The sequence below is a fragment of the Exophiala oligosperma genome, assembly GCF_000835515.1.
Source record: "Exophiala oligosperma strain CBS 72588 unplaced genomic scaffold supercont1.8, whole genome shotgun sequence".
Taxonomy (NCBI): domain Eukaryota; kingdom Fungi; phylum Ascomycota; class Eurotiomycetes; order Chaetothyriales; family Herpotrichiellaceae; genus Exophiala; species Exophiala oligosperma.
Genome location: NW_015622825.1, coordinates 1,008,908 through 1,143,644, shown reverse-complemented (window position 1 = coordinate 1,143,644; position 134,737 = coordinate 1,008,908). Strand labels below are relative to the sequence as shown.

Genomic DNA, 134,737 nt, shown 5'->3' with positions numbered 1-134,737 from the left:
GGCCCCGGGCACTCTGAACTTCTCCATTAGTAGCCTACCTGAGATGAAGACCACGACACGAAATTGTACTTCTAGCGCGGTGAAAGGGGCCCGAAGGTGCATTAGGTACAGTACAGCAAGTGCCACATGTACCACACTAGAATCACTCTGCTTTTCTACGATCCTAGAATAGTGGGGGGAGCACCTTGGCAATATCACTTCCGCTGACCAACGTAGAGTAAAGCGAGGATAAGAGAGTGTTCGTCCGGCCAATCAAAACCAACAATGAGACACACGGTATTCGCTGGCTAAAGTAAACTGCTGGTCTAAAGTAGGTCGCTGGCTAACGTAGGCTGTTGGCTAAAGTAGATTGTTGGCTAATATGGTTGTATCATTCTTCAGGGACACCGATTGGTCGTTCCCATCTTTCCTTGACCATGTGTTGTTGATTGCGGACAGCGGCCGATGCAAATTCAAGGGTTTAGAGAGGAAGAGAGAGATATTTAGATCAAGGAATCGTTATTCAGGTTGAGGACTATGAGGATGTCGTCGTAAGGAAATTTGGGTCAAGCCTTCTTTTCAAAGGGTTTACCTAGGTAACGAAGGGCGAACTGAAGTACTCGGCATATCCAACTCGAAAGAGATAGATATTCTGGAGTCGGAAGGGGAATTCTTTGCACGGAGCACTACGCACTCAGACGAGTACAGAAATTAGAAACACCTAGACTTTTGCTCATAGTACGAGTTGTACCCCGTTCAATCGATCTCAATATTCTTTAATACCTAGGTTTCTCTCAAGGTATGAATAATCTCTACCCCCCCAGGGCGTAACACCGAGCGTTTCTGTTCTCATGGAGGGGCGCCGTATCGAGATCTGGAGCGGCGCCCAGTCAGTGAGCCAGCGCAGTCGCCTCGAAAACAAAAAGGGAAGGCCGAGACCAGGAGGAAGAAAGTATTCCACAAAGCTTTTTGAGGCCAGGAAGGAAAAGCATTGTCACAGGCTTGAGTGCCATGCTCTCGATCTCTCCTTGCCGCGTAATTCCTCCCTCCCTTCCCTCTAGACCTCTGGGGATCGGACATGAGTCGTGACTTGCTTGGGGGCCGTCATGTCGAGTCCACTCTGATTCTTTTCATCATTGAGGAAAAGCTCGTCCTGGCTCATCCCTTGTACCAGGAGTAGAGACAGGTAGGTAAACAAGCACACGCAAGTCGGTGTGGAGAAACGGGGCGTTTCCTTCATTTCTCTTCATCGTCGACCTTGTGCTGCTTTCTTGCTTCTTCTTCTCTTGCTTGGTGCTCCAGTTGTCCACACTGTGTCCCAAACGGCTTTGTTTTGGCAGTGATTGTTGGGTATTTTCGCATGACGCCAAAGCACGAGTGACCCTCCTCCTTGGACATTTCTCAGCGTGCTGTTGCCGTTCTATTTTAGAACAGACAAAACCTTCTCCTCTCTTTTGAAAAAATTTCCCAGCCTAGGCTGCGTTCTGATCGTAGACCGAAAATCGTGTCTCGTGCTAAAAGCTTTTCTCGGCGCGCGTGTGTGTGTGGGTGTGCGTGGGTGTGTGTGCATGTCCCTCTTAAAACAAAACCTCGCCGCTGTTTTCCATATCTCCACCCCAGAGATTCCCGCCCTTTCTGCTTCTGATCTTGTCCTTGTGTTTCCTATTGGCCTCGGCCGCCCTGTGTAGTTCAACCACCTCCTCGGCCTTGCCCTTTTCCCACCCGGCGGGGGGTTCTTCGTCCTTGTCCAGGTCGACCTCGCCGAGCAACAAGACATTTTCGCCGCGGACAACGTAGGTGCCCCGAGAGACGTCGCAGTAGAGGTTGCGGGGTTTGGGGTTTTCGGAGGTGGTGACGAAGAACCGTTCGTTCGTGTTTGTGAGGACGAGGTTGGCAAATTGATCCCACGAGCGGAGGATGCCGGAGAGCTTGCGCCCATCGCGGAGGACGAGAAGGAGTTTTTCTGTAACAAGTTCCAAACAGAACAAAAGTCAGTGGACAGATCCCAAAAAAAGAGGTTCGCGTTTCGCGTTTGGTCCATAGAAAACGATCAAAAAAGGGCTGCGACAGATGATATATAGGTAAAACGTACTGTCGGTGAGATCTAGCAACTGCGCTGCAGTGGTGAACATTTGCGGGGGGAGCTGAGGAGGGCCCTGTTGTTGCTGTAGTTGTTGTGGTCCGGATTGCTGTGATGGTCCTCCTCGCTTTGACCGGCCATAAACAGGAGCCGTGGCCGCGGCAGCAGCATCCTTCAAACTGAGCTTATGCATGATCTGCGGAGGTGGTATGTGTAGAAGGGAGAAAGTTGGTGGAGAAAACCTGCAGTCTTCTAGACCGTGTTGGGTTGCGCGGGTCGCGAGATGGGGGGAAAAAATTATCGGTGTACTGCCGTTATTGCGTACTTCTAGTAGAGGCAAAGAGTAGTCGTCGTCGGAACGAATGTCAAGGAGTTCCAAATGAGAAACAGTAGATAGGAAAAGTGGCCAAACTTGAGACCTGCCTGCGGTGGTGAATGACAAGTTATGATTGAGGGTGCAGGCTTCCAGTCACGTGATAAACATTGGTTTACAGCCTTATCACGTGCATCAGCCTTGCCAAGGGGCAAGTTGGGCATTATTCGAAGATCTGCTACTCTGTGCGGAGCACTATTGGTTACGAGTCGCGAAGTTGGCCAAAAGAGAAGAGAAGGATCTGACGAAAAAAACAAAAAACCCCACCGAAGAAGGTCGCTTTTTTTGGGTTCAGACGCACTAGATATATCATCGGAACCATGAGGTAGGTAGGTAGGTTGTGGTTGTACCAAATCTTATCGAGACTTTCCTCTCGAAGCGCAGCACTCGAGGGGAGGAAGAGGAGGAGGAGAAGATGAAGACAACCTTATCTTTCTTCACTTACTTACTACCTACCTAGGGAAATAGTATGGTAGCCGCCGCTATCGAGGGTTCCGTGTTGCGCCCACCACATCCTTGGACGCCAGAGTACTCAGCGGCGAATCTTGACCTCTCCAGAATCCATTTCCGTCTCGAGACCTGATCCACCCGCCACTTAGCCTGAACGATGACTTGAGCCATTCTGAGCTGTGGCGGTGAAATCCTGAGCACGGCGTGGCGAGCCCTGAGGCGCACGTGAGGAGCTTGAGCGCAGCCTGGAGCATATGTGACTTGATCGAAAGAGCAAGCCATCAAGATCCTTCCCACCTCTCTCGAGCGATTACCCCCTTCTCAGCATCACTGGCCAGTTCAGCCAAAAAGGCATCATGTCGAATCTGTTTCATCCTCCGCGGGCGGTTATTCTTCCTGCCGCCAAGGTCTTCAGGAGGAGGACGAGATTTCTTAGGCACTTTGATCTCTGATGTCGGGAGTTGGTCCATGATCCCTTTGGTGCGGCGTTTCTCCCGCCGATGCTCCTCGCCCCTGGCCCTGTTGGCAAATGCCCGCGGTCAGGCTCAACGGCCGAGACACCCGGTATGCAAGAGTTTCAGAATTATACTTGTCCTTTGACATGGCACATGTATAATCGTACAAAAGCGAGATCTCCTGCACTGTGTTGGTAGAATCTGAGTCCTCCAAGCATCGCGAAAAATGCTCCTCTTGCGATTCCAGTACATTCGGGTCTGTTTTGAATCTACTCTTCCGGTGTTTAGCGCAATCGAGCCCCATCTTTTGTATGATGACTCTGCAACTCGGAGGAGAGAGTCGGTGAGGATCACAAAGTGGTTGTCTCGAGCCCGATTTAGCCTGCGGAAATTCTGCCACAAGCTTTGTAGGAAAACGCAGAGGAACAAGAAGTTTCCGTAGTAAGTCCGCCGGTGAAGGCGAATGTTCGACAGAGCGAGACATATCTTTCAGAAGTGAATCAGGAAAATCGGATTCATGCGACCGTGTAGCAGTTTTCAATGCTTTGAATATGTCCTCCAGCGCAGCCTTAACCTTGACATCTATTCGTGCTTCTGAGAGATGAACAATGTCAATGCATTTGTCTTCAACGAGCTGCGAAGGCGCCGAGTTATTGAGAGTGCCTGGCACCTCGTCAACGAATTGGTTGACACTATCAGGGGAGGTACGAGATCTCTTCTTTAAGTCGAAAAGACCGCGGACAAGCCTGTCAATGGCGTGGAATATTTTGTATTGGTGAAAATGCGGCTCTGCCGAAATAGATGGTGTTGGACGACAGTATGGAGCGTACTCTTCCGGGGCCTGTTGCTTTCGAACATCTCTCGTCCGAGTACGTGGTTGCCGCGTTTTCTTTCTCCGAGCATTTCGTTTCAGTTCTTGGTTTGTTCTCTCATCTCGTTCTTTCAGCGACATTCAGCTAACCAGAAGATCTAGGTCATTCTCCGAATCTTGTTTCTTCCGCAAGCTCTGGGCATCCCAGTGACGTCGCTCCCCACGACCCTCAGTATCATCGAAGATGTTTCCCGGTTCACGTTCGTGAGTCTTGGTTTGGCAAATCCGCGCCATTGGGAAATGGAAAGGAGCCGAAAGGCGAGCTAAGCGGCGAGGGTGCGTACACGAGATACTTCGAGCTTCAATCAGAGAAATGGGGCAAGATTGCGAAAGGGCATCTTCACGCAGTCTGGCACACGGTAGATGTGTTCATCAAACGGACATTAGGTGCTACCCGCACTTATGAGGAGATGCTCAACAATTTACGACAGCAACTCATTCGGTCAAAACTCGACAAACTGAAGGAACAGTCCTACTGCACACTGGCGGATCTCCTCGGATGCCATGGACGAGACAAGACGGATTTCTTTGACAGCTTGGTCGACGTTCGGCAAACAGAGGTGCGGGAGAGAGCCAGGGGCGTCGCTGCGCGGCTAATAGATTTGACGAATAACTACATCGGCGAAGTCTCTTTGGACGACGACGACAGCCATGAAGGCAATGACCGCAAGGACCGCATGATACAGATCTTTCTTCAAATTGGATATGATATTCTGCTACCAACGATAATGGGCGCCCGCACAGCACTTCCTCTCGTCAAGTCTGACTTTGTCTTCGAGGTGGCCAAGACTCCTGAGCTCCTTCATCACGGTGAAGACGATGATGCTAACGGGAACAATACCGGACGCCGCCAACCAGGAGAAAGGAATGAGGCAACGGTTCGCGTCATTGAACGCATGGAGACTTATTATGAGGTAAGAATACTGTATTGTCCATTGCATAAACGACATTATCAGGCTTGAGATGACTGACCCAGTGACGCCCACTGATAGGTGAGCATGGTATCCTTCATGTGCTACCTTAATTCCCTGGTTGTTGAGACCGGAATTCTGCAAAAGCTTCCAAAGACCCTCCTAGGGAGACGGACGCGGACGTCATTAAGAAAATAGCTGGAGAAAGCGACGGTCACGCTGAGGATCGCAAGGGGAAAGAACTGGAAGCGAAGAACCTCGGTGAAGTACTGGAGACTTTGAAGCGATACCGAGACACCGGACTAGACGGCCATGCTCAAAGATGGGAAGGGCGACGGTGCTGAACGGCAAAGCCTGGACCACCACACCATTGTTGCATGTACATTTCTAGGCCATGGAATGCCCTAGGAACATCATTTTCATGGCTATGACCCTGGGCGTCTCTGCCATTTCTATAGCTGAATCTCACCAGACTTTTCATCCTTTCTGGATGTTCACGGATCGCACCCACTGATTGTGTAAGAAGTCCCAGTTTCGGACCTCGGGTGCCCAGGACGGTACCCCTCGTAAGGGGCCTGTCAGATCTCTCGTACGCAGCTCGGAATGATTGAATACACCCTAAACACACGCTCTCGTTGGCATTTTTAGGTGCGCACCGTCCAAGTGTTATGCGAGTAAAATTATGATCCTGTCTCTCTCTCTCTCTCTCTCTCTCTCTCTCTCTGTGTGTGTGTGGGTGTGTGTGTATGTGTGTACGTGCTGCAATTTATGAGAACTGGCCACGCCTGAGAGTTAAGCCGAAGTAGCTCTGGTTGCAGCAAGTAGACTTGGTGGGACGCATCTTCTTCCATGTTCACTTCTTCCATTTCTCGAATGATTTGATCGGCATGATCCCCGCCTCCACTGAGATGCAGAATGGTCGCGATGTCATGGTAAATGGCTAGGAGCCGAGGAGGGGGGTGGATTGAGGGTCATGTCGGGGGTGATATAAAGTTGGGATTCAATTAATTCATGGACGGTTCGGACGAGGGTGACATCTGCAAAGGTTCGCAATCGGAGACCATGTGCTTAAATATCAGCTCGGCTTGATCGTGTTGATCAGGAGTTGGAACGGTTGACGATGACGACGACGACGACGAGTCTAAGTAATCTCGCGTGACGGACCGATGATGTCCAAAGGAGGCCCGTCGCCATGATGGTTGTCGGAAACTGGAAAGGTCGGCAGAGACGAGATTTAAAAGACACGACAGGTAAATCGAGGGCGCAGGCTACAGGCTGAAGGATGCATTGCTGGTTGCCGAAGTGTACAATTGCCAAAGTTGTTTGAAAACACCCAGGCACATGCCAACATGTCTCTGACACCTTACCACGCAAGGACGATATGGTACCACGCACACACACCTCTGAATCACTCACAAGGCTATACTTATCACCGAAAGAATTCCCAAATTGTAATTCCTTGGTATCAATGTGAGTCAAATGGTAATCGACAAAATACCAGGACGTCCAGAGACATCCTTAAGGATAGTGAGAATAGACGAGCACCGAGTCGCCAATAAGAGCAGTAGCAACGACGGGATTATAAGTTACTCAGACGTGTGTATTTTGTAATCAATCGGTTATATCAGTGATAAGTATAAGGCGGCGGTGTGTGTAATGCAGATCAACAGTACTGATTAGCGCACCCATCCGAGAAAGATGGATTGGTCAGAGTTCCATTCCGCGCCTCAATGTGTTCAAGAAGATAAGAGGGAGCATTTCGAATGGCCCTGGTTGTTCGTATTGATACACTTTGTTCGTGCCATGCCATCTAATCCCGTTTCCTGTGTTGGCTCCTTGGTCGAGGAAACCATGGCCGACCAATCCATTTTGCTAGTGCCGCCATCCATTCCGGTCCTTGACCTGCCTCTTGCTTGTCAACCTCCTTTCTCTTTCTCCCTTGTTTGTGAGCCTCCCCTTGCTTTTCCCCCTTCTTGTCAGCCTCCTCCGGCTTGTCCCCTTGCTGGTCAGCTTCCTCTTGCCCGCCAGACTCCTCTTGATCACCCGAATTATGATCACTGATACATATAACTCTTCCACGAGAAGCATTTTGACTTTCGAGTTCCTCCAGCCCCTCAAAGAAGGGTCGGACCCCGGCGTCGGCTTCATTGGAGTCGTGACCATTCGATCGAGGGGGTTTCCCACGAGACGTCTCTTGATCTTGTAGTTCTTTGATCAAACGTATGGCTTTGGTATCGACTTCTGAGTCACGACCACTCAACCGAAGGGTCCTGGTTTGCCCACGGAAAAACTCTTGATTTGCCAGTTCCTTAAAGCACGGTAGTAGCTCGGCATCGACCTCGTCCGACTCACGATCACTGAAGTGGATATTTCTCCTATTCCAGTTGCTCGTACTCTTCAGCAGTGACCGTACGACACGATAGTCCCCGTCACTGATTTTATCCAAATCAACATCACTGAGAAGAGGGTTTTTGTCATGAGAGTTTTTCGGGATTTCCGGCCCAGAATTACCGGAACAAATATTGACTTCATGAGGAGGTCCCTGTCTCTGTAGATCCAGGGAGGAGGGGTCAAGGTTCTCGGATTGGTCAGGGTGCTCGGAATCAATGGGGTTGCCTGAGTCGTTAGGTTTGTCGGAATCGTTATGGTCAGTGGTAGACATCTTCTGAGAGTATGAAGAGGGTCAGGTCCGGTGGATCTTGCAGTCGCGGCGGCAGAGCCGCGGAGTCGTTGGCGGAGTTGAGGATGAAGCTTGCGGAGCCAGCTGTGAAAATGGACAAATCTGATAGACCCAAAGAATACTGCGATGAAGCTCACGCTTTGGACCCGCGGCAGTGAATGTATACCAAACGCAAGAGTGAGAGAGACGGCGTATCAGACAGAAAGAAAAAATCGACGACATGCAAGATGGGACAAGAAAGAGCAGTGTGCAAGGAATTTGACTAGACAAGGAAAGCGAGAACCGTACCTTTAGTAGTAGCTAAGTCGCAAGGAAAGAAAGATTCATATCTTGGAGAGTTTCAAGGAAAGGGAGACCCGTACCCTCAGACAGGTGAGGTAGACACTTTGCTGCTCACAAGAAAAGATTTGTACTTTTGAACTACGTTGCAAGGTCTGATTAATGAAGCTGACGTTTCTGAGCTGGAATATGAAGACAAAGGAGCATTCTAGGATTTGCTAAGATCGGACCTTTTGCGATGAAAAGGGAAGACCAAGATAGACTAATTTGATAAGAACCTCAAGAAGGCTTCGGTGTTTCTTCAGGGAAGGTTGTATCCAAATGGCACTTTTCGTATGTCAAGGCATCCAAAGCCGAAACCGATATACTTGAAGGAGCTCCTAAATTTATAGGAAGGCTAGAACAACATCGAGTCGTGGTTTCATCTTTCCTTCAACAGTAAAAGACGCCTTGTCAGACAGAGTGCAATCTATAGGTACTTTGATTCCCAAGGGGGGGTCCAATATGATGTATTGTCGAGTCTGACCTCGATGACTATGAGGCTATTTTCTCGGGAATGTGAATGCTAGGCGTCGTGCGTGGCCCCAAGCAAGCGCCTGTGAAATAGGCCTAGGGAGCAAAAAAAATGAGCGTCTAGAGGGGCCTATAAAAGGAGTGGTCTGAGCCTAGTAAAAGGTCTCAACTTGTAAAGACAGGTTGGCGGAGGACTCCGCGGAGGAGGCCCCTGGGCCGTCTAAACAACTAGTAATCTCCTCGTTCATGACCAAGTCGCCAACGCTGAGTAACGCCATAACATTAGTCTATGATCTTTGTAATAGGCCTAGAATACACATGGAGTCATTTCGTCGCAGAGCAAGAAAATGTGGTCCAGCACGCAGCTCCCCTGGAAAAAAAGAAAATGAAGCCCAATCGTAGCCCCCTAGTTTGCCCTCTTACGCGATCTCAACGCTGTACCCACGCTCATTCAGTCCCCGTTGGATATCTGCCATCAGAGACACGTATGTAACGTCTTTTGATGCTTTCTGTAGTGAGCCTGAGCCACCGTGTACGATCCCAACAATCCTGCCCTCGAGATCGAAAACGGCTGAACCAGAGTCTCCACATTGAGAAAAGGCCTTGTCGTTGGTTCTGAGAAAGGGAAGAACACACAATTCCATGGACAGTGTTTCTTGAGTGCCTTTGTTGGTGTCATGGTGCGACACGATTGAGCTCACCCCATTGACTTGTCCCCATGTTAATCCACTGTGTGCGCCCTTCATACCCACAAGGATGCGCTGAAAGTCCTTTTCTGGTAGGAACTCGATTGGTTTAAAGAGGAAATGGAGCTCATTGGCTGGAACTGCTCGACTAAGACACAGCGTGCTTTCTTTAAGCAGATCGAATCGTGATTCTGGATGATGCTCAAGATGATGAATCATCATGTCGTTGACTTGCGCTGTCTCATCGGGCTTGAAATTAATCCAATTCATTACCTTCCCATCTGATTGTTTTTTCAGGTGGACCTTTATCAAAGCCCAGTCCACAATTGATCCAAGGCCTGATGGGTCGCTAGATTTCGCAACCCGAAGTGGGGGGGCGGTCACGACGTGGCCGAACACGCGATTCTCCTTCGGCGCCCAAGCGGACAGAAGCTGTTGACGGTCTTCTCGAAGGTTTGTCTCGTGGTGGAGCCGCTCTAGTCTCAGTTTCAACCTCTCCTCCTCCTCGGGCAAACAGACCATCAACTTCTCCCGAATATCGAGTCTCTTCACTTTATGTATCCTCTCACTACTGTTAATCTCCTTTAGCTCTTGACAAACGGTGGCGTCTGAAGGAAGCAGGATGTTCTTGAGCGGCTGGCCGGCACGCTTCCAATCAAAGTTTTCCTCGAGGTCGGTACCTGGAAGGGCGGCGTGCCTGCAGGTAATAGCATATACGCCCTCTGCATCCGGGTTGCCTTTGCCAGCTCGGAGGTAAGGGCCGAGAGACCCGTGGGCGGTGGAACCCGCGAGATTGATAGACTGACCGGGCGAGGCGATCAGCTGGGCCGGGAATCCACCCGACGCGAAGGTGGCGGTTTCGGGTGCCAGATATGTGGGCGAACATGTGGGCGACGGTGCTGACTGCCGATATTCCGACTCTCTGATCTCGCATTGAACATCGAAAAGCTGGTACCGTCGCAAGATTTCAACCTGCGGAGCTTGGTCAGTCTAATTTCCACGGGGCTGGAGTTGGACAGATGAGGGTGAAGCTTACGCAGGCATCGACGATTTCGTTTCCTACACGTGAGGACAAACTGTTATTTGGCACGCCGATCCAGAGCACCACCGGAGGCAGTTCCTTGTCTTGCAGATAACCAATTCGGACCACATCGATAGTTGTGAATGAAACATTCTTCAAAACCTCGATGATTTGTCTGAAAAGCCCCGAGCACCATGCCTCGGCGATGGGATGGCTGCGCTCGACGGCTTGGAGGGTCTTTGCCGAAGGCCAAGAGGATGAAAAAGGATGACTCTGCCATGGCTGTGTATTGGACCGAGCGACTAAGAGAGGACGCGAAGGAATTCCATAATAGTAGCCATGTTTCTCATCCTCGTTCGGTTCGTCTCGTGGTGAGAGGGTGAGTGTGGGTAGGTTTGGAACGGGCGGATTGAGTGCAGATCGCACTAGAACGGTTGAGCTCATGTTCAGTGCTGAAATAGAAGGGGAGGATAGACCATGTGGCTCATTGTTGTCAACAATGTCTTTGTCAGGAACAAAAGGTGTCGGTGTTTGTGTGCGCGGATGAACAAACTCATGGCGAGAGGGCTCTGGGGAATCACGATTGGATGTAGCCTGATTTTGGCGCAAGTGGTCACTTAAATCTTGCTGGGATTGACTAGTATCCATGTCTTTTGGATCTGAGGCGTCCATTTCATATGCCCTGTGGTGGTGTTCTTATCGTTGCGACATGGTAAGATATGGTCATGGACTCGTCAATTCCGGCGATTTTCTATGGCTGGGAATCACTACGGTGGTGCACATGTTTGCTACGGAACAGCAGATGGACAAGAGTTGTCGCTCTTGTTGGGGTGTTAAGCCTGATAACTGTGATCCACCAACCTGTGCCCACCCACATCTACATATGCCTCCTGTCAGACATCCGCCTACACTATTACCCACCACCTCCGCATTACAAATGGCTCCTCCAGACGGTGCGAGGCTCTCTGAATCTCACTGAGTTTGTTGACAGCCCTGGAGGGATGTGCGCAAAACTTGCCATGCTGTTTAGGGTCAGTCCTTACACGAAGGGTCGGTAACTGTCAGAATCCCGATCACGTGACTAGTACTGCCTGGTGGTTGTTGTTGAATATCCCTATTCGGGAACTGCCGCGGCCTGCGTGTTGTTATATTGTGAAATGACAGCCAACCTAACAGGTTAGGCTTAGCGGTAATATTGGAGGATAAGGTGGAGGTTCTCCCTGTAATTAGAACTTAACATGCTTGATACCACTCATACGTGACAACACGCCCGCCCTCAACGTTTCGAGATGTTGTCTGGGAATGGACTGAGAGCAATCCAACAAAGCCACCATTTTTCGGTAACCAAGGCCACAGGTATCGCGCCATGGAAACTCTACCGTCGCTGCGAAAAATCTCACGCAGGTCTCATGGCCTCTGCAGAACAGGAAATAGCGGCGCTACGTTTCTATCCTGCTATTGTTCCCTCAGGCTTCGTTGTGCATGGCTGCAAGTACCCTCAGGGACCAAGCCCAGGATCCAGGCACTTAGACATCTGAGGAAAGGTCCTCTCGACTCACTTGTGTAGGGATTGCCATTCCTCGTGATGATGGCAAGCTCTCGACATCATTTTGTGGCGATGGATTCGACCGTTGAGAAAGGAAGCCTCCTACTTGCTTGCTTTGCAATTTTCGGGGTGAGTCTCCCAAGTTTATTGCAAAGACGCTGTGGTTGCATCGTGGAATTACTCCGTCGCCGGTAGGCACCGGCTCTATCTTGATGTTGGAATCCTGACACGATTTCTACTTTAGGTCCTCGCTTTACTCGCTCAAACAGCTTACAGGTTGTTCTTTCACCTCCTGACTAGGTTGCCCAGGGCGAAGCTATGGGCAATCACCATCCTACCGTGGTGTTGGCACACCTGGCGTGGGACCGCAGTCAACAAGATGAAGGCACTGCATGACGAGTACGGCACGGCCGTTCGGTGTGGACCCAAAAGCCTCCTTCACTTCTCCGACCGCGTGGAAAGAAATATTCGGACCCAGAAAAAGCGGACGGCGGTCATTCGACAAGGACTTGAGATTCCACAGGGTCCCGACCACCAAAGCCTGCAGTATCGTCAGAGCTGATGGCGAGGATCACTCTCGCCACCGCCGAACACTGCCCCACGTCTTTTCCGAGCGAGCGCTCTGGGGCCAAGAAGACATTCTCACACACTACATTGACCTCTTTATCCAAAACCTCCGGGACAAGGCAGCCGCCGACGGAAAGGTCGACATGGTCAACATGGTCAAATGGTACAACTTCACCACTTTCGACATCATTGGCGACTAGGCTCCACGCAGTCCTCCCTCGTCGTCAGGTGGCGCATCAAGCCTCGGTCGCTGGTAGTCGATCATTTTCCCTCGCACGAGCCTCCGATGACGGTGGAAAGCAAAAAAAGAGAAATGGGCTTCACCATACGGAGAACACGATGGAAGCTGGACAGCCATCTGCTCGTCGAGCTACAAGATGGAAGACCATGACTGCGATGTACACTTCGTTTTTTGCAAAGACTATCGTGTCGAACGTCGAGAAGATGGAAGAGATCGACCATGTGTGCTTTGCGATTTTTCCTCAGTCTCCTGTATCCAGGAATAATTTTCGTCACCCCTGTTCAAATCCGTGCTGGGCATCGACATTGGCGCCATGGGGTTCGAGGCACAACAAATAAGAATTGTGGATATAGGTAATCTATCTCGAAGAAACGCTTGTAACGAGAAAGTAAGATTTCATCCATCAATTACCGCCGAGCCACCGAACGACTCATTCCCAAGATTTGAACCGCATACGGGTTACAGAGCAGACGAACAACGATTGTAAGTGTCCTTTCAGCCTGGACCACATCGCCTTCACGTACCCGAGGCTCACCGCACTTTCGCACCACGTTTTCAGCAATTGTCAGGCACTGAAATGACAGAGCATACTGGGCCGCCTAAGAATCGCGCCTACAAAGTCAATGTTTCAGTCACGCCGCGGTGTTGGGGATTGTCCGTCGACAAGATGCCCATGGCGGGGGCGGACTCAGGATATGGAAAACAGCGATGTTTCTATCAAGGAGGACAGCTGGGAGATCGAGAGGACGCTTCGTGCGGTCATTGATTCGGTACGAGGGCAACTTTTGCTCGGCGTTCATGTCTCATCCAGGAAGACAAATGCGTCAGAGGAATGCTGTTGCTCCAGGTACGAACAGAAACCTCTTACCCACTGTCCTACCTGATCCGCATGATTGTTCGAGTCTTGACAACTTTTACGAAATGATTCCCACTCTTCTTTGTTTGTGTATGAATCCACTGCATGATACTGAAGCTGCCAGTGGAACTGTCACGAACAAAACGAACAAAACGAACAAAATCTGATCTTGTAGTTTCGGACCGAGTTCCCATTCTCTTTCAAAATTTCCACAAACGGTATTTCCCTCTAGGCCATCAAAAGCGGTGTCGTTCACGGAGGCTGCTTGCCCGTTGATGGTGCGAGAATATATCGGCTTTTGGGGCCTTCGTCTTGTCCAATTATCCAAACAACAAATTCTCAAAGTTGAACCTCGCGCAGTCAATGGATCCGATACCACAAGAAGAGGTGCCTTCCGAAGATATGCCTAAGAGACGGGCGGCGTTCAAGATCGCTCGTGGTCAGCTGATCGGGAAAGGTACCTATGGTCGTGTATACCTGGGTATGAACGCAACCACTGGTGATCTCTTGGCCGTCAAGCAGGCTCGAAGTCACAACCAGAAAGCTGCGGGCCACGACAAAGGACGTATCAAAGAAATGGCCCCGATGCCGTCGACCAGCCTGTCGACCACGACCTGCGGGGGGGGGAAGATGCGGTTGCGGCGACCATCTCGTCACGTACGACCGCTGTCGAGCGTCCTACTGGGACGACCCCATAATGTCTTCCCATCCGCTCGAAGGCTTCCAGTAGGTCACATCGTAGGTTCCTGCTCGAGTGCTCAGGTCATACAACAGGAGCCAATCTCTCTGGGTTCAATGAAACATGACCACCACCATACGTAGGGACACAGATGGCGTCAATCATGAGATGAATTGTTTTTTGTTTTTGTTTTTGGTACTGTTTATTCGATAGTCCATGACGATGGCATCTTTTTCCCGTGGGTTTCTTTTCTCAAGTTGAGGAAAATGGCACTTTTATGCCGAGTATAAAATTTGGGCAGCTGAAGAGCCATCCAAGCCTTGTCCGACGTTGGTCCAGGTCCTTACGGAGTACACAAGTGTGGGTTCAGCGGCACAAGCAAGATATCCTAGAAACGAACAGGATTTTTGGTCCATCCTGCGTGACCGTCCCAACCGCGAGGTAAACATGGTGCATTCTTGTTGGAAACCTTTTGACGGATCACGCAGGCTAATTCATGGTACTACTACTACTACAATACTACTATTACTACAATACTACTACTACTACTGTTACAAATTAGTCGCAAAGGGAACTAACTACAGTAATAACGGTTTAATGGCGACTGTCACTAGTCAGTTTCGGTTGAACTTCGGGTGCTAATGAGTTAACTGATATGTCTTCGCATGACTTGGCGCAAACCACTATCCCACCCTCCCTTGGCTGTGAAAATGATTCTCCCTTCAAGGCCCAATTCAGTCAAAACATCACCAAGTCCTACGTTGTGCAGTCGCAAAGTCACCCTTGTCTGTGCCTGACAAAAGACAAGTGTGATTTGAAGATTCCCAGCGCCGCGACGTCTTCGTGTGAAACAATGCCAACGAACAAGATGGCTACTTCAGAAGCAGGCGCTGGCTCCAGGGCCAAGTCGACAGCTCATACCACGTCGCGCGACACTCTCACGGAGAGAAAGTCACATGATTCCTTGAATGCTAAACATGGTTCCGACCTGGACGTTCCTCACCTTGCGGACGAGACTGACGAAATCGACAAAGTGCTAAACTGTTTGCGAGATATGACCACTTCTCAGTCGCGCAGTTTCCCAGATGAGAAACCACGCGAGTACCAGCTGTCCAAGGAGTCCTGGTTCAAATTCTCTACGGATCCTTTTGTCGAATCTTGCCGAGAAGAGTAAGTCCCGAGCAGAGGCCTGATCTCTATTCCCCTTAAAGAGGGTGATTTCTGGACGGAATGCTTTTTCTCGGTGTTCTGACCATAATTCTAGGCACAAATTCAGAATTTCGTACGACGCCTACAGATCCGTCCTCACTGTCTTCCCAATGCCAGGTGCAATACACCGTGGTCTTCAGGCCTGGGCCCAAAAAGTCGCAATCTTCAGCTCAACCACGTGGCCTCCCGAAATACGCGACCGACATTATGTGCAAATTGGGGCCGACGTGACCTGCATGGAAGAAGGAGATTACAAATGTTCGGAAAAAGACCCAGACATTGATATTGCGTGGACGGATGACGAAGGAGACCTCGATTCGCACACCGTTGTGGAGATTGGCGTTTCTCAAACCCTCCAAAGTCTTCATCACGTCCGAGATTTGTACTTGATGGGGAACCGACATATCCACAGAGTCATTCTACTCAAAGTAGAAGAGACTCCAAGATTCAAGGGCGCCAGACTGATGGACATCGACTTCAAGAGATGGGAGGAATCTCTGCGAAGAGATTACAGAATGAGTTCGGTTCAAGGACCACTCTACTGTCAGGATGTCTTGTGCGTGGGGGCCATCAAGGTTTTCTGCGAGGTTTGGGAACGGAATCCGCGGACCGGACAGGTGTTGCAGGTGTTCGGGGATCAAATCATCCCATTCTCAGAGGATCGTCAGCTCCCAATCCCTTTCTTCAGACTACCCCCTGAAATTGGTACCGCCATCGAGCCCATTACAATCAAGCCTGCAGACGTCGAGGACCTCTCACGTAGGCTTTTGAGACCGATGATCCGGCAGCAGGCGACGAAGCGAATAATGGTGGCTGCAGACTCCAAAAGAATTGCAGATCAGGAGGAACTCGAACTCGCCACTCAGAAAGATGAGGCGCAGAGATTGAGAGACGAGGAAAACTAGGCACGGGACGATCGCCGCAGAGACCGTTCAAGACTACGACGCGAACTGGTCTAATGTACGTAGTTGGCCACAATCACGGCTCTTGGAACAACCCACTGGTGGCGGTGGTGAGGTGTCAAGAGGAAAAGAAGAAACACGAGACATACAGAAATCAAAGTGGCTTCAAATGTCAAATCTTTGCCCTCCGAAAGCAAAGCGCCCATTTCTCTGTCACAGCCACGACTTCCTCCGCACACGCCCGCGGAAACACGTGTCTCACGGTTTCCTTGTGTTGTCGCAAGGCATTCATTTTGTTACTTTCCTTCCTTCTTGTATTTTCAAAATACACCTCGAAGCCAAACGAGTCATTCCCACAACTGAATCAAGAAACATGTGATGTCTGATTCTTTCCCGTTGAGAAGAGTTTCTCCTTCGTCACCTTTTCCTTCCATTGCCTTTTGTTCTGCTGCCAAACGAGAACCCTACAGCGAATCTACGTTGCGCTACAGCAAATGTTCCCCCTTTCTGCACTGCAGTCCCATTCAAGCCTCCCTCTGATAGCCAACGAGGTTTTCCACAGCTTCAATGACCAAGGTTATATATCACGGGCACAGCCTAAAAAGGCCACAATTACCCTCTTGCCCCTCTGTATTAAATTCTTTTCAACTGACAGGTGACAGCCACATGTGAATCCCACAGCCTTTTTCCCCCCATCCCGGGCGGAAGCCTCTGCTTTACGCCCCCTATCCGAGACAATGAGAAGCTAAGCGACCCTTGCCGAAACGGCCATTGGGAAAGTGTTCTCCAAGGAATAGGAAGAGCTGGTATTGTAGTGGTATCTACATAACCTGACGCTGATACTGACACTGTCTCAAAGTGACAACCAAAAGCCCGTGTCACTCAACAATTCAACACACGAGGGGCAAACACAACTCTGGAACATGACTATTACTCTGCAGAAAGATCCATACTTAAGCCTCTCTCTTTCCCTCTCAAGATCCCAACTTTTTCCCACGCCTTTCGAGTGTACGAATACATCGTCACCAGATTCCCATCCCAAGGCTTGATCCGGTAAACATATATATCGATGAAATCTCGGCATGTCTCCCTCTTCCAGGGCAACATACTTTTCGGTTGACCCTTTCCGGTTCTATACGGACTGCCTTCGACTCATTTCTCAGAATATCTGGGTAAATGAAGCGCATAGACACCATTTGCAGGAGAAGCTGAAGGTTTGTGTGCCGGAGGAGAGAGGGAGAGATTGGAAGAGAAACTAGAGCGGGTCCGTCGAGAGACAAAACTTCGAGGAAAAAATCGAAAGCTCCTGTCCACTTGGGAGTCGAATTCTCTACAACAGTGGCATCCCCTTTATGGTACTCATATTCGATAAGACTCTTATCATATTGCCAATGATGACAAGAGAATGATACCACGAGTGAGTCCGCCAACTTTCTTATCGCCTTGGACCTTGCTGACCCAAACTCTGTCAGAATACAGCAGAGCCAGAATCAGTTTGACAACCTCCAACCATTTCTACAACGCGGCAAAGCAAAGGCAAAGCCAGTTGAACCGGAATCAGAACTTTCTGAAAATGACTCGGACGATTCTGCCATTGCGGAGGTCAAGAAAGGAGTCCGTGAAGCTAGACAAGCACGAAAGAATTGGGCACTACAGGAATTCATGGCGCAAGACTCATGAACATCGACTTTAAGAGATACGAAGAGCCTCTGGAAGATTTTGTACCAGACGATTACAGAACGGATTCGCCCCGAGGACCACTCTATCCAGGAGCCTTGTCTTCGCGATCTTGTGCTGGAAACAGTTATGGACAGAGAATGTATCGATGAACTAGTGGAAAACGATGACGGAATGGCAACCTCTGTTGAGGATTTTTTGGTGGCAGGCAGCCAGTCACAGTCTTCAATCCTACGGCCGCTACTGATGACGCAAGATACCTGAACCTACAGGATACTCATGAACTTTGGAAAATTGTCGACACCCTTCTTGAATCGTGTATAGAGTTTGTGATCTGAAGAAAACGTGGATTCGATGTCCCAGGCTGCAAGGCGTCATCCACTTACTCGCTTGAAGCAATGACAAAAGAGATCGCCAAGGGCGAAGGTGCGAACGCCTCTTGGAAGACTCTGTCAACTATTGACACCCGTTCAGCACTGACCTTCGACGCCGCCACGGTTGAAGAGTGGCTTTCGACAGCTGTGTTTGGATCATCACAACCATCTCGCTCATATCGTTGCTCGAATCGGGCTTTGTCGTGATCAATTCAAGCCAAAGACCAAGGCCCTCTTCGAGGCCCTACACGATCCAATCTGGAGTGCTGCATGGGCAGTCGCGCTTTACGGGTTCAACGTCTAGTCTTCCACTTGTGGTCGACGATGAAGTACAAAACACATTGAACATCAATAGGATGAACAATGGAGGAAGTGGGCCTGGTATCTTCGATAACCCGAACACATGTCTACGGACGGAACTCTCACCGGCACGAAGTCCCGCCCCGAAGGTGTCAACGCAGAGTCCACCTCGTTCGTTTTCATATTATATATATCTCAGCCGCCTTTCAACGGTACGGACCGGATGTCTTTCTGTGACATGATGGCTGCTGCAAGGACGGGCACGGGCTAAAAACAGTGGCAATCGATATCAATTCTCGAAGGCACCCTTTCAAAAGGCGGGAACAAGATCTCAAAGTATACCAAGCCAATGTTGCACGACAGAAGAAGGCATGGTCTTCAAAGAACGCAGAAGGGACGAATGATCATAGACACAAAGTGGATTGTTTTCCAGGGTCGAATGCCACAGGGACCAACAATACCAACAAACCCCAAGACCGCTGACGAGCCATCGGCATTGGGAGTTGGAGAAAACTTTGAAACAAGACCGAAAGAACGTATCACAATACGCCGTTATTCGTCCTGGATCCTCGGAAATTTGCGACAATGATCAACTCTGAGAAGATGCAGAACACGAGCACGGTCAGTTGAGTGCTGCGTGCAGTCATCAAAATCGTCCAACCCCAGTGGACGATATCCACGGAAATATCTCTCGATGAAAAGGCCACGTACCAACCGGGCGTTGACGTCCCCATGTATCATATCCCAAGCGTTGAGTTGCGTCAAAGCAAATACGAAGCAGGTGACCGGCCTTCGAGATATGGCTGTCCATAGGCATATCGCTCTTGCCACCTTCGACCTCCGCTTGAACACCCCAATGGTCCGAAAGGGTCAGCATTCCGTGGTTGTCGTGACGTGGATACTTCTTCTTCTTCTCCTCCTTCTTCAAACGGTCATACTGAATTTGAAGAATCAGTTCGCCCGTTGAATGTGTTTCGAGATGAGAAGGTACACATCTCTTCTGTCTGGGTTGCGGAGATGTCTCGTGGCCATCTCACCAATACCTCCTCGGAACATATCGACAAATATATATATTTATCTCTCGCGAAGCTATGTCAAGCTGGATGTTGGGAATGCCTTTGCCATGGTGTAAACTGCCCCCGGTGGGATGAGAAACAAGGGAGATGCAAGACTCGACCCCATCTCCCGAGGAGATTGATTGGATCTCGCCTCTTCCCCTCCCGCAAGCGATGCGGACTGTCTCCCTTCTTATTTTTCCCACCAGGAAGAATGAAAAAGACACAACGACATCTTTCTTGGATACTTGGTTTCGAGGACAAGGCGAAGGTTGCCAACAGGCCGGAAAATCGGCAGTGCGTATCGTCGCCAACATGTCTGGCACCCGAAACAGCTACCTTCGCGTCACAGACCGTGGGCTCGGATTCCCAGCTCAGAAAGAGGACTATTCTTCAAGGGAGGAAATCTTTGTTTGGGGTATCGTGCATGGTGGCAGAGGAGCTAGTCTACCTGGGAAAACAGCCAAACGGGAAGGTAATGAATTGGATTAATTTCAAGCCCAATGAGACAGCTCAGGTTAACGACATGACGATCCATCATCTTGAGCATCATCCAAACTCACGACTCGATCTGCTTGACGGAAGCACGCTGTGGCTTGGCCGTGGCGAGTACCAGTCAATGAGCTCCACTACCCCTTCGGACCAATTGAGTTCCTGCCGGAAACGGAATCTCATCGCAAGATCACGGAGAATTTTCAGATCTCAGAATGACCGAGCGAGATGAAATGATCGATTTTCAACTCGACGCTGCAACCAAGACAATTTCAGCTCAAGTTGCCCAGATGGAGAACAGAATCATTGGGAAGATCATGAGATCTCACTTCACTCGAGTAAGCCGAACCGAGCTACTCTCTCTCTCTCTCTCTCTCTCTATATATATATATATATTCACACATGCCACACTCGAGCAAGCCCAGCCGCGGAGGAGTGTTCACACCGAACGGAATGGAAGCGACAAATTGCGAGGTTTGGGAACGAGATCCAAAGACCGGACAGGTGGTGCAGGTGTTCGGAGATCAGATCAATGGAACACAACTGGAAGAGATTCAATCCAACATATCAGACACAGCATATGGCGCCTCTTCATGGTCGTCATTCCGAAATTGCCCGTTGAAAACTCGCATGCGGCTGTCGATTGAGTGATCGACGAGAAAGACCACGAAAACAACGTACCCGTGGGGTCTTCCGGGAATGTTTCTCGAGTTTGGCCGATTGTCTCGTAACATCCTCATCCTAAGCAAACACGGTGTCGAAGAGCCCGGAGATTTTCGGTCTGGCTGGGTGCGAGGACGACGTGAAGGTGGCGACATCCGCACACACCTGTCGCTACAAGGTATCTCTTGTACGACTTTGATATACCATACTTCGAAACAGGGTTTGCACACGGTTTGAACATGAATCATGCCAAGCTGACCGTTGCAAGGCCTTTGACGTGGACGTACATCGAGAAAACCACAAACGCGCCATTTCAGCGACCGGTTCGGTGGGATCACCTTCGGCGGTGCCGTTTGGGACTCTTCGTGACAGCGAAAGGACATTCAAGAGCCTCCTTCACCATAGTGTGAGCAAACGGGTTACTATTATGAGATTCCTTCGCGCCCTCTCTTAGTCGCTCGGTCCAGTACACAGCCATGGCAGAGTCATCCTTTTAGAAAACTTTGAGAGAAAGACCGCTCAAGTTCAGCGACTTCTCTTCAGTACAAGCTGATAGAACGGCTCGAAGAATTCGACAACCTCTTCAGTCCCAAGGTGTTGTTTGGCACAAGAGTGGTTGAAACAATACCACACACTCTCTTCTCCTCCTCTCGGTCCTCGTCCCTTACCTTTCAGACCACCAGCCAAATTTGCTCGACGTACAATCAATGCAAACGATACTCGATTAAATCAAGATTTGCCATTATTACATACTCTGTATCGTCAATCACCACAAAACCAACATGGGTTGTGGACTTGGAATCTGCCCCGATTATTGATAATGTTGTTCTAACAGGGACAATGGCCATTGTTAACCATGAGGGAAACTTGATACTCTCAACATCTGTCGATTAGGGGTTGACAAGACAACAATTACTCACAGCTGCAGCGGCACGATACGACAGCCATGTGTGCGGCCATGGTCTGGACGAATCTTGAAAAGATCACAAATGCGGCATTTCCGCGACCACTTCTTGCCTCACATGCCCTTTCTCCCCCCCCCTTGCTGTGCACGTGGATGGTCTGGACGAAGACCGAAAAGATCACAAGTCACCGTCTCCACGGCCGTGGCTCTCCTCATATTGTTTTTCTCCTCCTGGATGAGCTCGTGGCCACGGTCCGGACTTGTTTCCTCTGCATCCTCTTTTCCCCTTCACGGTGAGCGCATGGCCGTGGTCTAGAATTGTTTTTTCTTCATCTTCCTTCCCCCCTCCTGGATGTGTGCATGGGCCACATGACTTTGACCGTGGCTATGGCCGTGGTGGTGCTCTTGCCTCATCTTTTCCTTTTCTCTGACCCCTCGACTGTCCATCTGCAGCTCTCGTTCCTTCTCCTCCCGACTCTTGACCCTTACTCGAGCCATGTGCCTCCTCTGACCCTCGACGGGTGCGCTGCTGTTCATCACCTGCGGGATGAGGTACCCGTTGATGGTGTTGCCGGCCATCTCGACGGCGTGCTGCGGGCATTTGCCGTCGTCCTCATCGCACGTCACGCCGGGAGGACAGCAAATACCCACACTGTTGGGACATACGTTGCAGAGAGCATTTTCCGCGGAACCGAGGTTGGAGATGCTCACCAGATCGGTACCGTTCGAAGCCAGAATTGGAGAAACGAGCGTATTGTTGTTACCAAAGATGTTGACGATGATATTCCCTTGTTGACTGTTGGAGTCGGCTACGCAGTACGAGACAAAGACACTGACCGTCTGGGTAGGGCGGGCAGAAGCGGCCGATGTGGTGGTAACGGGAGCAAGAATTGTGGTTGTGTATCCCTCGGTGGCAGTGAACACGCCGGAGCCAGTCTACCGTGACGAGAGTGATGATTAGCCCCGCTGGACATGGGGGAGAGGCGACGAATGGTACCAGAAATACTTACCAATGTCCCACAGCCCCTGAAGCTTCCGCTTCCACTGATAATCCCCGATGAGACGACCGAAACCATTCCCATTCCTTGAGCAGGCCAAATGGTGCCAGTACCTGTGAGGGTACCACTACCCGAGCCATATCCACCTATTGCAAGCGAAAGATTTGGTCAGTATGATACCTAGTCACACTTGCAAAGAGGTGAAAACCAAGGTAGAAAGAGAAGCAAGATGGTGTGGTACCAATATGGGAGATAAATGAGAACGAGGACATGTGTGAGACCAGAATCACAAGAGAGACATGTGGAGGTGTTGTAAAGGGTTAACCCTCGCGTCGGGTCGATTCCCAGCCCAGGTAATCGCTTTGCCTGGTCAGTCGATCAATCTTGCGGGTTCCACCGCCCAGAGAATGAGAATGAAGTCGGCAAGATGTGATACCAAGATTGCGAGAGAGGCGAGAAGAGGGCGTGTGGGAAGGAGAAAGATGCGAGAGAAAGTGGTGGAGCAAAACCCTGAGAAAGACACGAGAAAAGGTGGTAGAGGGAGAAATGAAGAATCCTTACACCCAGTGATGATGGCACTGCCTATGAAGGTGCCTGTGGTGGCGATGATGTAGCCACATCCGACAACACTGGACGCAGATCCTATATGCCAAGCGAGTCAGCAATGGAATCTCAACGGAGCGAAACATTTCGAAAGCCTCACCAGACGCGGTACCCGACGTCACGATTGATATCCCCTCGGTATATATAGTTCCAGTGCCAGCTGTTGTCGAGAGTTAACATGGAGATCGAGATATTTACTGTTCATGAGGTAAGAACCGAACTTACCGACAATGCCGCTCCCAGAAGCCGTGCCGCAGCCGTCTATGGTGTTTGAAACAACCGTTGTGATGTGCGAGGCCGAGTTTGACGATGTCGTGATTGCCGTGGAACTCGCTGTGATCACTGTCAACGTAGACTGGGACGCCGTCATTCCACTCGCACTCGTGGAGCCGGTTGGGCTGGTCAATGTGATTGTGGTGCTCGAAATGACAATAATCGAGTACGTCGATGACAACAAGCTTGAACTCGACACGTATGGCATTGTCGATGGACTGGGTGACGAACTCGACGAATCTGGGCTCCTTGTCGTCCGAGACATTGACGACACTGCTGATGTGGTGATGACAACGGTGGTGCCGCTGATGACGGTCACTGTGGTCGTTCGAGATGCGCTGTTCAGTATCGGGCCACCCGAGTTGGATGATGAAGGAGAAGACGAAGATGAACGAGACAAAGAAGATGAAGCAGGTGAGGACATTGCGGTACTCGATGCAAGAGTCGCACTAGATCTCGACATTGTCACTGCGGTCGATGTCATGTTGGCATATCGGCTGGACGTCGACGTTGCCCTGAAGACACCAGACGTGGCGGTGAAGGAGGTCGAACTGGTGCCATTTGCCAAACACGACGCCGGTATGGAGAAACAACACGGCAGACCGGTTGTCGAGGACGAAATGGGCTCAAGTGCACCGGTATAGTTGTTGTTCAAGCATACTGGCGTTGTGGCTTGCGGGTCCGGCGATCGAAAGACTCCCTGAATGCTAACCGTCAGTCAAAGGCATTCGAAGAACGGCAACTCAATGTCAGTGAAACAGGCGAAACCGTGTCTTCGTCGGACGGACAACCCAATCAGGTAGGTCAAATAAGCAAAACCTTCCATTCGTCGAGCAGAGATTTCAGCAGGTCGGTCGAACAGAAGAAGCCGTCGGTCAGACAAGCAAAAAGGTCAAGGGCTCACCAAATAGGTATGGGTGGTGCAAGAAAGGACAGAACTGGTGGTCCCTGACGGAGCAGAACTCGAGACGGCTCCTCCGCACGGCGTACACGTCGACACCGGCGGGTCATTTGCAAAGACGCCACGTTTGAAGAGACCTCGACCTTGGCGGGTTTTTGAAAAGTAGTGATGGTAGTGGAGACTGTAGACGGTCTCTCTTGTGCCATTTGGAGCGACGGTAATGGAGGGAGCGACGGCGGTGATCATGGACGGGAGGATCTCGAAGCGCAGGTCATGGTCAATGGGGAGCTGGTTCGGCCGTAGGGTCGGGATCAAGAGCGGTTCGTTGAAGGGGAGGGTGGCGTCGCCGAAATCGACGTATCCATGGCTGACACTGAACAGCAGAGTTGTGACAATGAGGACGGCGACGAGGGCTCTCTCAAGGGAAGACGAGCAAGACATCCTGGTCGAAACTGCATTGACAAACACTGTGGCAAGAGGTGTAAAAAAGGCGCAGCTGCACAAACGTGAAGACACGAGACGCTGGGCAGGTGGTTGAGAAGGGGTGGCGCGTTATGATGTGCACGGACGGCAGGATTGGAATGCAACATTTTTGATTTTCTCAGGAAGTTGGAGTACAACACCCGCATGCTCAGCTCAGGGTGAGTGAGACTGACTTGGCCTTGATCAGAGGGATTGCAGTGTGAGAACGAGGACGGGATACTGTCTGTTGTCTGCAAAAATTGTACTCCGTGAGAGTGTTGAAGAGGATCAGGGGTTTTTTTGGGAATTTGGTGCCGACGCATTGTATGGCAAAGGACATAGTTCGTACCAATCAATACTCGGTTGCGTTTTTGAACAGAATACTCCTCGAGTGAACAGTAGAATCGTCACTTGACAATGGTTTCGATCACACAAGGTGCCTGGAGTTGTTTGGTTCGCTTCGATGTGTTCATTCTCCAAGGGGGTTACATCCGGTAGCCCAAGGTACGTACACAACACTTGCAGGTTTATTTTGTGCTTGGGCCAGAATGACAAGGGAAAATTTACTGAGTGGTACAATGTCCAATCTACGAGATCAATTTATTGCACTGCAGGTCCTACAGCACACACACTGTTCTGCAATCCCTCACACGCTTTCATCACAAAACCCCCCTCCTGGCTGAGTGAGGTCAAAACATTAGTCTATGATCTTGGAGTCAAGTCCATGGGCCTTTACCCAGAAAGTCTAGGCTAGAGCAGCAGAGTCACTCTGCATCTAATCTCTCTCTCTCAAAAAAGCGTCTACGGGTAAATCAAAACCAGGAGACTCGTCCAAGATCTCGACCTTGGAATCTTTATGTTTCGTAGATTGATGGCCAATCCGCTTGCGCGCGAATTCGTAGGCGATGGAACCCATGCGGTTGAGTCTTGGAACAAACTCACCTCAAATACACCATCAAAGAGGATAGTGGTGGAAAGGTATGGTACAAGCCGGCTTGGAGGCAAGTCGTGAGAAACTTGTTTTGGTGGTTGATCCGTTGGGTTCAGGGTGAGCTCATCAGAAAAGCCACCGACAAGACTCGCAACATCCACAAACGGTGGAATCAACTTTGTAGACTTTGTGGCGGATCCGAGAGATTGAGCCGTGGAGGGGAAGTACCAAGATTCCCATCTAGGTGGTACTCCTGACCCAGTACCTGCAGGCATCTTCCCAAGTCTCCAAAATCCAACATCGTAAAGCCCCCGAGTCTGCATCTCCCGTGCAGCCCCGGCCGCGACGTTTTAGATCCTGCAGGTGATCAACTTGATTTGATGATCCTCGGCTTTCAGAAAGCAAACTCTCGAAAGCGAGTCTGAAGGTGAGAGACAAATATCCGCGGAGTACGCCGGCGCCGGAGGCCCTGGGCCCGTCGAAAACGAGGGACATTTGGTGTTTAGTGTTCCTGTAGCGCCGGTGACGCCCATCCTTGAGACCGCGTACATGGAAGAGTCGGCAATCTTGAAGAGCAGCTGCATGCGTTTCTCCGACGTGTCTCCAGGACCACGACGACCGGTACAACAGTGGTCAATGCAAGCCACAAGGCGGAGACGATGGGAGGGGCCGGTGACTCGGACGACGCTGACGACGAAGCACCAGTGTCGCCTTCTGCCGAGGGTCGTACGCGGTGTGTCTGCCACTAATCAGCGGAGCCACGACGTCGGGCGAAACGATCGATCGCCGGACAGAATTCCAGGCCGAGGGTGCAGACAGACCATGAAACCGAGAATTGGGCGTGGTACTGCCATGCGCAAGCACAGGAAAACACTGAAAAGCAACACTTTCTGGAGGTATTCTCCAAAGTGCCATCTCAAAGCACAAAAGATCACTCTCTGTAACCACTTTCCGAACCCTGTGTCAAAAAGAGAGCCCTTCCCACCCACGGTTCTGACAATAGTGAGCGTCGAAGAGACTCCTTCCCCGAGTGTGTGCCAATTTTCACGAAAAGTTCAAATCTCTTTTGCGCAGATCGGTACAAGTTCAAATCTCCCTCCCTGGGACACATCGACGAGATAGGCAAAGGATTCGAGGGTGGTAAAGAAGTCTTTCGCGGCGGAACCCAGGAACCCTCCGGGGCATCATGGAGGTTCAGGTCCGCGAGGACCGCCACGATCCTATAGTCCCTCGCCTCGGGCTCACACGTAATATCGGTGTCGGACGTCTACTCTGGGACACACCGGTACTGCGCATTGCCCGAAGTGCTAGCCTTGGCTCGGTCCTGTGCTGACAGCTCGTCTGCGTACTGTGCTATGTGGGAATCCAGCTGCCTCTCCCAGAAAATGCACATGGCATCGACTTGTCTGCAAGCCTCGCCATCATGATACATTGCTTAAAATTCGAGAATCGTGTGCTCCCAGGGGATTGGAGCGTTGACGGTCAAACGGAGCAATTCAAAGTGATGGGAAATGAAGAACTGAGCAAGGGATATTTAGGAGAAAGGAGAGAGGGAGAGTACATACGCTAAACTGAAATAGTCTCAGGATTCTGATCATGTGATTATTGCGCCGAGGGGACTTGTTCATTGGTTCAAGGAGATCCCAAGGGGAAGGTCAGATAACAGGTACATAGGTGTTGTTATCGCCCGCAGGCTGTCACGGTTAGTTAGTCTGACAGTTCTATCAATAGAAAAGACAATCAAATCAACTGAGCAAGAAGAAGTGCACTGTATTCGGTGTCTTTTCACTAGAGAACGCGAGCCATTACACTGCGACCTTCCTAGCCACCGATCTTGTACTCCCTTTGCTCCCCTGACCCGGGCCGTCAGCGATAACACCTTGGCGTGGAGATGCGCCCTTTGCGGCGCCACAACACCATTTTGACAGCCGTGACATGTCTTGGGTTTAGGAACTCCGCATGTTATTTAAATTCAGCGTCTGTAGTCTCACATCTCTCTTTTCTTCTTCCTCTCGTTCAGCCCTTCATTTCTCCAACACTCGAGACCCTCGGGTTGTCTAACGAAGTTGAGAGAGCGTCCCAGTAATGCTCTCGGACTCTGCCGCGTCAAGTTCGATGCCAAAGTACCTCTGTAGAGCGGCGATGCGGTCGGCTTCGCCGTAGAACCTCGCGATGATCCTGCTCCGACCGTGTTTCCGTTCTTTGACGGTATCGTCTCGAAGAGTGACGTCACCGACGATGACCCGGTCGGTATCCGCGGGACCAGTGGTGGCAGTGGTAGCATTTGGTTCCTCCAGAAATCTCATGCAGACCAGGATCCGCGTGAACCACGACTCGGGGCTCTTGCTGATGTAGTAGTTCATGACCGAGAAGTCGTTGGGGAGAAACTCGACCTCACCGAAGCAGTAAGCCGGGATCCACTGCATCGAAGACCTGAAGCGCACGTAGTAGACCCAGAGAAGCTGCCCGGAGGTGCTACTACCACCCAGGATGCTCTCGTGGCGGAGGAGCATCTCACTGTTGCCGTCGCCATGCCCGGTGTTGCGACACGTGAAGCCATCTCGCAGGGGGACAGGGCGGGTCGGGCCATTATTACCAAAGGCGCAGTCCACGGCGTACCTTTGGCCCTCTACGGTCACGATGTTGACCATGTGAGTCCTGTGGGTGCATGATACAAACAGTCAGTAGGTGACGTTACAGTACATCGAGTATGTACCATTGTGACTCGATGAAACGATCAATCGAAATATGAACCTTCAGAAGCCCAAAAGCTCTGATGAGGCACTGCCATGGGGCTCCAGGAAAAACGAATATTTCACGTCGTCGGAAGGGCTAGCTGTACGTACCAGCCACCATATTCAACGTGTGTGTCCTTGTTGTCGGGCTTGATCTGGTTGGAGACCCGCCCTCCGACCGAAATCACTTCGTAACCCAAACCTCGGAGGACCAGGGCGAAGAAGGTATTGACCTCGAGACAGTATCCGCCTCGGCGCTGTACGACAATCTTGTAGAAGAGCTGGCTCGGATCGAGAGAGATCTCGCGACGGTAGGAATAGTGCAGGCCAAGGTTCTCGAACGGCACGCTACATATCTGTCGACGAATCAATTTGACCAAGAAGTCGTATTGCTGTTTCTGCGGAACAAGAAGTGAAGCACCGGGGTGGTCGTGGTCAACGGGGAATTCCACCCGGTCAAGATATTGTCGAATCTGATCTTCGGTGTACGAGGGGTAGTACCCCGAGGGCTGGGACGCGGTTTCCGACGCCATGAGTGGGCTGGCTACCCGAGGTACTGGAGGTAGGATACACGGGTCGTAGGGAGTAAGCCACTAGTTAAATACAAGTTTTCTTTTCATGGCACGGAAAATGTACGTACAGAAATGCCGGGGGTTTTTCGCCCACTCGCGTAAGCGGGAAGATCGAGATGCGTCTGTTTTACGTCAGCAGAGCCCCAAACCCTTGTGTAAGTATTTGTCAGGATCCTGATCATGTGACTGGTGCTCCCTGCTTGCTACACTAGGCCTATTCAGGAACTGCCCCAGTCCGCTCACCACCGTCAACAGAAAAGGCCCCTCTCCTACTCAAGAAACAAATCCTCACCGCGTGGCGAGGGAGAAAGGTCCTAAGCTCGATCACCTTCGACATCAAAGGGGGCCTACCATGGGGCCTGCAAAGAGAGAGACTACCTCAAAGGATGAATGCGCTTGACGTACTGAAAATGGTTCTGCGATGGGAAGAGGCATTCTGCTGGAACCGCACCGCACCGCGACGCTCCAAGGCGATGACGATCATCCGAGACCCGAGACCAGGGATCCTACTATAGATGGCCCTTGCCTCAAGATTCTCCTCTCATCGGCGACCCTCTTTTCTCTTCCTCGATACCGATCTGGTGCAGTGACACATCGACAGCCACGGAGGCGCAGTCGCATCTGTGAACGGGCCTACGGCATAAGTCATTGGGCTTACTCCATCGGACATCCCTCGAAGTCCTGGTTCGAAAAGAGGGTAATGCGATAAACAACCATGTGGAACCCGGCGCATGACCGTAACAAAGTGAAAGAAGATGGCCAAAAAGAAAGAACAAAAGGCCACAACTGTTCGAAAGTCCCGATGAACGGAAGACCGACAGGGGATGAGATCCGCAATGCTCCACGCTGCGCGGGTCAGACAGGGGCTCCACGCGGAGTCGACCAGAAGAAGATTGGGACTCTCGTACGCAGTAAAGACGGCGGACAGGGCATCGCCAGGCAAAGGACACACGCGACAGGCAGGCTGTACAATCAAATTTTCACTTCGATTAAGGGAGACGAGCGTGTTTTTGGGGGTTCCGTGTATGTGAATGACAAGTAACACTTTGTGAAAACGTTTGGCACTTGTATTGGTGCAGTTGGCACAAAGAAAAGATAGAGAAAAGACACAAGAAAAAATAGGGGGTAAATGGGGAAAAATAAGGAAAAGAAAAGTGTTGCAGCCAAATTCGTCCTTTTTCCTTTGCGGGTCCTATCAGATCATGATGAACCAACACCACAACCGTTGCACACTTGGTACTCCGTGGGTGGTGCAGGTTATCTCTTCCTGAGCCGACTACCAAAACGGAAGACGATGAGCCGGGGGGGAGTTCTCCGTGTTGCCATCCGAAAATCATGTACCACAGCGGTCGTCAAGGGGAATCAATCGATTCGCCAAAAGGCCGTCCCAAGCCAAGGACACGTCGAACGACCCTGTCAAAGTCCCACCCGAGATGGTGCGACACTTTGATCCATGGACCGATTTGCAGAGCCGCCAGTGAGACTCCACAGCCTCGTCTGTCCGCGAACTCGGGCTCGGTGGTTGCACTCGTGCATGTTCGAGATCAAAAGATCCCAGCAGCCCGAGATGGTGCGGTTCAATCCGAGAGGGACGATTGACGGGCTCAGATCGATATGAGATCGTGCCTGTCCTGTCCCCGGAGGTCAGCTTTGGTGTCCATCTTACCAGCTTGAACTCGTGTAGTGCAGAGGCAACTTCCTCACTCTCAGGCGAAAGGCGAAGCGCAGGGGGATTCCGTCGACCTGGTGGTGAGACGGAAGAGTGAACAGCGCGCCCGCTGGGTCGGGGGGGCCGTTGAACATCTAGGCCAAGCCACTGCTCATTCTCTAGAGCTCGATGGGTGGAAAGACTAAAATGCCTTGGTCGCCAGCAACGCACACAACTGGCGTACGTTTAACCACCTTCCTGTCTCCATAGCCCAACAATGCCAATGAGCGAGTGCTTGTTTGTGAGAAGATCTCAGGGATATAATTTGCGGACGCGGACAAGGGAGAGATGGTGCCTTTTCCTTACTTATTCATCAGTATGCGGTAGATGTTGCAGATTCTCCGGATGATGTTTCGGTCTGATTGGTTCCTGATCGCAGCCTGGTTGTCTGTGTAGATAAGCGTACAACGGTTCTTGTCGCCTGAGCTGTCCATATCGGCAATTTCTAGTGCCATGAGAATGTCCCATAGTTCCCCTGCGTAGACACATTGTACTCGGTGTCGGGGCCGAGCATGACTTGTCTAGTGGCACCTGTGTAGAAGCTATAAGGCGGCGCTACCTATCAGCCCATTGATACTACTCCCGTCAGTGTATAGGGCGTGGTCTGCTACTGACAGGTGCCCGATATTGTGTTTCATTATGGCCTCGTCGCGGGTGGGTACGATCTCGATCTCTGGCGCTTCTTGGTGGGGCGGTCTGGTGAAAGGAAGTAGGCTTTCTGGGGCCGTGAGCGGCTTGTTGTGGATGGGGCCGAAGCGCCTTTCCTTCCAGGAGTTCTGGTGGCGTCGGGCACCTATCCCAGTTCTGGTGTACGAAGTCCCTTGCCTCTCCTCTCTGCCTGATTCTCCTGATGACGTCGTACTGTGGATATGCCGGGAGACGGACAAGGGTAAGGTCGAGGGTTTGTTTCGGTTTTAGGCGGATGGGTGTTAGGTGGGCTTCCACGTCGAGTGCGTCGGCTGGTGCGGGTTTCCATGTCCCTGTGATGATTCTGGCTGCCCTGAGTTGAACCTTCTTCGAGGTTAACGGCTGTCTCCGCCAGGGTCTGTAGGCGTCCGGGTTGTACCGCGCCGTTTTGCCAGACAGGGTCTGAGGGATGATGGTTGCCATGTACTCGTTGCGGAGTTCGTCGACGGTGATACCTCGTGTGGAGTACCTAAAAATGCTGGGGATCGCCATGCTCTTTCTGACTTTGCTCATGATCTTGTCAAGATGGTCCACGAAGTATAGACGAGGCTCTAGGACCATCTCTAGAAATTTTGCTCTTTCTGAGAGTTTGATTATGGCTCCACCGATGGGCACCGGCGCTTAGCCTTCCCTGGGTGCCATAGACCATTTTCCCTGTCTCCTCTGTGGGGCGCGGAAGTGCATAAGGACGATTTTCTTTAGGTTGAAGTGTATGTCGTGACGTTTGGCCTAGGGCTCCATCTTCTGCTCATGTAGTCTCGAGAGGCTGACTGTTGTCTTCGTAAGTTCTGTCGATTACGATAACTGCTGTGTCGTCGATCCAAGCGAGACAGGAGATATCATTGTCCGGGTAGTTGCATTCCTCTACAAGGTCGGCATTGTAGCAGCCTGCGGAGAGTGGCGAGCCCTGAGGAGTTCCCGAATCAACCAGGTTCATGTCTGCGGTATGTTCGATGGCTTTGGTGATGTGCTCCTATCCCTGGGGGAGTTGTTCAACCAACAATTTGGCGATCTGTCCGTTCTGTCTATGGTGGGCACCGACGGGAAGAATTTGTCCCAGAGGATATCAGCTTTGCCCTGAGATAACGTCGTGTAGTGACCCAGCCTTCCTTCGATAGCTAGAGGTGACGTGTATGGACGATTAGGGGTCTCGCGTTCTTTGGCCCATTTGCCGAGTCACCAAGTCTTTTTCAAGTTCCCACAGGCCTCGGATAAGACGTCATTGATTCTCCAACGGTTGCGGATCTTGATCTTGATCTTTCTCTTTTTCTTGTTTGTTGGATGATGATGGCAGCTCTATCTTCCTCGGATTGGATGGTCTCGTATTTGCGTTTGGTCCTCTTAGCCTCTATGATGCACTTGCTTAGCTCCGGTGCCCACCCTGGTACTGAGTACTTGGGTATGCTCTTGATCAGTACTGCTGCATCTACTGCTGGCCTAAATGCTCCTACCACTCGATTGGCAAAGTAGTCAATGTCCGTCTCAGTGTTGAGCGGCTGGTTGGGTGCAGGTAGGTAGTCTTTAGGGCTTCAGTCTAGGATCTCGTAGTTCGTGGCGTTTTATGTGCGGATCAGCTTGGTTTCCTGGTAGCCAATTCGATGTTGAAAATGATCTCTATGGGCACGTAGGCTGATTTGTGGATGAGGCTTCTTCTCGACTTTGGAATAGTAGTCCTTACGCGAGGCCCGGTGTGGCAAGTTCTAGGTTTAGAGTGCTCCTTGCTGTATTGTTGTGGCTGATGTGTGCGATGGTTTCTAATTTCCGAAGCAGTTGTAGGTCAGAACGGCAGGATGTGCTTGTGTTTTCGTCTGCCTTGTCGTCCGAGTCGATTAGTGATACTTTCATCAAGAGGGGTCAGTATTGAAATCGCTCATCACGAGGTGTTTATGGTAGTCTGTTCCTTGCGGGATTGAGTTTTGTACCTTCTCTAGTTCAGTAAGCACGTGAACCAATTCTAAGCCAGGCTCTTGGTAGACGTTGTGAACGTCGATCTCGAGCATTGTCGATGTCTCTTGTCCTTGTTGGAACGTCTATTGGATCAAAGCGAGGGTGATATAGTTCCCTGAGTGTCACTTGATCGACCAGTCTTTTATCGGCATACTCATGTTCACGTAGAAGTATACCCGTGGGCGTTGATTGTTCACTTCTATCTAGGTCGGATAGACTGTGTGCCAGATGATTTGCGCCGGGTTGTGGATGTGTTGGGATTGATATTCAAGAGGGCTGGCTATTGGACTGCGATCAAATCGTATCTTGCGACTTTCTGGTCGTTGAGCAAGGATGACACGACTCCATCTGACTCCTTGTTGGCATTAAAACCTAGGCCTTTGAGGTGCTTTCTTTCGTGGTGTCTTGGCTAGGATTACGACTGGGACGGCGCTGGAAGTGCTATGTGGCGGCTTAGGGGCGGCGTCGATGTCGCGTGGTCGTCACCATTGGAGTGGTCGTCCTGTCCATGGCTCCAGTACTTCTCACGTAATTCGTTGGGGGGGAGGGGGAGGGAGAAGACCTGATTGGGGAGGTGGGTGGGAGGAGATAAAAGTTCCTGTCGGTGTCTGCGGTCGACGAGGTTTCTATAGTTGGTTGCGTCGCCTCTTGGGTTGACTGGTATTGCTGTTGGTGGTTTGGTGGAGTTGAAGCCGACTCGGACTCCGCTGGGCTGCTGCTATCCTCCCTTCAATGTGATTCGCCATTGGACGTGGACTCTGATTCGGACTCGCCCGTAGAGGAGGTCTTTTCTGTCGAGGAGTCTGTACTAATTTCGTCCTGGCGCTCTCCTTGGGTGGGCGATTTTTCTGCTGGTATCTCCGAATCTGATCTCTCTGGCATGTGGCGCCTCTTGCTCGGCGGGTGCTTCTGAGCATCCGATTCTATGCTCCTCCAAGTGCGTTTAAGTGTGTGTTTGAATTCGTCTCTGATGGTTACGTGGGTGCTCCTTTCAGAACTGGAGGTGTTGGTTGGCTCATAGTCCCATCATAGGCGTCGTTCTCCTTGTCGTTGTTGGCGTCGCCTTGGGCGTGGATCCCAAGTGGTTGACTCGTGAGGTAAAGGAGCTAAGGAGACCGATGATTTCCTGTTGCCCTTCTTGCAACGATGACACGCTGGTGGCGTTACGCTGACTGCCCTTGGTGGGTCCAGTCGTGTTTGTTGTTGTTGATACATCAGTAATTTCGCGGCAGACGGTACAGAAATCGGTCTTGTTAAGCACGCCCGAGTTTCGATAGAAGCTTATAGCCAAATGTTTCAGGGTGTGCGCCATTAGCTCGGCGGGGGATGCATATCAGAAGGAATACTTCCGAAATCTTGAAACATGGGCAAAGCGAAGAGTGTCGTGCTGGTTCCCAATTCCGTGATTAGCGCAGTGTCGATAGATGCACAAAGCCGTTGACGACACCTAGAAGCAATATGTAGAATCCGGACGTCTTGAAATCTGGAATCAAACGGGAACATCTTCATTTCTCGGTTTTGAAAATGCCAGTCTTGGATCTTACCACATGGTGACGTCGAGACTCTTTCTCCTCGGCGTCTTCCGTCGTCATCGATCGGCGACATGGCTGTCCAACTTCTTGGAAAAGCGTGAACAAGAGATGAAATGATCATCTTCAAACATCCGGCGTTGTCTTGAATCGTCTCTGACCAAGCTGCTGCCTTGCCCAGCCTTACGTCATACTTTTCCTACCCTTCGATTCCGTGGAAGGGCCAAGTGCTCTGGCAGCAAAGCCTTGTCGCGAGAAATGATTGATGTCCCTTGAGAAGCAGTAAGACCGCCCACGAATGAGTCAGGACATCGGGAGCTCTCTCTTTTGCTTTTTGCTCGTCCTTGCAAGGCCTGCCTGCTCGCGTCTGCCCATCTGTCAATAATTCCCTCAAACATCACAACAGGAGTAGACGGGGAAGCACCAGGTGCACTCAGGGCGGATCTGTAGCTCGACGGCAGCAAACCTCGTACTCAGAGATACTTATTACACATAGAGAGCCTTTCAAGGGTGACGTTGCGACGCTCGCAGCTCAGTCTTGTCTTTTTCCACGCCCCAGACGAGACATTTGACTGAAACTTGTCAAGATGGAGTAGACGACGCTATAGCATGGAGAGTCTGACCACCGACATGACCAGTCGCTCCGGTTCTGAATGGTGTGGCGGTCAGTTGATGATGAGGTCACGAGAGTACAGGAAATGACGACGAATTGGGTTGAACGGTAGAATGAAGGATAGACATCGAATACGTACAAAAAGACGTGGATGTTGTCGTTCGAATGAAGACCGGAAAACAAGGTACTCAAAAACGGAACCTGAAGAGTACGGAACCCCGTCGGCACCGGGACATGAAAGCCATACTTTGACGAACCCAAAGTCCGTCTCAAATCCATCAATCATTTCGCACACCCGTTCAGCGTCACACAGAAGGAGTCAGGTCGTCCGACAGGGGGATCGCAGCGCCCAATCATGCCCGCTCGCAGTCCAGACGTAGTCCTGTGCCTTGTGCAAGTTGTGTCTCGGGATTCGCGGGTACCAAATGATGGAAGGCCCGGAAATGTAGGCCGCGGTGAAAGAAGTGCTCCGAGCCATATAAGACAGTTGACATCCATCGCCGTACGAAACATCTAGTGTGCGAATGATTCGTGCACGCCCAAGTCCGCAGTTGATATGGCGAAACGTGACGATGTGATTTGGAGATGCAGAGGCATTATGACCATGTGCGAGAGACATGAAGAACACAAATCGAGTGGACGGTCCGTTCCTACCACGAGGTTAGCATAGAAATTGGCATACAAACCATGCCAGAGGAGGGTGGGATGATTAAAAGCAACCCCCACTCTGGCAAATCGGTTGTACATCGCTTGCGGCGTTTGCAGAATTTCGGCGTTTTGTTTACAACTCCGGAATATGGTTGACGGATGTGTCACCTCGGATGAAACTGAGGTGGACCGTCGGTCATGTGCTCTGGGTAAAGCTAGACACAGACCGTCACGTCGTCAACCAGATAGGGCTACTCAGCCTCTGAGGTTGATGTTTTGTCGATGTTTGCGCCGAACAAGCCCCACCGACGGTCCCCAACACTAAGCTGATCGGCAACAATCATCGTACGGAATGTCGGCAGCGTACGATGCAAGGGTTTGTTCGAGTAGAGATTGAGGCTGTCACACGCAACGCGCGATGCTGGGCTTATACGTTTGTCCTTCGCTGCTGCTAGAGTGGCTGACGATGGCGACGATGAGCTAGGAGGTGTGATTTCGGAAAGAGAGTGTTTTTCTGTAGGGCGCTGAGACATGACTGTTTTGTGGTGGATTTCACTCTCGGCGAAGTCGAGAAGATCATCGGCATTTGATTGGACACTAGAGAGATTTCTCCGAATGTATTGTAGAGAGAGGGAGGGAGAGTCCTTTCTGGCAAACTGTGATGATGGTCTGATGCAATACGTGTGGTGGCAAATGGAGAGAGCGGCCCAGAGGCCCTCGCGTGCGGTGTACTCCGCCAACCTGTCTTTACAATCCATTACGAGGCTCATTGTAAGAATACTCCACGGGTGTATCTCACAGGTGCTTCTTTGAAGCAACTCATCGACGCCCAGCATTCGCCTCCCGAGCCTCCTAGCCATCGAGGCCGGCGCAGCGACGTCGTGGTGACAATATATCATAGTAGACCCCCTGACGATCAAATTACCCAGAGGTTGTATCCCGTCCAATACATGCATACAACCAGAGAAGTTTTGGCAAAAATGACAGTGCTGTTGCGTGCGCGCAGCGTGAGCGGCAAGTGTGCAATAACATCTGGTTCCTCAATCGATCCGACACCATGTGAATGGCGCGGAAGCCCGTGTACAGATGTCGGGCAACGAGAGCGACTGAGCGGCGAGTTGTCGACAAAAGGGTCACGGGCAAAGGACAATGTCGACAGAGGCCACAGAAGCGTTGCGAGTGTTGCGGTGTGAGGTCATTCATGGTGCTTTGGTCTCTACCGACGTGTGTATTGACTCTTCGCCTCGATGACAGCCTCAATCCTCTTCTCGACGCTTTTCACTGATTCATTGATTGTCGCCTGTGGAATATTGTCCCTTTCATGTCCGATGGCCGTTGCGAGGTCCTCTAGATCCTTCTACGATCTGTCACCGTCTCACAGATACGCCCAATGCTCAATCATTCTACTCTTGAGGATCGCCCAGATGTTCTTAATGGGGCCGAGATCTGTCGAGTACGAGGGTCACCCTAGACGTGAAATGGCATGTTTCTCGAACCATTGCATAGTGATTTTGGCCTTGTGGGTAGGCGCGTCGTCCTGTATAAAGATGCGACCCTGGTTCCCAACACCTGGGTATCCGTTCGTCGAGTATTTGGGTGCAAGACCTCCCTGAGAACCCTTTTTCCTCTGATTGAGGATGTCGCACCATGAAGACGAGATCCCAAGGTCCTCCGATCCATATGGAGGTCCAAACCATGATAGAAAGGCCTCTTGCTTTGAGATGAGGCACCATCATCTCCTCATGCCGCTTTCATTGCGGCGCTCGAAGGATCCAGATTGGGTGTCTCCCAAAGCCTCTTTTCAATGAGCATTCGTTGCTGAAAATCCCTCTCCCCTCATTCATCGTCACGCCAATCCTGGTGTTCCTTACACCACCGGAGTCGAGTGTGAGCATTGACCTCTGTGAAGTCCCTCGTCTCTATTATACACGCCACCGACTTCCAAAGTCAGGGTTCTGCTTGGAGAATGTAATCGAGTTGATCAATACCTCTTCTCTTTTGGGCATACATGTTACTGTGAGAAACCGATAATTGTAGAGAGAAAGACAAGGGATATTTTCTAGCTTGCTGCGGTCGGTTGATGAGTGCGCGTGGGGTGTGAGTGCCTTTTCTTGGTACAGAAAAGAGAGTAGCAGGTAGACAGACAATGAATCGAGACGAGTTTTTGCGAACATAATAGCGTTGTTGCGAGCGCAGTGTAGCGATTAGTGCGCAGTAACATCTAGTTACCCGACTGGCCCAAGACTTTGTGATCGCTGTAGAGGCCCGGATACAGAAGTCGAACAACGAGGGCGAGGCGACTGAGCGGCGAATGTCAAACGAGAGGTTGCGAGCGAAAGAGGCCGTCGATTGAGACCACAGAAGCGTCGTAGTGTCGCGAGAGTCGCAACGTGAGTCTTGAAAGGGTCTGTATGTGTCAAAAGCATCTTTCACCAATGGCGTTCGAAGGTTGTTGTTGTTGTGGTCGAGTTACAGATACACCCTGAGTGCAGCTGATATTTTCCCGCCTAGAGTGAAAACAAAACAACGCTGCAGAAATTTCTTTGAATATATTTACTCCATATAAACCATGTAAGTCCATTCAAAAGGTGCCACGACTATGCGTCTGAATTGATAGAATTCAGTACGAAGGAGGGCTAAACTAGGTGTTGAGGCCTCAGCGCAGGTCGAGGCTGTTCCCGAATATGACTAGTGCCACTGTACTGTACTGTAGGAGACAGAAAATGATTAGTGGCCATAACAATAGCCTGATGACTAAGCACATTTTTTGGAGTTGCAGCATACTGTAGGAGTTGAACTAATCACTAGCCACGGCATGAGCCACGAGCCGAGCCACCTGATAAGATAAGCCACACACTTGATTGTAGCGCGAAGGGTCGGAGATACTTGGTTCCGACTACTACATCGGCTTACATGCTTTTACGTATTGCATAATAACAACTTTCCCAGAGGTCTGAGGGGCGCCATTGATTCTGAACTCACGCAATCAAAGTCGCAGTCGGGAATCAATGACATCCCGACTTCCACTTCCCCATAAAGCGGCCTTGACCATTGTGTTTAAGGATCTCTCTTACGGGATACCTCTCAAATCAACCAAATCTGACTTCTCAGCTCACCTGCCTTTGTCCGTCTTATCTTCCAGAATGTCATTTCCTATTTCCGAACCACCTTGCAGACCCCCCAACTTCCATCTGTTGTGGCATTCCTGCCGAGCCACCTCACAAAAACTCATGGATCCCACAAAGCCACTGGTTCTGTCCGAGATAACATTACAGCTACGGTCAATTTCGGCGAATATATCGACGACATCGACACTGACGCGGACAAATCAACTGTCACCCTCGCGAGGCTGAGAGTGGTACTGCAAACTCCCAGAAGTGCCCCGAGTACCACCCAGCATGGTCTTACAAGTCCAACTTCTTCCTTAATCCCTACGAGACCTCGATCCACAATGAGGCAACGAAGACCCCAGGATGTCGGGCCGCGTTGGGAGAGGCTTGAAGAGAATAGATCGCGTATATTCTGAGTGGATCAAATAAACAGCCAACGGCGAGGAAAGAGACAGACGATGGCCAAAAGCCAGCCTCGAAGTCAAGTCAGCCGGATGCCTAGATCATATGCAGAAATACAAGGAGAGCAGCGGGCATGACGGCCTTTGAGTGGAGAAGCCGATGCCACTGCTGACGATGTTTATCATCAGGTGTCAGGGGTGGCTCTATCGCAGCAGTGGTTCAGGCGTCCGCTTGTGAAGCATTCGTGCCCCCAAGAAGCATATTTGGTACACTGCGGAGCTGAGGCGCGACAAGAACTTTGGCTGGGTCGGTCTGAGCCGCGTTCCCCGTACTGGTTGGCATGGTCGCCACAGGAGGTACCTATATGATCGAGAAGAGGACAGGACGATGCAGTAATATTTGGAGGAACCGAGATGCAGTCCGGTTTAGCAGGCATTACTCTCGAGTTGCCCAGGCCAGTCCGGAGGATATGCAGGGGTTGGATATCGACGAGGCAGCAATTCGGATGGATCAACCCACGGGAGGACGATTTCTTCCGGGGGTGGCGGCCTGCTAGTTTGATGTCAGTTTGCTTCCTAAGAAGAGAATATGTAATGATTCGCAGCTTACAAGCAATATTTTACTTCATGCCATGAAGCTTAGAGGACCAGTTCGACCTGGAGAGCCTCGGACTTGGAGACAGGTTGGTCCAAGACAACCTCGTTCAGCTTCGGCCGTTGTGTACAGAGCTGAGAGCACCGCTCAAAAAGGCGCGGGTAAAATCCTGCAGTTGCCCAATCGAGCACACACGGTGGTTGGCCGTCAAGCCAGAGGATGTTCCGGGGAAAGAGATCCAGATGGCAGAGGACCAGCTCCATTTGCTGGAACGAAACCTGCCCTGCCCGGTCGAAGAGCCGCATGTTGAACCACGCCTCTAGGTCTTCCACCGAGGCGAACGTCGCATCGTCCGAAGCTCTGAACAGGAGGCAGCTCGAAGGCCCCCCACCGAGCGGACCGGGCTTTTGTGACTTGTGGGAGGCGAGGTGCTGGAGGATCCGAGACATGTCTCGTACTTGATCCGTGGTGTTGACGGCATCCTTTTGTTCTCCCTCCATGTAGTCCATGATGATGTAGCCCAGGCTCTCGGAGTCTTGGAAGTATCGGTGCACCCTCGGGACCCGTACGATGGCGGGATCGAGAATCTCATAGGCTTTCATCTGACTGCGGGTTTCGTCCTCACTCAGGAGAAATCCAAACTTGACGACCAAGGACTCGTTCAGTCTGAGGACCTTGTTGCCACTGATGGGATTACTGAGGAGATGGTCCGGTCTGGCCCGTTTGCACCACTCTATGATCTCGGCATCGGGGCTGAGGGCATCCATGTGAATCAACAAGAAAGGGCCAATATTATTAAATCAATGGAACGTGGTTGCTTCCAAAAGTTGCCGCAAGGTGTAGCGAGGCTCATGGAAGTGAGCCTAGGCGGCGTAGATGGCCAAACGGATGACGCCAAGGGTCACGTGCGACCACGTGGAACATGCCATACTACCAAGTACTGTACGGAGTAGAATAGGCAAGATGAGGCTGAAGCCTTGGCAAGCTGCCTTTCAGGATTTCTCACGTGCTCAGGCCAACATGACAAACCGGCCGAGCAGCGATAAATCGCGTGACTTACTACGCGTTCCAGCCTGCCACTCCGAACTTGTCAAGTGACACACAGAGAGTGACAAAGAACGATGACTTAACATTCTCGGGAGATTTACACAGTCCAGTGCTAAGGGATTCGTTCTATCTATAGAGCCCAGGTATCACGCTGAGTCATGCATTTTTGGTTGTCAAGATCCTGATCATGTGACTAGTATTCCCTGATTGTCGCACTGGTCCTATTCGGGAAGTGCCTCGGCCTGCGCGCACGCAAAGACTGCGCGGCGGTCTCACACCCTAATTTAACCCTTCTTCGCACTGAATTCCATCATTTCCAGCGCAAAGTCGTGACATGAATTGCATTCTATGTGTACAACTTCTGCTGTATCTCGAGAGCTATATCCGTTGTGAGAGCCACGTTGACAATTGCTCCATCTTTCAAGATCGTCATCGACATGTCGGACCCTCTGACTGCGCCTCTCCACGCCGGGAGGAATATCTGATCCGGGGGGTCGCCCGGGACACCCTTTAGGGTCACTTCGGGATTGCTCACGATCAGGGTGGCCCCTCTGTGGACGACCTGCAGGACCCCGTTGACCGATCTCAACTTTGCCCCGAACAGAGTCGAAGCGAGCCAGTCGACGTTCGGTCCGCCGATGTCGAGACTCATGAGACAACCGACGAGTCCCCAATTCGGAAACGTCATGGTCACGGCGACCTTGCATCCGTCCTGGGTGGTGGTGACTCGTCTGATCGAAGCACATATCCGTTCGTCGAAGACTTGTGCGATCCCACCCAACGAGGCATTCTGGAACACCTCCTCCGTCACATCGTTCGAAACGTACTCGGTCATCTGCCTCGGTCGGGGGGGGATCGAAGGTTGACCGTCGTCGTTTCGACCTCGCCGCGCCTGATCGGGCACGATGTCTTTCAAGACTACTCACGGAGGGTATACCCGGTCAGCATTGAGACAAAAAGAATTCCGGGGTCGGTCCACAAGACTCACATTCCGACGCGAATGCTTGGAGCATCGGGCTGTTGATCGGCCACTGGTTCCGCTTCGTCTTGAAGGACTGCATGAGCCAGTGGCGGGCGACCCGGCTCATGCTGACCAGGTTGGCCTGGCCCACGCCGATGGCACACGACAAGACACCCTGCGGGCCACATTCGTCGAGGAGCACGTGGAGAAAGCCGCGGTACGTTTTCCGCTTCGACGTCTCCGGCTCCTCGTTGAACAACTCGACTGCCTCGGCGGCACGTTTGGCGCCCGCGTTTGTCAGGCTCCGCCGGTTTTCCAGGTCGCGCACACTGATCTGGACCTTGTTCCACGCCAGGCTGCCCGAGATTAGGTTGCGAGCAGGAGTCAGCCTCCTTTGTGCTGATCCTGGCATTTTTACCGAGTGTAGGGTATGGGAAAGGTCGAAGGAGAGCTTCCGTCGCGATAATTCTGATGTTTGTACCGAGTGCAGGGTATGGGAAAAATCGAGGGAGAGTCGGGTTCCGACGTGATGTCCCCGGTATTCATACGGAGCGTAGGGTATCGGAAATGTTGGGGGTTATGCCAAGCCAAAACACAGAGAGATGTTGAAGGAGGAGGGCTGGGCCTTTGGTCAAAGGCCTTGGGAATGGACACCCAATCGGAGATCGGCCAGGGACAGGTGGTGTCATTTGTTTGCAGCGTGGATAAAGGCGGCTACTCCGGGATCTGGCCCCCATCTAGCTTCTCTGAAGCCAAACTCGGCGCGAGGTACGTACGCCTTCTCGTGACAGCGCGCCCCCCAAATTTCAAGATGGAGGGGGCATCTCAAGCATCTCATGCATCCTAGTTCGGCCACGTGGGTGGGTGGCTGTCACTAACGCTCGTCGCGTCCTGTTGGCCCAACGCCCGCCAATGGTCGACCATTGTGTTCGTTTCAACGAACTAGTGTGTCGGAGAGCCGTGTATATATATATACGCTAAGGACGCGCATCGCACCACCAGTTGGAGCTGCTGGGGCTGAAAAAAAGAAGAGTGGGAACACGTTACTGCACAAGACCTGCAATTTGTGTCCGCTGACTGCTACGCTTTGGATATTGAGCCCCCTGTCGGGGGTCGATCAGGGTGGTTGTCGTTGGGCAAACGGACTATTGACGCCGTCGTCATTTTTGGTTGGAGAACCAAACATTTTCCCAAAACTCACCAACGAGACTTGACCTGAACGGGAGTAGGTCTGTTCGCAGGGGGATGATCCGGAAGGGCTATTTGACGTCCGCTAGTACGGAGTGAAATAAAAGGATGAGCTAACGCTAATTCCCGAAAAGATTCCACATGATCCGCCAGCGCGCTAACGAGTCGGTTCCAATTCGCGGAGTGGTCACGTAAGACGCTGAGTCAACACCAATTTCGGTGCAGCCTGATCCCTGCGTGGGGGCTTGGTTGTCGCGAGTTCAGTAACCGGTTTTTTTTCCAACTGTCACTTTGAACTGGTGCGACAGTAAGGGGTCAAGTCTACAGAGTAACCCTGTCACCCTCTGTCTGTGTCACGTAATGATTCACTTCGGACGGTTGCTGGCCGAAACCCGTCGAGGTCACGTGCTGCGCGAATCGATTACCACTCATCCAGCCTTGGCATGTTTGAGGATGGATGTACATTAAAAGTTTGTGGTTGCGGACTTTGCTCACGTGGTTTAACGTGTCGCGCGAATTCCATCGACGCTCGCCCAGCCTTGTCATGTTTGAAGACGTACATTTAAGGTTTACTGTAGCACCCTTGGCTGACGCCAGGGGTCACGTGAGATCACGTGGACGTTGCCATCACGAAGTGTCACAGGCAAGACGAAGCAGAAATCTTTTGGTAAAAGCTGCCTTTTCAGCATTTCCCACGGGCTCAGGTCAACATGGAAAGACCGACCGGACAACCGTGGATCACGTGACTGCAACGGTTGCCAGCCAGCCAGCCAATTGAAAATCATCAATTGACAGACAGAAGGAAAAATGTCGACTGACAGACAGAAAAGTGACAGGATCAGTTAGCGATTCCGGAAGATCTGCACGGCCCGATCCGCCGCTAATGCACTCGCTTAGCCCTGCGAAAGTGCACCATCTGTCTGACAACATGAATTTTCCAACTCTGTCAGACAAAGATGTTTTTTCTGGCGATGCTAGTCCCAAAACATCCCAGGACTGCTTCGAGGGGTCACGTGAGGTGGTCTCTGTTGTACTTGCGCAAGTACTCCGCCGTAGAGTTTTTCCCGGTTCCTTGAGGCTCAGCACTCCTTGTCATACGAGTACGGGTACGAGCACGATTACGAGTACGAGTCACTCCTCACCTCTCTCGTCTCGGCAATAAATTTCCCCTCACCAGTATGTTACCTCCAAAGGAAAAAGGACTGTAGACGTTTTCCCCCTTCAGTCGCCAAATCTACTTTTTTTTGCGGTCAATAAGTTTGGTGATTCCCCTTCACCGTACCCAGCGACTGAGACTGTTGTCACGACTTATGCGCTTGAAATGATGGAATTCCGTACGGAGAAGGGCTTTTGGTCGTGGCTGTTGATGCCTCGCAGGCGCAGTGTGTTAACAATAATTTGGAGGGGTGAGTTGTCGACTGTTGTTGCTGTAGTTACCAGCTAGCCAGTTAATTACCCCTCATCAGTAGGTCTCTATTCACTGTTATACTGTACAAATAATTTGAGGGGTTGATTGTTAAATGTTACTACTATGGTTACTACTCCGTAATTAGTTAGTTAACTAACCCTCACCAGCACAAGTTATTATTCTTCTGCGACCAAACGAATCCCCTTCCCTCCCCTCTCCCCTCTCATCCCTCTCACTCTGCTCGCCAGTTACCGCCCACCAGTCGATACTCGTACGAAGAGGTATATTAGGAACGGCCTATAGAATAGGCAGAGTGATAACACAATGAAAATAGGTCTTCCTATCTAGGTGCTCTAGTTACCTTGCGGGAAGCGTGCGATAATTGTGCGGTCCCCCTGAGTTCTCTTGGCGTTGCGTGCTTGGCAAGTATACTTGGCGTGGAGTTTTGAGATGTCGTCTGTTCTCTGTTCTGTCTAATTACTCATGACAAGGTACAGAGTACAAGAGTCATCCAAGTTCAACAGTTCAAACTCGTACCAGCTGGAATCGTACTCGTACCGGAATGACTCTTGGCGATACTTTGAGAATGACTAATCATCTAGCATTGTACCCCTCATCTGATTGGTCAATCGTGGTAATTATCCTAATGATCTAAATATCTAGGATAATTGTGCCCTGATGCCAAAATATTTTGGGGTAGCACTCGACTCAACCCAAGATATTTTGGACCTACAACCACCACATAGTTACCGCTTGGGATTATTATTTCGCAACACACCAAAAAGGCCTTGGCATTATTGTCGCCCGACACACCCAAAATACCATTCGGACAGGGCTTACCAACCACAACATTCAAAAAGATTTGAGAGTTTCAGAATAATGCAACGAAACAATTAAAAAATAGCTTTTTGTCAGGATCCTAATAATGTGACTAATCTTGCCTACTTGTCGCATTGGTTCTATTCGGGAAGCCTGCCTCGGTTTGCGCGCACCCAACACTACGCTGCGGACTCAGCACCATCTTAGCCCTCCTCCGTACTGAATACTATCATTTCAAACGCATAGTCGAGGCAGCGGCGAAGGATCGCGAAGATGCTGGACCGCTGCTGATCCGAGGGGGCCGTGGTGGAGGCATCACCGCACGTCAAAATCCTGGGGGTGCTCATGGACGGGCAGTTTCGATACCATGAACACGCAGCAAGGATAGCGAAGGGGGATCTTGGTGCGGCGCAGGCGTTGCGGAGGCTGCGAGGTCTGCAACCGAACATGGCGCGACAGCTGTACACCTCGATGGTGACGCCCGTGGTCGAGTACGCGTCGGTGGCGATTGGCACACCACTCGACTCAGCACCAGCTCAATCAGGCTGGTGCCAAGTCCCAGACACTTGCCTGCGCCTCGCAGCACTTACTCGCGCAGCCCGTCTCTGCGCGTGGTTGTAAGTCCTAACTATTTTGAATATTTGCGCAATGAGACAAGCAGACCAGATCTGGCTGGTGCTGCTATACTGTACAGCTGGTGAGGGATTACTTTTCGCACCAATTGACTGACTGCTGTTCTGCCGGCGAGCGGTAACTGGCTGGCTGTAACAACCAGGCGGCACTAGTCACATGATCCGGATCCTGACATAGGCGCAGGCAGCAAGCCGCAGCAGCAGGCGTAAGGGTTAAAGTAGAAAACTTCAACAAAGAACATTAACAAAGATTCGAGTTTTCGCGTATATAAATACGTCTTTTACTTGCTCCCTGTATTTTCCCCGTCACCTTGCTACTACACTTCAGTACCCCTTCGTTCCAAGATCCAGTCCAACGATGTCTACTCCCTATTCGTATCTGGTGGACCATGACAAGGGATCCCAGGGCGAGGGTGATGGCCGTGATACGACAAACGCCAGCGACCTCATGGAATCCACAGCCACGGGCGCCACCACGGCTACGCTCACGGACGGTAGCAGCACCTACGATGGCATAAACACTCCGAGCACCACCGACGACGGTATCGATACTCCCACCAGCAACGATCCAGCGAGAACTGGTATTCGGGGTACACAGGCGAGCAGCCTAGCCTTGCCCGAGCCCGCCGGGATGCCGTCGTCACCCGAGCTCACGGTCTTGCTGCATCAAATCCAGCAGGCCGCCGAAGACGTGTCGCAGCTCGTTGGGCGATTTGGATTCAAGATGGCAGACACGCTCCGCAGCCCATGCATCAAACGGGCGCTCTTCGCGGACCACAAATTGCTCCGGCTACCGTGCCTAACGTACGCCGATGACTTTACCTGTCGAGTGACAAGATTCCATGCCGCCGGGCAACCCATCTACCACGAGAATTCGGCCCCGCTGCTATGGTGGCTCTGGGATGCGTTACTCGACCACCTCCCACCGAGAGTGCCCGCGCGGGGTTGGAAGCTCGAGTTCACGCCCGCCCACGACACCGACATCCTCTTACCGTACACCATCAGCGTCAACCTCGAATCCAAATGTGACAAGGATATCATCGAGCTCACCGCGTGGTACGGCGGGCTCTTCCACGAGCGGCGAATCATCGACGCCCCCGTCGCCCGGTTCTGCTTCCCCGAGACGAAACGGTACGGCAAGCCGATCGAAGCCCCCCTGAATATCGACCGACGCACGTACCAGGGAGAAGGCTGCCTCGCTCACACGTTCGATTACCTCGTGCCCCGTCCGGGAAGCCCATGGCGACTCGCCATGAAGGCCTTCCCTCCAGACAAGGAGGAGGCTCTGGTCGTCGCTCTCGCCGGGACCTGCAAGGCTGAGGACGACCACGTGTACGTGGCGGAGGACCAAGATCGGCAGTGCCGGAACCTGCTGCAGCGCGTCCCCCCCGACGCCAAGGAGTACATACGCAACGAAAAGCTCGTGGGAAAGACTGGCGGACCGTACAGTAAGACTGTCTATTGACCCCGGGGCCCCATGGATTGAGATGTGGGACGAGTAATCTCTCTAGATCTGCTGGTACGAGTCGGCCGCGAAGAGCTACGTGACCATCACGGAGAACTATTCATAGTCGTACAACTCGTACCAGCCAGGCGCTTCAAATTATTCGGAGAAATGTGTTGTGACAACGAGAAATTACTGTACGAAGTAGCACCAAAATAAAACTACCGAAAATCCATGACTCATCGTCTTACGTGAACCTCCATAAATAGAAACGAATCCGTCAACGCCGGATCGCGTGAATCTCCCGGAAATCTTGCAATAGCTCGCATCTTGTACGGAGTCCGGAGTCCGGAATAGCTTATCTAGACATCCCCGCAAAGAATAGAGAGATACATTAGTCTCTCTCAAGTCAGATTGGAGCATATTGGGTACAAACGATATTGAGCCCTCGGCAGAGTTTCCGAAAATGGCACTCGGCACTCCTTCCCTTTCTGAGATAGCAAAGTTGTAGAGATCTCTTTCTGTGACACCTTCATCCTTACACAATCCAAGCCCTTTACACGCAACACGTTCTCAAGCCTCCTTTCTCGTTCCTCATTCCTTTCTCGTACCCGGACCGTCAACGATGCCGGAGGTTTCCTGTAATATTGTCTCGTCGATTTCGCTGGTTCAGAACAAAAGCGGTGAGGAGATGAGACTTGACCCTTTTCAAGCTAGCGCAGTTCTGAGATGAAATCAATCGTTTGCAAAAATCTTCCCATGATCAATTACACAATTCGGTCACACCCATCCGATGGCGTTTCCAAGGAGAACAAACTTATCTGCAATGACGATAAAACGCATTTTTCAGAAGTTGCGACAGACTGACTTCAACTCTTCCACCACGTCAGATCTGTTCTTTCCAACGACCGGCCGCTGGCTGTGGGGCGAAAATCGTCAGCGACAACGACACATACAGAAATTCGACCTCGGGGCTCTCGAACATGTCATCGCCAAGGTGGTAAGATCAAGAGCTGGAACCCCCCGTTCGATGGGAGAAAGTCGCGGAAGGTGCTTCCAATAAAGTCTTGCTCGCGGTTGTTGGAAAGCAGCGATTGATAGTCAAGATCCCTGACCCGGTTGTCCCGCCGCGGTACGTCACGGCGAGCGAAGTTGCCATGCTCGAGTTCCTACGGTCCGAGTTGGAAATACCGGTGCCCAAGGTGTTTTCATGGAGCGACAACAGTGACAATCCAGTCGGCTGCGAATACATCATCACGAGGGAGACGCTCCTTCGGATTCAGCGCCGTTAGTCTGACTTCCTTCGTGTCGGAGATGACTCAGTGGAATGCCCTATTAAGATCGAGGGCGATGAGTTGACGAACCACCAAAAGGACGGACGGCGCCACAATGAATTTCAAGACCTCCTCAAGACCAGAAACATATCGGTCGCCGAAGAAGGCTGGGTGCCTTCGGAAGAGTTTACCGAACGAGAAGACGACCTTGTGACTGCGATAAAGGAGACCATCGAGTCTTTGGACAGTGAACAGGAACGCCGAGAGTTCAACGACAGGCTCCATCGTGGAACCTGACGGACTGGGAAAACACCTAGCCAATCAAGATCGACCGCTCAGACAAAGCCTTTTTTTCTCGCAATCAAGGCATGTGAAACACAAAAGGACTTCCCCTCTTTTTGACAGATCGGAACGCCTTTGCTGTTACATAACACAAACTGTCAGATTTGATGTCGACAGACGGTTGGCCAATCATATCGCGCAGAGTGTCGACGATGACTCAGTCTGTTGCATCTGAGAGACAGCTGACACAAGCAAAAAACTGATACGAGAAGTGTCAGTCTCCAGTCTTCTTGTTTCAGTAAGGCGATCCATACGGGTTTGTGGGTGGCGTTTCTGACGCCGGAGCTTTTGACGTTTGACACTCTTACCCAGCGGAGATGTTCTCCCCTTCGATCAAGGAACGCTTTTCCTTCATGCCGCAACCAAAACCTCGACCGCAAAACAACTCATCACTCACCGCCCAAATCGATGCAATGTCGATAAATGATACGGCGTATCTTCTTCATCGGAGGACGGAGAATGTACCTTTTGTTGGCGGCGGACCTGACATAGTCACGAGTGAGGCTGACCTATCAGGCCCATGGACCTTTCAAGTCCTCACCACCCACCAAATCACCTGATCACTGCTGCAGTATTCTTTTTCAATCATCTCGTCTCCGGGCGTCCACTCATCATCTCCATGGCGTACAAAGCAGTTGACCGAAAACGCGTCATGTCCCGATTGCCTGGAGTTGTCGGAAGGCATTCATTTTTGTTGCACTCTTTTCTTCCTTGTCCCGAGATACGGAGTTACGACCCGACTTGGAACCCGGCCGGAGCGGCATAGGAAAGATCCCCGATCGACGACACCACGGAGTTTCAGTTCATGCTCTTGGTCATTACCGACAAGCATAGAGGCCCTCGGCTGTTGCGTTTTGGTTCTCTAGGAAATCAGTTCAGGGGATCAGTCATGGACGGTCACTACGTCCCGGTAAGAAGTAAGCTCAGTCTCGGTTTCCCCTTCAATGTCCCCCTTATTCTGACATACTTTCTCGGGTTTGTCATCTCACTCACGTGTGGACCGTCGAATGTCATATTGTAGAGAGAAATGCAGGGGGATTCTGCCGAGGGTGCCGTGATTGGCTGATGAGTGCGCGAGAGGTGCAAGTGCCTTTGCTTTGCCTGCAGAGTCAGGAGCGGCAAGTAGATGGACATGCATACGACCTGTCGAGTAGGCTTTGCGAGTATGATCGCGCTGCCGCCCTTGCAGTGTGAACGATGAGTGTGGGATGAACTTTTGGTTTCTCTATTGATTGGATACCTAGGGAAATCCGTGGAGGCCTGCACAGAGTGTCAGGCAGCAATGGCGACCAAGTAGCGTACGCTGGCGGGAGACTGCGAGTGAACGAGTGTGTCGACAGAGAGATTACAGAAGCGCCGAGAGCGTCGCAGCACAATCCCGGGAGAGAATCTTACCAAATTGTGGAGACTCTCTGGCCTAATGATAGGGTGAGTGCGTCGTAAATGGGGATCGAGTTTTATGAAGTGACGAGACATGAATGAAAACGCCAAAAGGGACACCCGTCGAGTATTGGGTCACTCGAACGTGATGGGAAGGAACTCGATCCGACCTGCTGTCGTTGGGCGTCGACGGCGCATGAAAAGTTACAAGGTAATGCATTATACGCGAACAGGTTCCTCATCCATTCTGGGAGACTATCAACTCACGGATCTATTCGGAGCGAAATCATTCCCACTCGTCGAGGGTCGGATCAAGACCCATTGAGCGACGCAGCTAACCAAAACTTTACCCTCTCATATGAGTACTAGCCGATGAGAGTATATACACCTGACTGATGAGTGCAGAGTACAACAGCCACCACTCAATTGCCAGGTTCCTGATCATGTGACTAGTGCTGCCTACTTGTTGCATTAGTCCTATTCGGGAACTACTTCAGTACTGCAATCACAGCTTTTGTTTCCCTTTCTTCTTCTTCTTCTTCTTCTTCTTCTTCTTCAGCCTTCGATATACAACAATGCCGACACGGGACGAGTTTACTGTCGGATACATTTGTGCGAATGGAAACACCTTGACCAGCTGCGTCATCTCGCTCGATGAAGAACACCCACCCCTCCCGCAGTATCGACATGACAACAACGCCTACCAACTTGGCAAGATCGGCTCACACAAGGTCGCCATGTGCTGCCTGCTGGGCCAAAGCAGATACCAGACGGAGAGCGCGGCGGTCGACATGATGCGGAGCTTCCCTCGCATCGGTGATCCTGGTCAACGGCGATGCCGGTGGCGTGCCGCGTGATGTAGGCCAGTTCCGAGGACGTTTGCATCCACGAGTGCCGTCTGTTTCGACCACGGCCAAACGGCAGGTCTCCCGCTGTACAAGCCGGTCCTTCACGAGGTGTCTGTGCTTGGTGTGTCGAATTATTGCGATGAAGATGCGCAGAGGGATCGAAATACGTGGACGCGCTATGCCTCTATGGGTGCAGCCGCTTGCGCAAGAAAGATCGTGATGAGCCTGGCGACCGAGAACTCGACAGGATGGGATGGCGAAGGGTGTCACAACTATGCGTTTGGATTGATAGCATCCAGTACGAAGGAGGTCTAAACTAGGTGTTGAGGCCGCAGTGTAGTGTTAGCACTAGTCACATGATCAGGCTCCTAATCATGTGACTTAGTCAGTGCTGCCTACTTGTTGCACTAGTTCTATTCTAGCACTGCCTCACTGCCTGCGCGTACACGAACACTACACTGCGACCTCAATACCTTCCCAGAACACCCTCCTTTGTACTGAATTCTTCAATCCAAACGCATAGTCGTCACACTCCATGTATCGTAAGATCTTGCAATCTTTCATCACGAATCCACAATTTCCCGAGAGGATCAGCATTTCCCGAAAGGATCAACATTTCCCGACATCGAGATGGGTCGTGGTATCAGACTCTCCTCGAGGAGATCTTGCCGAACTAGGAAATTTTTCTCTCTTTAGACTCGAGAAGCTGAGACTTGCATGCGGCCGAGGTCGACGGTGTTGGGCCCTCGCTAGAGTTTCCGGAAATGGCACTCGATGCTCCTTCCCTACAGAAAGGGATAGCATGGTTACTTACATCGCTCTCCTTCTCTGACACCTTCACCCTTACACAACCCAAGGAATTACACAATACTTTTTCAGCCCCCTGTTCTTGTTCCTCTTTGCCTCTCCCTGCCCGGGTTTACGACGGCCTGAGTATTAGTACAGGTTTTTGAGTTTCAAAAGCCCCTGCTCCAAATGATTTCCCGGTAGTATCCCGACTCCCACAAAATCCGTCAGCGGAAGAACTTCCCCCCGACTTTCTAGGTGCAGTTGCAGTTTTTGCCACGTCTGCAACGTGGAGGACCTGAGCGGAATGCATTTTCACTCGACATGAGTACTCCAGAGATCAACCAGTCTGACACAGCCGAGGCACGTCGAGGATCTGGACACCATCACACCTTCTTCATCAAAGCAGGCCGAGATCCGAGGCACCATGGTGTTGATGCCCATCAAAGAGTCCCCATATACGTCTCTTGTGAATCGAGTCATCTCCTAACATCGACATCGACAAACATACCACCGTCAAAATGCCCAACACTATCCGTGACATCAAAACGGTGGACGCGGACAGCTACCCTTATATCTTCGAACAGAATGTCAGTATCCCTTTGAGGTCCGGCAGTGTGCTGCGTTGCAACGTGTACCGCCCAAAAGAAGAGGGTCGGTATCCCGTAATAGCAACTTGTGGTCCATATGGAAAAGATGTGCCTTACAAAAGGTGTGGGATTCCGATTTCGTCCCTGAATCTGCAGACCTTCTGATCGAACCACAGCTTCCACCCCGCAAGCTTTGCAGAAATCAATCCAGAACACCAGACCGATCACTCGGCGTGGGAAACGCCTACGCCAAGTTATTGGACTCGTCACGGCTATGTGGTCGTCCGCGCTGACGAGCCTGGCACGGGCCAATCCCCTGGCATTCTGAATGTCAAATCTGCAGCGACCGTTGATGCATTCCACACTGTCGTGGAATGGGCCGTCGAGCAACCCTGGTCGTCTGGAAAGGTCGGCTTGATGGGAATCAGCTACTATGCTGCGTCGCAGTGGCAAGTCGCCGCCAAACACCCCAAAGGACTCGCCGCTTTGGTGCCATACGAGGGGTTTTCCGACTCCTACATGGAGTCAACCCGACACGGTGGCATCCTCAGCAACGAATTCTACAATCGGTGGTACCCACGTCAGGTAGCTTCCAATCAATACGGACTACCCGGCAAAGCCGCGAGAAATTGGGGGCCTGACACCGTGGAAGGCGACCTCGGCGAGGAAGAATTGAAGGACAACCGAGTCGACGGGCTGGAAGTCATGCGTGCGGCAAAATATCGAGACCACCCACTCTTCAAAGCCACCGAAGTCGACCTGGAATCGATCAGTGTACCGGTACTCAGTGTCGGCAATCTCGGCGGGATCTCACTGCACCTGCGAGGCAATGTTTTGGGTTACACTCGTGCGAGCTCGGAGTTCAAATACCTTCGTTTCATCGCGGGTCGTCACGACATTCCATTCTACTACCCAGAAGAGGTCCAAGTCCAACTCAGCTTCCTGGACGCCTTCCTGAAAGGCGATGACCGAGTGGGGTGGTCAGAGAAGGGAAAGGTGGCTCCTGTCAGTCTTCTTCTCAGGAAGGGTGATGTTGGCTACAATGACCCGGAAAGCGAGAAAGCCTTCAAAAGACGAGAGGAGAGCCAGTGGCCACTGTCAAACACTCAATATACGGACTACTTCTTGACCACCGAACGACGGCTCGTTCCAGAGAAGCCTCAAACGCCGCAGCCTGCCACAGTCGACTACATGGCATATGGCATCGCTCCAGACGCTGGGTCGGCACCTGGGACTGGTTCCAAGCCACCGCCACCCCCTTCCCCAGAACATAAGCCATCTGGCGCATCGAGTTTTGGTGATGGAACCGTCGTGTCATTTGAAAGTGAGCCATTCAGTACCGAAACGGAAATCACAGGACACATTGTTGCCCACCTGAACGTGTCGGTGGGCAAGGACTCTTCTGCCACAAATGTGCCCGGCGAGATCGATCTGTTCATAACCTTGCGCCACCTGTCGGCAAGTGGAAAAGAGATCAGTTACACCGGGTCTGTCGGTGATCCGGTCCCGATCGCAAAGGGTTGGTTGCGCGTCAGCCTACGCAAGATCAACCCGGACCATCCTCTTCATCGGCCATGGCTCCCTTACCGGGACTGTTCTTCCGAGAGTGTGCAGCCAGTCACCGTTGACGAGGTCTATCCCGTTGACGTTGAAGTGTGGCCCACCAATGTCGTGGTGGATGCGGGAGCGCGGTTGGTTCTCGAAGTCAGTTCGTGCGACACCGCCGGTGCAGGGATCTGGGGTCATACAGATCCCGTTGATAGGTACGTCACTTCCGTACCGTGTGGTCACTGTTATATTATGCCTTCTGCCTTACCTTGAAGAATTTACTAACCTACAAATTTTTGTAGACCTGCCGATGTTCTCCGAGGCATCAATCGAATTCATTTTGGACCCGACCACCTGAACTATGTGACTCTCCCCATCATACCTGCCGCCCTTAGCGGCGCCTGAAGGAGATGAGTCTTGGGCAATTATGAAAATCCTATAACCCTGGCCCCCTTTCGGGTTGCCTACCACATGGTCGCACTTTCAAATGCACCAAGACCGATCACTGCCACATCGAACTTTTCCATCATTCAACGTTTCGAATTGTATTCTTTGACACTACCACAAAAGTACAGTACGGCAAACCGAGATATCAAGTCAAAGGGGAAAAGAACCGTACAAGTCACCAATAAGGGCCAAACCAAATGGATTGTAGTCGATTGTTTATACCTTTTATACCTTTTATACCTTTTATACCTTTTATACCTTGACATCACCTGTTCCTTTTTCTTTCTTCTTCCTCCTTTCTTTCTTCTTACCAAAACCTTTTCCAAAATGTTTATTGGATTTGAATCTACCAATTCCTTCTCTTGATGAACGACACGCTACTTTCACGGTGGTTTAACCTGCGCAGGGAAACTCGACGGGCAACACCTCAAATCCCTTGACTGAGTTTATGATCTTTGTCGAGGGCAAGCGATGATCATGATGATGATGGGAAGATGAAAGGGCAAAGGTTGGAACTGATTTTGATTTGGGAGATGGGGAGGCTCCAGCATACGAGGCACACCTGTTCTCCCACCTGTGTGTCTGGCTTTTCTTCCCTCCGGCGATCCCCAAAAGAGCGACTCCCACGCCCAAAAGACCCCAAGCGGGGGTGACTGCTGATCAAACTCGATGACTGATCAACTTCAATCTGAATAGGGCCTGGTAACCGAAAGTCGGCGGCGAGCCCAGTAGGGACAGGGCTCTGCGTGCGACATCTTTGACGGAAGACCGTCGCCGAGTCCGTTGGGATGGCTCTTGGGCTCGAGAATCACTCGTATCGGACCCTTCATGTCACGTGTCGAGGTAGAGTTGATGCCGAATTCGATCCAGCGGTGGTCCTAAGCCCTGCGAACATCGAGTCCCAAACCAAAATCACCGAATTCAGAACACCTCCGCGAGAGAAAAGATGGTTGGCCACTCATATCGCGCGGGTTGTCGACGATTAGTCAGTCTGTTGCGTCTGACAGACAGTTGACACAATCAACAAAAGTGTCAGTATTCAGCCTTTTGGCCACCAAAGTATGCGTTTTATACGGGAATGTGGGTGGTGCTTCGACCCCGGCAACTGAATGCGTGCCGCAGACTGCGACTCATTTGGTCACCGGCTCAGCGAATATGTCCCCTCCTTTCGGCCAAGGCTTGCATTTTTGTTCCCGCTGCAACCAAAATCTCGGCCGCAAAAACCGCAGATCCTCAGGCATAGCCCCAACCCCCGCCTGTCAAAAGGGATGGAATGTCGCTTCCCTCCGGACTTTTCCGACCTCTGTAGGTTTCCTTCTCTCTCCGCGCTCCATCTATCAAAAATCCTGCAAATTTGCATGGCCCTGCATCCCGCCTCGAATACGTCAGATGACAACGCAAAGGAGGCTGCATCATCCCCCATCCTCCATGACGAAGATACCGCTTCGCCATGGCCACCGATCGTACGCCGACTGCGTTCAATTGGGCCTTTGCGTGAACAGAGGCAAGCAAACTTCACCCATCTGGGGCGTCAGCGGCGTAGGTGACTGACTCTCTTTGTACAGGGGAGACTGACTTGTCAGACCCTTGAACCTCCGAGTCCTTAGGACCCACCGGGGTCCGTCTCAACCATCTCGTATCCGGCCGACCACTCACAATCTCCATCGAGGTCGAAGACAAACCTCACGAGTCAGAACTTCGCATCCACGATCCTGAACCTCCAGTTGTCAAGAATGCGTCGTCGGGGGACCACGGTTTCGCCCGGCATGCACCAATATGTGTCGGCGATGATCGACGATGACATCGACATGTCCAGACCTCAATCGGGCGGTCGTAACAGATGGAAAATGCCGAAAACTTCCCGCAGCCCCATAAAAACGGACGATGTCCCCGAGAGAGCAAAGTTTTACTCCAGTCATTCAGCCAACAAGTAACAAGGGGGAATACGCACCGATGGCAAAAACTCCTACCGAAGATGGTACACCTGGAAGAAGGTCGACTTGTCATTCTTTTTGAATCTTTTTGGCACCCGCCTCTCACTAGCATTCTCCAACACGACACCAAGTGTCGTTTCACATCAGCACGCGCCAGCCTCCTCCAACATCACAAGGCCCCGATATGGGCGAAAGACGGCGGTGCTGCTGCGGGCGTATGACAAATGGATCCGAATCCAGTCTGTTGTATCAGACCTCTCAAGATCTTGACATTGACACAGTCAGCAATCCACCACCACCAAGATACAACGTGTTGTGTGGTGTTCTTGTGCGACCCTATTCTCGCTGAATTCTCATTTGGCACTTTATGCCCGAGAAAGCAGACTATAACCGATAAAACACACAAAAACACCTGGATCTTGTTGTGTCGCGGCCAGAATTCCGGGAAATTTCCAGAGATAAAAGTTCCGACAGTGGGCCATCGTAGTATCAACTAATATCTTTGTTTTCGGTACTGGTTAACTCGATATTCCTGATTGAACAGAAAAAGTCGGCAAATTGCCACTTGGCTCCTTGTGACCGAGAAACACAAAAACACCTGGAACATCTTTCACTGTACTTGAGATTGCGAGGGAGTTTGAAGATACAGAGTCAGTACGTGTTGCTGTCATTCCATCGACTCATATTCTTGGTTTCCTGCATTCGTCGACTCGGAGTTGTCGATTGAACGGCCGAAATTGTTAAATCGCCGAGTCCGAATCCCAATCTCCGCCTACTGATTTACGACCGAAGAGTTGTAAAAACACTTGGACCTTGTTGTGTCGCGGCTGAAACTTGGTGAAATTTTCAGAGATATAAGTGTCTATCAGAGCCACCTCGATGCTCTGTTTATATTTCTGTTTTTCTGTTTTGACTGACTCGATATTGCTGAAGGAAATGCGGACTCGCTGAATTCTTCGCCCCGAGGTGTGCTCATGACCGAGAAACACCGACAAGCACCAAAACCGTCTGCATTGCAACATCGTCAATTTCAAAATGTTGGAAACTCTCGGAATATAGTAGTCAATCATGGAACACTGTCCGTATCCGGTTTCCCACACTGCAAGACCGATGTTGTCGACGAAACTGATGAAAATGATGAAGATGTCGGCTTCGCTGAATTCATTGCCACGTGGCTGTGCTGATCGCCGAGAACCACGGAAAATCATCAAAGAGTCTTACATTGAGTTCAGCTGCTCCTGCATTTTGAATCGTCGCAAGTTTTCAGAGTATAGTATCAGGTGATCGAATGTTCTTTCCTTGACCGGTCGACCCAAATTGTCGACGAAATTGAGGAAAATGCGTCCTTCGCTGAATGTCTCGCTCCGTGGAAACGCTTGCGACCGAGAAACACAGAAAAGCATAATAAACCGTCTGGACTCGTTGGTCTGATGTTGAAATTCTCGGAAATTTCAGAATTAAAAGCTCGATCAATGATACATCTCTCAATTTTCTCTTCTACATAGATCAGCAGAAGGAGTTGACAGAATTGTCGAAAATTGCCGATTTCACCGATTTTCAGTGTCGCGCGACTGCCTATAGCTGAGAAGACACCAAATCAGCTGAATCGCGATACAACGCTGCTCAAATTCTCAGATAGTCTCAAGATACAGACTCCGGACGTGAAGCTATATGTCAGTCTGCTTGCACTTCTGCCTTCTCTACTGGTTGATTCGATATCGATGATCAACATCGGAAATGCGGACTTTGCCTAGTCCGACTTCCTACTTTATGGCCGAAACAGAAGAAACCGTCTGGATTGCGCTGTCGCCGCTGCTCAAATTCTCGGTAAGGGGGGGGGTTAAGGAATATGAACCGAGTGTATCAAGTCATCATTGCGCAACTTGGAATCTTTGCTTCCTGTCCCGAACGATGAGATTTTTTTAATTGAACCTCGGAATTCTCGGGTTCGCCGAATTCGAGCCACGGGAATACTTTATGACCGAAAAACGCAGGGAGTCAACAGGATCTCGCTGCGGCGTTGTTCACATCCTCGGATATTTCCAACATACAGCTTTCGGGCAGAAGCCTATCTGACACATCTCTCTACCTTCTCTCAACCACGTGTCCCGCCACAATCCCATAACGGTACCCGAATCATGTCTGATGACCATCCACGATATGCCGCCGACGCCGCCGCAGAGGAGCGAACTGATGAACTCGCTCGACTTCTGACACGCCGCCCTTCCTCCCGCAATGAATTGAAGGGACTGGCCTTTCTCGCATCCGAGTCCAAATCCGTACCGATTCTTCAGGTCCTCCTCGACAACGGTTGGGACATCAATACCCCAGAGGCCTACTGTGATCCACCGTCTCTAGCGTGAGTATACACAGAGAGAAAGACGGAGGGCCCCGTGGTGAACCATTTTAGGCGCGCCATCGAGTCCGGTGCCGACGAAGACGTCGTCCGATGGTTTCTCAACCACGACGCGGATCCCAGCGCGTTCGCCACAAGGTACAAAGTGACGCCGCTCTCCCGTGCCGTCCAATACGCGGCTCTGAAAATCGTCGAGCTCCTTCTGGACCATGGTGGCTTTGGATGCCTCGGCATGTAAAGACTCAACTTGGGACTCGATCTTTGAAACATGTCTCGAGGCCAAGTCGGGCAAGTTTGTTTACGAGTGCATCTTCGAAGCTTATCGCGCTTGGAGAGATGAAATTTGGTCGGCCTTTATTGACGGTGAGTACTCCTTCCCCTTTTTCAACAGGTCTTGGAGTGCTTTCAAAATGTTTGTCGATCCAATGAGTTGACGTTACAGAGAATCTTCATCACGGATGCGGCTCCCATCCTCGCCAGCGGCATAAAACAGGTCCTCCCTGGTACTGCTTACCTTCTCTGTCCATGGCATATCGAAAACAATATTGGAGGCCCGTCAGTACAGGACCAAGTCGTCTTGTTTTCACAAATGAACAACGCAGTGAGGCTATATAAAGAGAAAACGGCCAGCTCTCGGAGTTCCCAGGCAAATGATCTCCTGCATTCGCACGAATGAGGAGGGTGCCGCCAAGCGATGATGGTACCAACTCATCAATCCTTACGCGGCGGAGGGTCTAATTGTTCAATATCTCATAGGAGCATGGTGGCTTCGACGACAAATGATATGGACTTGTTTTACCGACAGATGTAGACATTTTGGCAACGTCACAACCTCACCTCTCGAGGGCATGCATTGGACGCTGAAATCATCTCCATCTCACATTCGGGGAGACCTCAACCTGGCTATCCGTCAACTATGGGATCTCGAACGAGATACGAGCGCTGAGATTCTCGCCGGGTTGGAGCCTCCGCGGGCTTTCGAATGCCTCAATTTAGCGGGCCTCTTTTTGTCCATGTGACTGGCCATGTTACTCTCTATCCGATGAAATCAATCGTCGAGACATGCAGTGTCGCAAAGATTGATATAGCAGCGACGCCGAGCACCTTAAAACAACCTCCATCAACTTCCAAAGGAGATATCCTCAGAAAGATTCGTGAGATAATGAGGGTTCACCTTGCCCGCATCTCATTCTCGACCGTCTCATCTCAATTGAGTCGCCAGGATCACAATGGATGATTTCGGCCTTCACCGGCGAATTGAGCGCCTTCGAATCCCTCAGTATAGATATCACGACGTTTGCTAAGCATCCGATCGTCATTCGTCGCCCTGTGAATGATATGAGCCAAATGACGAATTTGTCGACACACATGTCGAGTGAGTGCGGGACGGTAAATAACCAATCTGATATTGAAATCAACCACCTCAACAACACCAAGGACCGAATACGACTAATAGAACCGCGGAGGTCGCCGAGGACGAGGAGGACGCGGAGAAAACCATCAAGATTGACCATCCCAGGGACCTCTCATAGCATTGATACTGCGTTGGTCATCTTATGCCTGTGTAAGTTCTTCTTGATGGGAAAGCTAAGTCCGTGTTCGACGCTACATGCATGGTTTTGGTTTCGTTGTCTGGCAACCTGTCGCTGGTCATGCCTGGTGTGCTTCTGGTCTCCTACGCTCGTACCGTCGTCGCTGCTACCCCTAAGGAGATGATGTAGACCTGTCGGGTCAGCTCAGACCTACGTGTGTCAATGGTGTGTGCTCAACCATGCCGTGGTCCGGCTGACCGGGAGATCTTGTCACATCAAATACGCTCTTTGGGTGGTGAGAACTTTCACGCAAGGTGGACTCGATCGGGCATACCGTCAGTCGGTCGTATGGTTCCGATGACTTGCTCAGGAAATCAGGACATCCTCAAAACTCTGTCGACGCAGTCGCAGAACTCCATACGGGATGAATCGGACCAGGCAAACGATGCAATGGGTCCATCGATGCTCCGATTCAGCCTGGACGAGGTTGAAGTGACATATTGTTCCACAGCACGAACCTTACTATCGACACGGTACTGTACTCGTACTGCTTGTCAAGCCACAAAAAGAAGGCCCTGACCTTGAATGAGTGTTTTCGGCAGGCGTCAGGAGTCAGGCACCAGTCAATTCCCCTGCAGAGGAGAGTATCAAGCGTGGGGTATGTTTCCAGCACGAACTGCTGGACGGTAAATCTGGTCGAGTTCAACACGAGAATCCATCGAGCTGGCGAAATCGGCCGCTGCTCTGGCTGATGCTGACTCCGTGATGCTCATTCCACCAGGCTTGTCCAAAGATGTTGGGGCATCAAAAGCGGACAACATGTTTTGCTGTGAAGCAGTGCATCATAGATGTGGCTGAAGCATCTCCTGTTCCACTGTCAGTAATTCAGAACACTCCCGTCAACCTCGGCCACGGATGGCACCACCTGGCTGTCAATCGTTGCCGTGAACGTCGATGGTTTGGGGACTCGGCAGACTTTTGGATGACAACATCACGGAGAGGTACCGAATCTTCCTGCTAAAGCAAGTACCCATACCCTAATGAAATCCTTGAGGATGATCTGGCGCTTGCTGTCCAGTAAATACTCGTCAAGTGCTTGTGCGAAGTATGTGTCTGACTTTTACTCATTCTTTCATTGGCTTCGGCGACCGTCATCGGGTTTGCCACTCGCCCAGGCATCTGCCAGGAGCATGTTCACCAACTTCGCAGTACACACTCCACCATTTTCATCTCTTCGCAGTCCGACACTTTTAGACTACTGCAGGAGCCTGGCCAAGGCGGTCTTGGAAAGACTCATTCTAGTCGGCATAATAAAGGACGGTCGCAGGATGGTTGGAGGCTACCAGTAACAATGACAAGGAATTGGACGACGATGACGATGACGATGACTAGGGACGTCGAGACCGCCGTGTAGTGTCATGTTCACAGCGCCCAGAGAAGTTTTGCGTGTCGTCGATGCCGATACACCGAGTCTGTTCGGTGGAAACGAAGCCGACCATGAAGAAGCCGGGGACCAAGAGGATGAGAAAGCGAGTCACGGCTGGCGATCCTGGTGTGAGTCGGTCGTCGGTCGAGTGCGCGAGCGACCCGGAACGAGTCAATGAAATATGGGGACAAACCATCAGCACCCATGCGCTGCGAAGCGAAGTTCGGAGCCGCATGGACGACTTATGTCAGGGTGCACAGTCTTGATTATACGAGCCGTGACCAATTTATAGACGTTGTTTCTTGAAAAGAGTCAAGATGAGTCGATTTTCAACAATTTTGCAAGTCCAATTTATTGTGGATTCCAGATCGACTGTTGAGACGGCCGCGGAGTGTTGTTCTCTGCCCCAACAACCTTCTTCTCCATATCTGTCAAAAAGAGATCAAGGAGCATCCTCAACCTCTCCAGCCACCAAGGGGTATATAGTTGGACATTCTCCCTGACCCTGTTCAGGTCCAACAGAGACTCTTCCACCCTTCGTCTTACATTCATTGCCATGCGAGAGGGTCTTGAATTCTCCTTGAAAAAACACCAAAGGACGCTCAACAACGTTGCGGCCTGAGCCATGTCTCAGATTGACGAGTTCTTCCTTATTCCTTGGCCTGTCGAATCCTCCTCGCTTTTGCTCCTTCACATGACATCGGACCTCGTCATATGGACAGTCGACAAGATAGTCCTTACTCTGAGGTGGTTAAAAGATCTTCCGCTCAAGCACAGCCTTCAATACAGTCGAGTCATGCGTTGATCCTTCGAATCCCACAAAGACGATTTGAAAGCCCGAGATCAAATGAGGGGACCTCAAGAACATTTTCACAAGGGCAAGCCACCCTCACTGATCCCGACAGAATGGTGATCTTCCCGGCCTGGAGCACGTTACTCCTCTCTTCGCGGTCCAAGCAGCGGGGTCTACGACAAGCAACTCGCCGCTGTCACTTGCAAAGATCTCCCAATATCGGGACTTTGAAGTCGCCAAGTGCCAGGGAGATTCATGAATGCCACAACACGTACATCGTGACATGATACTGCGGGTACGCTTTCTTCGACCACCGTAAGGCTTTAGCAGCTCATCTCCCTCGAGTCTCGGTTGCAGAAGTTCAAATGCTTCTTGAAGGTTCTCTTCGGCTGCGAAATCTTCACTTTGCGGGCTTGGATGCTGCTGAAACAAGCTCCACAATCGGCGCGTGACGAAGTCGACCTTGCTGCGGGAGCCACGAGACACGGTGGACGACCAGCTGGACAAACAGAATGAGCAGGCAAGGGTGGTCCGTGACTACAAGGACCATGATCTACTGCTCCACTACAAGAAGATGGTATGTCGCATTATGATGCCAACTATGAACGTTGCAAGAAACTCCTGGCTGTAGATTTACCTGCCGATGGCCACGTACGATCCGCCAGCTCCCAAGAGCATGCAGAGTTTGACATCCTCAACAAACTAGATCTTTCGGAGGCGCCGGCCCAGATCAACCTAAAAGAGTGGGTGCTTGGTGCCTCTGAGACGGCTACCGGAGATATTACAACAAATGACTTGCCTTCTTCGGTCCCGCATTGACGAAGACCATGGCGAGACTCTGATTGAACTTGACGGTGGGACTCGTTTCCACCAGATCAGAAATGTACATGAGCATCTCTGTCCACCACAGCTCGTACCCTGGAGACAGATCAGCGGGACGCCGATTCTCAATCCTGCTGGCTTGTTGCCGAGGCCGAAAACTGTCCATGTGTTCGACTCTACATCAGCCAGCATCGGAGGTTAATATGGAGAAGAAAGTGGTTGGGGGCAGAGAACAACATTCCACGGGCGCCTCAACAGTCGATCTGGAACTCAGAATAAATAGTACTTGCAAAATTGTGGATTTTGATATTTATTTCCACAACACGCGTTTAAGCCTTATGGTCGATTTCTCTTGTGCTGCGTCTCCTTTTCCCGTGACAATATCACATGCGCACTAACTGCGTCCAATCACACCTCGAAACACGACACGCAAAAGGCAGTTGCCTAGCCATCAACGCTTTTATGGCTCCTTCAGTCTACGATCAGTTCTTTCGGTCAGCTGTAAACCTTTCGTTTATCACAAACACAAGCACAACACCCTCCCTAACCGCAGCCATGCCTCAAAGCACAACCAGGACTCGAGAAGGTATTGTACCTAACTCACTCACCTAACCCCCTGCTCACTGGAGATAAAATGTCCTTCCCGGTTCATGTTATGACGGTACTCTTGCTAACATCTGCCTGCATTAGAAACGTCATCTAAGTACATGAGAAACGCCCCTCATTCCTCTACTCCCTTGCTCCATTCCGGACAACCTCTTTCTTACACCCCCGGACAACACGTCTCCCACCTTGAAATCGGACAAGTTGGACTTGACCACCCCAACTCGACGATTGTGAAGGGATGAGTGAACGTCAAGATACCGGTGGCATGTGGGATTTGATGCTGGATCCTCCAAGAGTCCTCGGAGCCAAGGATCCAAAGAATATAAGGCCCTGACCGGCCTTGCAAACTCCCGCGCGAGTATGCGATGATGGCTTTGGCACGATCCTCCGCAGGACATGGCATCTTAGGATATCCTGGACTCTGATATACTAGCCAGAAACGGCCACTTTCTCTTCGATGTCCATCAGGCTTTAATCGTCCCATCTTAGGGATGCGGCGTGCCTTCTACGCGTAGAAGAAGATGGGCGAAAAAGTTCGATGTCTTTTTGCAGCACCGGCCATTTTTGCTCTCGAAGATGGCCATTCTACCAACATCTACGTCTCCTGGAACGGTGATACACCAAGTGCATCCTGATGCTGGAACAGGATGTCATGTTGCTCGACATTCACCTTGACCGTCGACCACAACAATTCCGCCGTTTCTGGGTCTATGGACATGACAAATCTGTCTGAGCATGAGCGATCTCGGGGATACTCAGCAGACTCGTACCTATGGCTAGGCAGGACAGCCTCCTATTCCTATCCTTGAGAAATGGATGTGGGCTCGCTGCTCGAATGTAAGGCTACTTTGGCACCTGCGTTGAACAACACGGCGGGAGTAGAGTCGGCCAAAGGTTCCATGTCTTTGAAAAAATGTTCGTCACTTGCGTACTCGGGAGAATCTCGACCACGGGGACGGCGAGCTGTGCATCGTCCGCGGCGGCACCAAAGCCGATGCTTAAAGGGAAGAACGCCGGAAGAAGCCGTAGGAAGAATGGTTGCGCATTCTCCGGCCCCGTTTCCCGCATCAGGTCGAGTATCGTGATCTGGGCGATCTCGCCGAACAAGCAACATTCTGGTGGAACGACGCAGATCGAGTCAAAGGTGTCGGGCCTCAAGAGCCTCGAGGACCATTCCGTTCTCCGGAGCCGGGGCAACCAGGTCGAGCCCTACATCCTCAACCGTGACATGACTTATTGAACAGATCACGTTGGAACACCTCAGACTCGCTGCAAGGGATGACCGCAAGGTGTTTGCGAGAGTCCCTGCCGCTATCACTACGACAAGGTGTTCGGAGCCTCAAAACCTTTCCACTACAGGCGAGAGACATGACGGCACTGCTGAAGCATTGTCCACTTGGGGGAAAGCACCGGCCTCCTCCTATTGCGTCTTGTTACTTTGCACACCGCCGCAATTGTTCCACCCGCCAAAGGGTCCTCGCAACCAAGTCACAGCATAACATGCCGAGAAGAGGCGAAGATTGATTGAGGCTGTTTCTAGGCATTCAATACTCTGCATGGAATGTACAGCAGGTATCAGATGAGAGAGGTTCAGCGCCGACAGGTGTCTCACGCTTTCAAATCCGAGGCCAACATTTGAGCCTGTGACAAATGCCGACTTTGGACGAGAGTGTCAACCCGTGTGGAAGGCCACTTCCTGATCTTCAATCATCCCCAACACGAAACGGCGACACGGTCGCTGTACTCGAAGACTTGTCGAGCGACGGAACATTTGTGAACGAGGCACCGCTCGGACTCAACAAACTCAAACTTGGAACCCAACCACGGTCAAGTACTGTCTTCCATTTCTTATTGTCGGGTTACATCTTGAGAATGCTGGTCTCGAAACCTCGGAGACTGAAGGGATTGATTGGGTTTTGCTGCCATGCAATTTGCCCCCCATCCACGAGTATCTGGCGCAACATTCCCTCGAGCCCGGCAGAGCCGAGTAAAACGACCACTCAATCCATCGCCTTTTCTCGGCCAATCGCTAGGTTCCCGTCAAAAGCATTCGAAAAGACATCCTGGATGGCGTGACTGTGATGGTAGATCGGTGCTCCTTTTTAGGGGCCTTCTATTCGGCCGCTAAAGACAACGTGGTCGGCTACCCTCATCCTCTGTTTTGTGCAACCCCGATACTGGCAAGTGCCAAATCCTCGATATCTACTCGCGATATGAGCCAGAAAGGGTTTCCGTCGCCAACGGAGGCATTCATTTTTGTTCCTCATTTCATGAGAGGTAAAGGGATATTATCTTGTCAATGGTGCACCAGTTGAGCAGAAAACTCTTCACTTGGCTCGACGACACCAAGCACGCCGACGGCGTGAGGCTTGCCATCTCTTTCGGCGTTAGGAAACCCTCCCTCTCCCAAGGCAAACAAACGAAAGGTTCGAGGGTTCGGGGGTCCAGATCCAACAGCAGCTTCACGCAAAGTCGGACAATGTTTACTGTACAATTGCAGCATCAAATCCAGGAACGCCTCGAATTTTGCGGTTGACAGGTCGTCGGGACTCACACATCCGACACGGTCTGCGACAAGCTTCGCCGTTCTCAAAGGATCATCTTGACCGACTTGGTCGATTAACGAGACAGAGCGCCCAAAAGCGCAGTGACATCCGCAAGCAAATGGCCCAGCCACTCACCTAACAGGATCTTCACGGTTGGTCACAATGACGACACGGAACCGAGCATTGTCTGAACGCTTGACATGAACGTGTGTGACACTTGCCAAACGCTATTTCTGACATTGACATCTCTTGTGTCTTGTTACTCCCGACCTAGCTTATGATCCCTCTCATGACTTTCAAACCACCTCTCGTCGAGTGGAGGACTTTGATTCCCCGAAGAGGACTGTTGCGGCAGGATTTTGGGGTCTGACCTCGTGGTCTTGCGACCATGAAGCCTGGCGCGAAGGTCTGGCCTACAGGACCCTGGAGTCTGTCGCTCTTGTTTTCTTCCTTTTGCGCGGCATTGGTACCTACCGCCCATGGGAGCCGCGTTGGAGGTGGATGTTTTGGTGCAAAGTTTCCTCCATGTCCGAATTCGACACCCTCATCTCTTCAGCTCGTCAACGCCCTGTCGATTTGAATTCCGCATTCAATGGCGCGTCAACCGAGATCCTAGTCGCTGTGTCATGTGGATTCCCTGCATGATATTCGATTAGTTGTTGACACGATCCGCTTACGCCTCAAACTTTGTCAAAACTCTACCTTTGATCAACCACCGACCGAGACCAAGACGACTCCATTTAGGAGCCGTCGAAGATCTAACTTTGGAAAAGGACGAAAGAAGAGAAAGACAGTTGACCAAACGATCAATCAAGAAACGAGACCTGTAAAACGCGGTCAACTGTGCTCGCACATCAGCCAGGCGGAGTTATGTTCCATGAGGATTCCATTCATCGAAGAAACCCTCGTTCTGCGCCGCGACGACAGATGATTCGGAAATGAGAAGAATTGAGGGACTTTCCTCGACGATTGATGGCTCATTGTTTCTCCTCAGGAAGACGTACGAGATTGGAGTCGTATCAAAGGGCCTTCTGGTCGCGCCGCACCAATTGAGACTTGGATATTGCTCTGCCCGCTCTAGTTGACATCCATGATGGACTTCTTGCTTGGAAAAACCTGAGACAAGGACGCCAAAGACGGAGAAGAACAAGTCCAGGAACGGACATCAGATCATTTTGGATTGTCAGTCTGTCGAATGGTCGTCCTGGAACAACAATGACAACATCAACAACGGCTTTATCGAAGACGACTCTCCTGCAAGGTAGGTTGCAACAACAGCTTCCGGCGCAAAAGGTATTTGTCACCACTATGCGCTTGAAATGAGATTATCCAGTACCACCATCGTCAAACGCGCTATCGATCTATATTTCAACCCATTAGCGCGTCAACGAGACCCTGATCGGCGTGTTACGTGGATTCCCTGCATAACACCCGACTAGTCGATTGATTCGCTTGCTGAAACCCAAAATATAGACCGATCGGACGACGCTAAAGCCTAAGACCCTTCCATTCCGGAGCCGTCTAGCGCTCGATCAAAGATCTCTCCATTCCGGAGCTATCTAAAGCTTGATTGGAACAGAACTCTCCATTTCGAAAGCCTCCCAAAGCTCGACCACCAATCATGTCAACAAGCCTTCCACCTCGCAGACCGACCCGACCGTTGCGTGCATTGTCTTCAGCTGAAAAAGGGGACGTAGTGGACCCGGACCTGGACTGGGACCAAGTCGATTACAACAATCACACACATTCGTCGACCTAGGTTGCTCTGCCTAAGTCGCAGTCACAGACGACCGAGCTGGAGGACCAGTCTCATACCGCAAACGCATAGTCGTGACAGTGTTGCAAGTGTGGCACGATTCTTGACATGATTGGTTGCTTTGGTACCGATACGTTGAGATCTATTGTGGTTTTGTCATCCCAACCCATCCACTCAGTCATGAGCCTTTGGACAAACTCCGATTCCGACTCCTTCAACGTACCGAAAGACCTTTGATGTCAATGCGCTCGATCGCCGCATCCTTCTTGGTGTCTGAATGCTTGATGGCTGTCTATTCTTTCGGAATGCGCAGCTTTTTTGGTCACAATTGGTTGGTCGATCCAGCACGGCCTGTCACGACTATGCGTTTCCTGATGATGGCGTTGGTTCTTTCTCGGCGAATCACCTCTGAAGAAAGTCGTTGTCTTGTATCTTCTGACCTTGTGCATCACCAGATGTTTTCACTGCCATCACGTCAAAACATGCGCCACCAACGTCTTTTGGTAGAGGGCGAACCTTGGAGCCACTTTGTTTGCACTACATTCCAGCTTCTGTCGCAAATCGTCAACTTCGAGGTCGAAGCCGAAAGCACCAATGTCGTCCACGAGCGTCTACACTGGTGGCGTCTGAACAGACTGGAAGCCATTGCCAAGCCACAGGACGCGCTTGGTTTTTGAGACATCGCGCCTGAATTACCAAGGGACTAGTCCTACGACGATGACCTTGACTGTGTCGTCGCGTGTCCACGGAGGTGGCAACGCAGTTTTCGTATCGTGCAACGCAGTCTAGGAGCACCGCCTTCTTGTGGTCAAGGTTGCGGAATGCGCGCGGGCGATGGAATTTTGGGCACTTCCGACCTGCCGACCATTATTGTAGGTTTATCTGTCACGACTATGATTAACTCATTAGTCGACAGATTGGGCTCTCTTCCATGCGGAGTTATTCAGGAATCAGGCGACTATTGAGGTATGTATCATCAATGTTGTGAATTGTTCAACAGATGACACGCCTAGCAAGGTAGGCCGAAATGAGGATGTACTAAACCGGATACTTGACGTGGCAGCCCTCAATCTCTCGGCACCCTGTCTACACAAGGCACGTTTCGCGCCGGGAGCAGAAACACTGGTGATGGGGGATCTTCTGGTCACAACCACTTCGTCGCGATGTTTCATGGCTTCAAAGCGTGATGGGTTTCAAGATGCACTCGCAAACAAACTTGCCCACTTACATAGTGTAGAGAGAAAGGCAGAGGGTCCTGCCAAGGGTTCTGTGATTGACTGATGAGTAGTTGAGAGGTGTGAGTGCCTCTGCCTATCCTGCAGTGTCAGGAGCAACGAGGAGATAGACATACATACAATCGATCAAGTTTTGCGCGCAGCGTGAGAAATGAATGAAACATGAAGACCTAGTTATGGAATTGATCCGACACCCTGTGAAAGTCGCAAAGGTCTGTACAGATGTTGAGTGGTAAGGGCAACTAAGTGATAGCTGTCTACAGAAGGTTACAAGCGAAAAAGGACCTTGACAGAGGTCAGAGAAGCGCCGTGAGCCTCGCAGAGGAATCCTTGAAAGAGTCTCTACGTGCGAGGAGTCCCTCTGAGTTCGAGGTCGTTGTTGTTGAGTTACAGAAATGCCCCGAGTGTTGTGATACAATCATGTGCAATGCCGAGACTACGCCGAGTATATTCCGAGCAGCGATCAAGAGACGAAACAATCAACAACGAACCAAGGAAGTTTTCAATACAAGTACAGATGCCGTGCAAAGCCCTTACGCTGTTCCGAAAGAAACGGCTTGAAGATGAATTCCCGATTACGTGGTTTGATCCCCATCCCAATTCCTACGACGTTGTCAGAGATGCGCACAAAACCCCATTGTGCCACCATTTGGAAAAGGCTATACGGAAAGAAAAAGGCCACACAGGCTTATCGAAATTACGCAGAAGCAGAGCCCCTCAAGGATCCGGCGGTCGAGGCACGGAGAACGTTCGGTGCGGCTCACATAAAGCACATTCCAACGCTGATTGCCAAATATGGCGCGGAGAATCCATTGGAATGACTACTTGGTCCTGCAAGTCACCTGGAAGTCTGATCGATATGACCGTAATTCTGCTGCCGGGACACTGGCCGAGAAGATACGCTTGGACATTATGACGAAGTTTTGAAACCCAACCACAAGAAGGAGAAATTCCCACCCAGGAACGCCCTTGATGTACGGACGAACATATCCGCGAGCGATATTTCAACGTTCCAGCGCGGACACAAAATCCCCGAGACGAAAAGGAAAAAGGTCGTATCAAGGTCGGAAGCCTCAGCATATAACAAAGAACGCTTCCAAAATCTCATCACTCGGGAAAGGATTGATTAGGGAAATATTTCGAGTCGCTCAATGATGATTTGAGGCCGTGGATTTATAATTCTGAAAACTTCATTCCCGAGGGTTTTCAGCTGTTGAGACAAGTGCATCGTCTGATACCTATCGCAACAACCGTCACCTTCGAGCCTTGGGGGGTGGTCTGACCACGTCGTCCACGTCCCACCTCCTCCAGGGGCAGGCGGCGCCGGGTCTCAACAGGTGATCCTGTCCGTCATTGCGCGGCGGGAGAGGGCACTTCCAGAAACTTCGATACTCGCCCACCGGAGGGTCCACGAGGGACCATTTCACCGCCGGGAGGAAGTGTCGACAGAGGACCACCGCATGAGGGAGGGGCACTGTCGGGTCAAGGGGGTCGTGGCTTACCCTCAAACGCCTGTCGCAGTCCGGGCGCCCGGAAGGTCCCGGTGCGGGATCGTCGTCGGTGTCCTCGGTCGTCGTCACGTAATCGGTCGTGGACGTGTTGAGCATACCGCGCATGCCACGGGGTCGAGAAGGGCCAGGCCGCGAATCTGGAGTCTTTTCTTGCTTTTCCTTTTCACAAAACTCCAGGAAGACGGTGAACATCATGTTGAAAATCTTGTTGATGCCCACGTCCGGGAAAGGTAGGTTTGCTGGCCGACCACCTCTGCCCGTGCGGGCAAGATGGCGATAGAATGAGTTGGGTTCGTCGTCTTCTATCTCCAGGGGCGGAGGATCTGCTCGTTCTTTTCCCTTGCGGGATGGCTTTTTCTTGCTGGCAGCCGAGGACTCTGACCCCTCGGGCGGAGGGTCTGCTCGTTCTTTTCCCTTGCGGGAACGTTTGTTGTTGCTCACGGCCGGCGATTCTGACTCCTCCGGAGGAGGTTCCGCGCGATCTTTGCCTTTGCTGGACAGCCTGCGCTTGCTCGGAGGCGGGAGTTCTGTTACCTCGGGCGGAGGTTCTGCTCGACCTTTGCCTTTGGGGGAACGACGGCGCATGCCAGTGGCCAGAGGTTCTGTTTCTTCCCCAAGGTCCATAGGTTCTGTTTCATGTCCAGGGTCCAGACGTTCTGAAGAGTCGCGGTGTGGTTGACCATGAAGATTGATCATCCATTCAGGAGGTCCGTTGCAGATTATCACGTTAGGATCCAGACATAGATTTATTGTGGCTTGACGCAGACCTCTGTAAGTATCGTCGATCGGTTCTCCGTCTGAGGCGGGGGTTTCTTCATCCTCGTCGTCCGAAGGATACAAATCGTTGATATTTGCACCAAAAAGCAATCTAGGTTCGCGACGTCTCTTTTTGGGGAATCGTACCAGAACTTTGTCCCAATTTTCATCGATGGATCGACAATACCATTCCAATACTACTCCATCGGGCAGTTTTCTGTCACCTGACATCTGTGTGGTGCCCTCATGCAAAGCTGGTTCGGGATGTCGAGAAGACGACGGTTGAGAGGACGACGGTTGAGAAGATGACCCATGACCGTGAGAAGATGGACGATGAGAAGAGTTTCTGCTCTCAATATACTCCACAAGTTCACGACTCACACCCAACATATCCCGTAAACGTTGCAACCGGGTAGAAGGGTTACCAAGCCAGACGGATGGTGGAGGCAAGATTTCGGTATTTCTGAACAATGACCCCTCCCTGCGATTCTCGTCCTTGGGTGTGAAGGTCCAGGATATGTCAGTGCCTTCAAGCGGGGGCTTGGGCGGTGGGGGTTTCCAAGGTGGCTTTTCCCATGGTGGTTCAAACCCTGGTTGCCCCCATCCTGGTGGTGGTGCCATCGACCATTCATCGGGCGGCTCAAGCCCTGGTGGCCCGTACCCTGGTGGTACTTCTCGCCACTTCCAATCTTCGGGTATCGGATACCCTTCGAGGGGTACTAGCCACGTGAAGAGACGGGGCGGGACAAACACTGGTAGTTCGGTTGGATCTGGCTCTCCGTACATGCCGGGTACTGTCTGTGTTGGCATGGTCTGGAAGGATGGGTCTACAGATGAAGAGGCTGGATCCGTCGGAACCAGTACCCCGTACATACTGGACACTGGCTGCGTCGGCATGGTCCGAAAGGATTGGCCTCCGGATGAAAAGGGCGGAGCCGTTGGATCGAGCGGGCGGTACATACTGGGCACTGGCGGTGTTGGCATGGTCCGCAAGGATGACTCTCCAGGTGCCTGTTGCTCCCAACATTGTTGAGTCTGGGGTGGTGGCATTGCACCAAGGGGTTCGCCAGGAAATGGCCGAGGTTGCATGGTTGGAAAGCATGGCTCTCCACGTCCCTGATGCTCCCAAGATCTGTCAGTCTGGGTTGGTGGCATCGCATCAGGGGGCCAACCAGGAGATGGCCGAGGTGGCATGGTCTGAGGATATGAGCCTGCTGCTGAAGAGTGCGGAGGCATGGTATTTCTCTGCGAGGATGGCTCACCATGTTCCATTGCGTACATTGGTGTCTGGTCCTCGCATCCACGACGAGTGTCTCGCACCAGCGGTGGTGGCACCGTATCGAGGGGTTTACGAGACGCCGGAACTTGAGGATCTGTCATTGGTGTTGAAGAGGGCGGAGGCTTTTTGGTGGAGGTCTTTCGAGGTCGGCCAGGAGGTCTTGTCGTTGGCGTTGTAGAGCGCGGAGGCCTTTCCGCGGAGGCCTTTCGAGGCCGACCTCGAAAGCTTGCCAGTGGTGTTGAAGAAGGCGGTGGTGTGTTGGCGGAGCTCTTTCGAGGTCGACCACGAGGTTTTCCAGTATCACGGCGTCTCCCACGACTAGCGGGCACCGGCGGTGGAGGCATGGCTTGGGAGGATGGATTCCCATGCGGTGGGGGCGACGCAGGCGATTGGGGCTGTAGCAAGTTTTCGATGGACATGTGGTGCGACATGGCCCGAGGGGGGTGGATCAAGTCCTCGATCGAGATACGACGTGAGATTGGCTGGGAGGAAGGGCCTCCAGACGAGCGAGGCTGCGACATGTTTGGAAGAGATTTCTTTTTCCTTGATGAGGACAGGATGTGACAAGAGAGGAGATGGAATCTTGGACAGCGATAGGTGTGACAAGAGATGAGATGGGATCTTGGACAACGATGAAAGTGGTTGGGTGTGACAAGAGAAGAGATGGAATGTTGGACAATGGATTAAGGTGGTAGGCTGTGACAAGATGAAGTCCTTTGGATCAGGCACAGAGTGGGAGTAGCCGCCTTTAAGTGCATAGGCGAGGAATGCGGGGCCAAGATCTTGGGAAAATGATGGATTTCCCATGGTGGTTGGCAGGTTACTCGGTCACGGACTTGCACAGATGAGTTGGCGACCAGGGGGGTGGTTTAGTGTCAGGTAGTGTAAAGGCGGATTTTCGTATTGGCGGACGAGGGTGATGGGCAGGGACCGGTCCTTGGGACAGGTGAGTTTCCGTGTGATAGATGTTCCGTCTTCTTGCATTTGAGTCCAGGGTGTTCGGAATCGCCGGGGTCTGTATGGCTCAGTCGTAATCACCCATGTCGTGACAGCTTCAGCTCTCCGGATGTAGGTGTTCGAATGCCGGTGACGCCAATTCGTAAACGGTTTAGGGTCACAGGGGCTCATGAGGCCTTGTTGTTTGATGGCCAGCCTGACGGCGTTGAGGGCAATCCTATCGACGGCGCGATCGGGACAGAGTTACACTCATCCATGGTATTCCAGGAGATTATAATGCGCTGTCGGTGTTGTCACTCAGTAACTCGGTAGTAATGACGGACTTACAGCTGGTACGAGGCCAAAATGCCCCAAAGATCACGTGGGGTGTTGACTGGCCTAGTCACCCATGTATCTCTACTTACTGATAAGGCAAGTGTAGCGAGCTACTCTGCAAAACTGCCCCAAGATCACGTGCTGTAGTTCTAGAGTCGAGGTTCGGAGTCCGAGACTGTTAGAATCTTGATCATGTGACCAGTGCTTGAACTGCGTCCGTCTGCGCGCCCACACAACACTGCGCTGCGGCCTCGAGTGCGTGTATCGCGCTCGATGACAATGAAAATCGATCCATCCTGACTCTTGTTAAAAAATGTCTAGAAATTGGTCATGACTTGTATGACCGACTTTGTTACTGACTTTGTTTGTAGCTCAATAGTTGACGAGAGTATTGGGCCTGAATGATCACCTACAGTGGATGATAATAGGTCTGATCAATCACCTAAAATTTGTGAACGTTAGGGGTGTATCAGTAGCCCAAGACTACCCAAGGCTGCCCAAGAGAAGTGATTATTATAGGCGTGCCACTTGTCGCCTAGATATGGTGGAGTGGCGCCTACCTAGGCATTCATTCACCGCCTATAGTAAAAGCGGGTATTGGGCACTTATTAGCCCCCCGCAAAGAGTGACATTTAGGCGCTCATTATCGCCTATAGTACTGTAAAGCGGGTGCTGTGGGGCCCTACACTGTCGCCTACAGTGAACAAGTGTTAGGGCTGACACTGCCGCCTAAATATTGTGACTCCAAGTCCCCTCAATGTCGCCTATAGTGAACAAGAGTTAGGGCTTCCATTATCGCCTAAATCTTTGTGATTATCGCCTATAATCTGTGATATTAAGCCTTCCTATTGTCGCCTGATCTCCCTAAATTTTAGGTGTTTAGTACCGCCTACAGAGCGTGATTTTTGGGTCTGCAGTGTCGCCTAATCTCTCTAAGCCTTAGGCCTTCTATACCGCCCATGGAGTGTGATTTTTAGGTCTACACTGTCACCTAATATTTGTGATTATTAGCGTTCATTGTCGCCTACAGTTTGTGATAAGAAGAAGCTTGCTGTCGCCTAATCTCTCCAAATTTTAGGCGTTCACTACCGCCCGTAGAATGTGCTTTAGGTATCTTTATCGCCTAACCTTTGTGACTATCTGGCTTCACTTATCACCTACAATTCTGCGACAAAGTCTTCATTGTCGTCGCAGCAGGAAAACGACATCAGGTCTACACCATGAACCACTTTTCATAATACTTGGGTTTCATTGTCATCTACAAACATAAACTTATGTCCAGACAATCGACAATGATGAGTGAATGATTGTTCCTCACCGAATTCCTTCTCGCTGTCGATTGCGTCGTTATAAACACCCTGCAGGATGGCTGACTCTGAGGCTGTGAGTCCAGGGCTTGGAGGACCTAAAAGAGAGGCTGATCACGGATTGTCGGGGGGCGTCGCTAGGCCCATCCTCCCCTAGGTTCCGGGAGGAACAGCCCTGTTGTTGTTATCTCCCCTCTCTCTGTACCAGCCATCACACCACCGTTGCTGGGGTTGCCAGCCCTTCGTTGCCGGTCCGTCATTTCAATTCAAAGAGCCACTTCTTCTGAAATTACACGTAACGTAATACCGAGTCATTGCAGCGTACCAGGCATTCATACTGATGTCTAGCCGGCCACGTCTGCGAGTCCGGACGGCCACTGGAGACTGCATGGGTAAAACAATAGTATCATGCACGTCTTCGTGTCTGCTCTCCCCCTGTTTGCGGCTGAGATATTGCTCCACTGGCCACGACGAAAAGAAATGCGTGCAAGGATTGACATCGGATCCTGCTGCTGCTATCATCTCTGGCTCTCTTTTCCGGTGTTGTTGTCATAACCAGACACGCTACGGACTTTTCAGAAGCGATAGACTCATGCACGAGAGAGGGGGAAAAGGATTTCGAATGGCTGGGTCCGGTAAACGAGCTCGCTTAGCTCGCGTCGGCGAGTATCTTGTCATGGGCTGCGCCTCGTTGTGATGGGCCTCACCGGTCAGGCGTTCAGCCACACATGGATTTTTCGAATGGTTCCCCAATCATAATTTGCATTCTCCTGGACTGCGTCACGACCGAGTAGTGTACATGTCGTAGCAATCGAAACCGGTGTGGACGATCGGTGGTCAATCGCTTTCTGTTTCTGGTGCTGATCTCCCTGAAGCTGACTTGCAAACATTGGTTGAGGCTGTGGTTGGTCGCAGCCTTGTCGCAGGCGTGAGGCATTTTTGTTGAATACGAGAAACGATCCACTCCGAGTCCTTTCTGTCTTCTCATCGAGACGTCGACATGAGTCGAGACGCTGTCGAGTACGAGGAAGAGGTCCACCACGGTGCATCCGATGTTTCTGTTGCTTTTCCACGGAGTGCTGAGCAGGTTTTTATCACATGTCGTGTAACATGAGGTCGAGTCTGGAAGCGACTTGAGGTCTTGACGTGGAGACAGACTTCGCGCGGATCGACTCGAGACTATCCCAAACGTCCAATCACATTGTCCAAAGATAGAACAACTTGCGGAGCTGTGATTGTGCTAACTGCACATCGTGGGACCGACGCGGGCCCAAATGTGATCCGTTCTTTATGAACGTGATTCGTTTGTCTGTCCCGTCCCCCCCGTTTTTTTGTCCGACCTCCCACCTCCCATCTCCCATCCCAGGGATGGAGTGTACAACCGGTGTTGTTCTCCACGATACGGACGGATCTTGAATCTTAACCTTCTCCTTCGATTGTAGTCTTTGCGCGAGTATTATGTCAAGGTTTGTATGGAGTAGTACCTCCTCTTTTGACAGATATCTGACATTGGTTCTTTTGTGGTAGAAAGGTAATGTGACTGGCAGTGTTTGTATGTGTCCACGGGTGTGTCTATGAACGCTTTCCTGATTCGTTTGTGGTCTTGACGCCCGTAGAACTCGTATCGCTCGTATTCTCAGCTCATGACCTTTTGACACATCAGTTGACACGTTGCAGCAGAGACATGCACCACACATGCAAGTCCTGACAAGACTATCTCACTTTCGGATTGATGTCTCGGGAGGGGTCGAGGTCGAGCCCTCGAGGATCGATGTATCCTATCCTTCTTGTGGAGTAGTGTTGTTTTCTCTTTTTTCTCTTTGCTGTTTTCCCTGAAGACGCCCTGGTCCTTGAAGTGCGCTAGTACATTGTAGGGGGGACTGGGACGGCAACACTCCGTAAAAGTGGCCTAGGACAAAAGAGGGCAGTGTTCTAATGTCACAGTTCAACTGCCACTGATGCCATGCCACTAGGAGCCACCGCATTTGCTGTTGCCCATCCCTGTCTGGATGGTCGATTGTGATTGACGGCCCCATCTTTTAGCCCGAGGGAGAAATGCAATGAGTTTTTTTGTTGGCTTGCACATCTTTTCCGGTCTCGTCTCAGCCGCAGGTTGTGCCCGCCTTTCAAGTCGGTTGGGCAGCAACAGAATGGAGACGTCACTTTGAGGCAGGCTAGAGCAAAGATACAGAGGCTGTGCATGCAGAGACGGGAAACGAAGAGGCATGTGTTGCCGTTCTGTAGATGCGACAAGGTCTGTGCTGATTTCTGTGTTCGAAGCGGTGTGGTGTTGTGTGAGAGAAAGGATTGGCTGCATGCATGTGCATGCAACCTACCTCGTATTACGGAGTTACATGCTCGGACGGAAGAACTATATGTCCGTGGTGCAGATGCCTCACTTTGAACTCTGGCCGGCAATATACCCTCGCCCTGGGAACCAACACGCGTTTTGCATCTTCCTAGGCCTTCGAGTGTAGGCACACTTGCAGGTAGGCAATGCAGTCTGCTCACTCATCACCTGTCACTCCTGGCCTTGCTCTGGGCGCCCTACAAGAGAGGTGACAACACAGCCAAGGAATGAGCGTCTGTAGATATGCAATGTAACGCTGCAATACAGGCTCGTAAGTCTGGCTCGCGAGGATCCCCCTGTCGGCACGAAGTGCAACAATGCAAGAGTGCAATACGAGCTCGTAGGTCTGGCTCACAAGGTCCCCCCTGTCGGCAATGCAATGCAATAATGCAACATTAGCATGGACCTCATCTTTGGGCAGCGGTGCAGCCATTCTGGCCTGTGTAATACCCGCCTAGAGACGTACGATACGACAACACAATACGGCCCTCACTTTGGGCAGTAATTGGCCAAGTATAGCCGGTAAGACCCCCCTCTGTAGAAGTGCATTACAAGATCGCTTCGGGGCCTTCGGGGCATCAATAGGCCTAGCTTGGGGTAAGCAAAGTGGCACGTCTAGCCTGAAAGAACCCCCTGTAGAGATGCACTACAGCGTAGCTTGTTACCCTCTCCTCGGGGCATCAGCAAGCCTAGCTTTTAGGTAGTGAAGAACCAAGTCTGGGCCACATGTTCCCTCTGTAGATTTGCATTACAGGCTCGCTTCGGGCATCAGCAGGCATAACTTTTTGGTAAGCATTGAAGTAATCTAGCCTGTAAGGACCCTCCCTGTCAAGATGCATCATGGGGTCACATTCTACCCTCACTCCGGGCATTAACAGGCCCAGCCTTTAGGCATCAGCAGGCCTAGCTTGTGGGCAGTAATATAGCAGGTCTGGGCCACAAGTCTTCCCCTGTACATGTGCATGACAATGCAGCCTATCACTCCGGCTTTGGGTATCAGCAGGCCTAACTTAACTTACGAATCGCCCACCCAGTGTGCGCAGTTGCCATAGTTCTTAGTGCTGAAATCATATGAAGGGCTGTTTACTGGTTGGGACATCGACAAGAAATTGCACCGAGCAGAAGGGGGACAATGCAAAATTGATCCATGTCGGTTCTTCGAATCTGCTATCCATACATCTTCGGAATCAATGAATGCCCCTTCTCCCCCGTGGTCATGGCCACCAGCGCCGAACGTCCATGGACCTTTGCCATTGCCACACTTTCATCTTCAGCTTCGTTACCCCGGGTGGCAATCCAAGATATCGAATATGTCCACGTCGGCAAACCGTGACAGCAGCCGTGGGACTTTTGGCGGGTTTCTTATCTGGCTTCTCCGTCGCGAACAGCCTTTGGCTTCAATCCAGGATGGACGGATTTTCCAGCATTCGTCCGGGGTTTGACCGTGAAGTTTGCCCCCATCCGCCCTTTTTTGGGTCGCAATGAGGCTGGCTCTTGTCCTCCTTGGGGGCTGTCATGGTCAGACTTCTTTCTCGATTTGTTCTTGTCCTTCTCCCTACCCTTCTTGTCCCGAGCTCATGACCTGTTCCTCAACCACAAGACGCTCGAAGAGAGGAACTCCATGTCACAATCTCGATTTGGATCCTTTGCCCGAGACCGGTCGTAACTCGGTTTGAAGTTTCGATGGGATCGAGCCGGTCCGGAGAGAAGATTGGTGGCAGGTTGGCCGTCAGTGTGTCCACCGTTTGAGGTCCGCCTTGTATTGACGATGGAGATTCATGTACCCAGTCATGAAGCCGCCATCACCAAGCTTGGGAGAGATTCTCAATCTCGCAGTTGTAAAAGCCAGCGTCGGCGAGACAGTACTGGCCCTGCAAAGGGCGAAATCTATCCTGCGCGGATAAAGGTAAAAAAGCCTCAAACCGTCAGCGTTCACGGGTCCAACATGAGCATGATGATCAGGTGAGCGCGATGGGAACAATTGTTCGATGGAGAGTAGTTTGGCGACCTCCCTGTCCCAAAAGAAAGCAGTCCATCTCACACCAGGAACATTTCCTAGCCTGTAGCGCGGAGATCGAAGAGGGCGTTCAGTTGTCTCCATCAGAGCAGCTGTTGACCACTCCGGAGATCATCTGTCCGGTGGTGTTGGGGTTCAATGGACTATCACATCATACACCATCAGCACTTTTTCTGTCGTGGGAACAAGCGGCGAAGACGTGGAACTTGCCTCATCCACCGCCTGGAAGGTAGGTCACTTTGGGATTCGTCGCGGAACAGTAATGTCGTGCCGAGCTTCCGCCGTCACACGGGTATTCGAGAGAATTCAGATGGTCCCGCCTGCCGTTGGACCGAAACCCGACGAGTGAAGACGCCATGGAGCTCTCGGTTTGCAAAGGTGGCCACCGGCACACACTTGAGAGGGCCACATGAGGAAAGACTGTCCCGAGAAGAGTTCGAAAAAACCAAATCCTAATGTGATGAATGCAGCCGCCATCGCATTAGGGCGTCTTCAGTCTGTCAAGCCAAGGTATCCATGTCCAGGTATCAAGTAATGCCAGATAGTTGAGAGAGAGAATGTCCTGACTGAACTCGAAGTCCCAACCGTCCAGGCCAATCTGGGACTTGTCATCATCTATTTCCATGATGTTTCCAATGCCAATACGTAGTCGGCAATCAATGCTCCATCAGTTCGACCGGTGGTCCCGGTGTATGCGCCATGATCCTGTCTCCTCCGCTGCCAGCCATCACTGCCGGGACCGCTGGGCTGTCATCGTGGGCCTTCGGGTCGTATATCAACGTCCAGCCCCGGTCAGTGTTGGACTCAGCCTGATTGCTTGTTGCAGACCAGCCTCGTCATGACCCCAGACTTCCAGCTCCAGTCGCTCTTGAGGAAGAGGACATAACCATACACCGCCCATACCTGGTCTCAAGGAGATAGGTACGGTCGAACTTCGACCTCTGTGCTTGCTGGGCGAACGGTGTGCACACTCGGAGAGTTGTCTGATGACACCCCCAGCTGGTCCGCGTCAAAACAGGAAAACTGATGCCAAAACGACGGCGATACTGTAGAGAGAAAAGGAGGGGGACCCGCCAAGGGTGCTATCATTGGTAGATGAGTGACGCGAGGGGTGTGAGTGCCTTTGCTTCGCCTACAGTGTCAGGAGCAAAATGAACAGACACATGGGCATGTACAATCAAGGAGACGGGTTTTGCGGAAAAACGATGGCGCTGTCGCTCGCGCAGTGTGAACGAGGGGTGTACCATGAAGTGCTAGTTTCTCCATGGACCTGGCACCTTGTTGAAGGTCGCAAAGGCCCGTACGAGCTGTCTGGCGGTAAGGGCGACGTGTGCGACGAATGTTGTCAGGAGGGTTCCGAGTGAACGAGGACAGTGACAGAGACAGAGCTTGGGGGAAGCGCTGCGAACGTCGCAGCGCGCAATTCATGAAAGCGTCTCTACGTGTCAGGAGTACCTCCGAGTTCGACGTTGTTGTTATTGTTGTTGTATTCGAGTTACAGACACGTCCTGGGCGCAACTGATGCTTCCTCGTTTACTCCTGTCACAATACATATAAAGATTGTAACCCTTTGATCCATGTCCGTATACCTCTTTCCCGCTTTGAACCTTGTGCGCGCCGCAGAACCGAGAACCAGCTCTTGAAGGGGAGGACGTTCGAGCCAAATGAGAGCAGGTTATGAGTCGATCCCTTGTCCGCACGTCGAGCGTCGAGAGCGTCTTCGAGACCTTTGCAGTTGTGCGATTCCAGCATGCGGCGTTTCCCACAGAAAGCGCTTTTTGGCAGAAACCACAGTCTCCGATGATAGGCTGAGCAGGTGCTTTGCCATCCGTCTTTTTGAGCATCGAGGTCTGTTTAACGACTTCTTCTTGGTTGGAGTGGCAGTCCCGGACGTGGTAGCGGGAGGAAGAATCCGTCAACTGTTCAAGAACTGCGTCTGAAAGACATTCATGAGGTGTTTCAAGCTCTTCCCACGATTGTAACGGTTGTAACAGAGTCGAGGTACCGGACACTGATGGCTTTTGTGTGACCATCTCGGATTGTTGCTGATGCCGTTTGAGCCATGAGCGCAGTTCATAAGTCGGTCCTTGTCCTCACGTCGGGAGTCGAGCGTCTTCGAGACCTTTGCAGTTGTTGTGATTCCAGCATGCGGTTTTTCCACCACAGAAGCGCTTCTTTTGGCAGAAACCACAGTCTTTGACGATAGATAGGCTGAGTAGGTACTTTGCATCCGTCATTTGAGCATCGAGGTCCATTCGACCTCTTCTTGGTTAGAGTGGCAGTCCTGGACACTCTGGCAAGGCATTGCGTCGCACGTCGTAGTCGGATACAAATAGGCCTTTGGCCGCGCACCTCAACAGGTCGACAACGCCCGCGTCACGGAAGAGCGGCCGGCCGATGGCTTTTGTGTGACCATCTCGGGTTGTTGCTTGCTGGTGGTGAGCTGATTATGTGCGCGGGTAATTAGTTCATGAGTCGATCGACGAGGAAGATGACGAGGAAGATGACGAGGCTCCTTTTCATGGTCTCAAAGGGCGCATGAGCCTCAGAGACGGTGAGTACCACTCTTTTCAACTCAACCCTTCAAACCTACTGTTGAGAGTCTTTTGCCTCGGCGATGGGCTCCCTCTTCGTGATTCGACCCGGCTCGCATCGGCGTCCATGGACGGCGCAGTCAAGATCTGGGAAGTCAGCAGTGGCCCTGCCATCGCAAAACCGTCTGCATAATGAGCTTGGCACTGTTATTTGGGGCTCTGCTACGGCTGCGGCCTATGATGTTCCCGTCGTTTGTCTTCGACCTCGGCTTGAAGCGCGAACCGACCGAATATACCGGAAATGCCAATGATGAGCAAATGAAACTCGTTTATGCACAACTCAACACCCAAAGAAGTTTTGTGAAGAGACAAAAAATGGCCGGCAGTGGTGTCTTGAGAGATTCTGAGACAGGGGTTTTACTCTTTCCACTATAACCCTCTACGGTGTTATCCTTCCGGGGCCACGTAAGCCCAACGTTGGGACTACCGTATGGGGTATGCATAGTATTGGTCATTTCGTCATCTCGGCATCACCCATCATGATGGACGAGCTGGAATGAAGGATGTTGTTTGGGAAATGGTTTGATACCAGGGAATAGATGCCTCCAAGGGTACTTTGAGGTGTCACAAAAGAGTTCAACCTCATCCTGTTCATTCATATAGCTTTGATATCTCGTACATGATTTCCTCTCTCCGGTTTCGGTAAGTTTATTTACACCCTTCTCTTCACCTCGTGTGATTCTCGTTTTGTCCACCTCCATCCTCCGTCGGCGCCACCTTCTCCCCTTTAGGTGGTGGTCACGTCGACGTAGCAATTGGTGGGGGTCGAGTTCGTGTCCACGTCGGAATACACCGTGCCCGGTGCCTCGAGCCAATCCGAATGGTCGTCGAACCAGTAAGGGATGTTGACGACGGCCCGGACCTTGTAGCCCGGGGTGATGGCGCTACAGTCGAGCCTCGACCGCCAGAAGGTGAAGCCGTCGGCCGAATAGCATTCCATCGACGCCTGGCAGGTGCATTTGGTGTAGTCGTTCCAGACGTCGGTCACGTAGCCCGCGCAGGGGGCCCAGTCCTGTGCGGACGCGGCCACGGAGACGGCGGAAAACACCAGCAATGTCGGTAGGCGCATGTTGGCTGAAATTGGATAGGTATGATTTCCTGCTGTCGGTGGGTTTCAGACGGCGCTTCTGGGGTGTTTTCGGTGTCGAGTGATGACAAGTAAAGATGAAATCTCTCTGACAGAGGCGTTGTATACGCAGCAGGGGGAGATGTTAAATACTTCCTGTGCATAACCTTGCGAAGTGATTTGGGGAAGCCTGGGCTCATCATCTTACCGATCAAAGTTCTCATATTCCAAGGTTTCTGCATCATCGACGAGCTTGGACCCGTGATATTAAAAGGTATTCTCAGACTTAAACTTCAATAAAAATCGAAGCACGGGCCATGTCTTGACAAGTTCTGCCTGATTAGAAACTTTGAACGAGGGCAAATGCTCACCATGCAGCGAAGTGACGGTTGCGTCGATAGATGTTGATCATGGTGACGGCTGGTGGCCTTCGCACTTACATGTTGAGTTAATTATTTGCAAATCCTAACTATTTTAGGTGTGGTGATTTTACCTCGTAACTATATTGGAGTTAATTACGCTTGAGTTGGTGAGGGTTTATATACTCCTAGACTACCCTCGAGCATTACTCCTATGATGGTCAGAGGGATTTGAGTTAGTAAGGGGTAAAATTATTGAAATGGTGAGGGCTAAAGAACTCTGTGAAATTATTCCTGGCTGCTATTACGGAGTAAAGGGAAATCAAAGACTGACTAAGCCAACCATCAAAAGCAGCGACCCAAAACACCAAACACAAACCCAAAGAACCAAGAAACCAAAAACTATTCGGTCGCAAGGCTTGTGTCTGTGCTCGTGATATGAGTCGGAAAGAGGGTTTCGTTGTCTTTGTCATCTCCTTCGGCGTCGGGTAACCCTCCCTTGACAATCCCGAGGCAACCAAAGGAGAGATTCGAGGGTTGAGGTCCGACAGCGGCGCTCAGGCAAAGTCGGGCAATCTCTACTGTACAACTGCCGCGAACGACCACGGAACCGAGTCGGGACTTTGCCATGGTCACGTCGGAACCAACCCTTTCAAAGGGTGGATCAGATGTGATGCCCCCCCTGGCACTTGTTGGATCCGGACCCTCGAGTCGGCTTCATACGACGACTTGGGACCCTCCAGGAACACCAACAAAAGAACAGGGAGACTCGTTGACGACGGACGAGACGCCATGGGCCCCGAATTTTCGGCACCCATCGGGAGAAACATCCACAAGGACAGTAACAACGACTCGAGTATCGATGTCACGACTTATGGGTTTGGATGGATGGAATCCGTTACGAAGGAGTCGAGGCCGCAGCGCAGTGTTTGGGTGCTGCGCGCACACTCGAGACAAGTCGCAGCACCAGTCACATGATCAAGATCCTGACAGCCTCGACACCAGAATTACACACGTGATCTTGGAGTCGTTTTGCAGAGTTAACTCGGAACACTTGCCCTGACCCTGTGAACAGGAATTATTGGGTGACTAAGCCATCAAGCTGCCAAGTACCTCCGTACGAAGTCATCATTTGTATGCCAAGATCCTGATCATGTGACCAGTGCTGACTGCTCGCCGCACTGGCCTCGACACCATCCATAGACCCTCCTTCGTTCTGAAATTCTTTGGTCGTGTTTCAAACGCACAGTCATGACATTACATTCAAAACACCTTTTGGGAACGAGTTACAAGTACAAAAGTATAAATACATTCCAAAGATATGACCTTTCGGAAGAACTTGTACATACGGACTCGGACACATGGAAATCGTAGACCTCACCGGACACTTTGTTGCTGTACGTGTCCATCGACCCCTCGTTGGATGCCGACGATGATCACGACTGCCACTCCAACACCTCTTCGATGCACCTGTGCAGGGCCATGGTTGACCCTTTCTCGAGCCAACTCGGCGGCGTCGGAGAAAAGAATGGCGACGTCGACATTCTCTCGAGCAACACCAACGCCGCCAGGCACCTGTCCACGGATTCCGTGACGCTGTCGGACAACGGCATGAACCTCACCGTGCTGGCCAGCAGTCCGGAGATGAGCCCGAGCCACGTCGAGACCGCGACCTGGTGGGCGCTCGACGTGCGCGACATGATCCTCACGATCGACTGCGAGGTGAACAAGAGGTCCTCCAGCGGGCTCCTGGAGAACCTGAAGCCCCTTTTTTCAAACCTCGACACCAACAGTCTCTCGAGGGATTCCGTCGTCAACGATGTCCAAGGTGGTGGGCGTTCGCCTCTTTCCTCCTCCTCCTCCTCCCCGTCTTCGTCTTCCTCCTCCTCTTGGTCTCCCTTTTCATCTTCATCTCCCTCCCTATCTTCGTCTTTCTCCTCATCTTCGTCTTCCTCCTCCTCCTCCTCCTCCTTATCTCCCTCCTCATCTTCCTCCTCGTCTTCGTCTCCCTCATCGTCCTCATCTTCATTCTCCTCCTCTTCCTCTCCTCTCTCTTCCTCCTCTCCCTCTCCCTCTTCCTCGTCATTCTCACGTAGTGAACTCTCGTAATCCTCCTCCTCCTCATCCTCCGACACGTCCCAACCCCCGGATGGGGCCCAATTTTCCTCCCCGGGGATGTGCTCCTCCGGAAACGCGATGGGGTCGAACCTCACCGTCATTCTGTTCGCGTTCGCCGTCATCGCAAACGGTATGCCCGGGGGGGCCAAAAAACACGGCAGCAAGGGCGTCGTCCAATGGTGCGGGTAATCCCGACAGAATCTCAGACAAGGTGTAGAAGCCACCTCGTTGGCCAAGGCTCGGAGTTGAATTTGCCGCTCGGGATCGGCCTGTCCCCTGCTGGCATTTCTGGTGAAGAGCAGTACACCGCTCGGGGCTAAAAAAGGGACACGGTCAGTAAACCAGGTTCCTGTGATGTCGCGGGGTTGTCTTGTCAAACCGAGTGAGAGAGGGGGAAAAGAGGGATAAGATGTGGAAAGGGTAGGTCCTCGTACATAGTAAGTCTTCGTGAAAGCCCGCGTAGCCCTCCCAACCCGGTACGCGGAGCATGTCGTCGGTGAACTGTGACTGCCTCCTGATCCCGAGGTTGGTGAGGACGGCGACGTCGGCGATCGTCACGTCGAAGATGTCCGGGTATGCCCGTCGGTCACTCCATTCCGGACCGTTGATGTCGACGACATTGTAGAAGACGTATCGACAGGGCATCTTGATTGTTGTCGTTTTGTGGGGGAAGTGGGTGTGAATGAAGAGTGGTGGTAAGTAGGATCAGTCAAGGAAGTACAGAGTACAAGTATTAATGGTAGTAGAAGAAGGGGAAGATGTTGGGGAGAAGAAGGTGTTGAGATGATGGTGGGAAGAGGGACTCTTTTTATGTTTGTTGAGGCGAGTGAGTTGATCTGGTACTCCCCACACAGAGGTTGGGTTTCTGAGAGTATATGCTCCGCGTTGGTCGGTCAAAACAAAGTGTCAAAACAAGGAGGGTCATGAAGGATCGAGAAAACAGAGGGTGGCTTGCTGTACGTTTCACATTCGCACAGTAGTCGAAATGTCAAAGTCCCTGCATGCCCCAAAGCCCTCACAGCTCATCTCATCGAGGCATGTTGGTCTCAACTTCGGATCCTTCTCTCGGACAGGGGTGCCGACGTGACAAGGGTCAAGGTAGATCCAGAGATCCAGAGTTGTTGTGGTGGAACCATCCCGTCGACGACGACGCGCCAGGCAGGAGGGTGGCGTTCGGACGCTTCGTCGGAACTTTACAGGGCAGACGTTAGCGGTATTGCTGCCCCAGAAGTGACAGTAATAGGCCGTATTGTAATGACATCTACAGAAGGGGGGTTTTCTTACGGGCCAGAACTTGTTACATTGCTTACCCGGGAGTTAGACCTGTTGACGCCCCCGAAACGAAGGCAACAAGCTCCGCTGTAAGGCATATTCTTACAGGTTAGACTTTGTTACATTTGGGTCTGCTGATGGAGAGTGCCTTCAAAACCACCAACCAGCCATCACGTGTACCGAGTTGTCAAGACTCTGATCATGTGACTAGTGTTTAGCTCTCATCAGCAGTCAGTAGGCGTCTCAGGTGGCCACCAAGTCACAACTATTGCAGCCAAAGTACTTCCCTCTGCCATCAATAGCAAGTGTAGTAGCGCTCGGCGCCACGTGACCTCATGTGATCCTCTGGCATCACAGGTCTTCCCTTCTGCGGTCCCCTAGTTCAACCAACTGCGCAACTCCTGGCAGTCAACAACAAATTCTTGGCAATAATATGATGTCACTGTCTGACACACTCCTCTCATTTGATTGGGTCAATCATGTCAATCATTCTATGTATTTATCTTGGATGAAATGCGCAATCATTCAAAATATCTATGTAGGATGAATGTGCACCGAGCTTAAACTATCTAGGATATGTGCACCACACTTGATGACACAACCCAAGATGATTAGGACTCGTCATTATTAATTCGCAACACACTCAAGCTTGATAATACTGAGGGCTTGTAACCATGACACCCTATATCATTAGGCCTTGCAATTATTTATTATTGCGCGACATACCCAAAACACCGTTCCGAAGGACTTGCACTCAACACATCCAAGATGTCCTTCGGAAAAAGTTGCAGCATTATTGCGGCAATCATGCGTCGTCCTGCATACTTGGACCTGACAGACCTCGTGAGTCTGTCGATTCTTCATCTATTAAAGGTCGTGCTCGGCGTGCTTCGCCTGCTTCCTTCGTGCTAGCCGTAGGCGATTAAGAATAGTCGGTGAGTCGCAAGGTACGAGCATAGAGCTCCTCGATAGGATGAAGTGAAGGTGGTGTCTCGGTCTGGGACGATGAACCTCGGGGCGTTGATAACCTTGCGATTATCCTTTCTAGTGCTGACTGTTCCAGTTCGACAGCGTCGACTGTCCCTCGACAGGGGATGAAACTCACCATTTTCGAGAATCTGTCTACCACCACTGGTATCGCATCACATGCGATTCCACGATAACTCGCAGGCAAAAAGCCTGTGATAAGGTCCATAGAGATGTCTTGCCACGGTCTCTATGGTTGAGAAAGTGGTCGTAGTTACCCATAGAGCTTATGCCTGAGGACCTTCATTCGCCGACAGGTATCGCACGTATCGACGTAAGCGAAGATCTTCTTTCTCATCTGCGGCCACCAGTAGCGTCCCACGAATCTCACGAGGGCCCTTCAGGCGATGGATCCCTGGTGCCAGCAAAAAAGGCCGGGAAGTCACAAAGGGAGAAGTTCAGAGAGGGGTGTTCAGAGGTCAATGGAGGATAGACCATGCGGGTCTCGTGCGGAAAGATGGTGTGATCTGTGTCGCCTCACGACCCTGCGACAGGACAAGAGACTGTTCGGGTAAACCATCATGACCCAATGGAAAGGAGGGCATTTCGGTAGTGCCCGAGCGCATGCGACTGTCGCGAGACACCACCGGTGGCCGCAGATGCGTGCGGTTCCATGTGAGACACTTTTGTGAATGAATCCGGGTGGCCAGACGGGTTTGCTGTCTTGCAAGATATTGTTGATGGCCGCAAGTCCTTCCGAAAGGTATTTTGGACGTTGGTTGCAATATGAGCACCGAGAAAGCCTCGTGTCGGGGGCAGCATCGAGACGAGACATGGTCGCCGAGCAGTAAGCGATAGATACATCGACTTGGGTTAGCAACGTAGCGAACATGATCGCCTAGTAGCAAGGTAGTAGTCAGGTAGCCTAATGACCTGAATGTGTAAGTAGGGCATCGAGAAGTAGCGAGAGTTTTCGCCTCGCCTAGACTTCTCGAAAAGTCGCCAAACGGAAAGAAAGCATCCTGCCAAGCCTGAAATTCCCAAGCCACACCTTGTGGCGTCACTCAGGCGTGGTTGTACCATAAGCTCCTGTGGCTTGGGAGCAGACCATTATGGAAGGTTAAGCGATCCGCCTTCGCTTTCTTCGAGCGCAGTTTAGATTTCATTTACCGTTCTCTACACTTCGAGGGAACAACGGTGAACATGTCGACTGCACAATGCTCACCAGCTGAACCCCATCATCGCCATCAATCGTCCCTCGAGGGAGTGATTGATTCGTGCGCAGCAACTCCGCCGCTCAGCCCCGAACAACGACAGGATTGGACGCGTGTTTTTACTGCAGTAATCGACGCATGCGAACCGTTGCAAGATCCGAAGCCATACAAACCCATCACTCTCGTACGATTGACCTACGAATTCGCGCGATCCGAAACATCCAAGGACAACTTTCTGCGCTTCTTCTTCCGACATACAGAGATCTCGAGTGATGTTTCGCCGTCGGAATCGACCCCTGCGTCCGAACACGTACCAAGATTGGTAGATTTCGCACAGACGCTTTTTGAGAACTTCTTCCTTCCCTGTAAGATGATTCTGATCGGAGTTTCGATAGTTAATATCCGCTGACGGTGCGCCAATTAGTGAGAGCTACAACGAAAAAAACCCCTCAACCTTCGCCTGCGATCCTTTCCGACGTGCAAAGTGTACATACCATCGCCGGAACTACCGACCGGCTGGCTGCTTTGAGAGGTGAATGCCTTATACGTGATCATTATCGCTGTGTCATCTCACGCACATTTGACCGTGATCAAATGAGGACGCGTGTGTCTCGGGATGGCGCGGAGAACGCACAAGACGATGAAGGAAATCTCCTGTCTGAAGAAAGAGGCACGTTTACTACGTTGGAGGTGGCACATATTATGCCTCACTCGTTAATGACTCTTTCAAGTGGGAAGACAGAGTTGGTATGTTCGCTACTATTTGTTGAGCATCTTTGACCTGACAGGCAACTAACTATTTCTCGAAGGATGAGTCAAAAAGACTAGCGCTTGCAATCTTGAACATGTTCGACGATGGCGTGGTACATCTGATTGAAGGCGTTAACATCGACCGCCCACGCAATGCGATCACATTGACTCATGATTTCCATGACCTTTTTGGCAGGTTCGAGGCCTATTTTGAGGCCACAGGAAACGAACAACATACCTACCGCATCGACTCAACCGACACTGGCATAGGACGCCATCCGCTTTTCCCTGTCACTCGTACACTTTTCCTGACTGACACCCGAACGATTGATCCTCCTTCTCCACGATTACTTGCTATCCACGCGGCCATTGCAAAGATACTTCACATGAGCGCTGCCGGCAGCTATATTGACAGTATCCTTTACGACCTTGACAAGGGAGGAATCTCTGTGGATGGGTCAACTCCGTTGGGCCATTTCACTGCTTTACGGATTCATGGCTGGGTGGATGGGCGGATTCGTGTCTGCTGATTATTCTGCACATATGTGTGTTTGGAATGAATGTCTGATTAACTTATCGATATGCTTATGAGAAATGCGAGCGCTGGTGTTATGGAGTTCCTCACTATCACGACTATGGGTTACAGTACAAAGGAGCGTGTTCTGAGAAGGTATCAAGGCCGCAGCGCAGGCTCGTGTCTGTGTGGGCGCAGGCCGAGGTAAATAGCACTAGTCACATGATCGGGATCCTGTATTGTTACAATTATTTGGAGTTTACTGTGTTTCCCCTCACCATTGACCAGCCAAAGTTTTAGCTGCTTTGTTCTCTTGCACCTGCGCCCACACCAGAAGAGACTGCGCTGCGGCATCAACAACACCTACAAACCAAAAGGCTCTCCTTCGTACTGAATTCTTCAGTCGTGTTTCCAACCCATGGTTGTGACATCTCTGATGGTCAAGATATCTCATTCTTTAGCAAAGCCCTTATCTTGGGCATCAATATCTTGCTTAAGTAAGAACTCTACGGTGGGAGAAAAGAGAGAACTAAGTGTGCCTAGTAGAGAGAAGAGAGAGAACTGGGTGTGCCTGGCAGGGAGAAAAGAGAGAACTGAATGTGCCTGGCAAAACACCAAGCAGTCTCTGTGGGAGTAAGATCACAGCAACGAATGCTCGACATTGCAAAAGGCAACTTTACAAAAGGTAACATTGTAGAATGCAACATGACAACATTGTAGAAGGCCACATGGAAATATTGCAAAGAGCAACTTTACAAAGGTCAACATGGCATTGTTGCAAAAGGCAATATGGCAAGAGGCAACCTGACAAAAGGTAACATTGTAGAAGACAACACGGCAAACTGGGCAAAAAGGCACCATCACAGAATGGGCAAAAAGACAACGGGGCAAAAGGCGACAGAGCAAAAGGCGACAGGGCAAAAGACGACAGGGCAAAAAGGTGACAGGGCAAAAGGGAATCTGCTGGCCTCACTTTGGGTAATCAAACGCCTTGCTGGAGTGACAGGACTTTGTGATGGGACGAACAAGAGACTGAATGCAATGTCGTAAAGTGGAAACATTGCGGAATGAAACATTGCAAGATGCAATCTGCTGGCCTCACTTTGGGGCATCCATATCTTGTTGACGTGAGGACCCCTGCGTGATAGGGAGGAACAAGGGACTGAATGCAATATTGCAAAAGGCAACACATTGTAAGAAGGCAGCATTGTAGAATGAAATTTTCTGGCCTCGCCTTGGGCATCAACATAGCAAAGTAGCTGCATGGTATGAAGGGAGCAAAGGATTGGAAGTGCTGCCGATTTGGTATGCTACGCAAATGCAAGGCAAAGTCTGTCTGGCTGCTGACGGTACGAAATTACTGCTGGTACAAGTTGGCTTGGACGAGGAGTTTTTATACCACTTGATCTATATCAGGAGATCTTGGTCATGTGGCTAGTGCCAACACTGCTGCGGCGGCCCTCAATAACACCTGTAGCATAATCAAAAGCCTCAACCATGCGTGTACCGTCGACAGTCCATATCAATATTGAACTGTAACCTCCATGTGAGGGCTATGAGGAAAGCTCGGCATCCACCTCTCCTCGAACCAGTCTTTTGATTCGGAAGAAGCGCTTCGTCTCCGTTTACGACCTCGAACCTCCTCTTCCGAATCATCTTCATCATCACTATACATATCGCCACTATCCCCGGCCGATCCGGTGCCTGCCGGACCCGGACGTGGACGCTTGCGCGGACTGGCGCTACAACTTTTACCCTGACTTGCTGTGGTTCTGGCAAACTGAGAGGAACGTTCCGAATCACAAATCTCCTCTGTAATCTTGTTGTCGATCCAAAGGCGGAGCTTTACTTCTGCATTTACTTCCAAGAATCCTCGCAGGAGCTCAAAGATGGTGTACGCAAAACGTGCGAATAGAAATTCTCCGAGAAGATCTCGGTTTTCGATTTGGTGGATTTCGACGCCATGGTAAATTTGTGCAGTCTGAGAGCGAGGCATTGCGTTCAAGCAGGACACGACTAACCGTCCCTCAATGGGTACGATGGTGAAGACTTTCGCGTCAAAAATTTTGTGTATATCGCTTCGTAGCCGGATCATGTTGTCTGGGTGTTGAAGCTTGTCTGCTCTTGTGGTGGTGTTGGTATACAGGCCCAAATTGGAGTTGAACCAATGCCTTTCGGTGCGGGGGATCAGGTAGGCATCTTCGACGCCGTCTTCGAACAGTGTGATTCGGCAACTGTCACTACCAAACGGGTATGGTTGCGAAGATTGCTCAGAGGAGGAGAGGTCGGAGGAAATGTCGTGCCAGGAAGGAGGGAGATTCTGATATGGGAAGCGCCAGTGTCCAAAGTTGGGAGTGATTGCATAATTCAGATCTAGTCCTCATTAGAATGCTTCGTAAGAGATTACTTTCTTGGGGAAAGTGTCCTCACCGTCCAGTGATCGTGATGTCTGGAAATAGTATTTTCCCTCTTTCAATATCGTTTCTGTCAATGGAACCGGATCTTCGCCTCTTCTGCCCAAGGAGAAGAAGCCGTCCCACGAGTTGTTGACGAGAATACCACAGGCGATTCGTATCGTCTCATGGTGAAAACCGCCAGCATCTAGACGAGGCAGTATGAGGAGAGTTCTGTCGTAACCGGGATGCAGGATGAGAATACGCTCTTTGCTGGGGAGACTTTGGGATTTCTCAGGATGTGAGGGTTGCGGGTAACGAGACCATACGACACGATCGTCGTCTGCATGCCCGCTAGCCATTTTGTCGTCTTGAGGCCATATTGCTCATGGAAGAAGAAGAACTAGTATGAGCATTGGTGACATTGTTGTAGGTATTGTTTTAAGGCCGAGCAGCGCAGTTTGCTAACAAATAATTCCAGTGGTGATGATATGTTGACTTGGGATTGTTGTTGTGGTCACTAGCCAGCCAAGTCAGTTACGTAATCCCAAACCCCTCACAGCCTCACAGCCAGAGTTAACCCTCACCGGCATAGGAGTAATAATAATCCAGAAGTAGTCCTCAGCGCCCAAGGTACCCTCTCTGTGGCCACAGTACTGTACCCTCCTCCAGCCATCCAAGTCTTTCCCTCTACGCAACCTAGATCATACCATAATAATTCTTGGCAATAATATGATGCCACTATTAGGCACTTTATATGATTGGTCAATAATGTAAAATATCTAGGATTTTGAGTGACCAAAGGGCACTGAGTCCTACATGTCTTGGAGTTGCAAATAATCAACTCAAGATACCATTCGGAAAGGACTTGTAACCAATAGTCTCATCCAGTAGGGGCATCGAAAAGTAGCAGTCCACAAGGTCAGCGAACGCAGGCAGATGGGTTGCCTGGCAGTATGTAGCCTACCCAGACTCCTCCAGTAGGGCACTAAGAAGCTTATAGGTTGGGCAGCAATAGGCACCTCGCATGGAACGGCGACGTAGGCGGACATGATCCCTGTTGACGTGTGTGTGTGTGCGTGTGTGTAGACTGATAGCCGTAGAGAGCTCGAAAGATCTCGTGTGTTGAGCACCAACCCGGGGAGACATGAGCCTCCTAGCAGTATAAGTGTGTAGACTTAGGGCTAGGTATTCAGTAGAGCACTTGAGTAGTAGTCTCATAGTGGGCGGGCAGCTAAGCAATAAGCACTTTAACTTGGGTAGCAAAGACGAGCCCGGGCGGCCAGTGCAGACAAGCAATAGGCTGTACCTCAGTCTCTCTGAGATGGGTCTCAACCCGTCAAGCAGAGACGAGGCAAATCTCGCCTAACAACAGGTAACAGGTAAGCCTATCAAGCCACCTAAGTAGGGGAACCGAGTAGAGCAGCCCCAGGGCAAGCGATAGGCGTTCTCGCTTTGGGCATCAACTTGTAGCAGGCAGGAAAGGTTCGCCCAGTAACATGTAACAGGCACGCCTACTAGCCAGTTCAGTAGGGCCATCGAGAAGTAGTAACCTCATGACGAGCGGGCAGCAAGCAATATGCCGTATCTCAGTTCTCTTGGTTGGTTATTAAACTGTAGTAAGCAGGAAAGGTCGCCTAGTAGTGTAAGTGTGTTTAGTCTTATTGCCAGTCATCCAGGAGAGCACCGAGTAGTAGCCTCAGAACTGGGCAGTATTCTCTGTGTTTAGGCAGTAAGTAATAGGCATGTCGCCTAGTAGTAGGCCTGGAATGCAGCAGGGTAGCGGACATGAGTCGCCCAGCAGCGTGTAGTCTAATGGCTTAAATGGTAAGTAGAGCACCTAGAAGTAGCCATTGGGTCGGGGTGAACAGTAAGCAATAGACGTCTCGCCTTGTGGCAATCAACTGTAGCGTGTAGGAAAGATCGCCCAGCAGTACGTAGCCTGATAGTCTCACTCAGTAGGGCATCGAGAAGTATCAATCTCACAACGGGGCGGGCAGCCAAGTAATAGACTACACTCTACCCTCTGGTTGAGTTACAACGTAGCGAACATGCTCACCTACTAGTAGGTAATGTGTAGCCTAATGACCATCCAGTAGAGCATGGAGTAGCAGGTCCCAGGGTGGGCGGGTAGTAGACAAATAGGCACCTCGGCTTGGGTAGTAACGTAGTGGACATGATAGCCTGGTAGTAGGTGGGTTAGGTAGCCTAATGGCCACCCCTGTAGAGTATTGAGTTAGCACCCCCTCATGCCGAGCGGGCAGCAAGTAACAAGGTCGACACCCTGCTCTCTGGTTAAGGCATCAATGTAGCGGGCATGATCACCTAGCAGTAAGTAGCCTTATAGCCTACCAGCCAGCCATTTAATAGAGCATCGAGAAGCTCTTTTGTTACGTAGGAGCAGGCATGTCGCTCTGAGCAGTAAAAGACAGGCAGACATGATTGCCTAGCAGTATTTGTGCAGCATGTAGCATAATGGCCTTCTTCAGTAGGGCACCGTGAAGTATGATAGCAGCCTCAGTCTCCGGTTAGGCATCAAACCGTCAAGCAGAGTCAAGGCAAATCTCGCCTAGGGGAAACTTATCGGCCTCACCATGTGTGGAGAGAGATTGGCACGTTTCGAGCACAGTCCGAGACGATAAAGGGTCGCCTCACTTTGGGAGGGTCGAGCAGTAATTGGAGGCCTCACTTTTGAGTATTATTGAGTAGCGATAGGCCACACACACTCTGGGCACCATAAGGGACATGGCTCTTAGGCGGCATCAGGTAGCGACAACGTCTGATTTCGGGGCAGTAATAGGGCTTCAGGTTGGGGGAGCATTGGGCGGAAATGAGTCTCGCTTCGGGGTAGTAATGGGTCTTAACCTTGGGCAGCAATTAGGCGCACACACCCTTGGGTGGTAGTAGTCATCGGGATAAGAATATGGGCGGCATCACTCTTTTAGGCGTCACAGTACACACACACCTCACACTTTAGGTGACGGACGATCTTCGGATTAGTATTGAAGCCGTCAACTTTTGAGTTGGCATTATGAGTGAGGTCTGGGCAGAAGGCATATATTCAAATCAGAAAGACTCCCTACAAGGCCTCCTCATCCGGGGTCAGTGGCATTGGAGAGACTTTGCTTTGCGCGTATATGGCTACAGTAGGTAGAGATGAGGGCCTTCGCTTCGGGGCAGCAATAGGTCACACCTTGGGCAGCAACAGGGCTTCAGGTTGTGAGAGCATTGACCAGAAATGAGCCTCGAAATGAGTCTCGTAATGAGTCTCGCTTCAGGCAGTGATAGGTTACACACTGGGTAGTATCAGACAGTAATGGACGTCGCGTCGAGCAAGCGTTTTAAGGAGCGAATAGGCCACACCCTGAGTAGTAATGAGACATGAATCTGGGCAGTACCGGGTAGCACTAGAGTGTCAAGTAATGGTAGTAACAGGCCACATCTTGAGACTCACTCTGGGGCAGTAATAAGTCTCACTTCGGGTAGTAATAGGGCTAAAGTTGTAGTAGTAATGGGCGGTAATGAGTCTCGATTCGAGCAGTAATGAGCCTCAATCTGGGACTCATACTGGGCGGTATCGGGCGGCAGATAGGTCTCGCTTTAGGGCGGCAATGAGAAGTACACACCTTGGCTAAGTCTGGGTGTTGGGGGTGGCATACATTCCAATTGGAAAGACTCCCTACAGGGCCTTCTCACTCGGGGCGTTGGCATTAGAGAGACTTCGCTTTACTCGTACACTAGCTGGATGCCAACAGCGGTGCCCAACAGTATATCGCACACTCACAACCAGTCAAACACGTACGAGGACACTCCGTCAGCCCACTCTCCGACCCGTCGCGAGAGTATGTTGATCTGGTGTGATGAGTTGTGGGATGTGCGGCATCGCCTCGCAGGCTCAGCGTCCAGCTAGTGTGCCCGGTCCACTTACAATTCGCTAGCAAGTACAGCAGAGTGGGTTGTTTGGTCTCGAACCCCGGACGGGTTGGCTCACACTTGTCCAAGTCGGGGTGTGGTGTCAGCGATTTTCTTGACTTCTCATCCACCAACACTCCTTGGGAGGTTTGTTGATCTGGCGTCTGAGAGCTAGCTTCACTCGGAGACTCGAATGGACCGGACTCGTACACGATGACTGGTTGCGGGTGTGCGGCACAGCCGACGGCGTCCAGCTGGCGCCCATTTAGCGCCCGGCTGGTGTCCAGCCGGATTCCCGTCCCACCTCGCTTCGCCGTAAAGTGGTGTTGGTGTTTTGCAACAGGTTTCGAACCCCGGACGGGTTGGCTGGACCTAGTTCGAGGCTCAAAGGTGAGTTTCCTTGATTTTTTCCCTTCGAACCACGGAGCTACGCTACTCCGTTACTAGCCCGCGAGGTTTGTTGATCATCACATGCGGCACCGTTTTGACGCCCACTTGGTCTGTCCAGCTGGTGTCCCGTCCCACATCGCTTCGCCGCAAAGTGTCCAGTCGGTGTGTGTCCCACCCCTCCTTTTCAGTCAGCGTTGGCAATCATGGAGGGCCAGACTTCGAGACCAAAACGATCTTCCCGTCTTGCCGTCAAGTCACCAATAAAGTCTCTTCCGACAACGGACAACTTTCTACGGTACACAATGAGAGGATGATGACCCCTCCGGACATCCTGTGGTTGACTGACGTACCCTACTGCAACAATGTCGTGTAACCAGGCTACGGACCTTTTCACACTCATGATTGACCTGCCACAAAAAAGACTCATGTTGTGTAACCGGACTGACTAACGCTACGGACTTTCTCGAGACAACCCCCAACCGACCAACCCAGCACACACCTCGTATTCAACGGAAATCAATGACGCCTCGACTTTTCTTTTGGTGGACTATCTTTGCTACAAGGGTCATGGAAAGATGATACATCACATTGTTTTTTGTTGGGCTGGCTGGCCGGCTGGCCTCGACTCGCCCATCACTTCGCCCATCACTTTTTCCCCTCCTTCTTTCCCCTCTTCCTACGGAGTTATCAATCCAATCAAAGCTTGTTCATTCCTTGTCATGTCATGTCATTTTGTCATTCCACCTGGATATCCCTTGGACGGCTATGAGTCACTACGTACTTGGTATTGTTATCTCTCTCAGTACCCTCGTACATGAGGCGTCACATTATGGTATGCATTGCAGCATTGCATTCTCTCCCCACCCACCCAACATCCCAGATACGAGGGCGTGTGGTGGTGGTTGTGATGGCCATCACAAAGGGTGGTGGTCGTCCTCCTCGTCGGCAAATTTTGGCGCCACGAACCCGTGCAGTGCTGGTCGATCGGTGATGATGTAGGTCGTGGTGGTGACGGTGGTGACGGTGGCCGTGTCCGTGACGGTGGTGACGGTGGTGGTGATGGTGATGGTGGTTCTCGTTGACCGGTTTGGTGCTGCCTCGTCGTCCGGGCAAAAAATCTGGATCAACTCGTCTGCGATCTGGGCTTGTCTCTCGTACACGAGCGCGTCCTCGGCCTCGGCCTCGCACTCGCAACCTTCCCACTCGCTCTCCCACTGGGTCGACCACTCGGTCTGGCTCCGCCTTTCCCCTCTGCTCCCCCTCTTCGGCTTCTTGGAGCGTCTCTTTTTCTCTCGCTTGTTTGGTGTTACTCCCATGCTGTTGCCGTTGCCGGTTGCTGCTGCTGCTGCTGTTGTTGTTGTTGTCGTCGTCGTCGCTGTTGAGCGTTGTCGTTGCCAAGTTGGCTTCAGGTTCTTTGGAAAGACAAGGTTGTCTGCGATTCTGGAACGACTGTATGGGACTACGGGAAAGACTCTTTGAGAGGGGGACTTTCCTTAGATATCTGCATCTCGACTCGACCCTTCATGACTATCTGCAACTTTGTACTCGTCGCGGACGAGGCGTTGATGCATCAAAATTGAGACCTGCATCGCGACTCGACCATTTTACTCGTTGCGGGCGTCGATGCGCCCAAAAGTGAGGCACAAAAACGTGGCCCAATGATACCAAAGCGAATGCCTATCCCTGCCCTCAGAGAGGGCCAACAATTCCTCAAGTGTGGCCTAGGCCCTGGTCAAAGCGATGCCTATCTTTGCCCGGAGCTAGGCCCTAGTCTTCCAATTAGAATGCTCGAAGCGTCACCCAATAATTCCTCAGGTGTCGCCTAGACACTGGTCAAAGCGAGTGCCTATACCTGCCCGGAGCGTGGCCCAATGATTTCTCAAGTGTGGCCTAGGCCCTGGTTAAAGCGAGTGTGTACCATTGCCCAGAGCGAGACCCAATGATATATCAAAGTGTGGCTGATCTCTGCCCCGAGACAGAGTCGATGATTCTTTCGGAGCGAACACCCGAAGCGAAAGGCCTTAACCTCTACTGTATGGTCCCGTCTACTTGCGCTTCGCCACGGAGTTGTGTGGGTTTTGGCAAAAGGTCTCGAACACCACTTGACCCTGCTCTGGATGTCAGTGTACGGACGGACTAGGTGGTTGATTCCTTGATTCTGACATCCACCATCATCCACCCCGTCCGGGGTGTTCAAGACCTTTTGCCAAAACCCACAGAACTCCGTGGCGTGAGGCGAAACGAACAGGATACCAGCCGGACACCAGCTGGGCGCCAAAACGGCAGTGCCGCACACGTCATAACCAGTCAAACACGTCCGTAAGCCAACCTCGTGTGGGATGTTCGAGACCTGCCGCAAAACCCACACACAACTCCGCGGCGAAGCGAAGTGGACAGGACATCAGCTGGACGTTCAACGGCAGCTCCCATCACGCCAGATCAACATACTCTCGCCAAGGGTGAGCTTCATTTTGAAATACGAAATCCGACCGACCGACCAATACCTCTCTCCGGAATCATCGTTGGGTGTCAAAAATTGTCACACCGGTCACACTGTGTCACACACCCCTCTCAGCCTATCGCTTTCTCTCTCTCTTGTCTCTTCTTTTTTCTCCTCCTCGTGTTGCATACTGCTCGGCCGTGCATGGGGACTAAACAACTAGTCCAGAGTTTTCTCGCTTTGCCATGGAGCAAGTGGTTTCGAACCCCGGACGGGTTGAGCTTACACTTTGACCAAGTATGGACCCGACATCCCCACAACACACATCTACTCCTGAAGCTGGTGAGGCTGAAAGAAGCGCTAAGCAAGGACTCGACTCCTGTCCATCGGCGTGTGGAAGGCCATTTGCCTGTTAGGATACGAAGTACTCCGTACGGATTCTCTGACATTGACACTGCCTCCACTCCGTAGACTTGTCCCTTTCCTCCGTACAGCACGGAAATAGTTTTGCCTGCATTTCCGGAATTCCTTTTTGTGTGACCCTCGCGAGTAACATTGGTTGTCAGTCCCATGTCGGAGAGTTGGAGCTGAACTTGGGCAATCAAATCAATCATGCATGCAGTAAGGTGGAGTAAAAGAAGGACTTGTATTGTATCGAGTGGTCGACTCAAAAGACGAGGATGCCGACTGTAGAGACTGACAAAGTGTCTTGTCATTACAATCCCCAACCACCAAAATATCAGCAGCCATGGAATGAAATGACAGACAATTACGGCAAGCCACACTTGTAAATGAAAGCCACAGCGATTGAATGAGGGAGATTAACAACAGTACCAGCCACTCCGTCCATGATAACTCTACCGATAGTAACTGTAGCGATGAGCAACTCCTGTTGCTGCTGCGTACTCCGTTCCCTAGTAAAAGGGTCAAGTTACTGCCACCATCAGAACAAATGGTTCAATGCAAGCCACAATCCAATATCACAATGTGACAATGTTATGATCCACAAACAACCAACAATATCATCTTGGTCTTCCAATCAAATCTTCTACCATTCGATTCCAGCACTGCCCCCTTTTTGACGCCTTGCCTTCTCCGGTACGAGTAAGTCCACTTCAATCTCAACAACGTAAACTTCGGATCAAACGCCACCTTTATCCGGAGATCGATAGCGTCAAAAAGATTGCCGGGGGGTTGAGATCAGATCCTAGCGACACGTTGGCTTCCCTTCAACGTCACTCCCTAACCTCCAGGGTATAAGAACTCGAGACTTTCCCCTTCGATCCGCAATCTAAACTTCTGTCCTTCACAACTCAAAATCAACACAATCCACTGAGCTACTCAGAAGACGCTACCCAGGCAAGTACCCCATACTCCTTTCAAACCATGGCATCCAGTTCGCCCACTCCTCAAAGGCCACAAGAACCTCTCAGCACGTGACTTGCATCACATGTTTCCATTTCTCTCAACACATGAGGGTTTCATCACATGTTACCCAGTACCCTTCTCAACACATGAGACTTTCATCACATGTACCATTCTTCCAAAAACACATGACTCTCATCACATGCGCCTTTACCATTCTCTCTCCCCAACACGCTCTTTGCCGTCAACGTCGAATGCAAGCAAAGTCCGTGGCTGACCAGACTTGAATGCCCTGCAGTTCTTTCAATCAACCACATGCAACACCTCACAGGCAACCCTTCATGGACAATCAACAGTGTTCAAGCCTCGCTCCGGAATCCAAGAACCCTCTCTGTGACGGAACCACCACCTCCACCTTGGCCTCCTCCGTGTCCCAACCTCCATCTACTGAAAAACCTTCCGGCGATGACAGTGACAATCGGGCATCCGCAGAATTGACCTCTTCCACAACCTCCGACCATGACAAGCGGACCTCCGCTGAAATAACCTCTACCACAACCTCTGTCCAGGACAATCGGACCTCCTCCACCCCGGGGGAAAATGGTCAGTACCAGACATATACCCTTTTCACAAAAACCAAAGATCCATCCAAATCCCAACAAAATCCCAGCTCGATGTCTATATATATCGGGTCATCTCCCATCCCAATTCCCAACCGTCCATCATCTTCACACACACCTCCATCTTCTTGTTACTGATGTCTTCCCAAAACAGTCATGGCCATCTCCAATCTGGTCACCGACAATGAGACCAACGTGGAGCCAGGTAAGTTTGACCCAAAACCAAAACACCATGACAAGTTCGCTGATGCCGAGATAGAATCCCCCCGAGATTCTGCTGTCGCCATCGAGACTCCTCAAGAGTCTGATGCCGACGCGGGTGATGAGCCTGATGATGATTCACCCGCGTCTGCATCAGACTCTGATGATAATGAAGATGAATATGACACCGGCTCAGGTCAGTATCCCAACCCCCAAAAACATACAAACCTCCAGACACCAACTGACATGGACTGACAGATTCTGATGATGGCTCGGACGCCGAGGGGGGCGTCGCCACCAACGTGGACCAAGATCCCGTTGGTGTATCAGAAGCAGAGACCGAGGTCGGTCCAGGCTAGCCTCAAGCCCCCCTCCCCCACCACCATGACTTCTGAGGTTGATGACTGACCGCGTGACACAGATGTTGATGTCGAACCAGAGTCGCTAAACGACCTGGTTTCAACGCGGCCGGCCGGTGTCAACGTTGACACTCTCCCTGAGCAGGAGAGTGTACCACCAGCGTTCTGGGGGATGCCCCGACGATGGGGACCAGGGCGACCGGGGTGGCCCCCTATGCCCCAGGCCCCAAGCTGTGCCCTCGAAGCGTCTCTCCCAGTCGAAGGACCCACGATCGAGGTTGCTCAAGCAGCCGGGTCCAAAGCGGCGAAAAGGTCCAGGCCCCCGAACTGGCCTGAGCCCACCGCAAGGCCTGCGCCGGCGAGAAGGACTGCGCCCTCGTGGACCCTAGGCGGTGATGACGAGGACGAGCATGATGAGACGTTACCTTCGCCTCCATGTTCGACTTCGTCGTCATCTCCTTCGTCGTCACTCCCTTCGGTGTCACCTCCCCCGTCACCTCCGACGACAGGGACACCGTGAAAGGGTCGACGAGCGGAGGAACTACCGAGAGGGCCCGCGCAAGTTCGGGAATCCGCACCGTCCGGTGGGGTGTGCTGGCGCGGGTTGGGATCATGACCAACCACTCCGGTCCCCAGACGTCACAAGAGATACCTTGTGACGCAACATACCCGTCGTGCCTTGGGTATAGGCACGGTAACGCATACTCTGTGCGTGCCCGTGGCCGTGGTGCCCGAGGAAGAGACCTCGTGTGCGAAACCGGGTCATTCAAATGTCTCGCCCGCAGAGTGAGATAGGAGACACAATCGAGGTGACCCGGTATCCTTCCAAGCCCACGTCTGCACCTCGCTTGGCCAATGGGATCGGCCCAAAGCCACCCATTCCTGCGCGACGGCAAGGCTTATCGTCACCGCCATCCTCGCCGTCACCAAACCCCCATTCTACGCACCCGGCACCCCAGGGCCAGTCATCATCACTGGAATCAATCACCCCGGACGACCCGCCACCGTCGTCTCTTCCCCCGACAGCAGCTCTATTCTACATCATCACCAGCGCAACCCATGATTGGGGCCTGGTGGGCGACACCTTACGATCGACGGACCTACGCGATGGTCCATATCTACCGCCTGCTCTTCACAGAATATTCGACCCTGTGAAGGAACAGGAATATATTTATATATGTATATTTTAAAGGACCAAGGGTTTCCGGTGGATGAAATCCTGGGTCCAGAATGGCCGGGTGGAAAAAGAAAAGAAAAGGACAAAAAAGAGGAAAAACAAAAAAAAGAAAGAAAAAAAAATAAGAAAACCAACCGATTCGACGCCAACCTCGTTTTGTTTCTCTTTCCAGTTTTACTTTATGGTGATTTCATCTTGGTCTTCGCCTTGGTCCACGTCTTCGTCTTGGTCTTGGTCTTGGTCTTCGTAGAGTAGAGTAGAGTAGAGAAGAGTAGAGAAGAGTACACACATATAGATAGGCCGAGGTTACTCCGTAGTTTCCCCGAACTAGCACCAGTTTCGTTCACATGATCAGAATCCTGTACATACTTTTGGGCAGTAATTAATAATAATAATAATAATAATAATTTGGGGGTGATTGCGCAGTTTACAGTTGCAGTAGTTTATCTAACACCCTCAGCCATTCCCAAGTCTACATACTCCGTACCTCTGGCAAACATCTGGCCATCCGAATCACCCTTCTACGCAATTCCCTAGTAGACTGTCACGCGATAATAACTACGAGTCCCAATCATCTTGAGTGTTGTGATTGTAACTCTTGATTGCCAGATTCCATCATTTCAAAACGCATAGTCGTGACACACACGGTATGTCAATCTCTCTACGGTATGTCAATCTCTCTCCCTCTCTCTCTCTCTCTCAGGCGTACCACCCAGCACACACACTACTGCACGAACTGCACTTGCACAACACACAACATACAGTGAAGGTTAACACCACTTTCCTTCTAGGCGAGTTTTGCCTCGCTCTCTCTGCGTTGACAGTTTCGATGCCCAAACCAGAAAAGAAGAGTGAGCTGATAGGCCTTGTTGCCTGCTTACTTGCTTACTTGCTGCCCACTTCTCGGTGGGTGGTGCCCTATTGGAGAAGGCCCATTAGGCTTGAGACACCTGCTTCTAGGCGACCTTTTCCCTGCTTGGTACGTTTGAATGACCTTTGGCGAAGCGAGATGCCTATTACTGCCCGACATGCAGACTTCTCGATGTTTTACTGGAGGAGACTATCAGGCTAAAATTTGGGTCGGTTGCCTTGTTTACCTCGGGCGTTACTAGCCTGGTGAGACGCCTATTACCACCCGAAGCGAGATGCTAATTGCAGCCCAACATGTGATTCTCTCGGCACCCTTCGGGCAGACTGTGAGGCTTACACCTACTGACTGACTTCTGTGTCTACGGCGTTAATGCCCCAGAGACAGCCTACAGTATTCCTACCTACTCAAGATGAGGTTTCTACTGGATGGATATTAGGCTACACACACTTGGTAGGTTGCCTACGTTACTGCCCTGTTGAGGCGCCCATCACCCCTCGAAGCGAGGCGCCTATTGCTGCCCAATATGTGATTCTATCGGCACTCTTCGGGGCAGACTACTAGGCTACACCTGGTCATCTGTTCAATGTTTTCTGCTACATTATTTGCTGCTCGAGGCGAAAGTGCCTATTTGCCTGTCCAAGTTCAAAGTGAGGCGCCAAGGTGTTACTTGTGGCTTCAACTTGCCTCGTCTCTCGATATTGTTCGTCAGCAGATTTTGTCATTCCTCATTGTACTACAGGCGTATCAAGGCTACTACATCTGCCAATCGTGAGCATGTTCACTCTGGTGTGTTGATGCCCAAAGTGTGGTGGCCTATTGCTACTGGGTACAGGGGTCTACCGGTGAGTCTCCGGGGAGAGTGCTGGGCTACGCCTGGTCAGCTGCCAATGGCCCGAGGTTTTTGCTCCGTTGGTGCCCAAACGGAGTTTCTCTCGGTGGTTCTTTGGGGGGGGGAAAGAATGTTTAGCTGCCGAGGGACACCCATGTCTGCTGCATCTGATCCCTAAGCCCCCCAAAAGTGAGGCGCCCATTCCTACCTGAAACCGAGCTAACCTATCGCTACCTACCAAAAAGCGAGGGCTCTCTCTCTCCCTGGTTAAACTAACCCAATGATTTCTGCCAACTTTGACGCCCCAAAAAAGCGAAGCGATCTCAACAGGCGCCCAGCCATGGCAGCACACCAACACACACACTCTCTCTCACCGACTCTCTCTCACCGACTCTCTCTCACCGACTCTCTCTCACTCTATCTACATTCTACTTCGCCCCATGGTTCTTTGCATTGTTACCCAAGGCGAGGCCAAACAGACTACCGACTTGCCATTGCATCTTCAGTCCTTTGTTCCCTCCTATCATAGAGTGCACTACTACATCGGATGCCGCCCAAAGTGATGCCAACACACTGCACCGCTACGTTGCCTCTCAGTCCTTTGTTCCTCCTACCACAGACTGCGTTTCGATATCGATGCTGCCCAGGTTGCGGCCAACACTCTGCGTCGCTACGTTGCCTTCCTACAGGACTACAGGGCGCAGTCTTCTATTCCTCCTACCACAGACTGCGTTTCAATATTGATTGATGCTGCTCAAGATGAGGCCAACACACTGCATCGTCACATTGCCTTCCTACAAGACTATAGGGCGCAGTCTTCTGTTCCTCCTATCACAAAGTGCCTTGCTACATCGACGATGCCCAAACTGAGGCCGACAACAAGCTACATGATGCATTGCATTCAGTCCTTTGTTCCTCCTACCACAGACTGCGTTTCGATATTGATGCTGCCCAAGGCGAGACAGACACACTACATCGCTACAATGCATCTTCCTACAGGGCTCAGCCCTTTTTTCCTCCTACCGCAGAGTGCGTTTCGATATCCATCCCGCTCAAAGTGATGCCAACACACTAAATCGCTACAATGCACCTTCTTACACGGCTGAGTCCTTTGTTCATCCTACCACAGAGTGCCCTGCCGCATCGAATACTGCCCAAGATGAGGCCAACACACTGCATTGTATCGCCTCATTGCATAACCACAGGGCCTACTCCGTTAGGTCCTTTGGTCCTCCTACCACGGAGTCAACAAGCTACATGGTGCAGGTGCATTGCATTCGGTCCTTTGGTCATCCCACCACAGACTGCGCTGTTACATCGAATGCTGCCGAAAGAGAGAGGGCAACAACAGGCTACATGATGCATTGCATTCGGTCCTTTGTTCCTCCTATCACGGAGTGTCTTGGAGTGTTATGCTGCTCGGTGGTGATACCAACACATTACATCGCTACGTTGCCTTCCTACAGGGCTTACTACACTTCGATCCTTTGTTCCTCCTACCGCAGCTCGAATGCTGCCCGAGTTGATGCCAACACACTGCATCGCCACATTGCCTGCCTCCAGGGCTCAGTCCTTTCGCTCGCCCTACCACAGTGTCAACATACTACACGATGCATTGCAACCGAATGGGGTTCTTTGTTCCTACTACAACCAGAAGTGTGTTGCTACATCGAATACTGCCGAAAGAGAGAGGTCAACGACAGACTCCATGGTGCATTTCACTCAGTCCTTTGCTCCTCCTATCACGGAGTGTTTGGCCATGGTGTTGCGGCCCAAGGTGCTGCCAACACACTGCCTTTGCTTTTACATTGCTCTCGCTGCATTGCATACCTACAGGGCTTACTACACTCGGTCATTTGTTCCTCCCACCACCGGAGCTGCTTGACCGTGTTGATGCCCAAGGCGCGAGGCTCTGAATGCTCCATGTGAGGCCAACAAGCTACCACCTGCACTGCATGTTCAAGCGTGCTTGGTCAAATACGGGAACATTCAGTCCTTTGCTCCTATCACGGAGTGCGCTGCTATCTCGATGCCGCCCAAGGCGAGACCAATAGCAAGCTGCAACGTGCATTGCATTCAGTCCTTTGCTCCTCCTATCACGGGGTGCGTTGCTATGCCGACTTCTGCCCAAAGTGAGGCTCAGTAAGCTGCACCTTGCAATGTTGCAATGTTGCATTCAGTCCGTTGTTCTTCCTATCACGGAGTGCGCTGCTACGGTTGCTGCTGCCCAATGTGAGGCAAACAACAAGCCACAGACTGCATTGTATACCTACGAGGGGTACATTCAGCTTCTTTCGTTCCTCCTACCAACCACAGAGCTGCTTGCTATGTCCATGCTCGAAGCAAGATCAAGGCATACTCAAAGTGAGGCCAGCAAACTACATCCGCAGTTGCATCATTGCCGCACCATCAGTCCTTTGCTTCTCCTATCACAGACTGCGTTGCTATGTCGAATGCTGCCCAAGGCGAAGCCAACACTGCATTTTGTATCGATGGATTGCATACCTACGAGCCTCGCACTCGATTTCGTTGTTCCCCCTGACCACAGAGCTGTTCGCTGACACTCTGTGACTTACCGGAGAATGAAGCGAGACAAAGCTACATGCGCATTTGAACCCCGATCCATTGCTTTCTTACTCGCCGAGTGGCTCATCCTTTGTTTGCTGCCCAAGGCAAGTTGAGGCCAGCAGACCAACGGACTTGCATTGGTGCATGTTGCACGTTGCATTTGCAAACGTCGAGTCCATCCGGTCATACCGGAGAATCGGTCTTTGCTCCAGGCGAAGGTATTGATGCCTCACAAAGAGAGAGACAGCAAACATGCATCACGTCGTTCACATTGCAATACCTACGAGGCAGATTCAGGGCTTTCTCCATGGCGACTACCTACTACTACCTTGCTACTAGGCGACCATGTCCGCCAATGTTGCTACCCAAAGCCGATGTACCCTATTGCTCACTGACCCCCCGTCGTAAGGCTACTGCCCGACCTGGGGCCGTTACTCGGTGCCCTACTGAATGACTAGTAGGCTACCTGCTACCTACTACCTATTGCTGCTAGGCGATATTTGCCTTGCCTCTGCTTGACGGCATATGACAACAAAGCGAGAACGCCTATTGCCTGTCTGCCCGCCCGTCCTGAGGCTGCTATCATCATACTCAGACCTGACCGCCACGACGCGGGAACTTCAAAAGGATTCGACCGTAGCCAGTCACTCAAACCGTCTCACTCGCTCTGGAATTCGTCGGACGCGGCGTGAGGGTTTGATCTCGGCCGGTCTCTCGATCCACTGCAATAACCAAACCCTCCGTCGACGTGCCACACGATGTGACAAAGTGCATGAGCCATGTACCTAGGCTGTCGGTCTCAAAACCCCAACGACGGTGCAACCCGATGCCTCGTTGAGCCCTTCGGACCCGATCGGCATGGCCGTGTCTCGGCGAAGAGGGTTGTCACAGTCCAGAGTCGAGGCCAAGTCTGACGTCCGCACGTCCTGAGGCTATCATCATACTTCTCGATGGCTCTACTGGATGGCTGGTAGTGCTGCCGGCTACCTGTTGCTAGGCGGCCTTTTTCCTGCCCGAGGCTGCCTATTGCTTCCTGCCCAACGCGAGGCTATTGCCCGACCTGGGGCTGCTACTCGGTGCCCTCCTTGCCCTACTGGATGGCTGTCAGGCTAAACCGCTTCTAAGGCGACCTTTCCCCCGCCTGCTACGTTTGATGGCCTTTTGGCGAAGCGAGGTGTGTTTTGCTGCCCCAAAGTGTGTGATCCTTGGTCTTTCCATTGAATTGCTCGAGATGATGCCTATTACTAACCCGGAGTGTGGCCTCGATGTGAGGTTGTACTGATGCCCATTTTCCACCCAAGGAGAGGCTCGATGCTACCTAAAGTTGTACACCCATCTCTGCCCCAACCGAGGCGCCCAAAGCGAGTTCCTTTTTGTCGCCCCGATGCTACCCAAAAGTGTTGACCCTATTGCCGCCCTAGAAGTGCGCCCATTGCTTGCCCGACACTGCCCGTAGCAAGACTGATTATCACTTGATACTGCCCAAAGTCATTGCGTTAGACGACCAAAGGCTCCCCATGCGGCGTACTCCGTCAAAATGGTCTTTACAAGTCGAGGCCTATTTCTTCTTTTACTGACACAGTTTTACCACTCATTCCTCTTCCTACTCTATCCGACGAGGCACTCGTTGTTGAGGCAACTTCCAGGGCCTCAGTCTCCAGGCCTATACATGTTATCGTCCCGGGAGCTGGTGCGGCAACGAGGAATACCTCAATCGGAGGAAGAATTACGCTCCTTTTTATGGACATCATGTAAAAATAGGTAGCAAACAGCCTTGTAGTCATGTCATCGAGGCCAGACTCGACAATAAATCATATTGGACCGCTGGCATTTAAATTACTAGAGGTTGCACCCAGTTTAAGAACCATTTACCGTCTCGAGAGTGTGCTCGCGGCGTTGACAATATTTCTACACGCACACACACACACACACACAGCCAAGGCTAAATCACATTCATCCAAGCGAGTTTCTGCCTTTGTCTCTGCTTGACGATCGATGCCATCAACCAGAGAAACTCCAAGGTACAGTCTGTTGTTTGTCTGCTCGCTCGTTCGCCCGACATAACGGGCCACAAACGTCTTGGATCTAAACCTGACATCGTTTTGCATAGTCTTGTTTGAGCGAGTTCTGTTCTTTGTCCTCGAGCCTCCATCTTCTCGCAAGTTCTCAACCCAGACGGCCTGTAGCGATTCAGGCACGATTGCCGAGAACAAAATTGACTTGATCACACAGTACGCGAGTCCAGACTATCATCATGAATGACTTCGAGGCGATCAATGAAATCCGGCCACAAAGCCCGCGACTACAACAAGGCAGGTTTCCTCACACCATGTGCATTGTCAGCCAGCCAATCTCGGCTGTCATGAAGATCCGATCAGCTGAATACTATGATTTCCATCCTTTCATCATACAAAAGTCACCGCTCTCATGTAGCTCGATGCAGAGTAACCTTGTTAGCCCGAGGCGAGTGAGCCTTCCTGAGATCCGCGCTCATCTCCTGCTGAGGAGTTTCGGCGGAATCCACCGTCTTTACCTTGCTTGTCACCCTCGCGGAGTGATGTGAGACTCAGAGATAGTTGATAATGACTCTTTTCTGTCTAGGATTCTAACCATGTGAATAGTGCTGTTTACTGATTACACTAGTTCTATTCGGAAACTGCCTCGGCCTGTGCCCACACACACACACACAGAAGACTGCGCTGCTGCGGCCTCAACCTTTCTTTGGTCATGCCTTTTGTCCATAGCCGTGGCCATTGACGAATCACTTGTCTTTCATAAGCCCTCGGAACAAATAGCACACCTCGTCTTCCTGCCCCTCGCTTTTTCATGCACACCATCATTCAACTCCGAACTTGTCCGTGGTGCTGCTTCCGGTAGCAGCGTTGGTGGTCATTGGAGTGGTGGTCAGTAGTGACAGTAGACAGGGTCGCGGGAGGGTGTAGTCTCGATGCCAGTGCTGGTGGATTAACGAGAAGACGTTCGGTTCCGACTTGAAACCCCCAGCCGAACATGAAGGCAATCTCGGTGGCTGTGTTGTAGGCGGTCAAGATCGGTCTTGTGGTGACCACCTTCGAGAACATGTGCCATCATTTCACCCCTTAAGAATCTTGTGATATCATGTCGAGACTCTTTTTGACTAGACTCTGACTAGTAGGCCCCTGATTCCCATCATACCTCTCGCATTTCTGACGGGACGCCTTTGTATCCGACCGAACAAGCGCCTTTTACATTCAGATGCTCACTCGAATGTCCGACGAGCTTGTCTCAGTCCTGGTCTTAAATCCATTAAGACCGATCCATTCATCACGCCACTTTCGAAGGTGAGGAAGAGACCTGTGACGAGCACCGGCGCAACGAGTTCGATTCAGGTTGGTGCATGACGGAACCATTTGGCCATCGACCATTGATCCTCAAGCATCCACTCTAGAAACATATGTTTATATATATGGTGGGGACATTGTTGTTTGTTCGTGCCGACGATGACATGCTGCTGCTCTTCGGGGAAATATACATTTCCAGCTGCCTCGTCTCGTAGTCATTCCTGACACCATTCAAGGATCGTGGTCAACCTCATGGTAGTCGAGTGGAAAGTCATTGTCGCCAGATACACCCAAATGTCTCTGGCTGTTCTTCCCATGGTCTCAAAAAGACACATGAGCCTCGGAGGCGGCGAAGAAGTACAATGGTAAGGAAAAAGCCTCATCGATGCCTTCGCGACAGGATGCAATGCCAAGGTCCAGATATTGAAAGCTTTCATGCGTCGCCGGCGCTCGACGACACAGGTTGACTCTGATTCCTCATTGTCTCGACGAGGAACTCCACACCTATCCTGGGTGTTGTTGTTGTTGCAAGTCCTTCCGAATGGTACTTTCGGGGTGGGTTGGTGACGAGTCCTTTCGAAATGACATTTTTGGGTGCGTTATACCCCGTACAAAGCTGACTCATGTAGCTAGACGAGCCCTTGCGCATCAAAGTGGTCAATACCTCGCTTTCCATTCGGGAAAAGGTCTTGCGGGGAAGATTGGCCCCAGGTCGGTATAGGTAAACCAACAGATGGCCGTTGTTGTCGCGGATGACTTCCCAGGTGCGGTCGGACACCGATTTCCCCCTCGACCTTCACGCTCGAAGGCAGTAACGCCTTGGATTCAGGACCTCGAGATCACGGCCCGTTGACAGAAAAGGATAGCGCAGTGTGGTTGACATTCTTTAGGTCGTTAACATTCCGGCAACTGGACCGCCAGGGTCCAGAGGGTCGCGGACCTCGTGAGAGGCACGATGGCACACAAGGCCATCTCTCTCATCAAGGGACGGAGTCTGTCGTTGTGTTCATGCAGTTTGCAAGGACGGAGGACCTCTTTATCAAGGTGTGCGATTAAACCAACATTCGCGGTGTGCGATGGCTAGAGGGGTGACACCTGTTCGATTGAAGAGTTCAAGCAGGTGGCGGCGGCCAGGGCAGACTGTCCTCGTCTTGAAGGTGGACTCGGAGGACTCGGCGGACTCGGCGGACCATAACCTGCAAGAGGCCAACCATGTGGTGTTTTTGGGAAAGGTCATCAACATTCACGTCAGCGAGGGATGGTGGTTATTATTGATATCCATGGCCGATACAGCCTGCAGCTTGATGCCGTTGGGGTCAAGAGATATGGTTGTTGTTGATACCATCGAATCGTCGTAAAAAAAGGCGAATGAGACCTGACTAGGACGGTGATCGGGGAACTTCGGACACATGACTTGGTGTCTGTCTGGCTTGACCGAGAGAAAACTTCTCTGGCTTTCCATCATGCTCGCAAAGCCGAGGAAGAAAGACAACGACAGGCCGCCACTCAAGCTAGCCAAGTGGATGGTTGCACCTGGTGACGCGCACCAAGTTTCGGGGCAAGGCTATCGGCAAAATGGGGCCCGATCCTCGCTATTACCCATCGGCTATCGATCCGCCGATGGACATGCTCAAGGACAATATGGACAGCCCCCGGGATAGGCGTGTTCATGCAGTTGGTGTGGACGGAGGACGTCTTTGATTGAAGCGAGGTATAGATTATTGTTATTGACGTCCATCGTCGACACAGCCTGCATCTTCATTCCGTTGAGATTGAGGTATGGGTTGTTGTTGATGTTCAAGGGGCTGGTCACTGGGTGTGCCTTGTTGGTCAAACGAGTGTTGACGCCCTTGATGACAACCAGCAGAGTGTGAGCCTGGTTAAAGAGGTCACAGATGGTGGTGTTGGTGGAAGTGATTTGGACGTTGTCTGGAACGTTGGATCCCACCACGGACATCAGTTGAGGGATGGCATGTTGACACTGTGGAAATGGTTAGATGACTGGCTAGTCGTGATAGGGACCGAAAGGGACTCACCTGCCGAAAGGCACCGACAAAGTTCAAGGGCACCAACAGATGGTCGCGGAGCTCGGGGGAAGCCAGTGATGACTTGCCTCGAGAGCGTTGTTATTGGCGAGATCAAGAAACCTCCACCGATCTGGGTCAATGCTGGGAAAGAAAGGTTGCCCAGTACATCATGAAGGTCAAGATTGTGGCCTGCCTCGTTGTGTTCGGAGACGTGGATCATCAGCGACGGGGGATGGGACGGTGTTCTTTGTCTTTCGTCGACGACCAGACGCCGCAGCCATGAATGGCGGACCCAAAGTAGGACTGTTTCTTCAAAGGTGTCCTCCTCCTCTGCCTGCGCAGGTGTATGTCTGGACGACGGCCGCACATGGTGGGTCACTTTCAGCTTTTGTAGCATGCTCTGGGTAGGAGGCTCATTGAGAAGTTGCATGTTTTCCGGTATGCCGACCTAAACCGGTCAGATCATTGTATGATTACGACCTTTCGCTAGACATACCAATCATGTTTGGGAAGCGCATGGTTGAGTATGGAGAGTCTGAAGACAAGGTCTATGATTGACGACTGAGGACAGTGTTTCAAAGCGGATGTTGTGGTTACTGCTGACAAGATCGGAACAAAGGCAGAAGGAAAAGGTAACGATGGCTACAATGAGCGCAGATGCGGCCCGATGCGAAGGCCATGAGAAGATGGAGAGAGAGGGGTCAGGACAGAGGTAAGCACAGAACAAAGGAACAATTTCACGCTATTGTCTCTGCCAGAGGTTTTCGTTGCTAATATGAAGAACCCATTCCCGGTGAAAATCATGCCGGGCGCAGGCAAATGACGTCTCTGGGAATCATATTGATTCGATGCAGCGTTGAGTAGCTCGTTGCCACTCACCAGGACTTGATAGGTTCTTGTTTCTTATGCTGTTTAAAATATCTTGGAGTTACAATTATTATTCTTGCATCACCTGCGCACTATGTTTACACATGAGAACTATTCAACGCCATTCACACTCAGTTTGCCTACACAGATAAATTGAACTTCTGGTCCTTGTTACTTTTCCCGCCATACATATTTAGACGAGTTCATCGCCGGTCAGCCGCCGCCGCCGCCACCACTATGAGAGTGCTGGCGTGTGTGGTTCAAGCTCTTCGTCTCGTCGATTCAGCGAAGGCTATGGCATTCCTTTGACAATGCTGCACTTGCTACTGTTGTCCATGGTCGATCTCCTGGTCAGGTCGATCTCCTGGTCAATTCGACCGCCACAAGAATTCGCTGGTGAGGCGGTATTCACCATCACCGACTGTGCTCTCATCCTCCTCATAGATTGTCGCCAAGAAACGGTCTTCTAGGGGCACCTCCTCTTCTGGTGCTTCGACGTCTCCAGCGGAAAGAGCTTGGTTCTTTGAGGCTGCCGAGTTGACGTGTTCTGGGCCAGTTCTTTGGATTGAGGTAGTGGACAACAGCTTCCAAGCAACCGCAGCCAATGGGACACTTGTTAGGTATCATTCTCCACGGTATGAACAGTTGTGAATGTATCACTATGCAGTATGCCTTAGCAACAACGGAGATAGCCTCAAATTTTTCAAAGGAGAAAAACAGGGGGGCCGGGAACGAGGATTCGATCCGATATCGAATGTACGACGCCATGGTCGAGCGTTTGCCGAGGGAGTTTGCTGCTGCGCCTCAGGCAGCGAAGGTGGCAAGGAAGCCCGCGGGGCAGCTGGAGAGTCGTCTGGAAGCTGAGCCCTAGCCTTGGGCTCTTCTCTCTCTTTGTCGGCATCAGCGTCGTCAGGTGCACTCAATCCCAATCTACCGAAATGAACAGCTGCCTGTTCGACGGCCTTGGTTGGGCATCAACTTGTAGCAACTAGGAGAAGGTCGCCTAGTAACAGGTGGCAGATAGCCCATCAGCCATCCCATAGGGGCATCAAGAGGTATGTAGCAGCCTCAGGACAGGCGTGGGCAGTAGGATGTATCTCAGTTCTCTCAGTTGGGCATCAAGTCTGCGATTGTCTCGCTTAGACAACTTGAAGTTCCTCGTCATGAAAGGTCCAGAGAACGAGCGAGCTGTATCTTAGCCTCTTTAATCACTGTCCAAGTGATTTTGCCATCATTGTGTCTGGATCGTAAATGACTGGGGTAATTGGAAGAGGAAGCGAATTGTATCATCTCCGGTAGGTGTGACACTACGAAACAAGTATTAGTCTTTACCTGAGCATGACTTGCCATCTATTGAACATGCTTAAGTACTTACTTGGACGACTACAAACCTTTAATGAATGCCTAGTAAAGGCATTGAATAACTCATACCAGTATTGGCGGTGGATTGCTGTACGGTACCGGGAGCATTGGCGATATCTCGAAGCTTCTTCAACCGGATCTTGGAATTAACTCGATCAGTTGTTGAGTTAGCACTGATTGAGGAGATTACTTGGCTGCCGATTCCTGGGAGCCCTTCTTCGTGCTCGCTGATCTCAATATCTGAGGAGTTAAAGTTGTCCATGTTGACTCTGCAGTGTCTCTCGAGGGTCCGTGTTGGTCAGGAGGTCCACGACCCGCGTGCAGTTCAGCTTCTGAGAGGGACTCAGTACGGGTGGCCAGAGCTTGCAGGAGTCTCTCAGGTCTGTCGCTGGGTCATTTCTCGGCGTATATAGAGCGATATGTGGGACAAAGACATCACGCTGCGGGTCTTTTGAGGATTTGAGGCGCCAGTCGGTGGAGATCGTAAGGAGTGTGCGCAGTCTGCCACCCGCTGTCAAAGTAGGTAGCAGCTTCAGGACAGGTGGGTGGGTAGGTGGGCTAGCAGACAATGCAATGAATGTCTCGCTTTGTGGCATCCAACTGTAGCAGGTAGGAAAGGTCGCCTAATAGTAGCAAGGTTGAAATGCAAAGATCGATCCATTTATCCTGCACTGCCCGCCGCACTCGTGTCATCACTTTAACTTTGGCTTCTCCTTTTGTCATTTTCGGCAGTATCAAGCTTCTGACCCGTGTTGCTGACGGGGCGCGGGTTTTGCACTCGGACGTCCGACGAACTTGTCTCTACCTGACTGAACAAGCGTCTCTTGCATCTGGATGCTCATTCGGACGTCCTTTTGCATTTGAATGCTCACTTGTTCAGTCGGACGTCCGACCGAACATCGACCGAACACCGGCCGAACAAGCGCCGTTTTACATTCAGACGTCCGACTCAGGGCAAGTGACGTTTTGCATTCGGATGCTCACTCGGACGTCTGGCTGAATAAGCGTCTCTTGTATTCGGATGCTCAGTCGGACGTCTGACAAGCTTGTCTCTATCCGACTGACACCAAACTGTCTCAGGGACTCCGAAAAAGGCAACATTGAAGAAAAAAAGCCCGAGGATGAGAGTTTCCAGGGTGGATAGTCAAGGATTCAAAGGTTGATACCTAAACGGTTTGTCATAGCACCCAATCTAAATCAAAAATCGTCTGCAGGTGCCGTCACATGGTCTCTTCCCTCGTCTTCAAAAAGTGGCCTGATGGATCGATCGATCGTTGTAGATTATGAGACCAGGATTGTGTGGCGACTATGCGTTTGAAACATGACCTGAGAATTCAGTACAAAGGAAGGTTTTTGGTTGTAGATGTTGAGGCCGCAGCACAGTGATCGGTGTAACAAGTAGGCAGCACTAGTTCATAAGATTGAAGAATTCTGACTGTTATGATGGTATTTTAAGTGTTGTGGTGATATTTTGAGTGTTGTGATGGCATTTTGGGTGTGTTGCGCGACAATAATTGTGTATCTTGAGTATTATGGTTGCAAGTCCTAACTATCTTGAGATTGCAATTAATCAACTCTAGATAGTTAGGATGATTGACATTATTGACCAATTATATGAGAGAAAAGTGGTTGATGAGTCACCGAAAATTATTTCTGGCTGCCAGAGTTTAAACCTTGCCAAGAATTATTATTTTCTGGTTACAACTTTTTCGCTGCCAGAGGGAGAGAGAGAAAGGTTGCCAGGAGGGTACATACTGTGGCAATAGAGAAGTGTACTGTACATATAGTGGCAACAGAGAAGGGTACATAAGAGGAGGGTACAGAGTACATACTGTGGCAAGAGAGGAGAGGACTACTCCGTTCTCAGCTGGGGGGTGAAAAGTCAAATCCTGGCTCTTACGTCATTTTTCGCGGGCGCTTCTCCCATGATGTACACGTATCTGTGATTTGACCTCCGCGATTGCTCGACGACGAATTTTGTGCGAACTCTGATCCCTTCGTCTCGCTATTGACTATCCTCCACATTACACATTTACTTGGATTCTCCATCAAATACACAAGCACGCGTCTTCAGTCATGTCTGCGACATTATTCACCGAACCCACCGCGACACCGTCGCAGCCTGCAGGTACGGTCCTCTTCACGTCCGGTGGCACCGTCACCATCAACGCGCCGGCCTCGGTTGTTTTTGACACCATAACGGGATTTTCACGGTACGACCGATGGAACGACTGGACCCCTTCGCTCAAATTTGAGGCTGCGGATGAGGAAGTCAAGACCGGACTGACCGGCCTTCTCAAGACGCACATGGGAGCGCAAGCTCGCGATTACGACGTTCCCGTCGAGGTATGTTGTCTTGGTCGACGCGCCTCCTTTTGCAAAAAGCCAACCTGTCACAGATCATTGAGCTGAGCCGCTCGCCCGCCAAATTCAGGCTCTGTTGGCGAAGCAAGTTGCTGCCGTCGTGGGCACTGACGGCCGAGCGGGTCCAGGAAGTCACGCCGGTGGACGGCGCCGGTCAGACGTGCCAGGTTCGTAACTGGGAGTCCATGGGGGGACCGGCGGCCTATGCGTTCAAGTATCTAATGGGAATCCCTGCGCAACTCAACGAGTTGAATGTCATGTACCTCGATAGGCTGAAGGAGTACATCGAGAAGGAACAGATGAAATCGTAACCTCTGCCAAGTCAAAGATTCTGTGTCACTTTCGAAGATCAGTGTCTCTCTGTAATCAGTGCTTGCTACCTAGTCTGATCGCCACCGAGCTTCACTGATTCCCGCCGATTCCACTGACTCTGATCACGTGATGCTCTGGCTAGTTGCTTGACGGGTAACCGATTGACCTGCCTTTCCTATGTGGCAGGGCGAAAAGACGACAAGTTGCGAGTCACTACGGTGTTTCCAAGAAGCGACCAGGGCGCCGATCATCAGCCCTCCGAGGTCTCCTTTCGTAGATCAGTGTGACGACCGACGTCCTCGATTTGTGCTACTCCTTCCACGGTATAGCAATTCCGCCGTCGCGCCGCTTCACGCTTGATCAGTGATCTCGCAATAGGAGTGGGGTCGAAGAAATTGTTCGATTTTGTGAAGATCTGGTCGATCTGCTCGAGTGATAGGCCTTTCGTCTCGGGGAAGAAGAAATACACGATCGGTACGATCGCAACGTTGATGCAGGCGAAGACAATGTAGTAGCGGTATTTGATCGTGTCGAAACCGACCGGGGTGACCTGAGCCAGGAGGAAGTTGGACGTCCAAACGGCTGCCGTCGACAGAGCATTGATGGCCGCTCGGTGTTGTGTCGGCGCTATTTCGGTCGCGTAGAGGAAGGTCAGGCCTGCGAACCCGACGGTGAAGATGAAGGGGAACAGAAAAAGCGCAACCACGGCCACATACAAGGCAGCCTTGTTGTCTCTTGCCGACGTTGCTCCGGCCAGGATTGCCATCAATGCCGCCATGATGGCTGCGCTGCTGACCATCAATTTCCGACGCCCCAGTCGATCGATGGTGTAGTAAGCGACGACACCACCGACCGGTTGAGTGAGTGCTATGGATGCGGCCAATATTCTTGATGTGGTGCCATCCAGGCCGAGGTATTGCTGGAAGATGGTGGTCGCGTAGAAGGTGATGGCGTTGATGCCACACATTTGTTGGAAAGTCTGGCCCAAAACCGCGAGCACGGTCCGGTTCAGTAGTCTTTGTTCTCCCATCCTGAAGACGTCCCCGAAGTAGCCCTGCCCACACAGCGTCAGGGAACGCTGAATCTGATTCATATCCTCGCTCAGGGTGTGGGCATCTCCAGTCACACCTTCCAGCGCCGATAAGACCTCTCGAGCTTCGTCGACCTGACCCTTCTTCATCAACCATCGAGGTGATTCGGGGAGAAGAAAGATGCTGGCCATGACGACCAGAGAGAAGGCGATTTGCAGAGCCAGCGGTGCTCGCCATGCGCCTGTGCCACGGAGGTAGTAGAATCCGAAGTCGACCCAGAGCGACATGGTGATGCCGGTTCCGATAAAGAAGCCAGTCGTCACGACGCCCGACCCTCTTTTGGACGGTTTGGAAATTTCAGCGTGCCAGACAGGAACCGTCGCCACATATCCGCCTGTACCAAAACCCAGGACGAGACGAGCAACGGCAAATTGAGCCAGTTGGTAGGATGAAGCCATCAGAACGGCGCCAATCACGGAAACTCCAGATGCAATGAAGATAACCTTGCGACGACCCAACCTGTCACCCATGAAGATGCAGGACAGGGAGCCGAAGATACCGCCGACAAGGTAGAGGGCGATGACAGTGCCTGGAGAATGAATTGCAGTCAGGATAGTGCCAAGGGCTCAGCCGTAGTAGTATGTAGCTTACCCTGGATATTGGAATTCTTCGTGCGTTGAGCTCCCGTGGTGTTGAGAGTGTCCATCTGGGGAAAGGCCTCGAGGAAGGAGTCGAGCGTCAAGAGACCTCCAGCAACCGCTTGATTGTAGCCATAGCAAAGAAATGCCGGAGCCACTACCAAAATCAGTGCCGCAAGATCCAGGCTTGAACCTGTCAGTCCTAGATATTTCTTCATAATGGGGAGCTGATGTTAGGGATGCTGATGATAGGGATGCTGGTAATGGCGATGCTGGTGATGGCGGTGCTCGAGTCGAGTATGCGAAGCAGGCCGAGGAGGGCAGCACCTAATTCTATTCATCAACACCACCATCATCACGTTTCAGACGATGACGAGGGGTAACATCATTTTTCTGGAGAAAAGCGTTGTCGTCTGGAGGTCCAAATGCGCTGGTGCTGTCAAAAAGCCCCTTCTCCACGTTTGACAGTTGTCGGAGCCGGCCGAAGACTAGCTGAGCCCAACGGCGATCATGGCAAAACTCGACGTCGTATCCCTGTTGAGGGTTCGCCGCCTACCTGAATGCGTATAGTTTCAGCAGCACATAACCGGACGCCCCTCCAGATCTAGGCAATGCATCCAACACGCCCCTCCTTTCGGCAGCCTCCGATCCTCGGTCGCTGAGAGTCCCCGTCAGGATCCTGATCATGTGACTAGGGCCGCCTACCGGTTATACTAGTCCTATCCGGAAAGTTGCCTCGGCCTTCGCGCACACACGACTGCGCTGCGGCCACAACTTATGATTCACAGTAGTTTTAGCCCTCCTTCGTACTGAATTCCATCATTTCAAGACGCATGGGTCGTGACACTATCCGATTGGCACAAAACCGTCTCGGGAATAGAAAACGAAAAAGCCCGACGACGAGAATCCCGGAAGGTCAGCCAGGGACATTTTGTTATACGGCCAAGAGGCCTCCTCCGCGGAGTACTCCGCTAATCTCTCTTTACGAAGTATGTAGCCTGTTGGAATGGTCGAGGCACATTTCAGTTTTCTCCTTTCTCTCCCTCGTCATCACTAGAGTTTTGAATGTTTACACAAACAATCATGGTGTAAAGTCCTTTCGAAAGGTGTGCCTTGCCGACGTGATGGCGCGGTTCTTTCTACGAGTGGCTTCTCAACGGTGTCTATCCCTGCTTTCGACGAGGACACAGAGTGTGTTCGCCCGTGTGACCTGTAACACACTTCGCTACCGACCCCCGATACCTAACTCGCGAGAGAAACAGAAAACCACGCGCACCTGCGTCATCTCAATTGATCGCCAGCCATGCATCTTGTCGTATTTGATAATCTCAACTTCCCATGAACTCTTCATCCTGAACAACAACCTTTTGAGATCTTTTTCTCTTGCTCCGGCTTCTCAATATGACTCTCCTTCTTGTGTTGTCTGTTCGTTGAAACAACGCTGTCTTTCTTCTCCTCATCCATTGAGACACCCCATCCTTTTCGACATTCCTTGGCCATCTTTATCTTTGTCTCGATTCGAGGAAGCAGATTCGAGGTGAGCTGCGCCTGATGGAGGAGTTTTGGCAAGTAGGAAGTTGATGCCTCTTTTTTTTCCTGTCAAGTATGATGAGGTGGATCATGGAAAAAAAGAAAAAAGCTCGCGTGAGTAGCCGTTTGCCCCCTGTGGGAAGGCGTGGGGGAACCCGCCAGGCAGAACGGGAGCGACCTGGCATGGCTCTGTAGACTCCATAGGATCATCCATGCTTGCGGTCTCCAAACAAGTTCTAGATGTAAGTCGACAAAAACCTCGTCACCACCGGCTCGGCGGCTGGGTTTTTTTCGATGTACATCTGGCAAGATCTTGCATCCGTGGTGTCCTCCAACTCAGTCTCTAATTTTCTTCGTTTGCTCTCTCTTTCGTCTTGCAGCAAATTGCTTTCTTCGAGTTGTCTTTCGGCTTGGCTTTGGACGCCGGTTGCGGTGGAGGTTCAGTCCGACGGTAAGAAGCGATTGCTCAAAAGCAGAATCTCGATTGTCCGAGGCGCGCTGCGGGCCCATCGTTGGAGGGTCGAGAAAGGAGGACTGTTGGCCAGATGATCGGCGTTTCGCTCAACAATAGCCCCAAACTCCTTCTAGCAACTCAAAGTGTGTGATGGTGCTTTGGAGAATGTCGTTGCCGCCCAGAGACGGAGATCTCTGCGCCTGAAGAGGAGGAGAAGGAGAAGAAGAAGAAGAAGAATCCATTCTTTTCAAATAACCTTCTGCGGGAGGCGTCGTGGAGCGATATGTCGACACGGGGGCGTGCGCACCCCGTCTGAGAGCCAAGTAGCTCACTTACCACCAACAAACAACACCGTGAGCAGCTCATTGGTGATTTCCCAGACCCTTTTTTTTTCTCTTTTTGGACCGGATCCGACTCGGTCCTGCGATCGAGTAATTCTATACTCCACGCAATGACGATTGGACAACAAGAGCGAGAAGTCGTCCTGCTCAAGGTTCAACCGACTACCTTGCTACCATCGAGAAAGGCCGAACAAGCCAAGGTCCGACGGCACAGATTCCAGCCATTGTCGCCGTCCCCTAGGCTTGCCATGCTGCCTACCATCGAGTGACATTGAGAAGCGACGGTGAGGTCGACGGGCGAATGCAACGATCGAAGAGAGAGAGAAAACCACTGGTCTTCCGGCCGATATTTCAGGTATGCAGGTACTGCAAAAGTCTGTGGGCACAGGCTGGATGGTGGCTCGACAAGGACTGGTATTCCACGGCACGGTGGAAGGGAGTGGTTACGGGGCGACGGGAAATACACTCCCACTGTTCATCACGAAACAGTCCGCCTCACGCCCGGTCGAAGGGGTATCATCAGGAGTCCAGGGGCAAGGATTTGGCCTCCCGGGGGCTGGAATTAAGCCGCAGTAGCATGAAGCCGCAGTATGTGTTCTCTGGGACTATCCACGCACCGGAAGGCGGGCCAAGGCGGGCACTCGAAAAAGAAGAAGAAGAAGAAGAAGAAGAAAGGTAGTCGGAAGGAAAGAAACCATGGCCACACTCGTTCATTCTGCTGTACTCGTTGAGGTGTTGTTGTTGAGGTTGTTGACCACGGCGACCATGTTAATCGAGCTCTCTCGAGGTGGTCGCTGTTTGTCACGACCAAGCAAAAGAACGGGCAGTGATCAGTCCATGGCAACCAGACGACTCCGTACACACAAATAAACCCACAAGAAGATCATAAGGAGCGTAATAATTTTTTTTTTACAATGTGGTGAGTTTACAACTTCTCCCCAGAAGTGTTCTGAGTGTGTCGCGTGACAATAATTACGAGTCCCTTTCCGAATGATATTTTAAAGTGCGTTATGAAATAATCATCACGAGTGCAAAGCATCGTAAGTGTGTTATGAAATAATAATTGCGAGTCCTAGTTATCTTAGGGTTACAAATAATTAACTCTAGATATTTTGAACTTTGGTCACTCCAAATCCTAGATATTGTGAATGATTGCAATAATTGACCAATCAGATGAGAGGTGAGAGTAGAGTGCCAGATAGTGACATTATATTAATTGCCAAGAATTATTCTCAGAGGCTTGGCCACAGATGGATTACCTGGGACTACCCTGGGTAGACTCTGGGTAAGACTTCTGCCAGAGATTGACCTGGATTATTTCTTGGCTGCTATTAGGGAACAGACCAAGCCCACCATCGGAAAGCAGCAATCAAACACAACACATCCAAGTCCCATGGCTGTGGGCGAGGTCGACTGATTGGCCCCGTGCTAATGCAATGCAAATGCTAGACTTTAGCTTTTGGGACTTCCCCGGCCACGGCTAGCCCCAACGGGCCAAAAAGTGCGCCGACCCGGACCCCCAAAGGGATCATCCAATTGACACGAAGATCAGCAACTAGCCTGGGACTTGTTCGCCTCTTCCAAGCTGTTCCGAGCCGACAAGAGGGGCCTCGACGGCTCCTGACGCGGGGATCGACCATGAACCGTCGTCAAAGTGTCACCCCGGCTTTGGACATTTGCCAAAGATGGCGCACCAATCGCAGACGGTGGTATGGACGACGGAAAGACGGCGAGCAGAAGAAAAGTCATCGAGAGAGTGTGAATTGGTTGCCTCTGACAGACAACTTGCACGTCTGTGCCATATTATGCTACGCTATGTGATGTGGATGTGATTTCCAGGAAAAGCAAACTCCATTCGGAAATGGCGAACTTGGAAACCCTTCTTTCAGTCTCTTCTGGAACACTCGAAGCAGACCTGCCCATGCGCCCCGCTGCATCGTAAATAAATCATAGACGACCGATGAATGTTGCAGCTGATCGACCGGATGTGTTGTCCCACAGGCTCTCACCAGGCAAGACCCACCTGGTTGGGCTGGCAACTCAAACCGGTGCACAGCTCGACGTCCTCCTTGCTCACGGTGGCATCACCCGGCAGTGCTTGCCGAGCCGGCCAGATCTCTTGATTGGCCGCCTTCTCCCGCTCCGCGTGCTCCCGGATCACCTTGCGTGCTCGCTGCTGGAAGTACAAGGGCCCTTTCTCGAGTCGGGGGTGCATCTGGCCGTTGACGAAGACGCCGGCGTTCAGGTTCCTCTGGGAGAGTTCGCAGAGGACCTTGTCCTCCGACACCACCTTGGCATAGAGCCGGTGGATGCGTTGGAAATCTTCCTCGGGGGAGTTTTTGTTGCGGAAGATCTGGTAGTGCATCGACGACTCCTTGGGCCCGTTGGGAAGGAAACGTTGAAGCATGATGAAGTGTGGTCCGTGGCACCTTTGTCAGCGATGGAAAACGTCACAGTGTCCGTGGACAGACGGGGAGCCCCGACTTACAGAACCGAAATGGAGACGTTGGGAAAGAAGTAGGTACTGGCGATGGCCATTCCGAGCTTCTTTTGTTCCACCGTCGGGACGGACTGATGCTTGATGTACCCGTCAACGCCGGCGACGTCGTGGGTCTCGATGTCGGCGAGCGTGGGTATGTCGGGATGGGCGATCGGGCAGTGATAGCACTCGTTGAAATTGTCGGCCAAGATCTTCCAATTGTACGCACCGTCGAGCTTGTACTCGTGGTCGAGGACGTAGTCGTCAAAGTCGTAGACCTTGTAGCGCTCTTGCGTGTCGACGCCGTCAAAGTCCTCCTCCCACGGCACCTCGGGAATCTCCTTGCCGTCGAGATTGACCCAGACGAAGCCGCTCGCGTCGACACGGACATGGATTCGGAACAGACCGTTCTGTGACTTGTCGAAGCCTTCCAGCTCGTCGTACTTGGGTGCCTTTGCGAGGCTGCCGTCGAGCCCGTATGACCAACCGTGGTACTTGCAGGCAAAGATCTTGGCGGTGCCCTCTTGACCCTGGACGACGGGATACGCCCGGTGGCGGCAGACGTTGTGGAATCCGTTGATGTCCCCCTTGCGGTCCCGGCACAGGACGAACTCGTAGCCAGCGACATCGAACTTCAGGTAGTCGCCGACTTGGCCGAGTCTCGTCTTGTGTGTGATGAGCATCCACCGTTTGGAAAAGATGGCTCGTCTTTCGAGTTGGTACATCTCTTCCGACGTGTACCAGCTGGCGGGGAGAGCTCGGACAGGTTCCCTCGGATTGCTCTTGGTCGCTGGCGCCGGGCCTCCGAAGCCTAGGTAGTTGAGAATAGCCATTTGTGAAAAGTGTGAAAAAAAATCTGTGAAACCGACGATGGGAGAACAAGTCAAGGTTCAAAAATGACTTCCTGTCAGTATCGCAGTATGTGTAGGACGGATGCGACGAGGGAGGCACATTATTTATTTTGCAGGAGCTCGTCCGACACATGACCTTCTTACATGTCGCTGACCTTGTTGCCTCGTCCATGAAGCGCTGGCATCCCAATACGGGCATCCATCAGCAGCAACCTGACAAAAATTTGCCCCTTTGGGATGGTTTTCCTGATGTCAATGATTCTTTGAGTGGCTGAGATACAAATGGTGGTGACAAGGGTCGATGGTACGTGTGGTTGACACCTTGCGGACTTTTTGGCCCAATTGGGTAACCACGCAAATCCCCCGTCGTAAGCCAACGGGATCCAAGCTTCAAGACCCAGACTGCAATACGATCGCTTGGATCAAATGAGTCAAAAGAGCAGCTGAAGCCGAAAGACTGCAGGATCCAAAAGTCTTGAAATGATAGAATTCAGGACGAAGGAGGGATTTCGGTTGCAAGTGTTGAGGCCGCAGCGCAGTGTTGTGTGCGCGCAGGCCGAGTCACTTCCCGAATAGGACTAGTGCAACAAGTCGGCAGCACTACTAGTTTATATGATTGATAATTCCGACTTGAAGATTGTATTTTGGGTGTTGTGGTGGCGAGCTCTATTTATCTTGGGGGTCCAAATAATCAACTCTAGATATTTAGGACTCGGTGCACCTTTGGTCACTCCAAATCCTAGATATTTTGAATACTTAACATTATTGACCAATCAGATGAGAAAAGTGTGCCAGATAGTGACATTGTATTATTTGCCAAGAATTATTCTCACTCACCCCTGATGGTTAGATCTAAACTACTCCTTGTGCTGATGAGGGGTAGACTCTGGGTAAAGACTCTGGATTATTTCTTGTCTGCTATTAGGAATTACCAAGTCACCGTCAAAAGGAGCAACCAATACATAACACACAAGACTGCGCCGCGGCCTGAACTTATGATTCACAGTATACTGTTTTAGCCCTCTCCTAGCCTGGCCTCGTCCTATGAGACCGCTACCTAATTATGATCGCCTACGAGCTCATTGGTCCGCGTCGAATTGCCGCCCGCATCCGGGGTGAGGGGACATGCTGCACCCGACAGCTTGCGCGACTTCTCATCGGCGCACAATACCGTAGCGTGACTTCAGAACATGAAGATCCCTTCCTTCCACCCATGTTGTTTGCCCCCTTTGCACGACGTTGGTTCAGAGCCCCCAAAGATACATCGCCATCACCATTGCATCTCTCATATAAATTCACCATCGGAGCCGCCAATTCGAATGCCATCTGTCTTTGCCGCTACCGACATCACCACGTATCATCTCCATGCCCGGGACAGAGGGCCCGCGCCCAAATCGTCCTCACACACCTAGGTCTACAAGCAGCCATAGCGAGCCCACGCAAGAAGCCGCCATATCAAAGCGTAGGCAGCCCAAAAGCCGTGCCGGTATGCTATGCTCTTTATTTGGAGGCTGCAGTTCATTGTCGATGCATCGGTTGCCGGGCACGCCATGACCTGAATTGTACTAATGCATGCGATGTCAGGCTGCAACACATGCAGGGCCCGGCGCATGAAATGTGATGGTAAGTCTCAGCCGCGGGGGAGGACGAAATCGTCCTTTCTGCGGCCACTGCTCTATATTTCGAGACTACTTTCTTGTCAGATCGATAGGGCCTCTCGTCTCTCACCCAGGATTTTTTTCCGCGACGCAGGTACAAGTGTATCGGTGGACCTACTGACGGCTTCCAGAATCGAAACCGTCCTGTTTGCGATGCAGAGATCGAGGTGTCGAATGTGGTGGGTATTCCAGGGAACTGAAGTGGAAGTTGGTGGGCGATCAGCCCAAGGAAGAGAGGCGGTCTGATAGTATGTACACACTCCTCGAGCCACGCCGGTGTACCCATCTGAACATGTGCGCCGTGGCGCTGACTGGCTCTCAGAGAGGCGATCTCAAGGCCCCGAGGCCTTGTCTGCGGAAGGTGTATCTCGGCCCTTCTACAAAGATGCTACGCCCAGTGACCCGACGACAACTTTGCCCATGCAACCCGACAGGAGCTTGAGGGTGGAAACAACTGGGATCAATAGCACACCGCCGATATTGCGAGAGGCGCTCTGGCCTTTGTTGCAGCATGGCCAATTGTTCGACTTTACGAACGTCGATTTTGATATCGACTTCTTCGTGGGTGACGAAAACGTCGAATTTCATGTGCCTACCAACTTGGGTTCCCTCGCCAACACGCCGTCTGGACAGTTATCGGAACACGTCGCCCACCATGCGCTCCCCTCAACTACGACGGCAGATAGCGATATGGACATTTCAAAATCGCCCAGCTTCGTCGACTCAATCTTCTCTACAGGCTACAGGCCGAAGGACTTGGTGGATATTCCGCATGACGGTGTGAGGATCCCGGGGCCACCTGATTTCTTGCACAGCGCAGCTGAGTCCGCCCCGGGTCAGCAGAATCCACAACCTGAAAAGCCCGACGCCCGCAGTGTGCTGAGCAAGCAGCCCGTCTCTCTGTCGGATACTCCGGATAAGGTCAAGCATCTTTTCGATGATCAGCTCTGCGCTGTTCTTTCCATCAAGGACGATCATACCACCCATCCATGGCGAGTTCACGTGTGGCCATTGGCTGACAATTGTCCAACGCTGTACCATGCCCTTGCGGCCATGACATATTTGTTCTTGAGCAATTCGCAACCCCAATTACGCGCGACTGGCTGGAGTCATTCCCAGGCAAGCTTGCAGGGTTTTGCTGAAAGCGAAGGCAAGGCTGGCCTATCTCTTGAGCAGTCTCTGGCTGCCAGATTGGCTCTTGCCTTCGCAGAAGGATGGGACTTCGAATCCAATTCTTTGGGTATCGAGCATGTCAGAATTGCCGGACAGCTTGTGAGAGATGCTTTTCACAAGCACAAGGCGACGAACCTTACGGGTGACGATCTGGACCGCCTAAACTTTTTGGTGCGCACTTGGATGTACAAGGATGTCATGACACGCTTGACGATCTCACATGGTGGTGGACCAGTTGAGGTAGACTTCATGACCGCCTACATTGAGCTTGATTCTTTGCCGTTAGAACATCAGCTTGACCCCCTGCTGGGTTGTGCCATCACGCTGTTCCCGCTGATCGGGCGTCTGACCGATATCATCCGAGCCGTTCGACGAAGGTCCGAGAAGCATAACTCACCGTCCATAATCTCCCGGGCCGCGGAACTGCGGATGGCCATCGAAGGTTGGAGCCCATCGTTTGATCCGCGGCGGGCAGGAGGTCTCACTCCGCATGTCGCCGATGCCATCCAGACGGCCGAAGCCTATCGCTGGACAGCCCTGCTGCTTCTCAGGCAGGCCATACCGGAACTTCCGTGGGTGAATTCGTTTTGGGAAATTGCAGAGAAAGTCTCCATCTACCTCGCGACCGTCCCGGCGACCTCTCCAACGATGATCGTACACCCTTTCCCATTCATGGCGATTGGGGGTGAGGCTTTCGACGAGGAAGACCGCGATTGGATCTGTCAGCGATGGGATCACATGTACAAGCGAATGCCCCTCGCTACATTGGACAAGTGTAAGAGAGTCTGCCAGGAGGTCTGGCGGAGGAGGGACGCTTTTGAAGCGCAATTCGGGGTCTGCCCGAGCTGTGGCGCTTACCGGCTCGGCTCCTCCGGAATCGATCCTACAACAGATGCCTCGACGGCGGCGGGCGGTTCAGCTGCGTCTTGGGATGAAGGCGAGGAAGCCGGCCGTCGTTGTCGATGTGGTTCGACGAGCAAGATCGCCTCGCCCGTATCCGATTTCCCAGATTCGTTGGCATTCAAGAAAGGAGTGGACAACATCACTCGCGCGGGCAATCTGGCTTACACAGTTCGAGGAAATTTGCATTGGTTAGGTGTTTTGAAGGAGTGGGAGTGGGATGGTGAGTTTCTGGAACCTCGCCGGATCAGCTTTTCATTCACCCTCCTGTCCCTCGTGATGACGGCGCTGACGGGCTACAGTCATGCTAGGGTGAAGGCTACGATGACAAGGTTAGGATTGATTGAATGACATGAATAGTGTCTCCACATTGTGAGTTCTTTTTGGGTCTTGTTCTCCAAAGCGATGGGCATGAGACTGGGATCTGTTTGGTGCCTAACAATGGCAGCACGTACAGGCCACATGACACCAGCAAAGGCACCAAACCCGCCTCGTCCGTCCCATAGTGTCAAAGCATCTGAGTGGTCGAGATGCATGCTTGTCCTCCGGGAGGCCCGACGGCACGGAGAATTACTGGAGGACAGCGCATGCTATACATCATCTGGATCTCTCGAGCTCGAGTTTCCATCAAACGACTGCCGATCTCGGGCAACATCTCTTGCAAACCGTAATTGGTTCCGTTTCCATTGTAGTCGGTGCCAATTCTCCACGATGCCGCATCACCCCCAGTCCTGGATTCTGTCTTCCGCGTGTGGGCACCGTGGCGAAACTGGCACCGTGGCAACTTCTGTCGACCGTTCTTGAGCAGGTCAAGAACCTATGATCCCGCGACGGGCGACATCTTGAACCCATGCCCAGAGTCTCCGGTCCGGATCATCTCAAATACAGATCGGTTCGTTTCCGGCACGAAATCGATGCAGTACTCGGATTCCGCCGTATCAGCGAACCAGCACAATTTCTGGCCCACAAACGGCCGGGCCGCCAGCCAGGGCGACGTTTCTCTCAGCAAGTAGCCGCAGCCTGACCTCGTCTTTCAGCGGGAACGTGGTCCTGCCGGGTAGGAGAGGGGGGCAACAACGACACAAGCCCAAGTCAAGGAAGGACAAGGCAATGCCCACGAATGATGATGAGGATGATGATGATGAGCACGACCTCTTTCGCCACGAGACCAGAAAAAAAACGACACGAAGACGAGGATGGTGCGCGACCGCGAAAGACATTGCTCGAATGGACCGAGCCAGATACTCATCCCATTGCATTGCAGATGCAATCAGCTACGCGCGCGCGGCGCTGGTACTCATGGATCCCGCCATTCATTCGAGAGGTTGGTGTTCTTCCTTGACAGGTGTAGCAAGCAGCAATCATCATAGCCTTGAGTCAAAATGTCATCGCCCGTCCTTCATGTCGACAGGATACCAAAAATGACACTTTCATCTTCGAGCTTGTCGATCTGAACTACTCGGTATACCCATGCCTCGCTACTCGGCTTACACACACGGGCAAACGCTACAACTTGACCCAAGCAATCTCATCTCCCAGACGTTGGTTGCCAGGAGGAGCATTCTGACTATGAGGGATGGTCTCTGGATGACCTGAAATGACCTGGATTCTTTTATGAGACTACGGGGAGTCGCATAACAGGCGTGGTGAGAAGCCTCGAACAAGCGCCTGTAAAATAGGCCTAGGGAGCGAAAAATGAGCGACTAAAGGGGGCCTATCAAAGGAGTGGTGTGAGCCTATTACTAGGTGTCAACTTGTAAAGACCGGTCGGCGGAGTACTCCGCGGATGAGGCCCCTGGGCCGTCTAACACAACTCCAAGAAAATTCGGACTGGCAACCACAACACCCAAAATGCCTTTTGTCGGAATCTCAATCATGTGAACTGGTGCTGCCTACTTGTTACGCTAATTCTATTCGGGAACTTCGTCGACCTGCGCCCACACACGACAACTGCGCTGCATCCTCAACACACTCTCCTTCCTACAACACACCCTCCTTTCGTACTGAATTCTTTGGTCGTCTTTCAACATGCATAGTCCAAACCTCTCTTTCCCAGCATTGACCTAGATCGGTAAAGGAGGTTTCCTTGATCGCCAACAACAATGACCCTTTCAAGGCAAATCATCACTGGTTTCCCCAAGCTCAAGACCATTGTTGGTGCTCTTGAACTTTGCCGGTGCCTTTGGCAGGTGAGGACCTTTTTCGATCCCTGTCACGACTAGCCAGTCACCTAACCATTTTGCAGTGTCAGCATGCCATCCCTCACTGATGTCCGTGATGGGATCCAATGTACCAGATGACGTCCAGACCACCTCCACCACCAACACCATCACCATCTGTGACCTCTTCGACCAGGCTCCCACTCTGCTGGTTGTCATCAAGGGCGTCAACACTTGTTTGACCAACAAGGCACTCCCAGAGACCAACCCATGTCTTAATGTCAACAGAATCAAGCTACGGGCTGTGTCAACGATGAACATCATCAACAACAACCCATACCTCGCTGACATGAAGTTGACGACCTCCTGAAAGCACCACACGGTCAGTCACTTGCAGGTTGTGGCCCGCCGAGTCCTCCGAGTCCTCCGAGTCCTCCGAGTCCACCTTCAAGATGAGGATAGCCTGGCTTGACCGAGAGAAAAATACTCTGGCTGAGACATGGCTGTTATTAATACCCCCGAAAAGGTGAATGAGATCTGACCTAGGAAGGTTATTGAGGAACGTCAGACAGCCACCAAATGACAAGTGTGATCTTGTTGGTTGGGATGGGCAAATGCAACCGCCTCCAGTGGACTGGGGAAAGCCGTGTTGCTCAATATCCCAGCAGCAACCCGAATTTCATCAGCGGCTTTGAGGGATGGCTCGGCGTCAATACCGTACGACTTGATGCACCAGATTGCTGTTCTTCGCAGCCTTGTCAACCACAGGACAATTGAAAAGCTCCGGATTCGAGTTTAAGGCGCTTCCTGTCGAACAAGTGCAGGAGTGAGCAAGCTGTGGATGAGGATGATGAATTGTTTTTAAACCAGGTGATTTGTATCAAAAGTTTCTGAGTCGATCGATAGATCAACAGTACCTTTTGCAATCAAAGAGTACACAACGCACCGGACAACGCCCAAATCAAGGGCCATGCGAGCAAGATTGCCCGACTTCGGGGAGAATGGGAGGTTTTGCGGCAGACGACCTGTTCTTCACATCACAAGGGCATCATGATGGCATCAGCTTCGTCTCAAGAGGCATAGAGTACTCACCAAGGAAAACGCAAGATACCTTGGATGTGTCAAAGGCGGCGAGCTACATAACTTGGAACATGGCGAGGTGGAAAAAGCCTCAACGGCGTCGAGCTGCAGACTGTGTCGGCGATGGACATCAATAACAACAACCCCTGTCTCACTGACATGAATGTTGACGACCTGAAGAATGTCAACCGCACTGCGCGTGGTGGTTTCATTGGCTTCTACTCCGACTGTTTCCAAGGCCTTCTCTGCTCCCAACTTGACCGAGACAGGTGGCACCTTGGCTTTCATTGACGGCCCGGAATTGTCCAACCTATCTTTCCTAGCATTGCCGATCGCGAAATAGTCAGATGACTGGCTAGAATATTGGGAACCGAAATGTACTCACCTGTCAAAGGGCCCGGTAAAGACATGGCCTCAAGAGAGTGTAGTCTCGATGCCAGTGCTGGTGGATCCAACGTCCCGACCACCAACACCACCAACACCACCATCTGTGACCTCTTCAACCAGGCTCACACTCTGCTGGTGTCATCAAGGGCGTCAACACTTGTTTGATCGACAAGGCACACACCCAGAGGCCAACCCCTTGGACATTATCAACAACATTAACCCATACCTCAATCTCGATGGCATCGAGCTGTGTCGGCGATGGTCATCATCAACAATAACTTACACCTCACTGGCGTGAATGTTGACGACCTCCCCGAAAACACCGCATGGTTGGCGACTTGTAGGCCGTGGCCCGCCGAGTCCTCCGAGTCCTCCGAGTCCACCTTCAAGACGAGGACTGCCTAGCCTGGTTGAGGAGGAAACTTCTCTCGTTGAGATATGGTTGTTGTTGATATCACCGAATCGTGGTGAACAACCTGCCGCCTGACGGTCTACCAGTCTGGAGGTTGACGGACGACACAACGAAGAATACAATGGCTTCCTTGGAAGTACGCAGAGGCCTACCCAAGGTGAAGGTGGTCTTCGGTGGACCCAAAAACAGGATGAGGAATCAACCAGTGGCGATGATGAGGTGGGTTGGAAGCGAAACTCCAATACTACCACCTTGGCGACGACCGAAGAGGAGGACACATCAAGATGTTTTCGGCGGTGGTTTGCATGATGGTATGGATGGCGGCGATGAAGATGGCGGCGATGAAGATGGCGGCAGGAAGAGCTCTACATGCCAGGTCGCATGATGGTTCTGGCACAGGTTCCGGATCTGGTTCAGGGTCACATTCAGACCTGACCAGGAAGGTGACCGGGGAACTTCGGACACATGACATGGAACATGCATGGCCATGTCTCTTAACCTCAACGGCATGGAGCCGCAGACTGTGTCGGCGATGGACGTCAACAACAACAACAACCTACATCTCACTGACATGAATGTCAAGACTTCTGAAACTAACAACGAAGAGTAAGGCTCGCAGTCTTCATCATCAAGTCGACGATCGCACGACAGTACGACATGGGGAGGACCACGCAAGAAAGATTTACTGAAAAGATGACTTGGAAGCCAGAAAAATAGGAACTGTAT

The 134,737-nt window shown here is 51.5% G+C and overlaps 34 protein-coding genes across 38 annotated transcripts; 16 read left to right on the top strand and 18 right to left on the bottom strand.

Moving 5' to 3' along the window:
* Positions 1-710: 710 nt before the first annotated feature.
* On the bottom strand, positions 711-2,455 carry PV06_08359 (uncharacterized protein). Its single transcript, XM_016409682.1, has 2 exons — positions 2,072-2,455; positions 711-1,942 (listed from the first exon to the last, which is right to left on the bottom strand). Exons 1-2 carry the CDS (start codon positions 2,250-2,252, stop codon positions 1,557-1,559), a joined length of 567 nt encoding a protein of 188 aa, XP_016259990.1. The 5' UTR covers positions 2,253-2,455; the 3' UTR covers positions 711-1,556.
* Positions 2,456-6,929: 4,474 nt separating this feature from the next.
* PV06_08358 (uncharacterized protein) lies at positions 6,930-7,781 on the bottom strand (the record flags this gene model as incomplete). The annotated part of the gene is made up of 1 exon (XM_016409681.1): positions 6,930-7,781. One exon carries the CDS (start codon positions 7,779-7,781, stop codon positions 6,930-6,932), a length of 852 nt encoding a protein of 283 aa, XP_016259989.1.
* A 1,082-nt stretch (positions 7,782-8,863) lies between these two features.
* PV06_08357 (uncharacterized protein) lies at positions 8,864-10,925 on the bottom strand. The gene is made up of 2 exons (XM_016409680.1): positions 10,314-10,925; positions 8,864-10,249 (listed from the first exon to the last, which is right to left on the bottom strand). The coding sequence occupies exons 1-2, from the start codon at positions 10,740-10,742 to the stop codon at positions 9,011-9,013; spliced, it is 1,668 nt and encodes a 555-aa protein (XP_016259988.1). The 5' UTR covers positions 10,743-10,925; the 3' UTR covers positions 8,864-9,010.
* A 1,311-nt stretch (positions 10,926-12,236) lies between these two features.
* Positions 12,237-12,611, top strand: PV06_08356 (uncharacterized protein; the record flags this gene model as incomplete). Its single annotated transcript, XM_016409679.1, has 1 exon — positions 12,237-12,611. The coding sequence occupies one exon, from the start codon at positions 12,237-12,239 to the stop codon at positions 12,609-12,611; it is 375 nt and encodes a 124-aa protein (XP_016259987.1).
* A 2,444-nt stretch (positions 12,612-15,055) lies between these two features.
* Positions 15,056-16,367, top strand: PV06_08355 (uncharacterized protein; the record flags this gene model as incomplete). Its single annotated transcript, XM_016409678.1, has 2 exons — positions 15,056-15,357; positions 15,452-16,367. The coding sequence occupies 2 exons, from the start codon at positions 15,056-15,058 to the stop codon at positions 16,299-16,301; spliced, it is 1,152 nt and encodes a 383-aa protein (XP_016259986.1). The 3' UTR covers positions 16,302-16,367.
* Positions 16,368-21,906: 5,539 nt separating this feature from the next.
* On the bottom strand, positions 21,907-23,544 carry PV06_08354 (uncharacterized protein; the record flags this gene model as incomplete). Its single annotated transcript, XM_016409677.1, has 4 exons — positions 21,907-22,699; positions 22,774-22,907; positions 23,323-23,390; positions 23,465-23,544. The coding sequence occupies 4 exons, from the start codon at positions 23,542-23,544 to the stop codon at positions 22,076-22,078; spliced, it is 906 nt and encodes a 301-aa protein (XP_016259985.1). The 3' UTR covers positions 21,907-22,075.
* A 50-nt stretch (positions 23,545-23,594) lies between these two features.
* Positions 23,595-24,281, top strand: PV06_08353 (uncharacterized protein; the record flags this gene model as incomplete). Its single annotated transcript, XM_016409676.1, has 1 exon — positions 23,595-24,281. The coding sequence occupies one exon, from the start codon at positions 23,595-23,597 to the stop codon at positions 24,279-24,281; it is 687 nt and encodes a 228-aa protein (XP_016259984.1).
* Positions 24,282-24,529: 248 nt separating this feature from the next.
* On the bottom strand, positions 24,530-24,984 carry PV06_08352 (uncharacterized protein; the record flags this gene model as incomplete). Its single annotated transcript, XM_016409675.1, has 1 exon — positions 24,530-24,984. The coding sequence occupies exon 1, from the start codon at positions 24,977-24,979 to the stop codon at positions 24,530-24,532; it is 450 nt and encodes a 149-aa protein (XP_016259983.1). The 5' UTR covers positions 24,980-24,984.
* Positions 24,985-27,712: 2,728 nt separating this feature from the next.
* Positions 27,713-29,211, bottom strand: PV06_08351 (uncharacterized protein). The gene is made up of 2 exons (XM_016409674.1): positions 28,778-29,211; positions 27,713-28,589 (listed from the first exon to the last, which is right to left on the bottom strand). Exons 1-2 carry the CDS (start codon positions 29,197-29,199, stop codon positions 27,989-27,991), a joined length of 1,023 nt encoding a protein of 340 aa, XP_016259982.1. The 5' UTR covers positions 29,200-29,211; the 3' UTR covers positions 27,713-27,988.
* A 1,536-nt stretch (positions 29,212-30,747) lies between these two features.
* On the bottom strand, positions 30,748-33,972 carry PV06_08350 (uncharacterized protein). The gene has a single exon (XM_016409673.1). The coding sequence runs from the start codon at positions 32,192-32,194 to the stop codon at positions 31,532-31,534; it is 663 nt and encodes a 220-aa protein (XP_016259981.1). The 5' UTR covers positions 32,195-33,972; the 3' UTR covers positions 30,748-31,531.
* A 798-nt stretch (positions 33,973-34,770) lies between these two features.
* On the bottom strand, positions 34,771-35,328 carry PV06_08349 (uncharacterized protein). Its single transcript, XM_016409672.1, has one exon. The coding sequence runs from the start codon at positions 35,231-35,233 to the stop codon at positions 34,892-34,894; it is 342 nt and encodes a 113-aa protein (XP_016259980.1). The 5' UTR covers positions 35,234-35,328; the 3' UTR covers positions 34,771-34,891.
* A 5,163-nt stretch (positions 35,329-40,491) lies between these two features.
* On the bottom strand, positions 40,492-41,303 carry PV06_08348 (uncharacterized protein). The gene has a single exon (XM_016409671.1). It carries the CDS (start codon positions 41,241-41,243, stop codon positions 40,521-40,523), a length of 723 nt encoding a protein of 240 aa, XP_016259979.1. The 5' UTR covers positions 41,244-41,303; the 3' UTR covers positions 40,492-40,520.
* A 5,586-nt stretch (positions 41,304-46,889) lies between these two features.
* Positions 46,890-49,546, top strand: PV06_08347 (uncharacterized protein; the record flags this gene model as incomplete). The annotated part of the gene is made up of 4 exons (XM_016409670.1): positions 46,890-47,979; positions 48,866-48,975; positions 49,082-49,210; positions 49,268-49,546. The coding sequence occupies 4 exons, from the start codon at positions 46,890-46,892 to the stop codon at positions 49,544-49,546; spliced, it is 1,608 nt and encodes a 535-aa protein (XP_016259978.1).
* A 2,000-nt stretch (positions 49,547-51,546) lies between these two features.
* On the top strand, positions 51,547-51,828 carry PV06_08346 (uncharacterized protein; the record flags this gene model as incomplete). Its single annotated transcript, XM_016409669.1, has 1 exon — positions 51,547-51,828. The coding sequence occupies one exon, from the start codon at positions 51,547-51,549 to the stop codon at positions 51,826-51,828; it is 282 nt and encodes a 93-aa protein (XP_016259977.1).
* A 1,082-nt stretch (positions 51,829-52,910) lies between these two features.
* On the top strand, positions 52,911-55,434 carry PV06_08345 (uncharacterized protein). Its single transcript, XM_016409668.1, has 3 exons — positions 52,911-53,317; positions 53,372-54,958; positions 55,046-55,434. The coding sequence occupies exons 1-3, from the start codon at positions 53,127-53,129 to the stop codon at positions 55,146-55,148; spliced, it is 1,881 nt and encodes a 626-aa protein (XP_016259976.1). The 5' UTR covers positions 52,911-53,126; the 3' UTR covers positions 55,149-55,434.
* Positions 55,435-65,572: 10,138 nt separating this feature from the next.
* PV06_08344 (uncharacterized protein) lies at positions 65,573-65,899 on the top strand (the record flags this gene model as incomplete). Its single annotated transcript, XM_016409667.1, has 1 exon — positions 65,573-65,899. The coding sequence occupies one exon, from the start codon at positions 65,573-65,575 to the stop codon at positions 65,897-65,899; it is 327 nt and encodes a 108-aa protein (XP_016259975.1).
* A 5,014-nt stretch (positions 65,900-70,913) lies between these two features.
* Positions 70,914-71,276, bottom strand: PV06_08343 (uncharacterized protein; the record flags this gene model as incomplete). Its single annotated transcript, XM_016409666.1, has 1 exon — positions 70,914-71,276. One exon carries the CDS (start codon positions 71,274-71,276, stop codon positions 70,914-70,916), a length of 363 nt encoding a protein of 120 aa, XP_016259974.1.
* A 160-nt stretch (positions 71,277-71,436) lies between these two features.
* PV06_08342 (uncharacterized protein) lies at positions 71,437-74,701 on the bottom strand. Its single transcript, XM_016409665.1, has one exon. It carries the CDS (start codon positions 74,261-74,263, stop codon positions 71,450-71,452), a length of 2,814 nt encoding a protein of 937 aa, XP_016259973.1. The 5' UTR covers positions 74,264-74,701; the 3' UTR covers positions 71,437-71,449.
* An 8,384-nt stretch (positions 74,702-83,085) lies between these two features.
* PV06_08341 (uncharacterized protein) lies at positions 83,086-84,737 on the bottom strand. Its single transcript, XM_016409664.1, has one exon. It carries the CDS (start codon positions 84,349-84,351, stop codon positions 84,010-84,012), a length of 342 nt encoding a protein of 113 aa, XP_016259972.1. The 5' UTR covers positions 84,352-84,737; the 3' UTR covers positions 83,086-84,009.
* Positions 84,738-84,904: 167 nt separating this feature from the next.
* On the top strand, positions 84,905-88,446 carry PV06_08340. 2 transcript variants are annotated; one of them, XM_016409663.1, is made up of 2 exons: positions 84,905-84,970; positions 85,060-88,446. In XM_016409663.1, exon 2 carries the CDS (start codon positions 86,172-86,174, stop codon positions 86,814-86,816), a length of 645 nt encoding a protein of 214 aa, XP_016259971.1. In that variant the 5' UTR covers positions 84,905-84,970; positions 85,060-86,171; the 3' UTR covers positions 86,817-88,446. The 2 variants fall into 2 exon arrangements, with proteins under 2 accessions (XP_016259971.1, XP_016259970.1); XM_016409662.1 differs by having other exon boundaries at positions 84,905-87,520; positions 87,572-88,446.
* Positions 88,447-90,241: 1,795 nt separating this feature from the next.
* PV06_08339 (uncharacterized protein) lies at positions 90,242-92,817 on the top strand. Its single transcript, XM_016409661.1, has 3 exons — positions 90,242-90,642; positions 90,702-91,024; positions 91,087-92,817. Exons 1-3 carry the CDS (start codon positions 90,267-90,269, stop codon positions 91,555-91,557), a joined length of 1,170 nt encoding a protein of 389 aa, XP_016259969.1. The 5' UTR covers positions 90,242-90,266; the 3' UTR covers positions 91,558-92,817.
* A 75-nt stretch (positions 92,818-92,892) lies between these two features.
* Positions 92,893-94,400, bottom strand: PV06_08338 (uncharacterized protein). The gene is made up of 2 exons (XM_016409660.1): positions 93,972-94,400; positions 92,893-93,914 (listed from the first exon to the last, which is right to left on the bottom strand). The coding sequence occupies exons 1-2, from the start codon at positions 94,294-94,296 to the stop codon at positions 93,064-93,066; spliced, it is 1,176 nt and encodes a 391-aa protein (XP_016259968.1). The 5' UTR covers positions 94,297-94,400; the 3' UTR covers positions 92,893-93,063.
* Positions 94,401-99,150: 4,750 nt separating this feature from the next.
* Positions 99,151-99,552, bottom strand: PV06_08337 (uncharacterized protein; the record flags this gene model as incomplete). The annotated part of the gene is made up of 1 exon (XM_016409659.1): positions 99,151-99,552. The coding sequence occupies one exon, from the start codon at positions 99,550-99,552 to the stop codon at positions 99,151-99,153; it is 402 nt and encodes a 133-aa protein (XP_016259967.1).
* A 1,959-nt stretch (positions 99,553-101,511) lies between these two features.
* On the bottom strand, positions 101,512-104,633 carry PV06_08334 (uncharacterized protein). The gene has a single exon (XM_016409656.1). The coding sequence runs from the start codon at positions 103,833-103,835 to the stop codon at positions 103,434-103,436; it is 402 nt and encodes a 133-aa protein (XP_016259964.1). The 5' UTR covers positions 103,836-104,633; the 3' UTR covers positions 101,512-103,433.
* PV06_08336 (uncharacterized protein) lies at positions 102,329-103,221 on the top strand (the record flags this gene model as incomplete). The annotated part of the gene is made up of 4 exons (XM_016409658.1): positions 102,329-102,644; positions 102,816-102,866; positions 102,921-103,058; positions 103,121-103,221. 4 exons carry the CDS (start codon positions 102,329-102,331, stop codon positions 103,219-103,221), a joined length of 606 nt encoding a protein of 201 aa, XP_016259966.1.
* Positions 103,992-104,411, top strand: PV06_08335 (uncharacterized protein; the record flags this gene model as incomplete). Its single annotated transcript, XM_016409657.1, has 1 exon — positions 103,992-104,411. The coding sequence occupies one exon, from the start codon at positions 103,992-103,994 to the stop codon at positions 104,409-104,411; it is 420 nt and encodes a 139-aa protein (XP_016259965.1).
* A 3,213-nt stretch (positions 104,634-107,846) lies between the features above and the next one.
* On the top strand, positions 107,847-110,459 carry PV06_08333 (uncharacterized protein). Its single transcript, XM_016409655.1, has one exon. It carries the CDS (start codon positions 108,258-108,260, stop codon positions 108,657-108,659), a length of 402 nt encoding a protein of 133 aa, XP_016259963.1. The 5' UTR covers positions 107,847-108,257; the 3' UTR covers positions 108,660-110,459.
* A 3,157-nt stretch (positions 110,460-113,616) lies between these two features.
* Positions 113,617-114,443, bottom strand: PV06_08332 (uncharacterized protein; the record flags this gene model as incomplete). The annotated part of the gene is made up of 2 exons (XM_016409654.1): positions 113,617-113,967; positions 114,060-114,443. The coding sequence occupies 2 exons, from the start codon at positions 114,441-114,443 to the stop codon at positions 113,617-113,619; spliced, it is 735 nt and encodes a 244-aa protein (XP_016259962.1).
* Positions 114,444-115,000: 557 nt separating this feature from the next.
* Positions 115,001-116,897, bottom strand: PV06_08331 (uncharacterized protein). The gene is made up of 2 exons (XM_016409653.1): positions 116,256-116,897; positions 115,001-116,187 (listed from the first exon to the last, which is right to left on the bottom strand). Exon 1 carries the CDS (start codon positions 116,836-116,838, stop codon positions 116,491-116,493), a length of 348 nt encoding a protein of 115 aa, XP_016259961.1. The 5' UTR covers positions 116,839-116,897; the 3' UTR covers positions 115,001-116,187; positions 116,256-116,490.
* Positions 116,898-118,228: 1,331 nt separating this feature from the next.
* PV06_08330 (uncharacterized protein) lies at positions 118,229-118,961 on the top strand. The gene is made up of 2 exons (XM_016409652.1): positions 118,229-118,588; positions 118,642-118,961. The coding sequence occupies exons 1-2, from the start codon at positions 118,319-118,321 to the stop codon at positions 118,915-118,917; spliced, it is 546 nt and encodes a 181-aa protein (XP_016259960.1). The 5' UTR covers positions 118,229-118,318; the 3' UTR covers positions 118,918-118,961.
* Positions 118,962-119,168: 207 nt separating this feature from the next.
* PV06_08329 (uncharacterized protein) lies at positions 119,169-120,805 on the bottom strand (the record flags this gene model as incomplete). The annotated part of the gene is made up of 2 exons (XM_016409651.1): positions 119,169-120,538; positions 120,601-120,805. 2 exons carry the CDS (start codon positions 120,803-120,805, stop codon positions 119,169-119,171), a joined length of 1,575 nt encoding a protein of 524 aa, XP_016259959.1.
* A 6,635-nt stretch (positions 120,806-127,440) lies between these two features.
* Positions 127,441-130,324, top strand: PV06_08328 (the record flags this gene model as incomplete). 4 transcript variants are annotated; one of them, XM_016409648.1, is made up of 4 exons in its annotated part: positions 127,441-127,704; positions 127,827-127,865; positions 128,032-128,148; positions 128,223-130,324. In XM_016409648.1, the coding sequence occupies exons 1-4, from the start codon at positions 127,608-127,610 to the stop codon at positions 130,322-130,324; spliced, it is 2,355 nt and encodes a 784-aa protein (XP_016259956.1). In that variant the 5' UTR covers positions 127,441-127,607. The 4 variants fall into 4 exon arrangements, with proteins under 4 accessions (XP_016259956.1, XP_016259955.1, XP_016259957.1 ...); XM_016409647.1 differs by having other exon boundaries at positions 127,441-127,728; XM_016409649.1 differs by having other exon boundaries at positions 127,441-127,865.
* Positions 130,325-130,378: 54 nt separating this feature from the next.
* On the top strand, positions 130,379-130,777 carry PV06_08327 (uncharacterized protein; the record flags this gene model as incomplete). The annotated part of the gene is made up of 1 exon (XM_016409646.1): positions 130,379-130,777. One exon carries the CDS (start codon positions 130,379-130,381, stop codon positions 130,775-130,777), a length of 399 nt encoding a protein of 132 aa, XP_016259954.1.
* Positions 130,778-132,241: 1,464 nt separating this feature from the next.
* PV06_08326 (uncharacterized protein) lies at positions 132,242-132,502 on the top strand (the record flags this gene model as incomplete). Its single annotated transcript, XM_016409645.1, has 1 exon — positions 132,242-132,502. The coding sequence occupies one exon, from the start codon at positions 132,242-132,244 to the stop codon at positions 132,500-132,502; it is 261 nt and encodes an 86-aa protein (XP_016259953.1).
* Positions 132,503-134,737: the final 2,235 nt, after the last annotated feature.

Coding starts and splice junctions, on each gene's coding strand:
- PV06_08359 (XM_016409682.1), bottom strand. CDS start 2,252: ATGCATAAGCTCAGTTTGAAGGATGCTGCTGCCGCGGCCACGGCTCCT. Junction 1,943..2,071: donor GTTGCTAGATCTCACCGACA/GTACGTTTTACC, acceptor AACTTGTTACAG/AAAAACTCCTTCTCGTCCTC.
- PV06_08357 (XM_016409680.1), bottom strand. CDS start 10,742: ATGAGCTCAACCGTTCTAGTGCGATCTGCACTCAATCCGCCCGTTCCA. Junction 10,250..10,313: donor ACGAAATCGTCGATGCCTGC/GTAAGCTTCACC, acceptor CAAGCTCCGCAG/GTTGAAATCTTGCGACGGTA.
- PV06_08351 (XM_016409674.1), bottom strand. CDS start 29,199: ATGGCGTCGGAAACCGCGTCCCAGCCCTCGGGGTACTACCCCTCGTAC. Junction 28,590..28,777: donor CACGTTGAATATGGTGGCTG/GTACGTACAGCT, acceptor ATGCACCCACAG/GACTCACATGGTCAACATCG.
- PV06_08350 (XM_016409673.1), bottom strand. CDS start 32,194: ATGGTCCTAGAGCCTCGTCTATACTTCGTGGACCATCTTGACAAGATC.
- PV06_08349 (XM_016409672.1), bottom strand. CDS start 35,233: ATGATCATTTCATCTCTTGTTCACGCTTTTCCAAGAAGTTGGACAGCC.
- PV06_08348 (XM_016409671.1), bottom strand. CDS start 41,243: ATGGATGCCCTCAGCCCCGATGCCGAGATCATAGAGTGGTGCAAACGG.
- PV06_08345 (XM_016409668.1), top strand. CDS start 53,127: ATGCCCAACACTATCCGTGACATCAAAACGGTGGACGCGGACAGCTAC. Junction 53,318..53,371: donor AAAGATGTGCCTTACAAAAG/GTGTGGGATTCC, acceptor ATCGAACCACAG/CTTCCACCCCGCAAGCTTTG. Junction 54,959..55,045: donor CATACAGATCCCGTTGATAG/GTACGTCACTTC, acceptor AAATTTTTGTAG/ACCTGCCGATGTTCTCCGAG.
- PV06_08342 (XM_016409665.1), bottom strand. CDS start 74,263: ATGTCGCAGCCTCGCTCGTCTGGAGGCCCTTCCTCCCAGCCAATCTCA.
- PV06_08341 (XM_016409664.1), bottom strand. CDS start 84,351: ATGCGCCTACCGACATTGCTGGTGTTTTCCGCCGTCTCCGTGGCCGCG.
- PV06_08340 (XM_016409663.1), top strand. CDS start 86,172: ATGCACCTGTGCAGGGCCATGGTTGACCCTTTCTCGAGCCAACTCGGC.
- PV06_08339 (XM_016409661.1), top strand. CDS start 90,267: ATGTCGACTGCACAATGCTCACCAGCTGAACCCCATCATCGCCATCAA. Junction 90,643..90,701: donor TGAGAACTTCTTCCTTCCCT/GTAAGATGATTC, acceptor TGCGCCAATTAG/TGAGAGCTACAACGAAAAAA. Junction 91,025..91,086: donor CAAGTGGGAAGACAGAGTTG/GTATGTTCGCTA, acceptor TATTTCTCGAAG/GATGAGTCAAAAAGACTAGC.
- PV06_08338 (XM_016409660.1), bottom strand. CDS start 94,296: ATGGCTAGCGGGCATGCAGACGACGATCGTGTCGTATGGTCTCGTTAC. Junction 93,915..93,971: donor GACATCACGATCACTGGACG/GTGAGGACACTT, acceptor AATGAGGACTAG/ATCTGAATTATGCAATCACT.
- PV06_08334 (XM_016409656.1), bottom strand. CDS start 103,835: ATGATCCCAACCCGCGCCAGCACACCCCACCGGACGGTGCGGATTCCC.
- PV06_08333 (XM_016409655.1), top strand. CDS start 108,258: ATGTTGCAATGTTGCATTCAGTCCGTTGTTCTTCCTATCACGGAGTGC.
- PV06_08331 (XM_016409653.1), bottom strand. CDS start 116,838: ATGCCACAAAGCGAGACATTCATTGCATTGTCTGCTAGCCCACCTACC.
- PV06_08330 (XM_016409652.1), top strand. CDS start 118,319: ATGTCTGCGACATTATTCACCGAACCCACCGCGACACCGTCGCAGCCT. Junction 118,589..118,641: donor ATTACGACGTTCCCGTCGAG/GTATGTTGTCTT, acceptor AACCTGTCACAG/ATCATTGAGCTGAGCCGCTC.